The 144,179-nt window shown below is 35.1% G+C and overlaps 1 protein-coding gene across 1 annotated transcript; it reads right to left on the bottom strand.

The window, feature by feature from the left end:
• Positions 1-47,829: 47,829 nt before the first annotated feature.
• CDH19 (cadherin 19) lies at positions 47,830-141,535 on the bottom strand (the record flags this gene model as incomplete). The annotated part of the gene is made up of 12 exons (XM_080821973.1): positions 141,400-141,535; positions 117,749-118,050; positions 114,238-114,532; positions 100,475-100,594; positions 98,958-99,122; positions 92,247-92,428; positions 91,436-91,689; positions 87,072-87,193; positions 76,363-76,484; positions 53,266-53,383; positions 51,052-51,303; positions 47,830-48,317 (listed from the first exon to the last, which is right to left on the bottom strand). The coding sequence occupies exons 2-12, from the start codon at positions 117,941-117,943 to the stop codon at positions 47,830-47,832; spliced, it is 2,313 nt and encodes a 770-aa protein (XP_080678099.1). The 5' UTR covers positions 117,944-118,050; positions 141,400-141,535.
• Positions 141,536-144,179: the final 2,644 nt, after the last annotated feature.

The raw sequence follows: 144,179 nt of genomic DNA, 5'->3' as shown, positions 1-144,179 counted from the left end.
GCTCGGTCAGTGGCTGAAGTTAACCGGGAAAAGGAAGACTGTCATGAGCAGACCACAAAGGCGCACAGAGGAGTTGTGTCTTTCCACAGGGTCAGCTTTACTCAATCCTAAAGCAAAGTTAAATCACAAGTATAAAGCAGTACAGGATTCCAAACTCAATGACATTCCACCATGTGATTAAAATTGGCTTCCTACATGGCACTCAAAGTAGGACAGAAGACAAGCCACACAACAAACAGGGAGCAGAAGGGTGCCGGAATGTAACGAACCCAACACGGAGTGCGTTTGTGGGTGCACCGTTGAGATAAAGCCTAGGTCTGCTCCGGGTCAGCTCTCGGCACTCATTGCTTCCCATGTTCAAGCAGGGAAGGATCTCGGTTCTGTTCAGAGATCAATCAGGCTGCGGTTGCCTCTTTAAAGTGGTCAGACATGCAGGGGTCATGTCTGGAGGTCTGACAGTTTGTTGCCCAAGTCCTTCCCTTTTTAAAGGGATTTAATTGGTTTTGGGTCCCTGCAGACCTCCTCTGGTTCTGCTTGTTATCAGTTCTGGGATGTCAGCTGACGTCGGTCCCGGCAGTCTCTCCTAGCTGCAGAACCTTAACTGCTCACATCATTGCTTGACACAGGCTCCTGCTTGGCATGAGAGACTCCACGCTGCTCTCTACAAAGATCTAGGATCCAATGCTGCCATGGGTAATAAAAGCTCCTCAGCCAGAGGCTGTCAGCTAACTGCACTCATCACAACTGATTGACAAGTTATGTCCTGTTGGAAAATTCTGGCTGCAGTCTGTGGATCTTCTTTCCAGCACGGGGAGGAGCTCCTCCAAGGTGCCGGTGGACCTCTCTTTCTGAGGGGAGACTCAGAAGAGATAGATCATTGAGACCAAGCTGCAACCCCCATTGCTGGTCGGTCATGGTCATCTATTGTCACTCAGCCTCTCCTCCACTTTTAATTCTAAACCCTCCTCTTGCTCAGTGATGCCTGTACCTGCAGGTGGTCTCACATGGGCAATTCATATTCATCATCTCAGTCTTCTGCTATTGTATCTACAGTCCACTGAAGACACTCGGCTATCCCAAAAGAAGCAAGTACCACAGCACACCTTGGATCTCTTCCTTCTTCTATCCCCCCCACTTTTTTGTGTGATGTTGTCATCATTTTCCTTTTGTGGCCCTTGCTTTCTTTATGGAACAACAAGATCATTTAATCACCCTTTACAACCAATAGACATGATTGCATTCTTGAGCGTTCCATTTGTTATTACTGGATTGCTTCATCAAAGGGTGTTTCCAGCTGGTCTTCCTGTTAAGAACCTTTATATGCCTAGAGAGATCTTTGCTGCGCTTGCTCCTCAAAATGTTATAATGGCTACAAAATTATAGAATTAAATTTGTTTTCCTTAACACGTCAAAAATTCATTGTCTCCTTGTAGCCAGTTGAAAGTCTGTGTCTAGCTGTCACCTTTTATCTTTAGTTTTCTCTCTCAGTATCTGTTGACTTTTCTCTATTGCCATGGATGTCCTTATATTTTATCAAAATATTTCTAGATGCTTTCTACTCTCCTTTTTTCGCATTTATTCTAGTAATTTATATTGCCTTCAGTTTATTATTATTATTATTTCTTTAAGATTTATTGACCTTTGTTAATTGATGAGAGGGCAAAAGGCAAGGTGAGGACAAAACTCGAGCTGATACCCCACAAACCACCCCCTTAAGGTGGAGTATGTGTAACATTTCTCAGAAACTAGTGACTGCCTAAGAACAGTGGCAGGGGAGAAACAAATGGTCAATTGACAAAGATCCCAGTCACGCAGGACATGAAACTCCACTATAGTTTGTAACTGTCTTAATGATTTACAAGAAAAACACAATCTTAGTAATAATCAGACTTCTAGGAGCCTTCAGATCCAATTTCCTGGAGTGCTAAAGTCATCTTCCCTTCTGTAGGTTAGAAAACCCAAATGATTGGTCACTCCTCAGAGTCACAATCCGGCCCTTTCTGCCCAAGCGTCCTGTCCCTGTGCTTCAATAAAACTTCTTTTTGCATTAAAGACATCTCAAAAATTCTTTATTAGCCATCAGCTCCAAACCCCAACATCTTTCCTACATCCTTGAGATACTCAACTTAAGAGTTGACCACAAGAGAATACATTCTGTCCTTTAATATGAGGCCAATTATACTACACAGTAACACACATGAAATATGTAGCATTTAATTTCTATGTTGCAGAGAAGATTAATTAGCGTACTCTTAGATTTGCATTTTTTTCAGGATTAGCTTCTAAAATCAGATTCTTAAAGTATTACCCTAGATAAATACTTGCATTTCAATTGCTTTAAGTAGATAAAAATATCTATGACATGAGTAAATTAAACATAAATAAAAGTCATAATTTGTCTTTTAAGAAATAGTCAATTTATTATTTACTAGAACTGCTTAGTATGTCTGATATATTTTAATCCTTAAATAACTGATACTGATTGTATTATCTTTCCAATAATCATTATTGGTGATAGATGTTGGGGGGTATGGTTCTAAGTACAAAGAGTGTGGTAAAATATATATTCAGAGTAAAACCAAATATAATATCATTTTCTCTCATATTTTGAATTATGTGATTATGAGTATCCAGAGTGGGATGGTACACACGTGAAATACTGAAGCCATACATCATGAAACTAATGTATTTTCTTCCCTGGAATAAATCTGTAGCTAGCACACATAAAAACTGAAATTTTTGATTTAGTCTGTATGACAAAGAAAAACATTTTCTTTGGAATTGTTGTAAGCATTAACAGAAAAGTACTAAAGATGAAGAAAAATACATCTGCAAGGCCCCATGTGCAGACATAGTAACATCTCCAAAATAATGTATTATAATGAAGAAATACAGGAATAATAAATAAGTAGCATGAGAACACCATGAATAATTCAACACATTTTAAATGATAATTCTGGATATTCTGAAGGAAAATTAAAAGTAAAGGTTGACACTTCATTCTTAATCCACATTCTTCTCTCTCAGTCATTTTATAAGACTATATTTTTTTGTTTATTTTCTACTTGACACTAGCACCATGGGTTTATATTTGATAACAAAAACAGTTGAGATTAACATGCAGACTTTTGAAACAAAATTTAGGGATTAAAATTTAAAATAAAATAATCTTTTCAGGATGGTACAGATAGGATTCTGTTAGGTACACACACACACACACACACACACACACACACACACACACACGATGTTTTTAGGGCAGACTAGGAAAATGCTGCCAGTCTACACCATCACTCTGTGAGCTTGCTGTGAGCTTTGAGGCACTCATTGAGTCTCAGGACAACAAGATTATTGTCCTCAGAATCTAATGGGATGGTAGCCTTCACTTCTTGGGCTCCCAAAGAAGGTTCTAAAATAGTTCTCTACTCACTGGAAAAATATGTTACTGTACCCATGTATTCAGAAGATTTCTGGGTTGAAATGGGGATTTATGTGTAGCCTATATTTCCCTATCCCTAGCCCTTTGTAATTTTAGGGACCATTTTATTTTTTTGAAAAAACAAAATTCTGAGCAACAACCTTTCCTATAGACAACTTTCTTTCTTCTAGTCCATGTTATTACTCTGAGAATCAATCATTCAATACTACTTAAAAACCTGTGGGGAATGAGTTTAAAAGATCCTTAATGCTTAGAATTTAAATATTGCAACAACATACTTAGATGTAAAGAAGTTGGTTCTGAATTACTATGATTGCAACACCATCCTGATGAATCTTGTTTCAGCTTTTCAGATTCCCAGAGCTACTTGCTCTCCCTCTCTGTGGTAATTAGTGGGGCCACTTTTTTCATAGATTAATTCCTTTGATTAACCAAAGGATACTCTAGAAAACACCTGATTTTGCTTTCTGTTTTCCAAATTTAACTGGATTGTCAGAAAAAAAAATCAAACAAAGGTAGGTAGTCTAAGGACCACTACTTCCCCAGAGACATTATCACAAGTTCGAGCTAAAACTGTCTGTATCAAATTTTGGAAGATTTATTAAAAAGTATTCAAACATTTACAGCATATATGTGTACATTGGACAACAATAAAGCACGTAAAAAGGTAAGGGAACTTAATGGTGTGTTTATTTGCCCCTGCCAAACACTCTCCTAGTCTTTGCAATGATATTGAAGAAATCAGCCTATATATCCAGGGTGTGACCCTGGTCCTTATTCTGAAAGAAGCAGAACAGACCTTATTCTCAAATAATTGTGTTTGTCATTTTAACCTGTCTGTGGGTTACTGTTTGCAGGCAACATGATTACACATATCTGTGTGTGTGTGTGTGTGTATATATATATACACACACACATATATATGTGTATATATATATACACACACACATATATATATATATTTCTAAAGAAACCACCAACAAACATTAGAGCTAAAACTAGTTTAGTAGAGTAGCAGGATAAAAAAAAATTAATATAGAAAAGCAATTGTGTTGCAGTGCATTAGCAATAAATTATCTGAAAAGGAAACTAAGGAAACAATTTCATTTGCAGTAACACCCAAAAGATAAAATACCTAGGAATAAACTTCACCAAGGAAGTAATAGATTTGTACACTGAAATCTACAAAACATTGCTGAAAGAGATTTTAAAATATTCAAATAAGTGGAAGGATAGCCCATGTTCATGAATTGAAAGGCAGTATTATTAAGATGACAGTACTACCTAGAAGGATCTAGATTCAATGAAATTCCTATCCAAATTCTTGTGACTATGGGGAGCCTAGGTGGCATGGTCAGTTGAGTGTCTGACCCTTGGTTTCGGCTCAGGTCATGATCTCAGGGCTGTGAGATTGAGCCTTGCATTGGACTCTGCTCTCAGTGCGGAGTCTACTCGCAATTCTCTCTCTCCCTCTACTCCTCTCTCTCTCAAATAAATAAATAAATCTTTAAAAAAATTCTAGTGACCTTTTGTAGAAGTGAAAAAGTCAATCCCTAATTCATATGCTATTTCAAGGAGCCCTAAATAACCAATCTTGAAAAACAAGAACGTATTTGGGGGACTCACATCTTCTAATTTCAAAACTTGCTACAAATTTATCATAATCAAAATAAAATGGTGCTAGCGTAAGGACAGACAAATAGACTAATGGAATAGAATTGATAGTCCAGAAATCAACACACACACACACATGCACACATGCACACATATATATATGGCCAATTCATTTTCAAAAGGGATCCAAGACAATTCAACAAATATAAATGGTCTCGTCGATGTATGTGCTGAATCAACTGGGTTTTGACTTGCCAGTGAATGACGTTGGACCCACACCTCATACAACAAACAAAAGTTAACCTCAAAATGGATCAAAGACCTAAACGAAAGAGCTGAAACCATGCAATTCTTAGAAGAAAACATAGGTGTAAATCCTTGTGACCTTAGCTTTAGCAATGGATTTTAGATATTATAACAAAAACATATGCCACAAAGAAAACATAGACAAACTATGTCTTATTAAAAAATAATAAAATTAAAGGTTTGCATATCAAAGGATATTATTAATAAAGTGAAAGGACAATCTATAAAATGGGAAAAAAATATTTGCCAGAGATCTGAGAAGAGTTTAGTATCTAGAATATATAAGAACACATAAAACTCAACATCCAAAAGATAAACAATCCAATTAAAAAATAGGCAAGGGGGGCTCAGTGGGTTAAAGCCTCTGCCTTCAGCTCGGGTCATGATCCCAGGGTCCTGGGATCGAGCCCCACATCGGGCTCTCTGCTCAGCAGGGAGCCTGCTTCTCTCTCTCTCTCTGCCTGCCTCTCCACCTACTTGTGATCTCTGCCTGCCAAATAAATAAATAAAATCTTACAAAAAAAAAAAAATAGGCAAGGGACTTGAATAGACATCTCTCCAAAAAAGATATACAAATGATCACACAACACATGAATTGAAAACAGGTTCTCAAACAAATACTTTGTACGTAAATGCTTATTATAGCACTACTGACTACAACCAAAAGGTGGGGAAAAACCCAAATATTCATCAACAGATGAATGGCTAAACACACCATTACATCCATATAATGAAATATTATTCAGTCATAAAGTGAATTAAGTACTGATATATACTACAATATGGCTAGACCTCAAAAGCATTACACTATGTGAAATAATCTAGACACAAAAATATCACATATCATTCTATTTATATGAATACTAGGAATAGGTAAAGCAATAGAGACAGAAAGGGGACTGGTGATTGGGCTCAGAGAGGCATGAAACAGAATGGCTGCTTAGTGGTTATGGGAATTTGGGGGGTTGATGAAATGTTTTGAAACTTGATGTAGGTGTCTTGGACAATCCAGCGAATGTACTGTCACTGAAATTTACACTCTGAAATGGTTATTTTTAAGTGTAAAATATTATTGATATAAATCAGTGTCAATAAAAAAATCAAAAAAATATATTGATCTTCCAAAATTAACTAAGCAACTTGGAACCTACCAGACTCTTCAGAGTGGATATGCGGGACAACAAACACCATGCGTTTTACATTGAGGAGGTTTCTTTTTTGTTGTTTTAAATTTTATTTATTTATTTATGTGAGAGAGAGCAAGCACAAGCAAGAGGATCAGAAGAGGGCAAGTGAGAGGCAGAAGCAGGCCTGTCCACTGAGCAGGGAGCCTGATGGAGGGCTCATTCCTGGACCCTGAGATCATGACCTGAGCTGAAGGCAGACGCTGAACCCACTGAGCCACCCAGGCGCCCCTAAACTGAGTCGGCTTCTAATGAGGTCTACGGACAGAAACCCTCCTTCGCTTCATTTCACCGGCATGCATTTTTATTCAACCATGTGACTACCCACAGCTACTTCCCCTATCATGTGACTGCTATATACTTGCAGAAATAGAAAAAAAGAGAGAGAAATTATTTTCACTGAATTTTCCCCACCAGGGCCCATTTGCTTCATCGAGACAGAAATGTTAGAAAATAAATCATTTATGTGTAGAATATATACATTAGCTAAATTGAATCCATTCTGAGATGTTTTTTGACTTGTGTGATTTTTAAGCTACAAGACACTTCTAATTACTTCCCCACCTCTCTTCTCTGTCTCTCTGTCTCTCTCTCTCTCCACACACACATCCCTTTATCACATTCTACTTATTAACATTAGTTTGGTGTAGTGAAAACATAATTTGTATTCAAAATCAGAAATTGTTTGCGAAAGAAAATTATATCTTAAAATGTTTTAGAATATTTAGGATGAAAATCAAAGGTTATAAAGCCATAGAAAAAAAGGTTTTACTGTTGTAGTTTTACTGAATTCATCTAGGATGAAATACAATGGTCCTCTCAGAAGTGGTAAAGAAAGGGTATCCAATATATGCTAGAACTACAAAGGTTAGGGTAGGTCAGGTTAATTTCCAGCATTCAGTAGGATTAATGTTTTAACAGATAATATTGATTATGAAATATATAGCTGGCAGTTTAAATGCAAATAAAATTTATATGGATTTTTTGAAGTATAGGTAAAATGAAATACATTGATGTAGTATTATCACTCAATATATATTAAATAATATAGACAATGATGTCTGAAGGGTTAAATTAAAATTGCTGCCTAATATATGTCATTTCCTGAAGCTTCCTGTCTTTGCTAAATTTAAAGGCAGTGGTCATTGTGCTTATGCCAAATATTTGACGTCTAATTTGGAATCAACCTTTGCCTCTGAATCACAATTTCAGATCTCAGACAAGAATTTAATTTTATCATTGCCTTAAAACATAGAAAGCATCCACCAACTGTCCTCCTGCTGATGTTGAGACAATAGATTCTGCTGTTTTAACCTCTAAGTTACGCTCTCACCATGCCCTTTTTTAAATGATCTTTTAGGGGGAAAAATGCCACAAAAGCTCAACTTCAGCAAAAAGCTGCTGTCAGAATTTTATTCACACTAAATGGCCTCAGCATGTCACTGCTTTCCTTTGGGAACCGCGATGGCTCCCTGTCAAATACCAAATTGATTTTAAAATTGCTTGATGGCTTCAGAGGCAAAGCAGTCGGGAGCTGTGTATTTATCCCAGTCAGTGTCAGGGCACGAGTCAGAGTCTCTTCCAGTGGTTGTGAAACATGTTTACGCCACGTGCCAAGCACGGGAGACGTTCGGCCTCAGGTCCCACACTTTAACTCGGGCACGTGCGGATCACAGCGCGGCCGTCATCCACGCTTGAATATTTAGCACACGTGCTGCCGACGTGAGCGCCTCTAGAGTATTAATATTCCTACATAAGGCACATCAAAATTTAAAAAATTGTTTTAACATATGTGACCTTTTGTGGTTCAACTGTGACACGGAAACATGCCATAGACCCATTATGGATGGGATTGGAAAAAATAGAAGTTTGCAAATATGGCAGCACAAAGGATAAATCAACGGGGCTCGTGAATTCTCTGAAGATTCAGTAAGTTTTAAGATAATTAATCTTCATTTTCATTGGGCCCATTAACATTCATTTGTTCAAAACTCACAGAACGGGAAAAAAGAAAAAAGAAGCCTCGCAGAATGAAAAATCGCACCCAGTGACCCCCAAGAGCACATAGAAGGACGATCTAGTTGGTCATTGGGCTTGTTTGTACTATGTCGGTTTTTGAAAGAATACAGATGCCTTGATTTTGTAAGAGAAAAGAGTTGGTGATTAGGAAGTTTAAGAACTCAGGAATGTAGAAAGAGACAAAAGAAGGTTTTAAAAAAAATCAGGTCAATTCCCAACACACAAAATTACCATCTTTAATACAGCAAACATCATCCTTCCTAGGAGGCGTCGCCGGTAACACAGGTTTGTGTGTGTGTGTGTGTGTGTGTGAGAGAGAGAGAGAGAGAGAGAGAGAGAGAGAGAAGGGAATACACAGGGTCACCTGGAACCCCACAGAAGAACAAGTAGGACATTTATCCCATGTCCTGTGGTACCTGATGCAGAGGATGTAACACAGAGGGGGAAAAAAAGGCATTTTTAGGGCTATGAGAAAGAAGTAATATTCACAGGGAGTAGCTAACTTTGCAAGTGAGAGACTGTGACTGTGAGAGCGAACCGCGGAGGATTTCGGAAGGTCAGAGAGGCACTGGGGCTGGGGTCCGATTGATGTGTCGCCTAACACCACGGGCAAACGCGTTCATCCGACAGCCCAGAGATGCTTCAGCTTGGGCCGTGACGGAGCGGGATGATTTGGAAGGCAAGCTGGGATCAATGTGATGACGTCTTGGGGAGACTATGTGGATGGAATCAATTTTAACGTTATGAATTCTCTCCTGCCCCCATTTCATTTGTAGATAGTGAAAATAAAGAGGCAGGTGGTATGTTGACAAGAAAGGCAGTTGTGGCAGGAAGCAGAGCTGCTCTGGTGGGCTGCCCCGGAAGCCTCCGGATAGCAGAGCCCCGGCCAGAGAAAAGCCCATCTAGCCAAGTACCTGAGACCCTGAGTGTGTAGATATATATTTTTTTTTTCCATTTATTTATTTAAGATTTTATTTATTTGAGAGAGAGAGTGAGCGTGAATGGGGGGAGGGGCAAGCCAGCAGACTCCTGCTGAGCAGGGAGCCCAGTGTGGGCTGGATCCCAGGATTCTGAGACCATGACCTGAGCAGAAGTCAGAAGCTTAACTGACTGAGCCACCCAGGCACCCCCTGCCCCCCCGCACTGCCCAGCATCTTTTAGATATCATTACCAGGGGCACTCTCCAATACTATAGTGGCTTCAGTTTTGATCTTAGAAAACACTTCAAACAAGATGTTTTGTCATAACTTATAAAATAAAGGTTATGGAGGGTAAATGTTTGTATGGCTTTGGTCATGAGCAGAGGAGATGCTGGACTATGCCAAAAATAACAACAACAACAACACCATTAACAGTCGTACATCCTAAACAGAGTTGCAAATAGTTAAAATGTTTTCCAAGGGTTATTAACTGGCAGGCCATTTACCTCTCCTACTCCAACCATAACCTCAGCCAGATGTCCACTGTGGAGTCCTTCCCCTGGACCCATGCACACGAGCAGTTAGTTTGTAGAGGGGAGTGACTGGACAAATATACAGACAGCATTAGAGGTGTACATTTTGGAAAAGTTGAGAATATTGCAACTTTTCCAAACTGTTCTCCTGTTGAGTGGAAGTGGGATGTTCCAACAGGTCCGGTTAAAATAGAATCATGTGTAGATAGTGATATACTTTCAACACAGGGATTGTCTGTTCATCTCTAGCAAGATGTTTAAGCATTGGACCCATGTCTCTTGAACGTTCCAGGTAGGAGAAGAGACATTGGAAAAGGAAATATTATATCAATGCCAAGAAATTTCACGTATTTTTTGTGGAAATAATATTTTCTATTTGTTTCTATCAAAGTTTTGTGTTGGTCATTTATGAGTGAAAACACTGAGCACGAGTCTGGACACGATGTAGTGTCTAGTCATGGAAGATGCGGAATGGCGTCTTACAACGAAGCCTTTCCCATGCACTCACTGTGTGAAACGTGAATTGCTAGATATTTTTTTCAAAAAGCATATTTATTTACAAAAGCACAGAGTATAAACGGAAACAAGAGCAAAGAAAATAAAGCCACAGGCGTTCCTATTTACATAGAAGTAGGCAAAACTTATCAATAAGATTCTTTAAGTGTTTCTACTTCTGACAATCAAAATCAATGTCTGAGAATAATTTTTGATCACCTTGGGAAGGATTTTTAGGAGACTCAATCTGAATAATTCAAACTTTAACCTTTTTTTTTTTTAAGATTTTATTTATTTACTTATGAGAGAATGAGCACAACCAGGAGGAGGGGCAGGCAGAGGGAGAAGCAGGCTCCCCACTGAGCAAGGAGCCTGATGCAGGACTCGACCCCAGGACCCTGAGACCATGACCTGAGCCGTAGGCAGATGCCCAACCAACTGAACCACCCAGGCATCCCCAAACTTCAAAAATTCTAATGAAAAAAATACTTTGTATTCTTTGAAAATCTCCAAGTCCCTCCAGACCAAGTAAACCAGATCACAACCAATTTTTAAAAGACTCAAAAAACTCTGAAATTAGGAAGTCATAATTGTTTTAAGAAATTATTTTCAAGGGGTGCCTGGGTGGCTCAGTCGGTCAAGCATCCGCCCTGACTCAGGCTATGATCCCAGGGCTCTGAGATCAATCTCATCCAGCTCCCTGATCATCAGGGATCCAGCCTCTCCCTCTCCCTCTGCCTGCAGCTCTGCCTATCCGTGCTCTGTCAAATAAATAAAATCTTTTTAAAAAATTGTTTTAAAAAATCCAAAAATGTTATCATTGGCTGAGTACTACAATATATTGTTTCTAAATCCATTAGAATGATTTCTGTTACCCTCTAGTGAGACCTTACTGCTCTCTAATGAGACACCTAAAGTCATTTACTGCTTAAGTCTTAGGACAATCTTATGTATCCAGCTTTTAATAACACGAATATACATGAAAAGAGAAATTCATACACCTATTGCTAGTTAAATCCCTTTCACTTATGACACATCTCACTGCATATTTTACGGTAAACTACATGTTCTTTAGTGCAAATATTGTTATTACATCATAATTATACTTCAATCCCAACTCTCATACTGCATTTCACTCAGCAGATGTTAATGAGTATTTTGTTTATTATTATCAAAATATTTCATCAAATAAAGGGATACTGAATTTTAAAATTAAATTAAATTTTAAAATTAAAATATTTTAAAATTTAAAAATTATAAAATGTATTATATAAAATTAAAATTTTAAAATTATATTACAGGATCCTGAGACCTGTTGAAATGCCCTGAGAAGGAAAGAAACTGTTATTTAATTGTTCCTTATTCTTGGCTAAAAGTCATATTTCATTTTTGAGTCTTAACTTCCCTTTGTGTAAAATCATTTGCCTTGCCCTTGATCAGTTTGGGGAAACTACATGGAGGAGGTTTAAAACTAGGAGCTCACGAGTCAAATCTCCTCGTCTTGAAGTCTGAATCTGCCTTTTATTAACTGTGAAGTTGGGTAAGTTTTTTAAACTTTCCATCACATCTGTGACAGGGATGCTTGAGTGCTAAGTGCTAAATGGCTATGAGTGTACCTGGAATGAAAGTATATCTCTATTATTATCATGAACTATTGAATATAAATAATTGAACATAAATAGTTAATAACTAGCCTTAAAATTTTAGAAGAAATTACCTGTAGGGTCAGTTACTAGATAAAATATTTACAAAATAGTTCATGTCAGCATATAATATAGGAAACAACATAATCTAGAACATAAGATAAACTTATTTATTCAACTATCTAAGTTGCTTTAATTAAAGTGATACAAAGCACTGCTGTTAAAAAACTTTTACTAACATCTTCAGCTTTCTGAATTTTTTTCCTTAATAAATGGATTGTATCCTGCAAAACTATCCATTTGGTGCAGTCGATTTCCATGCATTTTTTCAGAAGATCCGAATACGTTTTTCTATTTAACAGCAGGAAATTGAGGAAGCAGATGAAACATGAAATTGAATCTTATAAGAGATAAGAGATAAAATCACTTTAAGGTTGTTCTGGCATCCAGTCCCTCAAACAGCATTGACAAGAAAATCTTCTTAGGAGAACTATGAAAAAAATATACTGACAATTAATGGATGTTGTAATCAAAACATGTTGTCATCAAAAACGTCTTAAGAAAGATTTTTGTATTTGGATTTCCTCGTGTGAACTTTAATGATATTCGTGTGTTGAATTTCTCTTCCCACTGAGGACTGTGAGGACTCCTATTTTTAGTTTATTTACAAGTGTAATGCTACATATTTTCACTTTGGTTGCCATATCAAACTCTGGCTTTCATTGTTCACTCTGGGCTAAATGGGACTCCCCATGTTTTAATATCCCTAGTGTTCCTATAGCGCATTTTTGGCACACATCCAAAATCAAAATGTGTGCATATGATCAAGTTTGCATTAAGAAACGTGGCCCTGTGGTCGAGAAACCGTACTTGGTGCACGCCTACAATTAAGCAGTTCTTCCATCTAATGCTAACCTCACCCACTGATCTAAGAATCCAGCGATGAAACTATTGTTTGACACACAATCATATCCTATAATTTACTATTTGTTCATCCTATAATCTGCTGTTTTTATGTTATATTAGTGATGGAGTGCTGAGCTACTTTGACACGAGATACTCAAACAACTTGGTGGCTTAATAGCTGTTCATTTTTCTTACACATAATGCCTCAGGGTGAACGTCCTCTGTGGGCAATTCCTTCTCATTTGCGGATGAAGACTCGGGACCTTTCTACGGCTACTCCATACTCTCCTAGGGCTTACTCGCTATTTACACGGTTAAGACCTGGTTGCCTTGTCCAGGCTACAGGAGGCAAAATGGAAATGCCGTGGAGGTAGCCGATGCTGTAAAAGTCCTCGGTCAGAAACAAACACTTCTGCCCACACGCTGCTTCCTTCTCCAATAGTCACACCTGCATGACAGGGTGTCTGAGGAATGTAGTCCAGCTCCGTGCCCATTATGAAGGGGTGGGTGAAGAATTTTGACAGACAGCTAACGGTCACTACCACCCCATTTATTTTCTTAATTTTTACTGTGACAAACGTTCTCGTTTGGTATTTCACGTATTAGTGGAATTTCTTAGAAAGAGAAAATACCATCCCAACACATTTCATTGCATTAATTACTTAATACGTTCATGTCAAAATGAAGTGATACAGATGTTTTTCATTCATGTACTCATTCTGTGCTCACCTAACGACTCCCAGAGGACAGATTGTGCCTGTGACCTCGGCAGGTAGCACAGGTCTGGAGCAGACTATGAATGCGTTCAACACCTTGGTTACGGTATGAAGAACTGTGGCTAGCCAAAATCGTTGACGTGATAATGACCAATTATCTTATATAATAAATAAATAAATAAAATAAAGGATTAAGTGAGAATATGAAAGTGGTCTCAAAGAGACATATATTGTGTTTCTGTGCCTTCAAAGAAAATAACACTTTTTAATCGGAAGTTCTTTGTTCAATTTAAATAAGTACATTCTTAGATATAACACAAAGAGTCAACCAAGATCGTGACAGAAGACTTCGCTCCCTTCCTCCCAGGAACATATCAAATGTGTAGCCGCATGAGGAGCAATTTCCTCGGAAGGGAGCCACTCCTATAAACCCTCATCTAAGAAGCAGGAAAAACAGGAAAAGCTGAGGACACACACTTTCCATAAACCCCAGTGCTGACACAGCACTGTGCTCTTAGGAGGGACCCCCAGCTCCGAGCTTTTCCCTGAGGAGTGGAGAGTTTGAATCCCACAGGAGAGTTTGATTCCCACTGAAGGGACAGGCTTCTAAAACACCTAGTTCAACATCACTAATCATCAGGGAAACACAAATAAAAACCCACAGTAAGACATCACTTCATACTGGTTAAGAATGGTTGTTATCAAAAAGACAAGAGTTAATAAATGCTGGTGAGGTTGTTCAAAAAAAGAGCACTTTTGCACTGTTGGTGGGAATGTAAATTGACACAGCCACTATGAAAAACAGTATGGAGGTTCCTTGGGAAATTAAAAAGAGAACTACCATGTTATTCAGTAACCTCACTTCTGGGTAGCCAAAGGAAATGAAATCAGTACCCTCAAGAACTCAAGAACTATCAGCATTCTGTCTTCATTGCAGCACGACTCACAGTAGCCAAGATACGGAAACAACTTAAGTGCCCGTCTATGGATAAACAGATAAAGAATATGTGGTATATACATATACAATGGAATGTTATTTGGGCATAACAAATAAGTAAATCCTGCCATTTGCAACAAGATGGATAGAACTTGAAGACATTATGCTAAGTTAAGCTAAATGAAATAAGACAGAGAAAGACAAATACCACATACACCACATAAGATCATTTATATGTAGAATCTAAAAACAAAATAAAATACAGTTCGACTTATAGAAAGAGAGAGCAGGCCAGAGTATGGAAGATAGGGGAATGGGGAGAAGTTTGTAAAAGGGTACAAACTTCCAGTTATAAAATGAATTAAGTTGGAGGATCTAATGTATAACATAATAACTATAGTTGACAACATTGTATGATTGAAATTTGCTCAGAGAGTAGAGCTTAAATGTTCTCACAAAAAATGATCAGCCAATCAATCCCCAGTCATTTGAAGGTGTCATAAAATAAATTTTGAGTGTCTCATAGACAACATCCCCGCATTCTGTTTGTTGTAGGATAATGACACCTATAGCACAGGTAGAAATCTTAATATTCTAGATCAAAGGATCAAAGCCAATGTAAATATTTAAATACTTTTACTATAAAGATGAACTTCAGTGTAAAGTCTGTATTAACCTAAAGGCTAGCTTTCTAGACTATTTTTCAAAGGGAAACGATATTTAAATAATTTCAAAAATGTTTCTACTATTAATAAAAAGAATACCTTGCCTCAGCTTCTGGATATGAACTGTGGGAACGTTTTTTTTTAATATAGAGAGAGTGAGAGTATATAATATATACACTATATCATAATATATGTATCTATATATGGGTATCATATATGTATCACATGTATCATATGATACATATGTATCATAATATATGGGTATCTATGTGCACATATATTCATATACATATACACAGTTGACCTTTGCCCAACACAGGTTTGAATTGCATGGGTCCACTCATATGCAGGTTTTTTAAAATATAGTACAGTACTATTCATGATTTTCTCTTCCTTATGACTTTCTGAATAACATTTTCTTCTCTCTAGATGAGTTTATTGTAAGAACATGGTGTATAATACATATAACATACAAAACGTGTATTAATACACAATGTTATCAGTAAGGCTTCCAGTCAAAAGTAGGCCGTTAGGAGTTAAGTTTGGAGGGAGTCAGAATTTTTATGTGGATCTGCAGCTCCACAGGGGGTTAGTGCCCCTAGTCCTTGCATTGCTCAAAAGTACAAGAAAGATAGAACAGAAACGAGAATCAATTCATTCTTGGAATTTTAGGCTGCAACATGATTGTCAGGCTAACATAGATTGTGCCGCAAAGAGTATGAATGGGATCATGAAGAAAATAAAAGTTAATGTATGAGAAATGAATTTTGCCTGTTGAAGAAAAAAATTAGGGGCCTGGGCACAACAATTGTTTTTATTTTTATTTTTTTAAAGATTTTTATTTATTTATTTGACAGGCAGAGATCACAAGTAAGCAGAGAGCCAGGCAGAGAGAGAGAAGTGGAAGCAGGCTCCCTGCTGAGCAGAGAGTCCAATACAGGGCTTGATCCTAGGACACTGGGATCAGTGCCTGAGCCAAAGACAGAGGCTTTAGCCCACTGAGCCACCTAGGCACCCAGGCACCCCGCAACAATTGTTTTTAAATAATCAAAAGGGTAGTCTTGCGAGAGTTATTAGATGTGTAGAATAAAATCCCAGATGGGAGAGTTAAAATTAATGGATAGAAATTGTGGTGTAGAAGATTCTGTATCAAAATAATATTCTAAAAACTACAGAAAAAAAATGAACTAAAACTTTTCTAAGCAATTAACTTTTGATTATGAGTTCCTAGTATTTTATCAAACCCCATTATAAGTTATAATTAATTCATGATTATATTTAATGGAATATTCAGGAACAAGAAATATTCATATACATAATATGTATTTCTTTATTCAAATGATTTGTACCATAATACATGTAACACTTTCATTTAGAAAAAATAAATAATTACTGACAAATTCAAAACAGCCTAGAGGTATGGATTCATTTATAAAAATAAATACAAAATGTTACAGTATTTTCTCATACTCAGTATTGCTGAAAGTCATGGCTAAGATGTATTGATGTTTTCTTCATTTTGCCTTTTATTTATTAGGGATTTATTTTCCTACCATTAATCAGTGTTAAAGTAACTTAAATAAACTAAACTAACATTGTTTATTTTGTTCTGTTTTTATGAAACTTGGCTTTGCTATACATAATAGTGATTAAAATTTTACACAAAGTGCCATTTGTAAAATGCTAAGAAAAAATGAAGACTTTAAATATTTATTTCAAATTTTCTAAATGAATTGGTACCCAGGAAGTTTTCATCAACTTTAATCCTGTTATACTGCCAGTTAGTAAATATATTAAATTTATATTGGCAAATATAAATTTCATCAATTTCACAATGTACCTATCTGTAAGCAACCTGTGGCATATGGGCTACACAACTATAGAAACCTAAAATAATGATCTCTCAATCTTAATATTTACAGCTTTCTTTCATTTTTAACAAATATGCTTCTTAGAATAATGCCTTAAACAATTTCCCAAGAAACCAATGATATATGACAACATTGAACATGAAAGTGTTACCCTATGTGAATGGTTAATTTTATGTGCCAGTTTGGCCAGACCATGGTACCCAGACACGAGGTCAAACATTATTCTAGATAGTTCTATTTAGTTAGATTTTTAATAAGTTAAGATTAACATTTACATCAGTAGACTTTGAGTGAAGTAGATTATCCCCCATAACATGAGTTGACCTCATCAATCAGTACAATAAAGACTGATGTCCTGAGGAAGAGAGAATTCTACTAGCAGACGGGCAGACGGCCTTCGGACTAGAACGGCAGCACCAACTCCTCCCTGGGTCTCCAGCCTGTTGGCCTATCTTGCAGAATTTGAACTGACAGATACACACTCCCGGCCCTCTGTACTGTCTGGTAACTCGTAACTCTGCCCTCAACCATGTCTGGGAGTTCCAATCCAGAGACTGCTTTTTGTGTTCCGTGAGAAAAACCTGCTGGTCCTCAGACAGGGGACAGGGAAGTGACCTTAGGGTGCCGAATGGGACAAGGGATCTGAGGCCCTGAACTCTGCCTTCATAGATATTTGCCTTATCTTTCTGCACAATTTCAACCTCAAGTATAGGGAAACCCGAGGCCACCAATTCCTAAGCCTTTTGTGAGTTTTCTCATTCACTGAGGTAGCACCTTCACCTCCTTTCTCTATGAATTTAGGGTTCTACTTTCTTGCATCTGCTAGGTCAGTTGTCACTATGACATTACCTCCCAACTTTTGAAATTTTTTAGAAGATTTATTTATTTATTTTTAGAAAGAGAGAGAGAGAGAGAGCGAGCGAGGGGGAGGGCAAAGGGAGAGAGGGAATCCCAAGCCGCTCTGTGCTGAGTGTGGAGTCTGACGGGGGCTTGATCTATGACCTGAGCCGAAACGAGGAGTCAGATGCTCATTTGACTGAGCCAGCCAGGCATCCCCCAACTTTTGGTATTTTATTGTTTTCTTCATTTATATTCTCCACTTATTTGTGGAGCATAAAAGGGGATTTTTTTTTTTTTAAGTTTATTTATTTATTTTAAGAGCGGTAGAGAGAAGGAGTGGGAAGGGCAGAGGAGAGGGAAGAAGACAGTCTCGAGCAGACTCCGTGCGGAGAGGAGAGCCCTACCCGGGCTCCATCTCAGTCCTGATCCTAACCTGAGCCGAAACCAAGAGTGGGACGCTGAACTGACTACACTACCCAGGCACCCCATTAAGGGGGTTTTCTGAGGCAAGGGAGATAGTCCATACATTCAGTCCAGTGAATTATTTGAAATGGTCACAGGGTTTTGAAAATAGCATTTTTATAACATTGTCTATCCATCATTTATCTATATCCTTGAGGTGCTCAATACTAGAAGAGAAAAAAAAAGAAAGGGTAATCATGAAGGTGGACAGAAAAGCAGAACACTGTTAGAAAGGGACATTTCACATACAGGCTGGATGACATTAAAGTGCTTGAAGAAGACGTTTCTTTCCGAACTATTTGCTCCTATGGTCGTATTCTATTAATCACACATGTGAAAATAATAATGTCAGTTTTACCTCAATTGGAGTATACTATCAAAGCCAGAAAAAAAAAAATAAGAGAACACACAAAGTCCAAAATATTTACGGAGCCCTAGATCATCTGGTACTTTCAATACTGTCAATTTTCTCTTCATGGTATATGAACTGTTCAAAGATGCATTGGCACGGGTGCCCTAGACTTATACTCAGTAAACAAACATAAGTGTAATTGATTGGTAGGTTTCAAATATATTGAAATTGACTTGCCTTGTTTTAAACTGATATTTTAAAGTTCCTTTTCCAAACCTGGTTTTTGGGGGAGGAGGTATAAAAGTTGAATCTTCAAGAGACAAAATATGCTCTTTCAGTAATTAATGTTTTCATCTGAGAGAGTTAGGATGTGTAAGTCAGTTCAAATTTCATCATTTGGAACTATTTACCCTGCTGAATAACATAAAACCTCGCTTACAAATAATGAACCCCATGACTAAAAATTATACAATTTTTTACTAGTATGTAAACATTTCTTTTAGCTTTTCATTTGTTTATCATATGGGCTGGAATCAAATAGGTGTATTAAGGAACTAGTGTTAGTAATTATCTGGTAATTTTCTTGCAATTAACTAAAAGGTTTTTGTTGCTACGAAGGAGGCAATATAATATGGGAAAAAACAGAATATAAATATGAACTAAGGGTCAGCATCAGAATTCTGGGTAAAAGAAACTAAGTGTACCCGAAAAGCACTATTATTTCACCATCTTATCCCACAAGGTAATAAATTGAAATGTCTGTTCTATGACCTGCCGAGATAGGGAATCATCTTTGTTTCTACTGAAGGCAAACATGACTTCTATGTCATTGAAACAAGGTCACCCAACTTGGAGAAGAAATAAAACTTTGTAGGGCGCCTGGGTGGCTCAGTGGGTTAAGCCTCTGCCTTCCGCTCAGGTCATGATCCCAGGGTCATGGGATCGAGCCCCGCATCGGGCTCTCTGCTCAGCGGGGAGCCTGCCTCCCACCCCTGCCGCCTGCCTCCCACCCCTGCCGCCTGCCTCTCTGCCTACTTGTGATCTCTGTCTGTCAAATAAATAAATAAAATCTTAAAAAAAAAAAATAAAACTTTGTGACTATTTTTTCTTATACACACTATCAGCTTCACACACACTCACCCCCCTCCACACACATATACACAAATACAGAATGAGTTAATTCTGAGGAAGAGAAGAAAGCTCAAATATAAACTCAGGAGTATGAGAATGAAGCAATATGGCACAGAGAGAGGAGAATTCTCCGGATATTTTTAATTTACATCATTACACATTGTTGGAATTAAAGGGATATCAAAACACATAGAGAAAAATTTCATCCCTTACAGAGATTTTTAAAATTAGGAATACATATACTGGGGCAAACCCAAATCAAGTGTAATCCACATGTATACAGTTTCATTTTCCCCGTTTTATCTAGACACTGCTTAAAAAGACTAACATCTTGAACCCAAATCCCAAGATATTTTTTTTTATTTCAAGGAAGATTAATTTCTTAATTTAGAATGAGACATGTTTCTGTTAATTCATGGTACTGTCTCCCGGAAGAAAATCCTTGACAGAGACTAAATTATAGACAAGAATGGTGCTAAATAAGGGGGAAAAATTAGACCGACAAGGAATATTTCCATGAAACAAAGATATACGTATTACTTCCATACACTCAGGCTTACTGTTGTGTTAAAATACAAACAATAACAACAAACATGAAAAAACTATTTCCTTTGTTATTTCTCAGTGATTTCCTTCTTTTTATACAAAACATACCAATCTCTTTAAAAACAGTGTTATTTCAACTACATTCCAATTTGAAGGCATTATTATGTGAACTTAAATGCTCAGTTTTAGTCGTCATTTTTCAGCCATAAGCATAAAATGGACTATTGATAACAGTTTCTCCAAATGCTACTCCCATTTCTAAGATGATGATTTCTACTTGTTAACATTTCAGAGGAAAAGGCATTCTATCTGGGGTATGTCACCTCCTACTCAGGGGCATTCAGGAATAGCTCACCTCCTCAGTACTGCTTGATTTTTTTTTTTTTTTAAGATTTTATTTATTTGACAGGCAGAGATCACAAGTAGGCAGAGAGACAGGCAGAGAGATAGGGGGAAGCAGCCTCCCTGCTGAGCAGAGAGCCTGATGCGGGGCTCGATCCCAGGACCCTGGGATCATGACCAGAGCCGAAGGCAGACTGAGCCACCCAGGCACCCCACTGCTTGATTTTCTAAAAACCTTAGCAATATGGATGAATCACAAACACACAGAAAGCATATTACTCCTTTAGGAGAAAGAAATGCAATTTTTTGCATTTTTTTCAAAGTGAGAGAGAAAGTTGGATCCCACATCAGAAAGGAAGAAACAAAGGAATGAAAGCAGGAAGAAGAAAAGAGATTACACGTACCATGCCAAATTAAAAGTAAATTCTCTTCTTGGACTATGTAACACCATGAGAACAAGCCTTTCAAGGTTTACCAAACCTCCCTACACCTAAAAATTCAAAATAATAATAAAAAAAAAAAAATGATGATGCGGGGCACCTGGGTGGCTCAGTGGGTTAAAGCTTCTGCCTTCGGCGCAGGTCATGATCCCAGGGTCCTGGGATCGAGCCCCACATTGCATCGGGGCTCTCTGCTCAGCAGGGAGCCTGCTTCCTCCTCTGTCTCTGCCTGCCTCTCTGCCTACTTGTGATCTCTGTTCAATAAATAAATAAAGTCTTTAAAAAAAATAATGATGATGATAATAATAAATGTCAAAGCAAGAATGGGCAATGGAGGTACAGAACAGTATTTGATCAATGAACTTGTCTTCAAAGTTCAACATTCCAAAATCTGTTATTCAAAATTTTGGTGGCCATACATTTTTTCATCACTAATTTTATCAAATTTAAAAATTATTTTATTGATACATAATGGTGAGACAATCTGATCCCTGGATACAAGACTGAAGAAATGACATATATTTCCATCTGCGAAGGACTGAGTGTTCGTATCCTCATAAAATCCTTATGTAAAATCCTAACTCCTAAGGTGATGGTATTAAGATGTAGAGTCTTTGGGAGGTGATTAGAGCCTTGGTGGAGCCCTCATTATTGGAATTAGGGCCCTTACAAGACCCCTGAGAGCTGGCTTGCCCCTTCTGCCACCTGAGGGTATAGTAAGACAGCTATCTATGAAGGAGCGCTGATCAGACACTGAATCTGCCAGCACCTTGATCTTGAACTTCCCAAACCTCCAGAGCTGAGATAAATAAGTTTTTGTCATTTGTAATTCATGTCAACTGTGATTATTTTGTTACAGCAGCCTGAACAGACTAAGACACCAACATATATCTCATTTTAATTGTTACATATTTGACATCTTAATAGTACTGATCTTTTGATCCATTAATAGGACACATCTGCTTAAATTACACAAATCACCTTCAGTATTTCTCAGCACTAGTGTTCACTCTTGTCAGACTTTTCCTACAAATTTGATTTTTGATATCATAAATTATTTTGTTTTAGTAACAATTTCTGTTTCTTCATGGCTATATATAGAAGATAGCTGATTGTGTGTATTAATCTTGTATTCTACAGCTTTACCTAACTTAGTTTCAGTAGCTTTTTTTGTAGATTTCATAGGTTTTTCCACCAAAAATGCCATACCATTTGCAAATATAAACACTTTTATGATGACTGCCTTCATTTTCATTTTCCTGTATCATCTAAAAAGGAAGAAACCGAAAATTTCCAGAGGACAAGGTGTCTGAAGGGATTTAAAAATATATTGAATAAAATAATAAGAAAGGGATTATATTTAAGGATATTAAGAATATTAATAGAAATGACTCTAACTCCCTTCAATTACTGTCCTACAACTAAATGTGACATGTGTTTTAGGTGTGCTACCAGGAGTAATAGATAGTGCTTTTCCTTGTAATGCACAACAAAATAATTGACAATAAGCTCTTACTCTAAAAAGTAAAATGATTTTTGTCTGCTTTCCTCTTTGTATCAGAATGAAGCTACTGCCATTTCTCCTTCCACACGTGAGATGATACCTGTGCTGCATGTTTCATTTTTTGCAATACACTGTAGAGAAAGAGGATCACAGTTCATTTACAAGAGTCAGAGGGATATCAAAACACTCGTCTGTGAGAAATGATTGGAGAATGGGACCAACTTAATTAGCAGGAAAGAAAACTTGATCTGAAGAGAAAATTGCATATGGTAGCTAACAGTGGCACCTACATATCTGAAGGGCAATCGCATACAAAACATCTACCCCAGTCCACCTACTTGCCTTAAAGTAAATCAGGTGGTACTGGTTTTTTTTTTTTTTAAGATTTTATTTACTTATTTGACACAGACAGAGATCACAAGTAGGCAGAGAGGCAGGCAGAGAGAGAGAGAGAGAGGAGGAAGCAGGCTCCCTGCAAGCAGAGAGCCTGATGTGGGGCTCGATCCCAGGACCCAGAGATCATGACCTGAGCCGAAGGCAGAGGCTTTAACCCACTGAGCCACCCATGTGCCCCAGGTTCTATTAACTCAGTTGGCCTTCAAAGTTCTAACATGGTGACATTTGTCTGATTACTGCCTTGCTCCTGAAAGTCCCAAATCCAAACTTCATGTGTTGGTACTGGTGACAATATTTTGGCTCTATTCTTCATAATTAGAAGAAAGATAATCATTAATGTTGTTGTTTCTTGAATTTGTATTTGGCAGAGGTAGAATTTTTCAAACTTTTCAGCGTCTTGGCAAATAAATTCGAGATAAAGGACAATTACTTGAAGTTGGCAGGGTTTATACCATGAATTATTTACTAGTTTTTATTAGAAATACTTGAATAACACTACCAAAATTTATCACATTCAGAGGAAGGGAATGTGTGCCTATTTAGACAGTAAGTTCAGAACAGATCAATTAAATTTTTATATGAAATAAATAATACAACTTTTAAAAGTTTTTTTGTCTTTATTATAATTTTTTCTACAAACCGAAGAAACTTTTATATTAAATATTCTATATCACTGAAAGAAATAGCTGTAAGATCTGAAAAATACTCAGATTTTATCCCCATGTTTTTCTAGTTCCCTCTTCCCCTATTTATATGTATATCTCCCACTTTTAATATTATTTTCACTAGAAAAGTGGTTCTGATTAATTTTCATGTGGGCTTACATATTTTGGTAAGTATCACAGATAATTAAAACGGAGTGTTCTTTTTTTTTTTTTTTTTTTTTTTTTAATTTTTATTTATTTGAGATCTGAGAGAGCACAAGGTGGGTGCAGAGGGAGAGGGAGAAACAGACTCCCCGTTGACCAGTGGATGGGAGCCCTATTTAAAGCAGGAAGGGGAGAACGACGTCTGGGATTCTCCCTTCTTTGGTAACTGGGCCTGGTTGTATGTAAGTAGCCTGTCAGTGAGTTAGGGCCTGTGGATTTTTTTTTTCTTTTTTAAGATTTTATTGATTTATTTGACAGAGATCACAAGTAGGCAGAGAGGCAGGCAGAGAGAGAGAGGGAGAAGCAGACTCCCTGCTGAGCAGAGAGCCCGATGTGGGGCTCGATCCCAGGACCCTGAGATCATGACCTGAGCCGAAGGCAGAGGCTTTAACCCACTGAGCCACCCAGGTGCCCCTAAAACGGAGTGTTCTTTCAAGCTGTTAGTCTCTATGAATATTTAGTTTAAATCAACATAGTCTAATCATGTTTATGAAATATGCTCCGTTACTGAATAAATTTGGAGTATAGTCCCTTATGTACAATATTCAAACAATGTACACAAATAAAATAATAATATAGGTGAATTTAAGCATAAATCATTTTCAAGACTACATCAAATAACCAAGGCTCATAAAACATTGTTTTAGCCCCAGGAACTATTTGTTTTACATACATTAAGTCACTAAATGATTGCAGATTTATTATTAGTTCCCTCCTACATAGAGAAAACCGGGACACGGAGAAGCTCAGAATCGCTCAAGCCAGAAATAGTTGAGCTGAGTTCACACTCAGGCTGTGAGGTTTCATAGATGCCCTAGAAAGTATTTCCAACTTGCATCTTGTGGAATGCTTCTTGTTGAAATTAAGAAATATGTTTGTTGACTTTGCATTTTATGCAATACCTTTTATATGATTAAAGTAGCGACTCATGTGCATTAAAGTTTTGAGTGTGAAAAATGTATAAAGATCGACTCCAAGTTTCAACTGTTTTTCCATTTCACTGCAAATATGAAAAACTATTCACTAATGTAAATCATTTCAATATCCGTACCATATTATGGTATGAGAAATGTGCTCATCCTGCTAAATAAGTCACAAAATTTTCCTTAATTTGCATATCATACTTTTGATAAACTTCAAACTTCAAATTGAAATCCCAATTTAAATATGAATCGTCAACATTACTACCGTACAAACTAGGTAGCACTTTTAGAAGCCTTCCAGAGTCAGGCCACTTCCCCAACCTTTTCAGTTATGTGTGCAATGGTAATACATAATAAAATATAGAAAGAGTGTTCAACTATCACAGAGATAACCTCATACAATTTTGAGAAGAAAAGGAATAAATCTGAATTATAAGGTTAAAGGGGAAAACCTTGCTGCAGTGTAAGTTTATTGATTCATTATTTATCCAGCATTTATTTCATACCTATTTTAAAGCTCACATCCATGTTATCCATGATGACGGACCATTTGTGGTATATTTAAATCATCCAGGGAGAGTCCACAATCTCCTTTTAGTCTATGTGTCATAGAAACATCAACTCTGCCATCAAACTGCTCAGAAATACTTGCGTCTCTCTTCCTGAATGTCACTGAGATCTGACTTCTGCCTAAGGACGGTTCTTCTGTGGGAGTCCCCTACAATGGCCCTATGTCATGTTATCTCTTCTCCTGCCATTTTTTTTTCTCACCCTGCTCTTATACCAGCTTCTTCTCCGGAGTGGAGATTTGACTTATTTACCTCTCATACGTTTTTTCAGTGTTGTCTACCAATCGTGGTCATTTCCGCCCATTTTTCATTGCATCTCTCTCTCTCTCTACCCAAAACTTACCTTCATTATTGATATCTAAAATCTTAATACGGATGATTCATCCTCTCCACTTTACCTACCCACTCTCGGGATCATACCCCGAAGCCTGTCACTAATAAGTAATTATTTCCCCTGTAAAAAAAAGGAAATTTAGATATCTAATTTTCTGAACACCACCATAAAGCCTCCTTGTGGTGAATACGGACACCTATTTCCTAAGAGATTCTCAAACTAACTCATATCTAGGTCTGTCCCCTACAAAAACATAGCATACGCTCTATAGCTGAAATGATGGCTCTAGAAGGTACATATGGTTATAAAATACATATATCAAATATTGCACATAATACATATTTAACAAATGTTCTTATTACTGGCACTTTTTTAAGGAGTTTGATTTTATATTTGAAATGCAAAGGCAGGCATGAAATACTTTCAGTAGTGGTGGGACATGATGCAATAAGCACTTGAGGACAAGGACTCTGCCAGCTGAGCAAATCTGAAGGAGACAGAGTCTGTAGTAGAAGTGCTTAGAGACTAGCTAAGAATAGTCGTAACAGTCCAGGTAAGAACAATGGCTGGTAACAGGATGATAATGATAAATGTGGAGATAAGTGAATACATTTGAGATCTGTTTAAGAAGTAGAATCAACAGAACTTGATGACGGCCCATTGTGGATGAGTAAGAAATGGGGAAGATGATCTATTACAACTAACAATAACCCTCATCATCTTCCGTCGCTCCCCGAATTAGGACTGAAATCACTGACAGCGCAATTCTGGTTTGAGGTTTTGCCAATGAGAAACTTTGAAAGGCAGAAAAGCAAAGCCAATTTGGAAGGCAAAAGACGATTAAAATCCATATTTCTCCCCTAGTGGTCTCAGGCATAAGCCAGGGCTTTGGCAAGCATAATTTGCAAAGCTCTTCTGGTGTTCCCCTAAAAATTCCCCTGCATGCTGCTATCGGCAATTACTATTATTGTCACAAGTTTCCTTGCATTTCTGCAAGTTACTGATTTTTCTAAAAAGTTAAACGGAAATTGAGAGTCAGGAATGCTTTTCCAGGCCTTGTCCTCTCTGGCACTCCAAAGGAATTTTAAGAATGACATTCTCTGTTCTAAATACTCATCTGCAGAAAAGAATGATTTCTTTTCTTTTTTCTCTCTCTTTGACTTACTTAGAGTGACACAAATGAAACCTCCATAGACTCATCACCTAGTCCTATAAATTGTATTTAACAATTACAAGATTAGGACATAGAGTCAGTAAGTAATCATCTGGATATTAACAACAAAAACAACCACAAACTTGACGGTGTTTCTTATGATAGTCTTATGGGTTCCTCTGAATGATATGGGCGCTGTGTCTTTGTTTTTAGATGTTTGTTTACCTGTTAAGGAGAGTATCTAAATGGAATTCACAAGTTGAGACCTTAAGGTGTGATATTAGTGATTTTTCATAGATGACCATTGAACCCGAAACTTTTAAAATGTTTGCCCAGGGCTTTGATTAAAAGGTAGAAGATATTTTTTTTTAATATCATCAGATGCCATAAAACTGAGAGTCTGAACGAATAAATTGTATACTGTTAAAAATTGTCTTTGCCTTGTGATTTTAGCCAGTTTACTACTTACGTTTATTTTGACACTTGTCAAATGCAAAACTTTAATTTACAAGAAGTCGCAGGAGATCTTTCACCTGCTTGGCACTTTTCTTATGTCTGACATAAGACTATATAAAAATAATATTGGTGTAAATCCATGTAATATAAATGCATGAGAGCATCCGGGCTGCAGCAGTTCGTTTAATTCTTATTAACTTGAAATAGGAGGCATCTATGACCCAAAAAGAGCAATCATCTCTCTCAGCCCAGCTTTAACCATTCTTCCTATCGAATAAGTGAATTTTGTAAGGATAATTTATACCTATCCTAAGAGCCTAATTTATGATTTCATTGATGACCTATTAAGCACTCAACTCTGTACTCTGCCCGGTGATTATTAAAGAGATAACTTTTGGTGTGATAAATTAGGATCAATTCAGAAAGGAGTAACAGATATGAATAAAAAAATCTAAGTGAACTAGAAATAAAAAGATAAGTAACCACTATATCTTCCTATGTCCTGTGAAGTGTCGCTATGGGACTTTGCAAATGAAGTGACTTGCATTTAATCCCTTTACTAAATGTACTCTCTACGCATTTACAAGTTTCTCAAAAAGTGAATGTGGATGGAAACAGGGTTTTAAAACCATTTCGGAATATGCTCCACTGGTGTTAATTCTGAAATCAAGAAGGCTGATTCACCCCGGACTATGTTTCAAAATAAAATTGCCCATAAATATACTGTAGCTCTATCCCGACAAATTCATGTTTTAGAAAAGTTTCCATAATTCTTCAGTAAAGCATTAAACTCACTTCACTGTTAAATTATAAAAGAACAAAATGATCTATAGGCTTTTGCTTTAAAGAAATGACAGGGATGGCCACTACTTAAAGAAGATCACTTTCTTATGGGAAGTACTGTATATGATAATCACTCTACCAAAAGTGTCCATTCAAAAGAATGGCTGTATTGGGAGAAATTATCAATGAAATGTGGAGTTCTATGTGAAAATGTAGGTTATTTCAAAGTCATACAATCTTCTTTGAACCAAGCCAAGTTAAAGCAAAGCTGACCAATGAAGCCAGTGCTATAAGAGCATCTCCATTAAGGGATGAAAATACCAGAGAACCAACAATAAAAAGTAATTGCTGATCAATAAAGGGACCAGGTAGTGCATCAATCCCTTTGAATATGTCCAATTCCAAGCTTAGATAATACTCACCTGGATATAAAGGACAGAATCTGTTTGCTAGTTATAATTATAATAAATCTCAAGTATCCAGTATCTTATAATTACAGTGTATTTTCAGATACATTTTCTGATTTGATCTTAAAATAACCAACTATGTAAAGCAGAGGTGTTTAATGAATTCCTACAAAGAACTGGAATTGGCACAGAAAAGTCATGACGATCTAATTTGTTTTTCTCCATTCTGTCCTCCTCTCTCAGATAGATAGGACTATATTCGATTTTGCACACAAATAAACTGAAGTAGAGAATTTAAATTACCTGTTCATACATGATAGAACCCATACAAACCCTGTTCTCCCATCATAATCCAGGCAAATTCCACATATTGTTTAACTCTTAGGACATTGAAAAGAAATCACTACATAAAGCAGTCAAGTATTAATAATAGCTGAAAGCCTGGTGAGTTTCAAAAGACTACGTGAAAACAGAAGTTGGAAAACTTTGGCCTGTGGGCTGGCTAACTGATTTTACAAATAACGTTTTCTTTTTTCTGTTTTTTTCCCCCAATATTTTATTTATTTATTTGACAGAGAGAAACACAATGAGAGAGGGAACACAAGCAGGGGGAGTGGGAGTGGGAGAAGCAGGCTTCCTGCTGAGCACCGAGCCCGATGCAATCCCAGAACCCTGGGATCATGACCTGAGCTGAAGGCAGACGCTTAGCGACTGAGCCACCCAGGAACCCCTAAATAGGGTTTTTTAGAACATAGCAACACCCACTAATTTATGTATTGTCTATGACTGTTTTACTCTACGAAAGCGAATGTTGAAAGTAGCAACAGAAACCATATCGACAGCAAGCCTGCTGTGTTTATTCTTGGGTCCTTTAAGGAAAGATTTGCTGACCAGTGCCTAGGACTTTAAGAGCCACAGACAATTTCAAATTACAACACAACAGTAGTGAAAAGCAGAAACGCATAATCAGGAAGGAGCTCAAAACCCAGAGCTTCTCCCTGAACAGTGAATGGCTTAAACCGCATATTGAGCACCCCAACATTTAAGATCTGTTCCTGAGAGATAAGCCCCCCCAAACATCTAGCTTTGAAAACCCCCATTAGACCCACAAAACAGCAGTGAACTGAGAAACCTCTCTTAAAGGGCCCAGACGCCCCAGGGCCCAGCCAGACAGCTTGAAAAGCACCCAGAATTTACATGAAAGAAACCCATTTGCTAACCTTAAAGCATTGACTTGAGGTTCAGGGCCTATGGATACGCTCCGAAGAGGGAGGCTGGTGGGCACCACCATTTTTTCTTTCTTCTTCTTTCCAGCTGGTGCCAATTTTATGCTCCCCCTCTGCCTTGCTAAAAATGGGGGGGGGGGATTCTGGCACAAGCAGAAGAGCAAAGTATAAAGAGTTTGAAAGATATCACTCCTATTCTTACAATAATAGCAACAAAAGCGGGACAAAGTAAAAATCACTGAGTTCTCTTCAGCACAGAGAACGGACCACATCGCCGGGAATGTTGCAGGACAGACTGCCACGCTGAGCGTCTGCAGACAGGTGATTGCAGTCAGGCCCAGCTTGGTCGGCTCGCCTGGAGGACTGAGTAGGTAAGTGGAAGAATTGCTGAACAGAGACGAGGCCCTGGGAGCTGCATTCTCTTGTGGGTTTGCTCTCGGGAATTCCAGCAGGTTCTCACGGTAAAGAGCCAAAGCACCAGAAGAGGAAAGGAAGAGGGGAGGAAAGGAAAAAAAAAAAAAAGTTTTCTTGTATTTCTGGCAGTAGGAAATGTGAACGTATACCCGGAATGTTCTCTGTGGGCCCATAGAACGGCCAAGCTCCCTGTTTACTCTCTAGGGGAGCGACCTTACCAGAGACACACCCACCTGGGGACAAGGGCGCTTCTGTCACTGTAGCTTCCACCAGGTTTCTCTCTCACCTGAGGGGAGAGAGGAGCTAAGAAATACTTGTGAAGGTCAAAGAATAGGGACACAGGGTCATGAAAAGAGATGAATCATGCACTGGAATTTAATCATAGCATGATAGAATGCTTCCCCTCCTTCATACCTTATCACCACGTCACCAAAGCTCCAGGAAATGAAAGTGCATTATAGATGAAATAATCACAAAGCATGCAAGGCGACAAAAAGGACAGTAGAGGAATTTGAAGCGATAAATAGAAACCAATGACTAACGTGATAGCTATTATTCATATATATCCATAATCACTTTAAATGTGAATGGTATAAATATAATCATTAAAACATTGTAAGAGTGGATATAAAAATAACTCACTATATAGTTAAGTGTGAAGACTCAAATAAGTTTAAAGTAAAGGCATGGGAAAGATAGACCATGTTAATATTAACAATAAAAAAAACTTTAATCAGTATATAAATTTCAGAAGAAGTGGATTTTAGAACAGGGGAAAGCATCAGGTGTACAGAGGGAGATACAGATAAATATGTCTATATCCATAGATAGTGATATATATCTATATATGTATCTGTACATTTATCTGCATGCCTATATATAGATAATGATAAATCTTTATATCTGTATTTTTATCTAACAAATCTATAAATCTATCTAAAATCTTTACATCTATAGATAGATTGATAAAGTAATGAATTCCCCATGAGAACATAATTTTTAATGTGTGTGGATCTAACAAAAAAGCACAAACATATGAGGGGGAAAAAAGCTTATAGAACTTAGAGAATAAATTGAGAAGTCCATTATTTAGTTTGAAGTTTCAACACCCTCTTTCAGTAATTGACAGTTCAAGCAGGCAGTAAATCAGAAATGATATAGTTGGCCTGACCAGCACTATCTTTCAATCAAATTGACATTTATAGAATATTCCATCCAACAACAGTAGAATACATATTCTTCTCAAACTCCCATGGAACACTCATTAAGACAGACAATAGTCCCAGTGATCAGAATGCCCTGACAAGTTTTAAGGAATAGAAATCCCACAAAGTATATTTTCTTACCAAAATGGAATTAAAAGAGAAGTATAAATGAAAGATACCTGAAAAATCCTCAAATATTTGGAGGTCATAGACCACACTTCTAAGTAATATATGGGATAAGATTCATTTTGAGAATAAATCTCAAAAAATTTTAAAAATTAAAGCAAGTGAAATAAAATCATGATTTTAATTAAATTTAAATTTAAGTTAAAGTGTTCTAAAAAACATGATCTAAAAACAATAATCTAAGTTTCTATCTTAGGATAGATAGAGAAAGGACAATTTAAGACAAAAGCAAGCAAATGAGAACAAATCATAAAATCAGGTAAAAAAGATCAATGGAATTGAAAAAAAAAAAACATAAAAGCAATTGACAAACTCAATAAGACCAAAAGGTGATTTCTTTTTTTTTTTTTTAAAGATTTTTTTTATTTGACAGAGAGATCACAAGTAGGCAGAGAGGCAGACAGAGAGACAGGAGGAAGCAGGCTCCCCGCTGAGCAGAGAGCCTGATGCAGGGCTCGATCCCAGGACCCTGGGATCATGACCTGAGCAGAAGGCAGAGGCTTAACCCACTGAGCCACCCAGGCGCCCCAAAAGGTGATTTCTTAAAAGGATCAATACAATTAATACAAGTTTAAGCAGGACAACCAAGAGGGGAAAAACAGTGGTAACACAAATTATAACTATTAGAGATAAAGTGGGGTTATCAATATTAATTCATGAACATTAAGAGGGTGACAAGTGAACACTGTGAACAACTCTGACTACAAATCTGATAAATTAGATAAAACAGGCCGATTCATTATGACACAAACTGTCAAACTTGTCCAAGAAATCTTACAAAAAGGAAAACACCAAGACCAGATTATTTCATATATGAATTTTATCAAATATTTAAGAAAGAAATGATACCAATTCTCTACTATCTCTTCTAAAAAAAAAAAAGTAGAAGCAAAAGAAAGTCTTTTGGGGGCATCTGTGTGGCTCAGTTGGTCAAGTGTCTGTCTTTGTCTCAGATGATGATCCCAGGGTCCTGGGATTGAGCCCCATATTAGGCTCCCTGCTCAGTGGAGAACCTGCTTCTCCCTCTCTCACAACCTCAAGATCCAGAGTCACATGTTCTATTAATTGGGCTACCTAGGCACCCTGAGAGGAACTCTTCTTAACACATATGCTCATTCTCTGATGCCAATATTACCCTAACACCCAAATCAAATTAAAACATTGAAAGAAAGGAAAGCTATCAACCAATATGAACGTAAATACAAAATTCCTTAAACATAACATCAGTAAACCAATGTGCAAAGCAAGCATTAGCAAAAACAACATATAAAAAAGAATTATACACCATGACCATGTAGGTTTACTCTTCTAAAAATGCAAATCTGGCTCAATACTTGAAAATCAATATGCAACACAAAATATCAGCAAAGTTAAAGAAGAAAAATCAAATGATCATACAAGTTATTGCTTAAAAAATAGCAAAATCCAACATCTATTCATGATTTTAAAAAAAGAAAAACTCATCAACAAATAAAATCTTTAAAAAAAAACTCAGCAAACTAAGAATAGAGCAGAAATTCACTACATCTACAAAAAACTTATAGCTAACATCATATTTAATATTAGCATCTAGACTCTTTTACTCAAGTTGGGGAATGGGAAGGGTGTTCCTTCTCACCACTTCAATTCAACATCATATTGGAATTCTTATCTATTGCAATTAGACAAAAGAAGAAGAAGAAGAAGAAGAAGAAGAAGAAGAAGAAGAAGAAGAAGAAGAAGAAGAAGAAAAGAAAAGAAAAGAAAAGAAAACAAAACAAAACCAAAACTATAGTTTGGAAAGGAAGAAGTAAAAATATGTTTGCTTGCTGATGACATGATTGCCTGTGTAGAAAATCCCAAGCAATTAAAGAACAAACAAATCTGGAACTAATGAGTGAGCATAGCAAAGCTGTAGGATAAAATAATAATTAAAAAATTTTAAAAAGATTTAAAAAGTCAACTGTTATCCTTTACACTTATACTAAACAATTGGAATTTGAAACTGAAGTGCATTACAGTTTATATTAGCACAAAGATATCCTTATATGTAAATCTTATAAAAATTTGTGGAAATCCACAAAATTCTGATGAAAGAAATCAAAGATCTAAATAAGTGGATATTCCTTGTTCATGGATTAGAAGGCATAATGTTAAAAAAGCAATTCTTTCCAACTTGATTTATAGATTCAGTGCCATCCCAGTACAAACCCAAGTAAGCTATTTTGTAGATGTAAAGTAATTCTAAGCTTTACATGGGGGAAAAAAAAAAAAGAGATCTAGAATAGTCAATACATACTGCAGAAAAATAACTAAGTTGGGGAATTCACACTACCAATTTCAAGGCTTGCTTTAAAGCTATTGTAATTAAGACAGTATGTTATTGCCATAGATCAATGGAACCAAACAGAGCGCCCAGAAGAAAGAAATACACATATATTCAACTTGTGTTTGAAAAAGGAGCAAAGGGAATTAAATGCAGAGAGGATAGTCTTCTTAGCAAATGGTGTTAGAACAATTGGATGTATGCATGAGAAAAAATAAACCTAGACAATGACATCATGGCTTTCCAAAATTCACTCCAAAATGGATCATAGATATAAATATGGAACAAAAAACTATCTTAGAGGAAAACTTTGCAGAAAATCCATGAGACCCTGAATCATTTAATGAGTTTTGTCGATGCAAAATCAAAAGCATGATCCATGAAAAAAATTTGATAAAATATACTTTATTAAAATAAAAATCTTCTACTCTGCAAAAAACACTATTAAAATAAAAGATAAGCCACAGACGGAAATAAAATAGTTGAAAAACATATCTGGAAAATATATTTTATCCAAAATACAGAAAGAGCTCTTTTTTTCCTGTATTTTATCCAAAATATAGAAGAAAGACTTAAAACTTAACAAAACAAACAACCTAATTAAAATATGGGCGAATGTTCTGAGCAGTCACCTCACCAAAGATATACAGCTGGCAAATAAGAATATGAAAAGATGCTCATGATCATTTGTAATTAGGGAAATGCAAATTAAAATAAGATACAACTGCAAACCTATTTGAATGGCTAAAATCCAAGAAGTTCCCAACACCAAATGCTTGTGAAGGTGTGGAGCAACAGGGACTTTCACTCACTGTTGTTGGGGATTCAGTGGTATAGATATTTGGGAGCCCCGTTTGGTATCTTTTCACTGAGCTAAACACAGTCTTACCATATGATCAAGCAATCACTCTCCTAGTTGTTTTTGTTTTTAATTATTATTTATTTGACAGAGAGAGGTCACAAGTAGGCAGAGAGGCAGGCAGAGAGAGAGGGGAAGCAGGCTCCCTGCCAAGCAGAGAGCCTGACGTGGGACTCGATCCCAGGACCCTGAGATCATGACCTTAGCCAAAGGCAGAGGCTTAACCCACTGAGCCACCCAGGAGCCCCATCACTCTCCTAGGTTTTTACACAAGTGATTTGAACACTTATGTCCACACAAAAACCGGTACAGGAATGTCTGCATGAGCTTTATTCATGATTGCCCAAAAGGAGGGCAACCAAGACGTCCTGCTATGGACAGTGGTGAATGGTGAATGGATAAACAATGATGTACCATAAATGGTACATCCATATAATGCAATACTACGCAGCAATAAAATAAATGAGTTACCAAACCACAAAAAGATCCAAGGGTGTCTTTAAAACACTCTGCTGTGTGAAAGGAGCCAGTCTAAAGGGCTGCCTGTTGTATAATTCAAATTATAAGATATTCTGGAGAAGGCAAAACTATGAAGAAAGTAAATGACCAATAGCTAGCAGATTTGGGGGGAGGGGAAGGGAGGAAGAGTTAAATAAGAAAAGCACAGGGACATTTTTAGGACAAAGAAACCATTCTGTATGATAATGTGATTGAGGTTATATAACAGTACACTTTTTCAAAACCTGTTGAACTTACAGCACAGAATGAACGAGTATATGCAAATAGAAATATTTAGGAGGTTGAGGGAATCTCAGAATGGAATGCAGAATGTGACCAAACAGTATAACTGTACAATCTAACCACATAAATCCATAAAACAACCTCACTGAAAGATGGGGGGGAGGTGCTAACTTAAGTAACTTTGGAAATAACTAGAGTTTGTAAAAACTAAGGTAAAAGAAATTGTACTTAAGCCCTGTAATCTAGGGGATAAAGTTTTGTCTCAAAGGTGAGACTGGCTCACAGCTTGACACTGCTGCAGATGTATATAGAATTGAATAATTAAATAATTGTCAGATATGAGAAGATAGTTTGCCTATTTGGGGAGCAGAGTTAAATATAATAATGGAGTGTAGAAGGCCAGGATTATCCTTGGGCTAGTGGATTAGTGTTGGAAACATGAACATAAACTCATATTTTGCTTAATGCGGATGCAGGTGGTAATGTGTGGAAATATTTATGATATGATGAAGATATGTGTATATGCAAGTAACAGTAAACACACACATATATTCCCTTGCTTTGTCAGCTGAAAGGGCCTAATAGGAAAGAAAAATATCCCAGTAGCAATAACAACACCTATTGCCCAAACTTGGTTTCTAACATCATTCTCCAATAACATTCTCCAATAACTTTGGAGAAATGGCTGCTTCCGGGAGTGGAGCAGGGAATATATAAGACAAGCCTAGAGCATGTTATAATGCTGAGAAGTGAGGGAGTGCAACACACACACACACACACACACACACACACACACACACACACAGAGGGGTATGTCATAAGGACACGAAAGCCAAATATAAGTACCCACAGTGACCAAAGATGGAACAATTTGAGCAACAAAACAAAGTAATATTGTCTTATAACTCAGAATAGAACAAAACCGTCTGTAAGTACATACTGATATAAATGAATGAATAAATAAGTAAATAAGTCGGGAGAATAGACACATATTCCATACAAAATAATCCTAAAAATTATGTACTTACTCTGTCCTCAGTGAGGGGAAGCCTAACTTTCCACGCCCTAGGTGTGGGCTACACATAGGTACTTCCTTCCAAAAAGTATAGCATGGAAAGGAAGAAAAAAGAGTAACTTCAGAGTGGAGAAAACTGGCAAACACTGCCTCAAGCAGGTAATCAGGTTGACTTCAGCAGCAATAATCCGTGCTGATAGTATGAACCCTCGAGTTACCATGTAATGAACATGGCAATTTACCTCAGTGATATTCCTCCCCAAAACCCATAACCCCAGTCCGATCATTAGGAAGGAATTGTGAGTTTTAGTAATGATGTATCATTATTGGTTCATTAATTATAATAAATGTGTTGCACTAATGGAAAAATGTTAATACTAGGGGGAACTGGACATGTGTTTTTGTTTTTTTAAAGATTTTATTTATTTATTTGAGAGAGACAGAGAGAGACTGAGAAAGCATGAGAAGGGGGAGAGTCAGAGGGAGAAGCAGACTCCCTGCTGCGCAGGGAGCCCAATTCGGGACTCGATCCTGGGACTCTAGGATTATGACCTCAGCCCAAGGCAGTCGCTTAACCAACTTGAGCCACCCAGGTGCCCCTGGACATGTGTTTAAATGGGAAGACTACACTTTCATCATAACTTTTCAGTAAATCTAACATTGTTTTTAAAAATAAAGTATATTCAGAATTTTCTTGGGAGGAAGACATCTGTGGCCAGTGTTGTTTTGTAAATTAAACACTGTACAATACCGACTGACAAATGAGTCATGCAATACAGCGCTCTCTTTCCACAGCGGGATTAAGCTCCCTACCTAGGTGTTTGCCTTAGCAACACGACTGGTACTCACTACTTGTGACTTTGGTGCAAGCCTAGCTTTGAAGTAGTTCTCGTGTACCTACCAACAGAGCAAGGTGTCACAAGCAAGTTCTAATATCCAAAGAAATTCCACTGTATGGAGGTACATGTGTTAGGCGTATGGTGTGGGATCTCCAAAGGTCATGTGAATGACCATGGCCTTATCAATCTTCTTCAAACCAAGGCTCAAACATCACCTTCTTGTGAAGCAAACTGTATCCTCACTACTTTTCTCTGCCATCTCCCCCACCGCCGTGAGCCAGCGAGTGGTTCCCTCCACCATGTTCCAAGTCCACTTTATATTTACCTCCAATAGCATATGGATTGTGATAAATGTACTGCTGTGCACCTGCCTCTTGTTTAGAATGTGTTTTGGTGTCAAGAGACCTTGTGTTATTTTTCCTGATTGTCTCAGCATCTGCTAAAACGCTTGCCATATAGTGGGTCCTCAATAAATATTTGCTTTTTGGGATTAAAAATGGCAGTTGAGTAAGTGAGATGGCTTCATGTCATTAAGAAGACCCTAGGATGAGAATATAGCAGAAAAGATTCTCACTATCTTATGGTGTGACTTCTGCAGCCCATTATATATTTGTAACGGCATTTTACATCGCATAGCTTGGTGTAGTACTTAGGGTAAATGTGTGTGTGTGTGTGTGTGTGTGTGTGTGTGTGTGTGTGTGTGTTACTTAGTATATTAGAACCAAATCATCCTAAAAATGAAACGATATAGGATCAATCATATTGAGATCACATCCTAAATATATATAATGGTATTTTTAAAGTGGATCATTTGATGAAAGTAATTGCTTAGGAAGTAAAATATCTTCTAAAATTTGCATTTTCACCTCTTGATATTTTTCATAGTGGAAGGACACTTAAGGGACATATTGACTTACAAGTAGTTTAACAGTGGCTTAACTGTCTGAGATTTAACTTCTGAAAAGATTAACAATGCTAACCATACGCTATATTTCCCCCAAGGATACCTACTAAATACTTGAGTATTCTAAACCAATATCCCTTGACTCTTCTATTATTAATGCAAAGAAGTGTAGGTATGTTATTTAAAATTTCACTATTATTCTGATCTTTTCTCATTGGGGGCAATGTCTTAAGGCAAAGGCTAATTATAAAAGCCACATCTCAGATCACTTCTACTTGAATTAAGGAACTGCCTGGAAAAGAGAAGAATCTTCGATTGCTTTATAAAGGTGATGATGTTGTTGAGATCCCCATGTCTCTCAGTGGGACTGTTGCCATGTTTAACATATCTAATGCATTTCAGAAGCCTACCTTTCAGAAAAGCAATTAGAGGTCATAATGGAATACTCTGATTTACTTAATGTTATATACAGTATAAAAATAAATGGAAGTGATTAGGGAAGGGAGAATTGGGAGCTGAAATCTACCTTAGGGAGTAGCAGACATGCTATAGAAAGTAGCATCTGGCTTTTAGAATCGTTTGGCATGTGACAAAATAAGAACCAACTTGGAAATGAATAGCTCTGCCTCCATAATGCTCTTTGAGTTCAAATCCCAAGGTTCCACCAGCTTTGTGCAACCAATTTAATTAAAAAAGAGAACACATTATAAAGTAGCAAATGATTTACAAGGGCAGAAACCCTTCTGCAGTCTGGAATGTTAAATACTCTAGGATGATTCACTCATAAAAGTCCTAAGATACGACTTTCAGTTCTAGTTATCTCTGCATATTTCAGTAAATCTACCAATAATTATCAATGTTACAAAACAATAGGAAAACAAAATTAGAAACTATAGGAAACTTGGGATTTTAATGTAATATAAAGGTATATAATTCTGGGTGGGTTGGTGAGACTTCCCTATACATATTCAATTATATTCCCTCCCTCTGAGTTGATAACGGTAATGCTTGCCTTGGCTCAAGATACAGAAGGGAAGTCTCCCATCTAAGTCAAGTGGGTAGAATGTACCTATTGCTGGAGCCCATCTTGCCTATGACTTGTCAACCTTGCCTTTGCCAGATAGGAGCCAAACCTCAGTTTAGTAGTAGGAACAAGGATTTTAATTACTTAGTAAGGAATACGTTAGTGATTCCACGTTACAGACTGGCCCCCCTGTTCTAATATTTTCTCTAAAAATATAACAGAGAAGGGATTTTAGAGAAATTGCTTTCCACCAGGCAAAGTAGAAAGAGAGCATGGAAAGCAGTCTCGTGAGCACAGTTGCCTTTTTAAAATGGGTCTGGATCCACAGCTCCTGATTTATTTTCTGTATCTGGTTTTCACCCTCACTGGGTTTGTGATTTTCAAGATTTTCCTGATTTGACCCTAATTTGACCGGAAGACATTCTTAAATCAGGAATTTCAAGTTAAAAAGGCATATTATTAAATCGACTTGTATTGTTCTGTCGGCCACCTGAAAAATCAATACCACATTCGAATATATTTGTCAAAAGGTCAGAAATAAATCGGTCACAGTTCAGATGTGCAAAAAATTGGGCGACGCATGTGCTTCCCAATGTGTTCATTTGATTCTATGAATCGCTGGGAACCAAAGGGAACCTCCTCTATGTTTTTATCCCGAGTGAAGTGGACGGGCGCTAGAAGAAGCAATAGGCTTGACCTGAGGTGTGTGACTGATCGTGCCTATTATCTTGGTATTTGGGGTCGTCTGTTGGCCAGTGCTGTCTCCTTTAATCAAGGAATACCACAACCCTTGATAGGATACAGACCGTGCAGTCTGATATCAGAAGGGAAAAGTTAAAGGAATGTGTCGGGCTTATTATCTTGCTTTCGTTCCTAGAGCACAGATCACTGCTGAAAGATAAATCGGGAACCAGGTCTGATATTAATGTAAGCTTACCTTGTGTTACCCCCACGTGCGAATCACTCACCAACCCTGTGAGTCTCAGTGCTCCGTTCTGTCTCCACGAACCTCAAAAGTATTGCTTAAAAACAGCTAAGCCCTGTCTCTAGCTGATGATTAAATGATAGAAAAGAAGACAAAAAAATCAAGCACATTTTAGTGTCAGTGGTATGTGATACAGAAAATGCCAAATCGAAGGAAGATCCAAGGAAGAAGCAGAAGTAATGAAAGCAACGCAAACGAGAGGCAGTTGCTGTGAATTCTCCAATGTGAACTTAGTGGGGTCTTTAAAAAATATGTATTTTCTTTCCTTAATCTTCTTTCTTTCTTCTGCTCATCATTTATTTGCTAATTATGATGATATAAAAATCGCACAAAATTATTGATTCGAATATCCTTTATGGGAGGATTGTTACTATGGGAGACAGAAAAATATAAGTCATATTAAAAAGCCTCGAGGTTAATAACCTAAGGAGCTGAAATAAATGGACAGACAACATGGTGTAATGGATAAAAGCCTGGAATCTAGAACTAGCTTGCCTAGGTGTGCATTATTGCTACTTATTACATATATGACTTCAGGCAAAATACTCAGTGTCTCTTTGTTTCAATTTCCTTGTTAGTATCCTGGGAATAACACGGGGGCCTCCCTCACATAACAGATGATTAAATGAGATAACACATTAAAAAATGAAAGAAAGAAAAAAAAAGAGAAAGAAAAAAAGAAAACCACTAAGAATATGACTTAGTTGACTTGTGCTTAAAACAAAAAGAATGAGAGAGATTTAGGGGAACAGCTTTGTTTGCTCTATTCAAAAACATTTGAAAGAATACAAACCCTTCCATCATTAATATTTTCCTCTTTTTGCCCAGTAGCCTCAGTGGAACACCACTAAGAGGCAGTATTCCTTGCAAGGCAGAGAGGGGAGCTGGACTCCGCACCAAGTCTCATGCTCGCTGTAATTCTGTGTATTCTGGTCCCACCCATCCCTTCAGTTCCAAGTGTTCCGAGCTGATATTTTTCAGGCAAGGACCCTGACATTTCCGTTGCTGAGATTCTAATCCGGGCTTATTACATAGCATTCCACTTAGAGATGCTCCCTAGATACCATCAATGGATAAAATCTTTGATGTTTGTTAATTTACATGTTGAGAATGAGTGAACCTGATGGGAGACATACTTAGAATTTTTACAGTTCTCAATTTTTCTTAGCCTGTGCTAAGGTATTTACACAAAAATAAAGTACTATGCAGACCCGATTTTATAAAGAAGAAATTTTTGCTCTTAAAAACTGTGTTATGATTAAACAATGTGTGATAATGATAAGTTGCTATAGATAAGTACTATGTGATTTATCCACTTGTAATTTAATTTATACATTTAGTAAAAAACCGTTTTCACTCAGGTGAAATTCTATGTAAACTGAATATGTCAAGTGCAAGTATGTGTTAAGTTTTAATGAAGGTTAAAATTAGGTAATTAGCACTGTAGAAAAGCTTCCAGAATAACATAGAGGTCATCTGGAATAAGAAAGAAGTATCTGAAAACTGAGGTGTTGGTATGAGTTGGACAATTGCCTAGAACTTGCTCGAGTCCCAAGACTGGATAAGAAAAGGAAAGATGATAAAAATTTACTCAGCAGAGAACATATGGTAATGTGTTCTTAATTTTTCTTTTTTAAAAAGAGAGAGGATAGGGCAAGGTAGGGAAAAGTCAAGGGTGCAGAATTTCATTTTGTATTGTCAGAGGTGATTAGAACAATCTGTTTTGTAATTTGATTTTAAATTCCTAATATAAAATTAGAACTTTGGGCATCAGATGTTATTAACAACAGGTTTGAAAGATGTCTTTTGGAGCTGTTAGCATGTTTCTTGAATTTCTTCCATGTAAATCTAATAAAACAGAAACACTTTCATTTGTGCGTTAGTGACTGAGTGAAGAAACCCCTTTCTTTTTTGATAGTTTTTTCCCTAAAATATTCATACATAAAGAAAGTTGCCGTGATCTGTGTTTATTACTTAGCAGAGTTTTCCCCCCAAATAAATGTCATAGGGGAGTGATTTTCAATCAGAACATCTCATACATAATGCATAATTTGAGCAATTAAGTTTTTCCTTGATAATAATGGAGCATTACCCAGGAAGGGTCAAGGTGGGGAGGCAATAAGTAACAGCCAGCTAATTACTGTCCTGCATTAATTCATTTTCTTCATGTCCACATTAATTGTAGAGTAATGAGCTTGGTCTATGAGCATTTCTAAAGATAAACTTGATAATGTCACAATAATTATGTTAAAAATAACAGATAAAATGTCATAAATTCTCTTTGTTAGGCATAATTCATTCTTTATATGTATTATTTTTGCTGATTCCTACAAAAGTCTGAGTATGTATTTTTAGTATCCCTATTGTACAAATTAAGGTGCCAAAAGAAAACATTTAAATAATGCATCAAAGTTTACACAACAAAGAAATGTTAGCAACCAGAAAATAATTAAAAATATACTTCATAGACCATTTTTTCTCACTAGCATGTAAATGAGATAATATTACGGAAACATGTGAATACTTACATCAGCTGCACTCCCTTTCCTAGATAAAACGTTCTACAGATTTGCACCTGTATGTAATCATGGGTATGAGTAATTTTCCATGTCCACCTTATTTGTAGCTGAGATAAATCACTTAGCACTGCAGAACTGAATAGAACATACCACATTTTAAATATTAAAATGAATAAGCACAGAAGAATGACATGAAATAAAGTGAAAACTATTTTCGTATGCTCACAAATGTTTTAAGGACACTATAAATAAGGTTTACTTTTTTGTAGTTTGCTTCTGATTTAGATAAGAATTGATTTTTGAATTATTTAAAATATATGAAATTCCAAGTCGATTTGATATCTTAATGTATCCAGGTTATTGATTAGTTTGAACTTGAAAGAAACATCATGAAAATGTTTTATACTCCCCAGTTTTGACACACATTTGCATTGATCTTTCTGATGCCTACCTTGGCCAAATCCCAGACAGTTTGCACAGCTTCTGGTCAATGTCAAAAACACTTTTTAAATTATTTTTTTCCTTACGTCCAATGCAAGGTCCTCTCTCTCACCTTCTCCCACTAACTGCTGCCTCTGGACCTCTGATTCCAGAGATAGAAGTAACAGGCACAGTTAACATGGCCGGCGCTTCCATAATCCCACAGCTGGATTCCTCTGCAATGTCAGGCATAGAATGCTGGCACTCTGTCCTGGACTATTGCTTAGGGTATGTGGAGACATGTTAAGGACTGGATGTCTGTATTTTTCCTTAGCCCATATGACGAATGCTTTGGATGGCTGGTTTCAGCTTCCTCTCAGCACCTTCCCTCTGTGCAAAATTTCTACAGCTGCCATCTCCTTAACCTATGGGAAATTCATGCAGCCTTGCCTTGTCAACAGCTAGGGGCTGCATTTTGTCCCGCTCCTGGCCTGTCCGCCATTTCAGACCAGTTGGTCGGCCTTCCATCCTCAGAGCTCTTTAGGAAAAGACGGCAGCGACACATTCTAACAGGTCCTAAGGATCTGCTTTGTGATAGAGGTGCTCTTCTCCCCTCCTCCAGGAAATCACAATTTATCTCAATAGACAGATGAGAGATAGATACATAGATGTATAGATAGACAGATAGACATAATTGGAAATATAAAAAACCACATATTCCTTTTCTCCATTTATTTCTCTAATTTGTCTCCCGGCCTCTAGTGTATTTGATATCTAATGCCCTTTCACGTCGTTCGAAAGATCATGAAGCTACCTTGCAGGTTTCCAGTAGCCCTGTAAGTCTAACCATATATTTGTTGCCAAGTATTGTATTACAACCAGGAAGCAGAATTCTCACACATTGCACATGTTTTCATATTCATCACACTTCATGGTAACTTATTCATATGAGAATTTCTACGGCATTTATCATAGGACCTGTTTTGACTGAACAGTTTATAGACATTACCTTTTTTCATCCCTGGGGATAATACCAATACGTCCAAACAAGTTAAAACGCCAAACTCATATACTAGAAACCTTTTGAAAAATCTTAGTGTACCTGAGACCTGCCCAGTGGTGACCTATTCTGAAAAATACATTAATTCCATATTATTATTTAACAAAACTCAATATGGTTCTATGCATGACCAAGTAAAATAGATTGGGATTCATTGTTGTATTCAGGAATATTTATTGGTCCACTTACTACGGGCTACAAACAATCTTAGGCAAGAACAAATGAACAAGACAGGATTCCTTGCCCATTATGGCTTACATTCTAATAAGTGATAAAGACATAACAAGTAAAAAAAAAAAAAAAAAAAGTACGTATCTATTGTAATACCAGGTGGCTAAGTGATTTGAATAAAAGCGAGGAGGAGCGAGGGCCACAGTGAAGACGATGGCCAGGAGGCCTTTCTAAGGAAATCACAGTCTATCACAGACCTGAATGAAGTGAGGGAATGCAAATGCGAAATGTCCGCGGGGCAGAGTGTTGCGGGCCTAGAATACGAGACCGGAGGACATGAGCAGGGACAGGGGAACACCCGGCTTCTAGGTGGGGTGAGAAAGTGGACTCCGATCACAAACACGCTGTGCAGCCGCGCAGAGCACTCAGTCCTGGAAGGGAAAGGGGTCTGCGAGGTCCAGCCGCATCGCATCGGCTCCCACAACGACGCAGGTCTTCCGTGGGTCAGGGACTGCTCGTCTGTCCCAACAACCGTGTGAAATAGCTGAACTGGGCCTTATTCTACAGATGACAAACTCAGCCTGGCCGAGAGCAGACAGTTCGACAGAGTTCACACAGTTACTTAAACAGAAGCGCACTAAGTCATACTCGGATCCGGCAGGCTCAAGCACGGATGTGGTGTGAACGCCAACGATCACTGGCAGTTTCTGGTCCCTAGAAAGGCCTTTAAATATTTTCTTGTTTCAACCATTAGTCATCCCAGACTTACATATAAACCTGTGAGTTAACGTAGGGTAATATGTATGCACTGCAAGTATTAGTGCGAAGCTGTGCTATTTTCATAAATATCTGCACTGATTTAGCCTTTATGAAAATTCACAAAAATGAGATCTCAATGCCATGTCTTTAGGTTAGAATACAGCTGTGTTCTTGCAACACCCAGGTGACCGCAAAAAGGTCAAGTGTGACTGAAATGTGACCGAACACAATGTCTAGGAAATTGCAACTTCTGTACAAGAATCGGATAGTATTTTTTGATATTGTTGAAGACTAGCAAATCGATATGCAACCATGTGTGTTCTTTTCCTCTGTACCTAGAGTTAACAATCTCATCATCAACTAAGCCAGAATTTATTTTAACACACCTGCTTAGTGCCACTGGACTCAAACGTGTGCATTTTTTAAAGTGTTCATCCAAATTGATAAGTTGTTCGTAAGGCTTTCACCCATGACAGAACCTTCTTGAGCCTCAGAAAACCCCATTTCTGTTTTTCTCATCTGTTTTCCATGGACTGATTTATCTGCTGCTTTTCGTACTTTCCAATTCTTCAACCAAGATGACATATAGCACGATCTTTTAAATACAGGGAATAATCCTTTATGGAATAATCCCTGAAAATATCCCCAATTATACTCTTTCAATTTTTATGTTAATATGATAGAAATAGAAATGTTCTCTCAACTCACACATTTCTGTTTTACTTGCAAGTTTTTCTCTTTGAACATTTTGTTTGGTTTAGTATTCATACTCTTTCCTAAGTAAATGATGACATGAATGCATAAGGATTTTCTATGACTTATCACTTCTCATCCACTTTTAATATTTTCCTAAATTGTCGTATTTCCAGTCTTGGGCTTTTGTAAAGTGTTGATACCTATGTTACTGACATAATGGGACCTGAACGGATATTGGTGGAAAACCTCGCTTCTATTACATGGTGTGGTGTTTATGTTTCCAAGTACAGAGGAAAACAATACTGTAGCTATTCAGACCCACTATCTTGAGCTAAACATTATTCAAAATATTTTCTCTAAACATAAATGGTCGATTCGGTTCAGCTCATTTCCACATGCTGCTAATAAGAAATGAACATATAAAACAATTTTGAGGACACTGTATTATTCCCCCATTTTCTTTCTGTTCCCCCTATGAACGTTGAATTCCATCTTGATTTGTATAGAATACTAAGGATGGTTCTGAAAACGCTGGTTAAAATTAAAGGGTTTTATTATCTGATTATCTGACGTTATCAGAAAGCTTGCTATCTGGATGTTACCGTGGATTTTATCATGTCCTGTAGCTTAGCATACTTCCTTCGTAATGCTATAATAAAAGTAACTATTGCACCTAATTTTATATCCCATAATAAAAAAGATGACACTGAAGAATCAGTTCTGGTCTAAGCTCTTAATAAAAAGGAAATGCTAAGAATTTTATCATGTTTCATTCTACGCGTGGTGAGAGTCAGTACAGGTGATCATAATATTTTGCATGAATATTAATTCACCTTTGAGTCAAATACTTCTTTCATTTACTGCTACCATTTTTAGTGGCAATAAAAATTTACTTAAAAATTTTCATGCTTTCCACAATTATCATAAAGTTAAAATTTAATGTTGAGTAAATTTCGAAATGTATTTTGTTATTGCATTGTGCCATGGTAAAGATGTATTTTGGCTACATATAAAAATAACATTAAATGTCCCAGATATATCTTCATACTCCTTTTTTATACAAATCTGTAATATCAAAGATAATACCAATCTATACTGTACCTTTGATTAATCAACATACACTAAGAATCTGTCTAAATTTGAAATCAGTTTTCAAGTATGGCCTTGACAATGATTTTAAATATCAAACTACTGTGAGTCATAGAATCTCAGAAACTTGTTTATTCATAAAAAATAAACACTTTTTAAAAGTCTTATATCATCACCCAGATTCTACTAGGTATTTGTGTCTCTCCGTACAGCATCAGGAACTTTAAAACACATCAACAATATACTCTCGCTTTGTAAGATTACAGAAAAAGAAAAAAAAAAGGATAACTGAAATAATATTAAGTTGATCTAGTTCAGGGCCTTTCTCACATTAAACATTCAAAACTTTGTATTGGATGGTAGTGAAAATAGTGAAGAAAAAAAAAAAAAAAAAAAGCCAGAGGAATACTTCAGTGACGTGCCGCCGTTGGCCTGCATTGGCACGTGAGAGCCGACCGCTAGCATCACTCCACGTCTGCATTCGGGGACAACACGTGGGTAGCTGGAAATAACCAAGGGCCTTTACTCCAAGGAAATCAGAAGATGCTGTGACTTTTCTTCCCCACCCCGAAAACTGCAGTACACAACTCTTTACTAAGAGACTGCCAGTGTGCCCACACACTAGCCTGTTTTAAACTTTTAAAGAATGACAAAGCCCTAGTTATGTGACTGCGCAGCAGACCCAAACAGGCACGCTAATCTCTGAAAGCGAGGCCCCAACTCGCTCAGGTAGTCATAGTTGTCATCCTGATCAGAGGCTGCGGATCCTAAGGAGCTCAGGGACCCAGCCAACGACCCTGTTCCCTCAAAAGCGTAGGTCTGGAGGGAGTCAAAAGGAGGGGCGCAAGGGTCGGTGTTAGCTTCCTCGAGCTTCTCCAGAATGAATTTGCGGAAAACGGCGCTCTCCGGGCCCACCTGCAAAGACCGCCGGTACAGGCTCCTGCGCTCGGCGCCCGCGCCCCGCGGCCCGCGCCCCCGCAGGACGGTGCTGCTCCTCAGCGCCGCGACGTCGAAAGCCTCCGTGTCTTCCTCGCCTCCCCCTTCGTCGTCGTATCGGAATATATTCTCGCGGAAATCCTCACCTTTCTCCGGAAGCAGAGTCTGCTTTCTTCGCTGTTTCAGACCCAGGATCAAAAAAATAAACGCTGGCCAAGAAAGCGCATGAGAACATGAAGCCACGGACTGTCGGAAGTACAACGGGATTTGTGAATCTATGTTAATGTAATAAGTGCCTCTTCATCAATATCATAGGTTACTTTTAATAAACCTTGCAATCCTTGCTTTTGTTAAGAGCTCAGGACACGGCTTAGATTTTAGGGTTAGAAGACAAAAGAAAACGTAGCGCGGGGCCTCGAGCCATGCCGGGGTTGGGGACGTCATCCCCTGCACAGTGGAATATCCCCGTATAACGTTTGATTCCCCAAAACTCAACTACAGTATTTGCTGTTGAAAATTTACAAAAGGTGGGACGCCTGGGTGGCTCAGTTGGTTAAGCGGCTGCCTTCGGCTCAGGGGGCATGCAGAATGACAGAAGGCAGTATAACTATATTTCAAATTATTTTTACATCATAAAAATAAGAGCGAACTGTTTTGTGAGGATAATCAATTTAAAACTGTGTTTTTTATATATTGAAAACAGAAACAGGAAAGGAGCATACGGGGACATTTTCCAATCTATATGCATTTGTCAGTTTTAGTAACCAATAATGCATGTTAAGAGAAGTTAAGCCCAACAGAGCCGTCTGAAATTCCCCACTGAGACAAATTCTGTGGCACAATTATTTTCTGAGTTAATACCCATTGACTACAAAGTATATGCCACCAAAAAGCTGGTTTAGAACCTGGGCTCAGTGATATCACATTAATTTCAGAAAGCCTAAACTACCATTTTTTTTTATCATAACACTGGTATGCCCACAATCAATATTTATTAAGATAATTTTAACATGATGTAGAAATAGAAAAATTGCAAAGCATCTTTTTTCTATTTAGAGAAAATTGTGTGTGCACGCGTATGTATGTATGGAGACTAGCGAACCCCTTCATAGCCTTGGAACTATTCAGAACTTCACCTATAGGAACTGAAATAAACATGAAATGATGTTATTAATATTATCATAAAGAGAAATATACACTTTTATGTAAATCTTACCTTTTAAAACACTGAAATAGTGTTCTTGAAATAAGGCCATTGAGTTTGAATCTAGATACGGTGAAACTCGGTTCAGACATATGGTTGGTATAGAGAGGGAGCTAATAAATAATTTTTTCAAGCTATGAATGGGAGAGAGTATTCATGACACTTTCAAAGAAAACTACTGTCTGTTGGTTGACCCATACTTCCCACCCCCTAAATCTTATTTATCCTCTTGACTGTGATGCTGTCCTTGGTTTACTCATAGGGTTTTTGGTCTTGGGTTAGGTCTGTCCCTATGAGTAAACCAGTACTTGTCGCCCTTCAAACCCTATACTGTTTTTACTACACTTGATTCTGATTCCCAGCTATGTAGCTCTATATTGAGTTTTAGGATCAAAGACCATTAAACATTATCATAAAAACTGAGGCTGAATAGGAAAGAATGGTAATTTGGATGGTAAGGAGGAATGCATGATTCTTGAGCTTTGAGAAAGATAAGCAGAGTGAGGGCAAAGCAATCCCTGAAACACAAGGTGCCATTTTGAGCAGTGAGTTTGGGATTACAGAACCAGTGGCTGATACAACTCTTCGAAGGACTCAGTAAAGTGGTGTTGACCTTGACATGGAGTTATAAGGGAAGTAAGAGAGGGCTTAGGTTACATATACTGACTGGTTCGCTGAAGAAAGAGAGATGGTTATGCTAAATGAATTATTTGTAGCTGTGGACGCCTGATAAAACATTTTGCGGTTCATCTGCCTCATCTGTAAAATGGACAGGACATCTACATCTGAAAACAACAAACAAACAAACAAAACAGAGCTTGGGGCGCCGGGGTGGCCCAGTCTGTTAAGCGGCCAACTCAAGTTCAGCTCAGGTCATGATGTCAGAGTTGTGAGGTTTGGCGCCACTCTCATGGCGCTCAGCCCTGAGTCTGCAGGAGATTCTCTCCTTCTCCCTCTGCCCCTTGCCCCTCTAGTACACGCTCTCTTTCTCCCTCTCGCCCTTCTTGCGAGCTCCCTCTCTCTAAAATAAATAAACAAATAAATAGGTAAAATCTATTTTGAAAAGGAGCTATTTTATTGAAATTTCTTTTGTGCTTAGCGCTCCGGTCAAGTAAAGCCCTCCTTTTGCATTCCCCCAACCTATTTACTTTCTTTCATAGTGGTCCTCGGGCTCTAGTGAGTTGCAGGACAGGGTTAAATAGACTGTGTACAGTTATGGAAATTTAGCACATCTCCATGACCCTTTGTAAAGTACCTAGCACTTTGAGTTTTACTTTCTCCATTCATACAACACAGGTGATTAATAGTTATTACTTCATAAGGTTATTGTGACAATCAAATTACATACTGCATGTGAACACTCCAGACAGTATCCTGTAGTATAATAAGCACTCAACAGACGGTCACTATCATTGTTACTAATTGTCATATAACTGTATATGCTGCCCACTGCCAATGCTTAGTGTCAAAAACATTCCTACACAGATGTGCACACACATGCTGACATACTCAGAATTCGGGGATCATTCATTTTCATCTTGAAATGCATGGTCACTCTATTTTTCATTTACTCCATGGCTTAAGAACTGCAACATATTTAGAAGAGCAATTACACACACACACACACACACACACACACACACACGCACCCCCATACTGTGATGATGGAATTAACTACTTTTTATATTTATCACATTATTTTTGATAAATGAAGATAGGTTCAGTTCAGCACTACTTACCAAATATTATCATGATGCTTATCAAGATAGCAAGTATGACTTCTGTTCTGAATCCCATGGCAAGCATAAGGTCCTTATTCCTGCAGGTCTGTGCACTGCCATGGTCATCGCAGTCACAGATGTGTATGGTAAGGGTGTTTGTACTTGTAAGTGATGGGATTCCATTGTCAGCAATTAGGACAGATAGATAGAAGACAGGTTCTTCTTGAAGGCTAAAACCAGTTCTATTAGTCAAAATTACAGCTGTGTTATCTAAAACAAAAACCCATGTGCATAATTTTTCAACAATATAGAAGAAATTCATACCAGTCATAGGTAGTAGAGGCAATAGTATAGATATATCAAGTAGGTTTAAATAATAAAGAAGAAATGTCTGATAAAAAGTCAAAAGATCCACTCAAGGAGTCATTATTGATTTGGCATTGCCTAAAGCATAATTACAATCTTAGATGTATTACATGAATCAGTTCCAAAATGTTTTTGATAAAGACAGAATATGTAAATGTGGAACACAGAAAACAGCTTTTTAATCAGATGTCAATATTTTATAGAGGTTACTGATATTAAATTTATGATCACAGTATGTGTTTCAGTTGGGTTATTTACTCACTACACAGTGCTTTGTCTAATAGAAACTCATTCTTTTCACAAATACTGTAAATACGAAAGACTTTCAAAGTCATCTACCAGTATCACAAGTGGTCTCAAATCATGTATTTACTAATGAGACAGAGGATTAGTGTTATTTGGTAGGAAAATTCTATTGGTATGTTTCATTTTACTTTGACATTATTAACCCATTTTCTATTTAAAATTCAGATAACAGTAAAGCCTCAGCAGCACTGATCACTCTTCTAGACAGAACAGTTAAGAAATTAGCAAAGATGAACAATATACACACTTTGACCCTTCTGAAGTTGTTTCTCCCTGAATCCCAAAATATTCTAAGTAAGCTTTTTTGGTGCAATTTCTTATATGTGAGTCCTGTATTTCCCCCTCCTTTTTGTATTGCCACCCCCCAAAATATTTTCTGTAGTAATCAAAACTTAGGATACACAAACAGTAAAGATGCAGATAAATGAAGTGTTTCAAAATGTGTGTGCCTGCCAACCACTTTTCCCAAATCATCTTTTTATTTTTATTTTTTATTTATTTTTCCAAATCATCTTTTTAAAATGAATTCTCCATCCTGCTTTGGAACCTATAAAACTTGGGATTTTATTGAGTAGGCAGACAGAAAAGGTAAAAGAGTTTACATTTTTCAATTCATATCTTACCAGATTATTTTCAATCAAAAACATTAAACCCAAATCATTATTTTGTTTTAATATACTTATTTTGCCCCAGTGACTTATGTTGATATAAATAAATCTAAGTTGTAACTTATTTCTTCTATTGATATTTGCATTGTTTAATCCTAAATTTAGTTGAGTTTCCTTCACTGAGAAATTTGGCAAGGAGGAAAGGGAGAGAACATGCCTGCATTTATTGTCCACAAAGATCTCCCATAGACCGAAACCCAGAATCAGGTGTAAAGAAGGACATCGGCAGGTGTTTGGCTATGGATACTTCAGTAATAAATCCTACGGTGTTTCTCATCTTCAAGATATAAAGTAAAATTAAAGTAGGCCCATATTATAACAAGGAAAGTGGCTTCATGCAAAGTCAAGCCACCGCTGCACGCAAGGAGAAGATACTCTGTCTCTCCACATGAAACCCTTTGGCACACTGTGTCTTTAGATTGATAGGACCATTTCATTTTGAAGGAAAGAGAATAATCTTAAACCAATTTTATATATTTATAGCTTCAAATTAATGACTCCAAATATCTGTGAATCAATCAAGCTAACATGACTGTAAGTATATATCATTTTCTTCCCCATAGATTGAAGTTTGATTTTACGAGACACGAAAGGAAGCACTGGGTTAGTACTGCCATTATATCTGCAGGTTCATTCAGTTTTGCAAGGTCTTATAGCCACTGATGACTTGAAAAAGTGCTTCTAATTTAAAGAAATCCAGTGAGAAATGGAGCTAGTATTTTCAGAACGTGATGTCAGGTTTTGTTTGCTGTTTCCACTGCTTCTCTCTGCTCTACTTCTCAACATTATCATACTGCAAGAACCTTACAAAAAGCAACAGTATAAATCCCCTTAAAATCAAGCACATTTCTCAAAGAAAGGGTCAGAGGCCATTATGAGTGAATGGCATTACCTTCATTATCTATGATTATGAAACTTGAGTTCTTTGTGTCTTCCCCAGAGAGATTAAAGTAAAAATGGTGATCTTCTATGGATTCATCTCTATCCACTGCACTGATGGTCTGAATTACCTAGGAAAAACAGAAACAGGTTGCTTGGTCTTTGATTCAGGAATATAATTACTATTATAGAGATTATTATCAGTATTAGTATTAGCTTTTATCAAAATTGCTTTATCAAAATTTTTGTGTCTGTTGCAGAGGACAATTTAATTTGGGGAGAATGTTAAAATATTTTGTCGGGCTAAAAATAAGTTTACTTGCCCCTTTCAGAAGAGTGCTTTGATAATACATAATGAATTCTTGTCGGGGGCTGAAATGATTTCTAGCAGTTAAGTTTGTTAGAAATCCTGAAAATACTGCTGCTATAAATCAAGATTTCCTCCCATCCTCCAGGCCCGATTTCCTCTTTTCTTCTCTTTTTCCTTCTTCCTTCCTTATCTGAATAGCAGCCATTATGATTTGCTGAAATTATATATTCCCTGCTCATTTGAGAGCATAGCTGTGGTAAACTTATTGTCTTACTAAAGTATTAGCTAAACTAATGAGTTTTCAAATTGATTTGAGCAAATAATACATTTAGAGCTTAGGGGCAATGTATATGATTTCCTTTGACCCATAAAGACTGTAGCAAAAGTGTTCCACGTCAAATAAATTCCTATTTCAGAACATAAAAAAGTGAAGTAACGCAGTTATGAACACATCAGATCACATTTAATTCTTTTCTTTCAAGACATGAATGTGTCAGTCAAGTGGTTCGTTATTGTCAAGAAAGAGATACGCTGTCAAGATCACATAGTGAGATTGTGATTAATTCTGGAAATTAAAGTAAATTGATTATAGAAGTTATTGTTTTGAATTTTCTAGAATTAAAGTGCTTTTAACAATGTGTCAAACAAAAATATCTTTAGTTGCAAGATGACAGACCCAAATTTTATAATGTTATACTTCAAAGAATAGACTCTCTCCACATGCAGTCTTATAAAACCAATGTAATTTGTACGTTATTGCTCTACATCGATTTATCTTTTTCCTAATAACACATTCCTAGTTAAATCATATTCATATGGTGTTAATTGAATAATCTAATAAAACATTTCATTCAACCCATGCCAAAAATAATAAATTTGCATTGTAATAGGGTAATGGTCTTATTTTGGATTACCATAATAGCCGGGGTGAAGGGTAGAGGCATATTTTGAGTCCTGGCGTTGCCACTTAGTAGGTTTTTTTTTTTAATATACATTTTATTTATTTATTTGACAGAGCTAAAGAGTGCGAGGCACAAGCAGGGGGAGTATAGAGGGAGAAGCAGGCTCCCCGCTGAGCAGAGAGCCCAATGTGAGACTCGATCCCAGGACCCTGGGATCATGACTGAGCTGAAGGCAGACATTTAGCCCACTGAGCCACCCAGACATCCCAGTAGTTTTTTTATTCTTAAAAAAATTGAGATACTAATACTTAAGTTTTAGGAATGATTTTTAGAATTTTATGTCATGGCTTGTCAAAGTGCTTGTCATACTGTCCGTACATGTTTATAAGGTGTTTTCTTCATGAAAACATGTTAGTGTTGGGATTCGCATAGACAGAATGGTATCCTGAATACTGTGTGTAATCTCATCATATGTGTATTTGCTTAACTAAGATTGACAGCAAATTGTAAAAACTCATGTTTACCTTGTTGACACATGCAGTCTTGATTTTCAGACAAGGAATAATTTATCTCACTACCCGCCTTTCTGTATTAAATACATGCATCTGGGATGCCTGGGTGGTGAAGTGTCTGTCTTCGGCTCAGGTCATGATCCTGGGGTCTTGGGATGGATCCCTGCATCGGGCTCCCTGCTCAGTGGGAGCCTGCTTCTCCCTCTTCTACTCCCCCTACCTGTGTTCCCTCCCTTGCTGTGTCTCTCTCTGTCAAATAAATAAATAAAATCTTTAAAAAATAAAAATAAATAAATAAATAAATAAATAAATGCACAAATCTGACCAAACACTGAAAATGTTTCCCTTTTGGGTATGTAGGTTTAAGAACACTGGTGAAATTATGACTTTGTATATATTTTTAAATGATTTTAATTAATTAAATTACTCTCTACATATGTACAGGTAAACTGAATATGCATAGGTTTCAATATCCTGGTCCCTCTTTAATGTACACCCCTCAATTTGCACTTGCTTTATAAACTAAACTTCCACATGCTTTAGGGGTTGTATCACTTTACAAAATAGGAAGTCACTGATATAATAGAATCAGTTACCATCAGCAGATACCATTAATTCTTTTGAACTAACCCTGAATGTGTACACTACTCTTCAGAACACAGATTTCTAGAAAAGAGCCGACATTAATGAGCACAAGAGTCTTGACTAGGAATGCTCATTTTTTCCCTTTCATATGACAATGGAAGGTTTTTGTTTTAATTTTCAAATAAAATTCTAAGAAAAAAATCTTGTTGCATTGATTAGATTTCTAAACTATTTCCTACATCTACTTGCTTGGGGCTTATCACTGTTGTACACACTGATGAGAGGAGCAAAGACAAATCAAAAGCAAAGAGTAGACAAAGTAGACAAACATGGATGGCTATATTATGACAAATTCTGGGAGCTCAAATTTTTATTCCCCTTTGTCCTGGGTAGAGTTTTGTCCAATTTTTTTCTGAACCAATACATGTGATTTTCCATTTATAACACTTTAAATCTATAATGGAAATACATTGTGATAGTCTAGAAGTCTAAAAAGAGTCCCCATTTTGTATTTCCTTAGATTAAGCTTCAAGTCACCTAAGTATCTTAGGTGAGTAAAATGGCTGGGTCAGAATTTGAATGCAAGCTGATGTCACTGCGAGTGTGAAATGAGTAGCATGTGTGGCCCCCAGAGCACATTTTCTTCAGATTTATTGAGAAAAACAAAATTGGTAAATGTCTAAAATGTACATCATAATGTTTTGAAATACATATCCACTGTGAAAAGATTCTCTCCATGTAATTAATTACCATATCATCACCTTACATATTTATCATTTTTAAAGTTCTACTTAGCAAATTTATACAAAGAATTTTAACAGCTATAGTCATCATGTTGTACATTAGATTCCTAGACTTTATTCATCTTATAACTGAAAGTTATACTCTTTGACCAACCTTTCCCCATTTACCCCACCCTCAAGCTCTTGGCAACCACTTTCTATTCCCCCCCAGGCCCATTGTTCAAACTCTAGACCTGTTCTTGTTCGTGAAGTTGGCATACAAAAAAATACTGCGATGCGTGTGGTGTGCAAGAAGCAAACAAAACCAAGTCTCATAAAAGACAGAGACATACAGAGAAATAGGTAATATAATTGCTGTAGAAGAGATATAGACCAAAATGATTGGGAAAAAAAAGAAAAAAATAATCTGAGTATTAATTTAGGAAAAAGAAATGATTTTCCAAGTGGAATTGAGCAAATGAGCTAATACTTGAGTAAAAAAAAATATATATATGAATTAATGGGGAAAGTGTGATCCAGATAAAAGGACACCATACAAAAACCAGGAATCCAGAGAGCATATATTATTATCTAGGATTACATGAAATTTGCATTTTTTAGGTCAAAGTGAAATAAACACTGGCAATTTTCTAAGTTTCAACTTAATCATTTTATGGAACTACAAACAGTATTTGAATTTAAAGATAATCATGGGAAAAAAGACAATTATTCGTGTCTATCAATTACTTCACACTATGACTTCTTTTCCTAAAAAAAGAGGCACACTTGGGCCAGCTTACTAAAACGTCATTCTTAGATCACTATTATGTTGATTAAAAAATCACTACAACATTCATTTTCCACAAACTATAAGTATGACCTTTATTAAACATGCAACTCTTCTGATAGCTAGGCAAAGAAGCAAGTATCCTACCTGGATTTGGAGCAAACAGGTAATACATTTGAGTCTGTTTCTTTACCCGAACAGCAGATATCAATGAAATCTACCTCCGGTATTAGTCGAGGAATAAATTTTTGAATAAGATTACAAACTATAAATTGAAAAATGAGCTATAAATCAATATATAGGTATTGAGTATTAATATGTTATCAATTTCTCAGAATGTGTTTAATAAACAATTTCTTTCAATAGAAACATGTTAAACAAAAAGTGACAATTGCAATAAATGAATACATGGGAGGATTTTAAAAATTTCATCTCAATTGCTTATTTACGTAATTATTCTAGGTATTTGTACCTTGCATCAAGCTACAGATGTGAATTATTCTTCCCATCGTCAAGAAATATTGTCAACAAATTTGAAGAAGACTGTCACTTTCTGTACCACTCCACTGAGGAAATGATACAAAATGTGACTTGTTTAGATAAAATAAAGGATTCAAAAAGGCTGTTGAATATCCACTCAAAAGGTCAAAGTATTAATTAACACAATAATAGAATTAGAGCTAACAAGAAAATTTAGTCTATAGTCTCTGTTTTCTCTCTTTGTTTAGCATGTTATTAGGAGAAAAAAATGTTGAGAAACTCATGGTATTTTAATATTATCGTCTGGACAGAAGCAGAGATACTCTGTTTCTAAAAAGGACTTTTTTACCAAATTATAGGTACTTAAGTGTCACAGATATGTAACGTTTTGCAGATTTCTACTTATACTCAGTTAAAAATTTTACTTTCTTAAATTTTTATTTCAGTATATATTTCATTTCTTTTGTTAATTTTTAAAATAAACCTTATAAAGTTAATATAAAATCATCATATATAAATAAAAAAGATTAAATTAAATTAAATTTTAGTAAGCTGGCCCAAATTTAAATTAAAGATTAAATTAAATATGGAATTATCTGACAATATACCAAAGGTATCCATTCGGCCAATATTTCATTGGTATTTGGAGCACCCCATGCCATCTCAGGTCCTGGGGGTGAAACAGTGGCCAGCACCAAGTGTTTGTCACCACTGCTTACATTCTAATGGAGTAGACAGACATAATACCTAAAGCAAAAAAGAAAAGTGCAGGCTAAAACACCCACTATTTCGGGGTCAGAGGATCTGGCATCTAAACAAAAATTAGGTTAAACTTCAGAAGTGAGTGGTGGTGACATCATGAGTATTCTAAAAGGGCTTGTACTTCATTTTGAGGTCCCCTCCCAAGTTCTAAATTGGAAAAAAACGTGATTTTATTTTTATTTAGGATGCCATGATCCAAATGACTGGGAAAAAATCTGCATTTTAGAATGTTCGTTCCGAAGACATCCTTATTGTGAATCTGGAAATAGGGAACCCAGTGACAAGCTATTGCCTCGATCCAGGGGAGCAACTAGTTTGTACTCAAGACCTCCTGATGTGATCTATAAAGACAACAACAATCACAGTTACAGAACGTGAGCTCTTTTTAATGAAAAATCATACGGAAATTGCTGAAGTGTTTATATAAACTGAAACTGGTAACAACATGCTCTCAGGTGACGATATGGTTTCCCAGGCTCCAGATTTCCCACAGGGAAAGTTGTTATTGTCAAAGTAACACTTCACCATTTCAAAGAGGACACACAATATATTCTTCCGACTACTGCCCCCCAACTAAGAACTGACTGCCTTGGAAATTTTCTACATGCCGTAAGGCTTCACTAATAAAGACAACTAATGAGCAACAACTCTGGGTGTATCCGTGCACAGGAGCCGTGAAACGGGATGAGAAGTTTGATTTTACAGGAGCGTCCTTCAGCAAAACTGTTCATGGTTCACTCCAGAATATGTCTTGGGCCCCTGGTAGGGTCTCCAGAGTGAGGATAGAGTAAACTTGACAGATTACAGGGGTATTTAGAGGATGGAACCCAGAGAATCAGTGATTGACTGGATATGAAGAATGCAAGAGTAGAATGAATCAAAGATGATGTCCACACATCCTTCCTGCACAACTTGGTGAGTTATGGTAATTGTGCAAGAGATGTTAAAACAACAACAAACAAACACAGCAGGCTTGGAAGACAATTTGGCGTAACCTTAGGGCATCTTCGTAGAAATCTCTAGTTAACTGGGCATACAGCTTGAAATATAGGAGAAAAAGCTGGCATGAAGATCTAGAAGTCATTTGTGTATGAACTTTAATTAAGAAATAGGTATGACTGAAAGCAAAGAGAGTGATTTTGAAAAAATAAATAAATAAATAAAAGAACAGGACACAAGAGAGAAAAGAGGTGAGAAGAAAACCAGACTATAATGCAGGATCATGGAAATTTAGGCAATAGAAAATTTTTACATAGAGACAATGTAAATGTCTTTACATCAGAATATTGTTATGAAAGAATCTAAAAATCGCTGATATTATACTTTATTTCTGGAAAAGATATTTGGTATCAGTCAAGATAATGGGAATCATTAATTTGAAAAATTAGAACTATTTCCCCCAAACAGGAAAGGCAAATTGCCCTAGTGTCAGCTCATTTATTACATTCATTCTGCAAACCACTGAGCCCTCTTTCTCTCTTCTCCTCCCCACCCTGGGCACTTACACACTAAGAACAAAAACAAAAATTCCGTTTATCCATGTAGATCATTAAGGAGAGTGCCTGATTTTCTCTAGAATGGAGAGGAACTATTCTTGCATTTTGATTTTCTACGATGAAGATATTATCTATCCAAAGCAGATAGACACCTTTTAATTTGTCATCCTGTCCAGCAATTAAGCCTGTGGAAGTAAGATCAAGAATGATTTTCACAGTGGGGTGTCTAGGTGACTTATTTGGTTAAGTCTCTGACTCCTGGTTTCAGCTGAGGTCATGATCTCAAGGTCAAGAGACTAATCCCCCTGTAGAGGATTAGAGCCCCTGCAGGCAGGGCTCCAAACTCAGCAGGAGGTCGGCTTGAAGATTCTCCCTCTCTGTTCCTCCCCCACTTGTGTGTACTATCTCTTAAATAAATAAATAAATAGATAGACAAATACATCTGTTTTTCAAAAAATAATGATCTTCACAGTATGAGAAGACATAAAATACTTACTGATTTTTAATTTATTACATGTGAAAATGATAGCATTTTGTATATATTGTGTAGATATACATTAAATTGATTCTATTTCTTTTTAAAAATTACAAAACTTTAATCTGGTAAGAACATTTAACATGAGATCTGCCCTCTTAAGTTTTTAAATGCACACACTGCGCTGTTAGTTCTCGGCACGGTGTGGAGAAGCAGATCCCTAGAACTCAGTCACATGGTATAACTGGAACTTTGTACCTGATGAACCCCAACTCTCCATTTTTGATATTTTTAAATGTGACTTCAAGAAAATTTAAAATTTCATCATATTTATTTGGCAGTACAGCACTAGATCTCATTTTCCCGACTAAATGTCCTTCTTTTTAGTAACTTTTTTGTATGTATTTTACATATCATTTTATGAACCTGAGCTTCAGAAGACCATGAAATGGTAGTGTGAAAGCAGAGATTGCCTCCTCGTCATTGTTTTAAAGTCCGCTACCACCCATATTTCGGTATTAAGTGAGATTGTAACTGTTGATTTGAGTACAAGTATCATCATTTTATTCTTACTCTATTTATTATGGCTGCATTTTGTCTTGGTTTATTTGTTACCCTGAATTTAAGTTTTAATTTTGTGAAAGGGCTTCTTATCATCATCAAATGAAGTTTATGTGCATTTTTTTGTTCCTTTGAGATATTGATATAACAGAAAATATTAATAGATTTTAAAATACTGCTTGTTTTGCTCCTTAAAGACACTTTTCTATTCTCCGTATCACCATTTAGTACCTTCATAGATTGTTTTTAATTATAATTTACATATAATGGTTACAGCCATATTCTTAACCACCATTTTGTGTTTATGTTTGCAGATGTTTAATTTTGTCACTTTTCTTTTAGTAAAGCTACTCAGAGTAATTTGAGGAGTGCCTTCCTCCCCCTTTGTTTTGAATGTTTTGGGAAAGTTTATATAGCATGGGGATTAGTAATCACTAATAATTTTGATTTCTTGGCCTAAAATATTCTTAATAATGTTAATGATTTTTCTTTGAATCTCTATTCTTATTTTTCTTACACCATTACTTTTGCATTTTATCACCTTTTATTCCAGCAAATGATTTTGAACTTTCATTTTGAAATAATTGTAGCTTCTCAAAAAATCTCAAAAGCAGTGCAAAACACATTTTAAATACTTCTTTCAGCTAACCCAATGGTCACATCTTACATAATTGTAGAAATCAAAATGGGTAGAATATTATTAAATGGATAATACATTCAGTTTTCATTGGCTTTTACTTCCACGTATGTGTGTATGTGTGTGTGTTGGCATGTGCGTGTATAAGTCAAAAGTTTGATCTCATGTCATGACCGGTGTCACCACACCCAATCAGGATTCAGAAGACTTTTATCGCCCCATGTGTGAACTCCTTCATACTACTCTTTTTTTGTCACACTTACATCCCCACTCCTTCCCTTGTTCCTTGGCAACGACTAATTCCTTCTCTGTCTCTTACGGTTTTGACTTTTGGAGGATGTACTATAAATGGAATCATAGAGCATGTAAGCTTTAGGATGTTGCTGTTTTCACGAAACGTAATGCCTTTGAGATTCATTGTGCTATGCGTGTATAAATAATCTGTTCCTTTTATGGCCAGGTGGTATTCCCTTTTATGGATATATCACACTTTGTTTAATCATTCCTCTGGTGACTGACATGTGGATTATTTTGGTTTTGGCTATTATGAATAAAGCTGCTATGAATATTTTTATGTGAACATAAGTATTTCTCTGACATGTGTGCGGCACTCTGCCCAGTGATGCTTATTAGATTGTACAGTAAGTATATACTTAGTTTTATAATAACCTGTCAAATTATGATCCATTTTTTATTTCCACTTCCTCTCCTCCCAGCATTTGATGATGTCTATGGGTGGCGTTATTCTAACCATTCTGGTAGGTGTGTAGTTATAGCTCATTGTAATTTTAAACTGCATTGTCCAAATACCTAATGATGTGCAACATCTTTTTGCGTGCTTTCTTGCTTTCTGTATAACCTCTCAGTGAAATGTCCTGTCATGTCTTTTGTCCACTTTATAATTGGATTATTTATTATTTTTACTGCTGAGTTTTAAGAGTTCCTTGTATATTCCAGGTGCAAATCCTGGTTTTCAAATATTTTCTTCCAACCTGTAGGTTGTTTCTTTAATCCTTTTAACAGGGATTTACACATTTTTAAGTTTTTATAAAGTCAAATTAATACTTTCTTTTTGTTATGAATTGGGCCTTTCGTGATATATCTAAGAACTCTGTTTAGTCACAGAGAATAGGTTTTTCTCCTGCATTTACTTCTAAAAGTTTTACAGTTTTAAGTGTATGTATAAATCTATGATACATTTTGAAATAACTTTTGTATAAGGTACGAGGTTTAGATGGAGTTTCCTATTTCTTCCTTATGTATATCCAATTGCTCCAGCAAAATTTGCTGAAAAGACTAGAGAATTTATATGTATCTTTGTATTTGTTCTGCAGTACTTTTCATGTCATCCAGATTTTCAAATTTATTAGGACATGCAAATATTTTATTATAAAATATGGGTTTTTTTACATATATTGATCTAATTGTTATTTCCTTTGTTTTAATTTGCATACTCAAATATATAATTTTTCTTGTATTACAAATACCAGTTTTGAAATTAAATAATCTGGTCAACAAAGAAAGCAGTATTTAATTACTTTAAGAAAAAAAAGTGGCAAATGCAATTCATTGTTATTGCTCCAGAAATTTAACAAGCAACAACTTTAATCTCTTTCAAACCAATCAAAAATCAATAATCTGACAAAATCAAAACTTCCAATAAGAAAACAAACCCAACCTCAATTAATGTTTATATTGAAGTTTGTAACTTTTAATTTTTATTTTATAATCAATGGATTCCTTTAAGCACAGGATAAAAAATATTAATCTGTTCCCACCCTTATCTGCATTGAGAGTTTTGTTTCTGTGCAATGTCAGGTGCACATACACACCTTTTTAGTTCATTTAGAATTCCTTTACAAGGGAATGAGCCCTGTGTCAAGAACTTGTAAGACTACTCTTAACTGTTTATTTTAACAGTAACAAAATTAACTTTTAACAAAGCCCAATTCTATCCGTTGTCTTACTTAGTAGAATGTTATCTTTACTAAATCCTTATAAGATAGGGCAAAAGTGTCTTTCTTTTTCAAATGAGGAGACTGGTATTCAGCGTGGTTAGATCATCATCTTATTTGGGAAGTATGGGTGATAGTAAAATCCTCTTGTAACTATACCAGTCAATTTTTCTGTTACTGCTGTTTACTGTTGTTTTTGATGTTTCATTCCTAAACAAGGGGAAACGTATTTGAATTAAAACCCATGGTTTTCTACATATGTAATTTTTAGATAATAATGAAGAATACCAATTAGCCCATACAATGCCCCCAAATTAATAGTAGAAAACAAATGTTTGTTGCAGTCCTCTCTAAAGGACTCTTTGTGTCTATAAAAACTGGGACAAAATAAACACATAAAAAACAAGGAGAACATTTAAAGAATTATAAAGGAAACAAAAATTACTTTCCTATTCTGTCAACTTTTCTCAAATGGTAAAGAGGTAAACTCATCACATTCACACAAATACATTCAGTTGTCATTGGAAAACTTAAGCTTGTATTGTTTAAGACTAAATTAGAAGTTTAGTAGATAATACTACTCAAAAAGAGAGAGAGAGAGAGAGTATACTGAGTTAATAAATACCTATCTTGTCCTTGACTCTGGTCACTTTGGGGCCAAGAATGATAATTAGCTGGAAAATAATGACTTATTGTTTAGCTTCCTAATATTCTATTTTTTTAAGGTTTTTTTAATTTGTCAGAGAGAGAGAGGGAGCACAAGCAGAGGGAGAAGGACGTTCCCTCCAGGGGGAGGAGCCCGATGTGGGACTCAATCCCATGACCCTAGGATAATGACCTGAGACAGCCAGGTGTCCCAGCAGGAAACTACTGGGAGGGCTTTTTTTTTTTTTTTAGATTTTATTTATTTATTTGACAGAGAGAGAGTGAGAGCAAGTACAACCAGGCATAGAGGCAGGCAGAGAGAGAGGGAGAAGCAGGCTTCCCACTGAGCAGAGAGCCACAGATCATGACCTAAGCCAAAGGCAGACACTTAATTAACTAACCGAGCCACCCTGGCACCCCACAGATTTCTAACATCGTAATGCATTCAAGCAGTGTCCAATATCCCCAATAAAGTTGTCATTAAGAAATCACCATTTTGGAAAAAAAAAAAAAAAAAAAGAAAGAAAGAAAGAAAAGGAAAGAAATTATCCTTTTGGGAAGAAACAAGCAAAATTCTATCTAAAATAATAAAAAATACTGTATATAATAAGACATTGTTTTAAGACATATAGATCTTTAAATGCATTTGGAAAATTTTAAATTGTTTTAAAATGCTACACTTTTGGACTCTCCATTTATTCATAGATTTATATTATAAAAAAAATGAACCAGCATAGCTCATGGACAATCTTATAAAATCTCACACACACAGTCACATCACGAGATTTAAAAAATGAGTTTCATAATTCAAAGTGTCTTGCCCTAATTATTTGCAAATACAAATTTTAAAAATCTGATAATCTTGATGCCAAAATTAAGGTAATGAGGGAGAATGCTGCTTTTAGAGAATAACATCGGTTGTTCTGAATCTAATTGCGTCAAATTGTGTGACTTCAAGACTCATTAATTTGGTTGTTCTAATAATCTAGGAGCCAATTTCAAAGACTGCTTTCCTTTTTATTGGGTTTAGGGTGCTTTCTTAGGTAATTGGCATCCCCAAACAACTTTCACTTTGGTTGTTATTCTTAAATTAAGATCTCTACATGCTCACATTTTACTTATACTCATTTTGACAAGCTTACTTTGCTAGTATTTCTATACCCATAAGTAACTTATTAAAGATGTTTTCTATAAATCAAGTTATTATAAATGCTTACTCCATAAGACTATTAGCAGTAAATATTCTATTTTAAAAGACTATGTAATAGAATGTGGTTTCTTGATAAAATATAAAAATTATGCTGATTTTTACAAAAGCATATTATAGAAAATGATTTGGGTAAATTCAATAGGATCAACATATACTACAGAAAACATTCACATTAAGAAATAATTAAGATGTCATCTGTAATGGATTCAGAGCGCTTGAATACTTCTTCATTGACAAGCTCTCTCATGCTATTTCTGAAAGATCACTTACTACATAAATACCAAGAACCCGCTGTTAAACAAGATGATTTCTCATCAAACAGCAACTACTACTGTATGTTAATATCAGAATGACTTTTTCAGGTTTTTGCAGTAGATATTTCCCCATTTGTCTTTTGTCTTTATTTTTAACTAACATTTACTGATAAAGGCAAAAAGGTATAGAGTATATGAATATAGCTATTTGTAACTGAAAAGGTTTTTTTTGTTTGTTTGTTTCAAGTTTTTATTTAAATTCTAGTCAGTTAACATATAGTGTAATATTGGTTTCAGGAGTAGAATTTGGTGATTGATTCATGGCTTACATTTAACACCCAGTGCTCAACCCAACAAGCGCCCTCCTTACTAGCTATCACTCTTTTAGCTCATCCTCTGCTCACCTCCCTCCTTCTACCTTCAGTTTGTTCTCTTACTTTAGAGTCTTATGGTTTCCCTCCCTCTCTTTTTCCCCCTTCCCCTATGTTCATCTGTTTACTTCTTAAATTCCACACGAGTGAAATCATATGGTGCTTGTCTTTCTCTGACTTGTTTTTCTTAGCGTAATACATTCTGGCTCCATCCATATCATTGCAAACATGACATTGCAAGATGTCATTCTTTTTGATGGCTAATATTCCATTGTGTATATATATATACTACAGCATTCTTTTTTTAAGAGGGAGGGAGAAGGGGCAGAGGGAGAGAGAATCTCAAGCAGGCTCCACATCCAGCACGGAGCCCAATATAGGATTGGATCTCATGACACTGAGATCATGACCTGAACCGAAATCAAGAGTTGGAAGCTTAACTGACTGAAGCACCCAGGCACCCCTACCACATCTTCTTTATCCATTTATCCGTTAATGAACATTTGGGTTCTTTCTATAGTTTGGCTATTGTTAATAATGCTGCTGTAAACATCAGGGTGCATGTGCCCCTTTGAATCAGTATTTTTGTATCCTTTGGGTAAGTACGAGTAGTGCAATTGCTGGGCTGTAGGGTAACTCTATTTTTAACTTTTTTGACGAACCTCCATACTATTTTCCACAGTGGCTGCGGTAGTTTGCATTCTTACCAATACTGTAAGAGCATTCCCCTTTTTCCGCAACCTCACCAACACTTATTTTTTCCTGTGTTGTTAGTTTTAGGAGTTCTGATAGGTGTGAGGTGGTATCTCATTGTAGTTTCGAGTTGTATGCAACTGAAAGGATTTGCTAAATTTGACACTGCTTACAAGCGTTGCATTTTTTGTACAATTTGCTTTTGCATTTTTTGTCTTCTCTGATAGCTTCTAATGTTTAAGATTTTTTTTTCACTTTTTGGTATTGTTACCTTTATATATTGTCCATATTCATTCAATAATCTTATTTAAGATTAGAGAGTTCTGTACCACTCCTAGGATTTTATGTCTCTATTAGAAATTTAAAGTATTTGGTTTAAAAAAGCATTTGCCATAACTTTGGATAGCTCTACACAAATGTATGTGTACTGATGCACACATGCACACACATATGACAAAACTAGCCCAACTAGTGAACGATGAGTGGGGTTATCATTTGCAACTTGAGGGAAAATTGTTTGCCTCTGAATCCTTATATTTCTAATTAATGAAAACCTTCTGAAAAATGATCATATCCATATTTCTCTAAGGTACATTAATTACAAATAACTGAAGAAAATAAACAAGAAATAACAGACTTTGTTGGAGTTTCCCTTAGAGTGGTCTTCCACGTTATTGAAAATAAAAGAGAACAGGAGAGCTATAAAATGAGAGCAAGAGAGAAAGAGAAAGCAGGATTTTTCTTGATTTTCTGGGATTGGTATCCCAATTTTGTTTACTAATCATTCCATCTGTATTCTCTGCAATATTCCACTAAAATATCACAAAATGTTAGGAAAGTGAATGCTTCCAAATCTGAGGCAGAGAATGTAAAAGATGAGTTCATGTATTAGTCTGGGTCCAACTGAGGGAAAGGAAGCACACAGTAATTTAAAAGGAGGAATATTAATATTAAGAATTATTAAGCTATACTAGGAGAGTAACTATAAAGATGCAAGAAGAACTCCAAAGAGTACTTGGAAGTTCAGTGAAATTATCCAAAGACACAAATGTGGAAGATAGGCCCTCTCCCCAAGACAAGTTTTAGACCTCATTGGAGAACATGTGGTTGCAGCATCTTGTTTTCAGAACAAAGGAGCCCACTGGGTTGCCTGGGTCAGAGCTAGCCCACATTCCCCAAGAAAGCAGAACAATCCTCCAGGCTGCAAGTGTGCGGGTGGACAGAAATGCAGGTGGAGTTGGGAGGCCACTGCAGGTACAAGGCCTGAAGCTCACAGCATCCATACTGGAGGGCTGCAGGACCTCAACAGGCCTTGGATGGAGTTGTATGGTTGCTGAGGGAATGTACCTTTGGGATCTTTGGGGCTATACTTGCGGCTGGATAAAGCACCACATATATCTTCACACTGACCAACTCTGCAGGTTGAGAAAGGCAAAAATAAACATTCTACACACAGAACCAGGAAGAGAAGACCTTTTCCTTCTTCAACGTTCATTCCATGCCCTCCTTTGACAAGGCTCAACATTGCATTCCCAATAAGAGAAATGCTCTAAAGGGACCAATCCATTAGCACCGTATCACGGAACAGGTAGGTACTTTTTAAGGCGGTACTGAAGCATGAATGGGAAGCCAGAAAGCAGTAAATTAATAAGAGGCAAAGCCTAGAACATATTTCTGTACCAGAAACGATGAAAGCAATCAAAGACTAATAGGTCATGTCTAAAGTACACGGAAACGGGTACGAATGTCTGAAGATCTATTCACTCTTTGTCCATTTATAATTCTCTTTGCGATGTAGATTGCTTACATTTTTTTCTTTTGTCTCTACTTGTGTATGTGTATGTATGTATGGGTAAGCACATGTAAGCATGCTTTAAACTATATGGTGCCGTGTTTTTTGAGTATCAGAGAGGCCTGCTGTTTTATAAAGAGAGTTGGGAGGAAGGAGAGAACGTAGGAGAAGAAAGAGGGACCTCACTTTGGCATCCTTAATATAAACAAATTCACACCAAATTCCATCTTCCTTGGTACAAAGACTCCCTCAGGTTTTGCTTTTATGAAATTTTATATTCCCTACCCCAACATTTTCTAAATTATATTTCATTTTAGCAATTTACGTGGGGGGTAAGCCTCAGGCCAGGAGGGGCATCACTGAAGGTTCCTCCTTTCTCCACACTGCATTCATTTCTGATTCTTCAGTCTAGAGAAGAGATTCTTTCCTCTTCGCTTACACACCCAAATTTCCTGTTTGCTATCTGGAGTAGTATATGCTGTTTCTGCATCCTTCCTTGGCTCAGTCAAGAATTCATATCATGTGATGTATATATTTCCCAGTTTGTGTTTTGATGGTGTAGCTGCTTTCTTATTTTGTTAATAGACTACTTATTCCTTATTTTTAAATAGAGTAAAATGCATTTCCTCTGAATGTCTAAACAGAATGCTCTTAATATTTTGCTTATAGGCACCATTAAATTAAAAATAATTATGTTGTCTGCACAAAAACCATTTCAGTTACACAAGATATGCTTTATTATCTTTCAAAGCAGATATTTTTTGACAGCTTATTCCATTAAGTTGTAATGTTCACACATCACTATCTAAGTTTTAGGAATGAGTAAGAGATTAAGAGTACTTTTGAACGTTTTTAATGTCACTCTGGGAGGTACATATTTATATTAGGGGCATGGTTTCAACTGTACTTGAAGGAAGCCTATCCAGTAAATTTCAAACCAGAAATCAGAGACCAACTCAATCTGATTTCACATGTAAAACATCTGAGGAAACATGGTACAAACAATGACAATTCAGGAGCCACGATAGCCCTAACACCCACCCACTAAATAAGGCATCACCAACTGTGTGTCAGGAAGAAAATATCTATGGTAATGTTGGATGTCATGATAGCACTCAACCTTTACATTGATTTCAATTCATAAACCAGAGCATATGTAGCAATGTGAGTGGGGAATTTTGGACTCCCCTTGGATTGGAGTGGAGGACCATTATAGGGAGCCATGCTGTGTATCCTTTTTTTCAGATACTTATAGACCTTGGACAAACTTCTAAATATGATAGTGACATCTATGAGTCCTCTGACTTACCTGATGATTTGTGGCATTCCTCCTTAAAGGACACTGATTATGAAACAGCACTAACCCATGTGATTTATTCTGAGTTTGAGCTATGCATCTCCCAGAAAGGAGGTGAGATTCAGTTGTATTGATTTCATTCTTGTTTTTGCCCTCACAATCGTAGGTGTAATTAATTTATTGGTACAAAAATTAGAAAAAGGGGCACCTGGGTGGCTCAGTTGTTAAACATCTGTCTTTGGCTCAGGTCATGGTCCCAAGGTCCTGGGATTGACCCCTGCATCAGACTCCTTGCTCAAGGGGGATGCCTGTTTCTCCCTCTCCCACTCCCCCTGCTTCTATTTCCTCTCTTCCAGTGTCTTCTATCAAATGAATAAATAAAATCTTTAAAAAAATTAGAAAGAAAATTTTTTTTTTCTATTTGCTTTTGTATTGCGCAAATAATCTAAGGACAGCTAGTCTTTATAATTATCAGGGTATAGTTAAAATAAGCATCATTCTTAGAGAAAGAAACTATAATCCTTGCTCACTCATAAGCTAAATGATGTTGAAAAAGTTATCGAAACTTTTTGAGGCATAATATACACATCAGTAAAATTATAAAAAGATAGCATGTCATAGATTTCCCACAGAGCTTTGTTTGTAAACTCTAAGTCACACAAGAACTTAACGCCACTATATCCTACAGATACCGCTCTTCTTCAGCAAAGTTCAACTCTCAATATGCCTTTAAAGTCTGTTGCATCAAAATTAGCATTTGAGTTTCTTTTTGAGCAGTTCTACTCATTTTTAAAGATTGTTATTTCATTTTTTTATTCTTAGAAGTATTGCTGATAATAAGAAAATATTAACTTACTATTAGTAAGTAAAGTAATCTTTCCTTCAGTAACTGGAGAGGCACATTCATTAAATCTAGGCTACATTCTGGGAACCTAGTGACATGATCCTTTTTATGCCTTCAGCATTGTGCTATTTCATCATCTTACAAATCATTTCATCATTACTCATAAATTTCTCTTAATGTGCTTTTAAAAGACTTATATGAAACTTATAAGATGAATGGCCTAGAAGGATGATAAAATAACGAAATAAATCTTCTCCATTGCATCATTCTCTTCTTCCTCTTCTTAAATGTGTTGCTTAAAGTATTACATCATTGTTCAAAAAGATCAAAAAACTGATACACTATCTTTTTAGTTTGATTTTATTTTTTCTTTAAAAACAGTTGAAAATTCAAGATTTTTCATTTTACATTCATAATGCTAGAGGGAAAGAAATTGACAGAGGAAGTAATTTCACAGTAGTGTGTGAATAGAAGATGAAAACCAAAAGCAGAAACCAGCACGACAGACGCAAGATGATGGTGAAACTGATCATGTAAAAAAAGGTTTGAGACAGAGTCCTCAGATGAAGATAAAACAGATGAATATTCTCAAAATCAAGAATCAGCAAATGAACAATATGATTTTAAGGATAAAGGAAAAATATAGTAATCATCCTTTTAGTCACTCAACAGGAAGGCCTTCATCACACGGTATTTTGCGATAAGAATCTGGGCTGTTCTGTTTTGCTAAAAATAAATGTGACAGTATTTTTTCATCTTTTATAAATGTTTTGCACCAAAATCTACTTGATTTATCTTGCAAATGGAAAACTGCTGAAGGCAGAATGTATCTAAATGTCACCGGAAGGAAGGGAATGCAATAGGATTTTTCTTTTTAACTAGATTATTATATTTGTGGTTTATAAATTAAAAGATTAAATGCTTTGCAATCACAGAGCATAGAAGATAGCCATTCTTTCTTCAACAAAAATAGGAGCCGTAAAGGGTATTTTAAACTTCTCGGAGTATTACATACTGAGAAGTACGCATTTGGCATGTTTACATTCTGTTAACATTTGACCAAGAGGACCATAGCATTCCCCTTGGCCTGACTCAATTTTAGACAGGATTCTTCCTGACTACAATCTCCTGACCTCCCTTTTTTCTGACCAATTACAAGAGAGAGTTTCTCATAGCAAATTCTTTCTCTGACCCTTTGTAATGTAAATAAATCTCCCAAACTCTTTCAATTTGGTGATACAGGATGGTCTTTCTCAAAAGCCTGAAAACCATCCTTTTCAAATGTAGACATCAACCGAGATAGGACCCCCCCCCACCACTCCCGTGTCTCAGTCTCTATGGGAGGGTAGGAGCCTAACTTCTCTAGGAGCCAGTCACACAGCTGTCCTAATCACACTGGCCAACCTCCCCCTCCCCACATGTGTCCTCTAGCATTTTTTCACTAGCTCAGCCCAGCGTTTTAAAACTCTCCTGAATTTTGTTTCAACAGAGTTAAGTTCATTTGTCTCCCTGATTGCAATGGTCTTGACCTTTATTGCAATAATCTGAATTACATCTTCCTTGCCATTGCTAACAAGTGCCCAGTGCAATTTCTCTTTGCCACATTTTAGTCAAGTTGTTTTGCACTGTCATTTTATTTATATAGCTGTGAGTGACTTACAAAATTACATATTTTTAAAGAGTAAATTTGACCATATGGTAAACTGTGAGGATGACTCCCCCCCACCAATAGTGGGATTTAAGTCTGTTGACACTTCCTCCTCAAAAACTGTTGCACTCATGCATGTCCACACCAAAACTCTTGTTTCTCTCCTACATTAGTGGTCCCACCTACTGTCTACTTTGCAAGATTCTCTTTCTCTACTGAATCCTTAAATATTGCCAATCCCAAAGGTTCTGCTCAAGTTCGTTCATAGTCTCACTTTTTATTTTCTTCCTGGGTGATATTACATATACTACAAATACTATCTACAAATATTCTAGTAAGTCTAAAATCTCTATTGTTAAGTTCAATAGTATATTTTATTTTCTGCTTTTACCTGACCTGTAAGCAGCAAATAAAAGAGGTAATAACCTCTCCTCCTTGGAATACTTTTTTAGTTTCTCTGTTACTATACTCTCCTTGCAAATTTTATTTTCTAGTGTTCCTACCCCCAAACACTAATACTAGAATATCTGGGTCTCAGTCTTTAGACTGATTCTCTTTAAACTCTTTAGACTCTCTTTAAAGGATCTCATCACACTGCAAAGTTTTAAACATCACCTACAAGGCTAGTAATTTCAAATGTGTATCTCCAGAGAATTATAGGAAAAACACTCTTTATTTCAGGAACTACTGTCTCATGCTCTGTTCATTTATCCAACTAGTTATTACTGGGAACCACACTGCAAGTTGACAAGAATATAAAAATAAATTCACTCATTGTTCACAAGTATCTTGGAATCTAGAAAACACATGAAACTAGAAATGTTTCATTTTGCAAACACGTAAGATATATTCAAACTACGGACAGAGAGGCAACAAAATGTAATGGTAACATGCATATATTCCGATGCCAGCACTTGGGATAAAGTATCTCTCTCTTTACTTAGGAAGTAGCAACTACCCTGGGCCTCAGTTTCTTCACCTGGAAAATGAGGCACATTATGTATTTCCCTCACATTTTTTTTTTGAGAATTGGTCTAATTTTTATAATGATGCTAGAATCATGCCTGGGATTTTGTAAATATATGTTTGTTAAGAATAGTTTGATTATGTGGCATGTGAGTTCAGTTTTGCAGTATAGTTAAAATTCCAATAGGAACCGACAAGGGCATTTCAGGAGGAAGGGTCGATATGAACAAACTCTAGAAAATGTAATTTATATTTTGAAAGACAAGAAATTCAGAGTGTGAACAGGAAATGTGTGTATATATATACACATACACAATTGTGATCAAATCAAAGAGAGTGATAAATACCAGGCCAGTGAGTTTTGTACTTTTATGTGCTGGTATTGGAAAATCTATTGAAGTTTTTGGGTACTGAAGTCAGAAAACTGTGCTGTAGGAAATTTTGTCGGCTCTACCCTTTGCTGTGAATTCATCTCTGCCTAATGCCTGAAGCCTCCTGTGATCATGGTGTCACTGTCAGTGAGCAGAAGTAGAAAAAAAAATTCTCATTCTCAAAAAAGGAAGTATTCCACAATATTACAAATGCACTGACCTCTGAGTTTTGGCCTATGAGCCAGATTCTGTGAAAAGAATGAATGATCCACTGAGTCAGTAAGGATATGAGTGGACTCTAATGCAATCACCAGTGAAAGGAGTTGGTTCCTACTAGAAATGTCAATTTCCATCTTTTCACATGATGAGCAAGTTGAAAAAGATTATTATAAACACGGTTAGTTAGAGTTGTTATAAATACCTGGAGGAGTTAGAATAAAAGCTCCAATGTGATCAATAGTGTTGGGTAGCCTCCTCCTGAGAAGTGTTTACAAAATAGCGCTAGGGCCCTGGTCTCAAGTCTCTTATATAAACTGTGTTGCTTCCCAAATCTTCTGTCCATCTCAGCCCAGATAAGACCATCGAACTTGCAACTTTATTGGGTAAGTGGATTTACCACCCAGGACATTTAAAAAAATAAGTGTATAGTAAATTAAGCCTATTTTTTTTTTAAGTTTGGGAATAGGTTGTCTAATTAGGGAGGTACTGTAAATACATCCATGTTTATGTAAAGCATATAAAATCTTAAAATTTGACATATATAATTTTAATAACTATAAAATGTAATTGTACTTACAATAATTATAAAATACAAGTCATCTTAAATATGTAAATGTAGTATGTAGGGATTTAGAAAATTGTAAGATAAATTATTTCTAAATTTGTTTTAATTTTAAGCTTATTATGTGTCCAGATAGACAGATGTGTTTGAAAAGTTTGAGAACATCAGATATGTTAAATTTCTAAGAATATCAGCTATTTATAATTCCAAGTTCAAAGAAATGTTTAAAGCCAGTTTCTATAGGAGTCGTTGGTAGCAGGTCATCTGCATTCTGTTTCAGGGATTCCTTTGTACCATATAGTCTGTCCATAGGTTTCTAAATTAGTTTGATTTTGGATCTGGGGCAAGTGTTGCATGGTGAGAGTCTCTGAAAGTTTTATACTGACATTTTACTTTATCAAAAACCCTGGGTCCTCCCAATTCAAATTAAGTAGCTTAAGTTTAAATTCATCTGTATATTTATTATAATTTTATTATTATTTTAAACTTAGGAAATGCTTATAGGCAGTATTTCAGAATTATGTCTGGAATACAATGTATTCTAAAATACACATGACCAAATCAACTTCACAAGACATTTTAAGAGCTACTAATCATCCCTGTTAGGTTACAACTGAATAATCCATAGTGATTCATGTATACTTCATTCTTAAAATATGTCTACTTCCTAAGTCAACCAGAGGAAGACAATTGTCATATGATCTCTCTGATACGAGGAATCTGAGAGGCAGGGTCGGGAGTTGTGGGGAGAAGGGAGGGAAAAATGAAACAAGATGCGATCAAGAGGGAGACAAACCAGAAGAGACTCTTAATCTCACAAAACAAACAGGGTTGCTAGGGGTGGGGGGGGGTAGGGAGAGGGTGGCTGGGTGATGGACATTGGGGACAGTATGTGCTATGTTGAGTGCTGTGAAATGTTTAAGACAATTCACAAACCTGTACGATAATTCACAGACCTGGACCGCTGAAGCAAATAATATATTATATGTTAATAGCATTTTAAAAAATTTTTAAAAACTTAAAAAAATGCCTATTTCTTACCATATTAGATATTTGAAAATGGAGCAAAATGTTGGCTACTACTATTTACTGGCAGAAAATTAAAAGTTCCATTTTTGTGAAATCCAAATTGTTTTCACCTAGCTTCATTGAAAAATTCAAATCTATTGAGAACAATTTATTTCATAGTAAATATATATTTCTATATATACATATATACACATGTATACACACATACATACACACATTCAGTATTCTGAAACCTGTCTATATATCTTTAAAAATGTTTTATGACATATAATAGGCTCCTATGATTTCAAATGATGCCTAAGAAAAATTTTCATTTACTGGAACTGAAAACAAAGAACAATCTACTTTAAGCTTTACATTTTACAGACGAAAAAAGTGAGTTCCACAAGAGAAAATGTGTAAATAAGTTGTGAAGTGAAAATAAATGAAGAAAGAAAGAGAAAGAATGAGAAGGAAAGAGAAAGGAAGGAAGGAAGGAAGAAAGGAAAAAATTAAGTGAAGTAATGGTGGTGTGTTTCAAAATAAGTCTGCTCTCTGTTCTTTACATATCTAGTAATTCATCTGACATTAGGTTTCTTTTGTGTTGATGTGTCTGATACAGTAGTTATTAGCTACACAAAAAATTCCAGCTCATTCTCTTCATGTTTGTTTATATATCATGTTTCTTTATGCTATGATGAATAAAAATAAAAAAGTAATTGAAATGTGATAACCTATTCTATAGAATTACAAAAAAACAACTTTTCTTTATTGTATTGACAAAGAATAGAAGATTCACTGTGAATCCCCAGTGTTAGCAGATTTTTCAAACATCTGAGGAATTTGAAAGTAGAAAGCTTGAAGCTTACATTTTATTCTTTTAAAAAGACATTTAAATTATACAGAGCTCACAACATAAAAGCAGTAATTGATATAGTTAAAAGAAGATTATTTTTATCATTTCAAAATGGGAGGGATGTAGCAAAAGTTATTAAATATAATATATGGCAATGTTTAGACATTAGCAATTTATTGCAGGTCCTTACCTGACCAGAGCCTGCATTTTCACAAACATATGTGTCATAGTATTCAGAGAACTCAGGAGCATGATCATTAATATTAAGAACTTGCACATACACAGGAACTGCAGACGTTTGTTGCACATTGTCTGCAAATTGAATAAACAGAATGAAAATAAAGAATGTTAATGCTATCTTTAAGGGGGGAAAAAGGTCATGAAAATTTCAGTAGACACTGGGTGGCATATTTCTATTTTCCTTGAATAAAGGCTACCTGAGCACAGAATCTCTGTATCAATCATATATTTATCAAGAATACAGCCTAGGAAAAAGTGTTCTCGACACATTCAACTTAGCCAATACTTACCAAGTGCCTTTTCCTTGCCATAGACTATAGATAGAGCTAATGAGGAAAAGTAATGAAAAAGATGGTCAGGTTTAGGGACACCCTCCTAAAATCCAGCAACTGTTGAATATATGTATATTAATGCATTTAATTCATTTAATAATGAATTACCACCCTCCCTAACTTTACTGATAAAAACACTGTAAATGTAGTTCCACAAATTGCAGACCAAAGGCTGGTCTAAGGTCATAGCTGAAGTAGAAAGGGCAGTTTAAGAAGCCAGCAACAAGTGCTCTTAACAATGGCACCGTTTGGTAATAATTTTTAACAACAAAAACAGACAGAGAATAAGGATCTAAATAAATTTTAAAATAAACACATCCAGGTAAAGTTTTATGTATACATTTAGCTGGGAGGATTTTCTTATGAGCCAAGAAATACAGAAGCTATGAAGGAATGGGAAGATATGGTTAAATGCATTTTAAAATGCTGTCCTCTGCCCACACCCCCCCCCCAAAAAAAACAAGTAAAAAAAGCCACAAAAACAACAAGACACCAGCGATCTGGAAAAATGTTTGCATCAGAAGATGCAATTTTAATAGCTCTAATTTACAAATTCTGACAGTTGATATGAAAAAAAAGCAATTTGGGGAAATAATCACAAACTAGAAATTCATGGATGAGAAAATTCAAATGATCCACACCAGTTTTTCAACTTCGTCACTACTGATATTTTGCACTGGATAATTCTCTGTTTCAGGGGGCTCTCCTCTGCACTGTACAGTGCTTAGCAGCATCCCTGACTTCCAGGAACTCAATGCCAACAGCATTCCCCACACTTGTTGTGACCATCAAAATGGGCTTCAGACATTGTCAAAGGTATCAGGAGGCAAAACCGTCCCCATCTGAAACATGCTGCTCTTTCATAATATTCACACACACTCTGGCTCACAGAAGGGCAAGTAATGATGACTTAGTCTGGGGGTTCCATGTTAAATACAGTGGAGCACAGTGATTGTGGAGCACTGAGAAATAGTAGGGATGTAAACCTTTTCTGGAACTTAATCTGGCAGTAGATGGTAAGAGATAAGCCTCACTTATCTTTGACCCTGGAATTCCTTTGGGAAATCTATGCTACAGTCCAAGGCACTAGTATATTCAAAGAGTATGTGATCCGACTTATTTATTCCAGAATTTTTTTTTCATCTCAAATAACTGAAAATAACCCAAATGCATATCAAAAGGGAAATGAGAAATAAATTACAATCTCACTATGAAACTGTGTGTGCTTATTAAAAATGAATGAGCTAATGTAATAACCGTATGAATACAGTGAGCTTTAAAAATAGATTTTAATCTTGATCCTCAGTTTGACAAAGATGCTTAACCACTGTCTCAGTTGCCTTTCTGCAAACTGGAAAAGATACTAGTAACTAACCTTATAAGAGCTGTTATAAAGTTAAATTAATTAAAACATATAAAGCATTTATAAGATTACTTAGGATACACATACACAGTAAATGTTAAATATTATTATTTTATATATCTACTAATCAGCAGTGATAATACACAGCATTTTGCGAAATGATAAAGAAAGCAAGTTTCTGCTATTGTGTATTTGCATATCATTATTTTAAATGGTTTTTTTTAATTTCAAAAAATGCTGTGGGAAGGTACATACAATTAAAGAGTGAGAAGAAGCTTTCTTTGTTGTTTTAATGTCTTTATTTATAATATCCTCTTCTTATGTTATTGCAAAAGCATTATATTTGCAATTGTAATTTGTATGGGCAAATACATTTTTTAAAAAAAGGATCAATTCTCCCTTTTGAAAGCAAGGAAAAGACTTTCCCTCTTTGCTCTTCTTAAAGCATTTACCTTAGGAAACTTGTAATTTAAGTTCTCTCTCTCTCTCTCTTTTTTTTTAAATGTATGTAAACCCTTTAAAAGCTGAATAAATGTCTGCCAACTTCACAACACAGGCTTGTCTTTCTCAAGTACAGAAGCCAACTCTACGAAATATAATTATCAAGGAAAATAACACTCCTTTCTCCTAATTTCTGTTGGAGCCTCATTTCAGCAAAGCCTTTGACTGACGCTCAAAACCACGTTTTGTCATAAAGGTCTGAGAAATTTAGTTTTCCTTTGGATAAAGCCAGTTAGGAAAAACAGATGGTCATGTCATCTACCTAGTAAACATAGAGTGAACTATGTATGACACTCGGTATGAAGTCTTCCTACTTGAAGGCTAGTACTGGGTTATGTTGAGAACACGACGCTTGATTCTACAACAGGGTGAAATTTCTTTTTGACTTGGAAATCTCAGTAGTTGCTGTAATGCACCATCAAATTCTATTTGAATGCTTTTCAGTTATAAAACTGTTTTCTCTCTATTCCACTACTATGGAGTTGTTTTCTGGGATGGGATGGTCCTGTTTGTAACTATTTTTCCAACAAGTAACAGTTGCAATTATGACAGAAATTATGATTTCCAATTAATTAAAAATTATAATTAGCAAGGTTTACTACATACCAAAAAATCTAGCTCTTAGTTTTTATCATCTTAAGACTTATCGTAAGAATTATCATCTTGAGACTCTTCTTTATTGTGTTACGCTCAGGATAAAAATAGATAAATAAAACATTAAGATACAGAAATTTCCAGAGATTACAAGATAGAATTATTCAAAAATTAAGGCTCATATATTTTATGGCTTAAGCATACACCCACAGAACAACTTTTTGCTTAAGGAAGTAAAGCAGAAAAAGTATTGCACACACAAATAATTAAAAAAAAAGAATAAGAAATTTATTTAAAGTTTTTATATTTTCTAACCTGGAAATTCTATTTAGATTTAAGTTTAAATTAAAATTTTTATGGCTGTATAAAACATACGTATGTTTCACAGCTTCATTTAAAAGTAGTTAGTAGCTTTATTCACTTAGGTCGCATGCTGATAAATAGGTTGGTGCTTAATTTGGGAAGGTTTCCAGGAAAGATACTGAGTACAATGAACTTTATTTCCTGGGGAGACACATGTTAAAATGGAACATCTCTTTCCTATAATCAGCACAACTGTTCCACCGTAAATTTCAAGTTATTCACCTTGTGCAGCAAATGTTTGTAATAATTTGTGTGATTCCCAGTTTTATACCATTCAGATTGTTTGTCCATATTGCTACTGAAACTTCTATGGTCAAAAAATTATTTTTTTAAAGATCTGTTTGTTTATTTTAGGGAGAGAGAAAGAGAGAGCGTGAGCCGGGAGAGGGGCAGAAGGAGAGATACCCAAGCAGACTTGCTGCTGAGCACGAAGCCCAACTTGGGGCTTGATCCCACAACCCTGGGATCATAACCTGACCCAAAACCTAGAGCCAGATGCTTAACCAACTGAGCCACCCAGGCATCCCTCAAACAATTATTTTTGATATTGATACCACATTAATAAGAAATTGGCACATACAAATATTTTCTCCAAAACTGTTCTAAAATTAGTTCAATGATGTCGAATAAGAAAAAAAATTCATAGAGAGTAAAAGTACATGAAAATTGGTTACTTGGTGTTACAAAAGTTTCTTCAAACAAATTTTTCTTAAAATGAAACAAAAAAATTCAAAAAGTCTTCAAAGATGAGTTAAATATACACTAATTTTGTAGCTTTCTGAAAATGTTTATCTAGTTATATTTTACTTTGGAATTTCATTCCCAATGCTGTAACTTTCCAGCTTTATAATAAAAATAACAGTGGGAATATCATTTTTTATCTAAAAGTATTATTTTTTATTCTAAGAAAACTGATTTAAAATGCCAGGAGCAGAACAGCATGAACCGTATAATTCTTGTACTTGATAACAGTTCTAATCACTTCTTTCTGAAACAGTGATTAACTTCTAAGTATTAAATTCTGTGTAAAATAAATGTATTCAGTTTATATTCCATGCACCTTTCATAGGCATGTATAAGTTTGTTTTCCTTGACTGCATTTTTAATCTTCTTTTATTTATAAATTATTATTATTATTTTAAAGACTTATTTATTTGGGAGAGAATGAGAGAGCGCACATGTGAGCACGGGCCAGTGGTGGGTGGCAGAGGGAGTGAGAGAGAGAGATCTCTAGCAGAATCCCCGCTGAATGAGGAACTCCATGCGGGGCTGGATTCCCGGACCTTGAGATCATGACCTGAGCCAAAAACCTGGAGCCAGATACTCAACTGACTATACCACCCAGGCGACCCTAACTTATTGTTTCTAAATGTTTAAATGTGTTTTATTTTGCTATCTTCCAATATAAAACAATTATTATAATAAAAATATGTTCTGGCTTTAATGTTTCAAGAGAAAATTTATTTTAAAAAACATGTCTTTTTAAAAGATTTTTATTTATTAGAGAGGGAGAGAGAGAGTGCATGCATGTGCACATCCACAGGCGTGCACATATGTGTGGGGGAAGATGCAGAGGGACAGAATTTTGAGCAAACTCCCCACTGAGTGTGAGTTCCAGTCAGGGCTCGATTCCATGACCTATGAGATTATGACCTAAGCCAAAATCACAGGTCAGATGCTTAACCGACTGAGCCACCCAGGTGCCCCCCCAAAAAACATGGTTTTAACATAATTTTGCACAATAAGACACTGTTCTTCAAAGTCTATTCAAAAAAGTAATCATCTCCCAAACTCCTCTTCAATGACTATAACATCACCTGCCACACATGCTTTCATCAACAAATGAATATGGATGAAGCAACAGCAGCGAATGCCATGAGCTCACCTCAGAACACAGTCAGGACATGTATCAGAGGGGAATTTAGCTAACATACTTAGAGAGATTATCAACTGTTTGGCCCTGAGGAGGTCATACAACATGAACTGATTTAAACCTTACGAGTCACTAAATAAAATAACTTTGTAATTAAACCTTATTTTTTAAGACTAAAAATAGAAGAGAGTTTGACTTCTTTGCCAATTTGAACACCTTTTATTTCTTTTTGTTGTCTGATTGCTGTTGCTAGGATTTCTAGTACTGTGCTGAACAACAGTGGAGAGAGTGGACATCCTTGTCGTGTTCCTGATCTCAAAGGAAAGGCTGTCAGTTTTTCCCCACTGAGGATGATATTTGCTGTGGGTTTTTCATAGACAGATTTCATGAAGTTGAGGAATGTTCCCTCTATCCATATACTTTGAATCGTTTTAATCAGGAACAGATGCTGTATCTTGTCAAATGCTTTTTCTGAAGATGACATGATACTTTATATGGAAAACCCAAAATACTCTACCCTCAAACTACTAGAACTCATACAGCAAGTCAGTAATGTGGCAGAATACAAAATCAATATATAGAAATCAGTTGCTTTCTTATACACTAACAATGAAAATATAGAAAGGAAAATTAGAGAATCGATTCCACTCACTACAGCACAAGAACCATAAGATACCTGGGAATAAACCCAACCAAAGAGGTAAAGGATCTGTACTTGAGGAACTACAGAACACTCATGAAAGAAATTGAAGAAGATGCAAAAAGATGGAAGACAATTCCATGCTCATGGATTGGAAGAATAAGCATTGTTAAAATGTCTATACTGCCTAGAGCCATCTATGTTTTCAATGTCATCCTAATCAAAATTCCACCAGCATTTTTCAAAGAGCTGAAACAAACAATCCTAAAATGTGTATGGAGCCAGAAGAGACCAGGAATTGCTAAGGAAATGTTGAAAAAGAAAAACAAAACTAGGGGCTTCATGTTGCCTGATTTCAAGCTTTACTACAAAGCTGTGATCACCAAGACAGTATGGTACTGACACAACAACAGACACATAGACCAGTGGAACAGATTAGAGATCTCAGATATGGACCCGCAACTCTATGGTAAAATAATCTTCAACAAAGCAGGAAAAAATATACAGTGGGAAAAAGACAGTCTCTTCAATAATTGGTGCTGGAAAAAATTGGACAGCTATGTGTAGAAGAATGAAACTCTACCATTCTCTTACACCATACACAAAGATAAACTCAAAATGGAGAAAAGACCTCAACGTGAGGCAGTAATCTATCAAAATCCTAGAGGAGAACATAGGCAGTAACCTCTTCGACATGGGCCACAGCAACTTTTTTCAAGATATGTCTCCAAAGGCAAAGGAAACAAAAGTGAAAATGAACTTTTGGGACTTCATCAAGATCAAAATCTTCTGCACAGCAAAGGAAACAGTCAACAAAACAAAGAGGCAACCCACAGAATGGGAGAAGATATTCACAAATGACAGTACAGACAAAGGGCTGATATCCAAGATCTATAAAGAACTCCTCAAACACAACACACACAAAACAGATAATCACGTCAAAAAATGGGCAGAAGACATGAACAGACACTTCTCCAAAGGAGACATACAAACGGCTAACAGACACATGAAAAAAATGTTCATCATCATTAACCATCAGGTAGATTCAAGTCAAAACCACATTGAGATACCATCTTACACCAGTTAGAAATGCCAAAATTAATAAGACAGTAAACAACAAGTGTTGGAGAGGATGTGGACAAAGGGGGACCCTCTTACACTGCTGGTGGGAATGCAAGTTGGTGCAGCCACTTTGGAAAACAGTGTGGAGATTCCTTAAGAAATTAAAAAATAGAGCTACCCTATGATCCCGCAATTGTACTACTGGGTATTTACCCCACAGATACAGATGTAGTGAAAAGAAGGGCCATCTGTACCCCAATGTTCATAGCAGCAATGGCCACATTTGCCAAACTGTGGAAAGAGCCAAGATGCCCTTCAGCAGATGAATGGATAAAGAAGATGTGGTCCGTATATACAATGGAGTATTATGCCTCCATCATGAAGGATGAATACCCAACTTTTGTATCAATATGGATGGGATTAGAAGAGATTCTGCTGAGTGAAATAAGTCAAGCAAAGAGAGTCAATTATCATATGGTTTCACTTACTTGTGGAGCATAAGGAATAACGCGGAAGACATTTGGAGATGGAGAGGAGAAGTGAGTTGGGGGAAACTGGAGGGGGAGACAAACCATGAGAGACTGTGGACTCTGAGAAACAAACTGAGGGTTTTGGAGGGGAGGGTGGTGGGGGTTTGGGCGAGCCTTGTGGTGGGTATTATGGAGGGCACACATTGCGTGGAGCATGGGGTGTGGCGCATAAACAATGAATTGTGGAACACTGAAAAAAATAAAATGGAACAAAATTTTTAAAAAGAGTAAAAATAGAAAGCAAGTATAATTTCTCACATTCTCAGTAAGAAACAGTGTGGCATAGCATGGCATAGGATTAAGATGGGCTTTAGAATCAGATATAGTTGTGATCAATCTGTCGCTTCATTATTTAGAAGCTGGGCAAATAAACCGTGTAAGTTTCAGATTCATCTTCTCTGAAACAGGAATAATGTTTGCTTCACATTATTATTAAGACCTATAAAAATGCTGCTAACTGTAGAATATTACACAAAGTATACATGCAGATATATACCTTTTTTAACCATATATATATTTATTTGCAATACAAGTATCTATTTAATAAAATATAATTCCTCAAAACTCAATAATACTCACAACACCTTGTAAAATATGTATTTTATAAACAAATACCTAAACATACAAGAATTGACAAAGGTAGAGTTTTTTTCCTTGTGAATCACAAAAGGTACCCAGTTTTTATTGCCATTGTTTTATTTTTATTTTCCTTAATATATAAACCATTATAATATCTATGGTCTTTAGTGCAAGTTTATATAATAAGTAATATTGTAAACTACGAATTGAAACAGTTCTATTTCCTGAATACCATATGCTCGCACACCCACTCACATACATAAACACGTTACAAAGAACACTTGGAGCCACTGTTTTCCTTAATAAGGTGAAACTGTTGAGGAGCAATAGTTCAGTAAGAACTCAAGTCTCACTGACTCTTTGGGTATCACCTCTGAACACAGCATGTAGTGAGATAATTAAATTGATTAGATAATGCATTTTGTAGTATATATGCAAATATACATACCTATGTCAAATTAATAATTTTGGGGGATAGCAGCTATCTTGGAACCCAGAGATTTGTGTGACTGTTTTTATTTCATTTTGTGATACTACATTTACCTCCACTGTATTAAAAAGAGGGCGGGGGTGGGGCGCCTGGGTGGCTCAGTGGGTTAAGCCTCTGCCTTCAGCTCAGGTCCTGATCCCAGGGTCCTGGGATCGAGCCCCACATCGGGCTCTCTGCTCAGCAGGGAGCCTGCTTCTCCCTTCCTATCTGCCTGCCTCTCTGCCTACTTGTGATTTCTCTCTCTGTCAAATAAAAAAAAAAAAATTTAAAAAAAAAAAAAGAGGGCGGGGCAACACAAAGATACTTCAAGCAATGTCTCTCCAGAGATCTCCATGACATCTTTTTGATAAAAAGTAATCATGTAATTAATGGGATTTGGGTATAACTGGCTTATTTTACAAACTCTTCCTATTAATCAATCATTCATCCTTTTTTGTATTCATTCATAAAATATTAGTTTTTTTGTCTCAGAATACACATAATACATTTTAAAGATTTTGCTCTCTAATAATGCATATTGTAGCCTTTCTAATTTAACAAAAAGTAAATGATATATTCTTACAAAAAATCCCCCTTGTACATAAAGTAAACTTACATATGTATATAAAATGAATATAAAAATGTTTATATGCATTTATTAAACATGCTTTTGTAATAGCTGAAAAAACATTTTATAGAGAAACCCATTTTCAAAGATGTCCACCCTTCCCTTGAACTGATTTGAATTCCTTTCTCTCAACAGGTTTGTAAATAGTGATACTATAAATAATTTGTTCTCAGAAAACCCAATGAATAAAAGCTTTTTGCTTTTAGAATAAGCATCTTTGTGTTTTCTGACACCGAGAGCCTTGGCATTCTTCTGTTGCAGCAAGCGTTTATTCCCTGTAACGTTCCTCCTCAGTCTTTGTTGGTAAGTTAAATGGAAAATTCAAACCCAGACTTAGACCCCCTGCAATGTTTCCATAGAGGTATTCAAGGCATGACCAAAAAAAATATGCAAGAGATGCTTTCCAGTCTACCATATCCCCAGCCACCACTCAATACTAAGGAATAAGATATATTTATACAGGTTTAAAAAAAAGCTGGAAAAGTAAACAAGATTATTAAAATTTACACAAAATCAGTTATAAAGGATGCATTCTAGAATATTTCATATTTACAAATTTAATTATCTACTGAACTATAACTATCAATTAAATAAAGGGGATGATCCTGATAAGCTTTTATATTGTGTTATACCTATTCCTTCGAGATCAAATTAATTAATATGGTTGACTTCATACCAAATCGATTGATAATTTTGGAGACACTATCCAAGTAGTAAATTAGGATGATTTTATCTACTTTTTACAACCTGAAAATGGAATCACCTGCCTATCTCTGAAACAAAAACCAAAATAAAAAAATAAAAAAAAAATAAAAACACACAACAACTGGTCCCCACTGATTACTGAAGAAGTGACCATTAGCACAGCTTCCACTATTAGCTTAATTTGAAAATGTCTGACTGTGATTTACCAATGGATATTTGTTGTTTGAATCCTTCATATTCTTTCCCATAATTTCATTGAAATGTGATTATTTTTAAGTGCCTAAAGTTTTAAAAGGCTGTGCCGGAGTGTTGTCCTGTCCCTAATGTCCAAGATTATAGTTAACATGTTGTTCCAGAAATAGAACAAGGCACAGGCATTCTGTGTTTTATTTCTAGAATAGTCCTCTCGTGAACTAATACAGTCAGTCTAAACCGATCATGGTTAAATGGTATGATATTACTAGTCAATTTTAAATTACTTTAAATTTAAAATTTTAATTCTCACTCATTAGGTTTACTATCCCTTGGATGGCAGTAAAAGAATGTATAACATTAATTAAACATTTCTCTAAATTAAAAAAAATTTCTCTAAGGGACAGATTCCTATGAAATAAGTATTATAATTCCTTTCCACCTATATGTATTTTTTAAGGGTCAATTTTTTGGGGAGGTAATGTATATAAGACTTTCTTTTTTCATTAAAATCATAACTTAAATGAGAACCCATAGAGAATATCTATTAAATATACCTCAGTTAAAAAATCTTGCAAAATTTGTTTAATTTGTCACAATAAAAAGTCTTAAAATGTTTAGTGGTAAGTGTATAAATAAGATCTAATAGGAATGAACAGACATTGGTTTATAAAATAATAAAATAAAATACACATACATGAATTGACATACATATCATTTAACTCCAATTCCAACAAATTTTAAGCTAGCTTCTTCCCCTACGTTTGGAGATTATTGAATGGTTTAAATATATGCTGAACCAATGTGTGGTCCTAAATGAGTACTTACATTTTTCTGTGGCTGTAATACTTAGGTTGTACCAAGCACTAATCTCTCGATCAAGAGGATTAGTTGTGACGATTGTGCCATTGTCATCAATACTGAACACTTTGCTTCTGGTCATAGAATACCTGCACACACACATACACATACATACACACACATACACACAGAAAAAAAAAAGTTTCACTTAATTTTATTATTTTATCTGTATAATTGTGATATGTAAAACATTTTAGAGGCAATTAGACAAATTAAAATGCATGCTCCATATAGCAAATGTAATGCTGAACATTTTTTTAGAAAGGTGCATGCATATATTTAAGATTCAACTCAGTGAGGATTAAAAAGAAAAAAAAAACTACGCAAAAATGGTCTCAGATTTAAACTGATGCATCCCAAATCCAAACGCATGTAATTCATTCTCAATCCCAAAACAAACTTTGAATAAGTGAATGATTTAGCTAAAAAGAAATGGTACAACGTCATTTGCAAAATTAAGAGAAGCACAAATAACTAGTGGTAAAAATTACTGCCTGTTAACTTTTTTTTTTTTTTCCCTTTGAAGTAACACAAAGCATATCCTCACTCTAAACTGCTGAGTCTCTTTCCTAGACCATATTGATGCTGCTAACCCTGTGCGGTTATACTATAATTACCTGATTGCTGATATATGAGAAATGTTTGATTTTATTTGTTTAAAGAAAACTTTTTGATAATATTTGATAAAAATGAGATGTGTGTGTGTGTGTGTGTGTATGTGTGTGTGTGTGTGCATCCCCCGAAAGTAATGATATTAGATGGAATATGATGTTAGAGCATTCATGGAAAGAAGCCAGATAATAGAATTCCCTCATGCAAAAGCCTGGAAAATGATCTCAAACTCCACAATGAAAGGAGCCTTTGAAGTACTCAGCATGTCTTATCTGCTTGCAAATGATTAATAATAAAAATTAAAGAAGAGTAATAACTTGGGTTCAATGATGACTTTCCATTGCACGTATATTCCTGAAGACTTTGATGAGACATCAATGAGGTTTGCCATAATTATATGGCAAGAGATGAGAATATTTTAATCTTGAATTGACAGGTCTCTAAAAATATCACACTGATTTGTAGACTGGTGTTCAGGGGAGAATTAAAATAGAAATTGCAGAGAATTAACCTTTAAGGAATTTAGTTTTACCTCTACTCCATTTTAAAACTTTATAAGCAATTTACTGACATATCCACAAATGGTCACATTTCCTACTTAAGAGATTTGTTGACGGAGAGCAATAATAGTTTAACAGTTAATATTTTGTATTGAACATCTAGAATATCCTGTTTCTATAATAAACCATTCCAAATAAAGCCAATCAAATGTTTGACATAATTTTCAAATAAAAGTTTTTAAAAATCATGACTTCATCATCAGTAACATTTTAAGTAATAGTCAATACACCCCATTAGGAAAGATATGTGCAACACATTTTAGAAAGAGCCTGAGCTAAAAAGCTTAAAATGTGAAGTTATGATGTTTGGTTCATTGTCGAATTCCTTTTTATGGACCTCTTCATTCCTACAGAAATGCTGAATGAATACCATGTGACTGTGGCACTGTTTCCCGTTGCCAACAGCTCTTGCCTGAATGACAAACAAATGTTCTACACCCATGCTCCTCCAGATGCCTGTGCCTCTTGTTCTTAATCCTCGCGTGCCTCTACACAAGCTCTGTTCCCACTTCACAGACAAAGCGACTGAGACGCGTTAAAGCCAGCCCATTTACAAAAGCTGGATTTTTCCAAGTAGGCTGCAGATCCACTGGGTGTTTCAAGGATTTTTAAGTGCTTCCATTAGAACACAGATGAAAGATGTTTAAAGACAGCCTCTCCCACAGGAGAACACTCCTGACATTCCTGAATACCCACAAAGCTCTCCCTGTTTCTCACACACATGACTACTCAGGTTACTTATCTTTTTATATGAATGTTGGTAGTTTCCTTGACAGAACTTCAAGGAATTGGTCTGAATTCATTGGCTTGGAGTCCTTCATAGTATTTCCCTACAATATTGTTTAATGTGTATAGGATTAAAATTTATGTTCCTTCTTTCATTTCTGATAATGTTAATTTTTGTCCATTCTTCCCCCCTCCCTTTGGTTGTTTTGCTAAAGATTGATCAATTTCAGGTCTAATTATTGCATTCTTTCTTCATACCTGCACCCCATTTTTCTTAAATATTTACCACAAAGTTTATAATTCGTACCAAAGCATATTTTCTCATGCTTTTCTGCACTTAACAGTGACATCAATGGCAAGAATAATTTGTTAAGCTGGTTTATCTCACCGAAGACTCACTGAAACTAAGCCTGAGAATCTCCTCACTTCAGAGAAATACCAGATAATTCTTACATGGAAGGAAAAACTAAGTAATGTGAGTTATCTGAATTACGTATAAGGTAATTTGTCTACTATGTGCTAATTTATTTCCCCCAAACAGGGAATATCCCTGAAGGCAAAGTAAAATGCCCTTTATTTTCCTTTGGTTTCCATATGTTTTTGCCTTGTAATGAGTATTAAGGAAGATGTACCACATTAAAACTCAAATTGAAATCATTTAGCATTTGATTTCAAACATTTTTTTAAGATGTTTTGCTTCCAAAACAAAACAAAACAAAACAAAAACAAACAAACAAACAAACCTGGGGCGGGTGTATCTACTAGAATATGTTCAAGTAGCTATTTTCATCCTAACAAACATATGAAAAGCAGTCTTAATGAAAAGGCAACTCTAAATGAAACAATGTCCATATAAGACATTTAAAAATATTGTTTTGATAAGCACTAACAAAACATTTTAACGTAATTAATTTCAGTCTAAATGTAAAAATTGTTAGCTAAAATATTCTTGGTAGAAAATAAAGTAGGGGCGCCTGGGTGGCTCAGTCAGTTAATCATCTGCCTTCTACTCAGGTCATGATCCCAGGGTCCTGAGACTGGGCCCCAAATCAGGCTCCTTCCTCACGGGGGAGCCTGCTTCTCCCACCACCTCTCCCTCTGCCCTTCCTCCCATGCCAGTTTGTGCTCTCTCTCTCCCTAATAAATAAAATCTTTTTAAAAAATAAAGAAGGGAAAGAAAGTAAGTAACCACCAATAGTGATAATATAAAACACATAACCCCAGTTAATATTTGGGCGTGGCTCACTTATTTGACTCATAGAGAGGAATATTTTACTTATAGTAAACTTACAAGTCAAGTAATTTTGTATTATTTTTAAATCACACCATATTTTTAGCTATATTCATAGATATCACTGTCAAGCACTGATCATCTATGACCTTAATTATGCCACTATGATTAGATATTTAAATTGTTTCTAACACTTAATTGTTATAAATGATAATATAATAAACATCTTAATCCTTAAAGCATTTTTTTAGAATTATGTATTCTTTAGTATTCTCAAAAGAACAATACATAGGTGAATATATAGACTAGTTTAAAAAATCTAAATAATTCATTTACTGGATTATAATTATATACATATAATACCACACATGTACTTACATTTATTATGAGAAGTACTATTACTAGATATAACTACATCTACATGTGAGAAGGCAGTGTTTTATGATTAGGAATTACATTGGAAAAGTGGGATCATTCTTCTGTCTCAAAAATTTAAAGAAGCTTCTTTGTATCATTCCCTGTACAAAGTGCAAAGCAACAGCCATCATCTTAATAAATACATGGAAGTTAGTAAAATTCTCGGAACTCTGAAGTGTGGAGCACAGGAGAGTAAGGGAAGGAGGTGGAAGGAAACATGTAGCAGGTTTTGTTTTTATGTCTCACCAGGTCTACAGTCAAATACTGGAAAAAAAAGAAAAGAAAATATAGTACCTGAAAATAACAGACTAGATTAATAAGTGATAAGTATTGTTTAATTGCAACACAGAAACGTACTTATTTCTAGCTGACTGAACTTACTTCATTTCTATTTCTTAAGTGGTATTGTGTGAAAGCTTTCTCAATTTTTGACTATCAAGTAGTATTTAATTTTGGTGAGCTTCACCACACTTCAGTCAGCTTTGCTCCTGACTTGGCGTAATCAATGGTTTCTTTTCCCTCACTACTTAACCCAAACTAGTAGAGTTGATTTCACTGAATTTTGGCTGGCGATTGCCTATTTCTCTTTCAACAGCAATTGCTTATTTCGCTACAGCTTTATCAATAGTGAGTTTCCTGTTTTAACTGGTTTAAGTTGTTGCAAATTTAGTAAGTACCATATAGAGGAATACAGATTTATCTTTATTACACTTCTGTGAAATTATATTTTCAGGCGAATTTGTATGCACTCATTGAATAATACGAAGCTGGCTTTCCAAACATACCTGACAGGTGACTTCCTCTGATCTGGATCTATGGCAGACACCACGCCTACAAATGATCCAAGTGGGCTTTCTTCGAAGATTTCAAACAGGTAATATGGGACCAGGAAAACAGGAGGCTCGTCTTCATCTTCCACCTGGACCCTAATAAAAGTGGTGGAAGCTTCAACATGGTGTTCCACGAGCTTCTCATCAACGTGGCGGTTTTTAACATTTGCTCTAAAACGATATTGGTTCTGCTGCTCAAAATCCACCCTCTACAAAGAAATACAATATACAAAAGAAGAAACGGCTTCAGTAACCCAAGGCACTATTTAGAAAAAAAAAAAGTTCGGGTTATTAAGTCTCAGTCGCTTTTCAGTCAGGTTTCGCTTCTTATGGACTTGGTTGGATCCCTCTGGTATTATCATTAAGCAGCTGCAGAGCAAATCCCTGTAAGTGCTTTGTAATTTATTTCTGTTATAAAATGTTTTGGAATAGTAACGACATTTTTTAGGATTAAAATTATACTTCTCTGGGCATAAATATCCTATGGAACTGAGAATTAATTTCTTTTAAGATCTTTCCAAAATGTCCTCTAAAAATCTTTAAAAACATAATAAAATAAAAAAAAAAAACTGTTCTACAAATAATTTGAGACTCTGTAATAATTCTGTCTAATTTCTAAGTTCCTCTGCTTCCTAAGTCATAAATCACAGGTTCTCATTTCAATTACTTAATGAAGCAATAACTAACTGGCTAAACAAAATAATTATACACATTTCTGATTTGATTTTGTATTCTTCTGCAAAGTAAATATGGTAAATATATCTACCTTTTTTAATATAACTATTCCTTCTTGCGTCTTATTATTAGTAATTATGTCAAATGTTTGTGAATCATCTTCAATGCTGTAATCCATTTCTGCATTCTCTCCAATGTCATTATCATATGCCATGATTTTTCCTATTGAAGTCCCAGCAGGTGCAGATTCAGAAACAGTCAAGCGGTATAAACCTTTAAAAACAAAATTCAAGATATTTCATATAAATAATAAACATAAGAAATTCCCAATTTTAGCACCCTTTTTTTTGTGGACTATGGGAAAACCCATACTCTTACTTTCTACCAGTTACTTCTTCTAAATCAGTATCTGTCTATTACTTCTTTATTTTTGTAATCTGTATTTTGTATTTCCCTAATATCCTAGCTGAGCATCTATTAATGTCTCTCAAATATAATTTAGTGAGTCTTAGCACCAATAAATATAATTTCCAAATTCTTATTCATCTGTATACTTTGTTGATATTGTTGGATTTTTTTTATTATATACTCCAACCATCCCAATTAAATTTGATAAAAATAATTTTCAGTTTCACTTAAGCAATCTCTTAAATCTAAAGTTACTAGTAAATGTAAATGTGGATTAGAGATGAGAGAGAATAAAGCAAATAAGTGAGTTTTAAGTGTAACAGTTTGATTTTTAGATTCTGAGCTGAGTGCAGGAGCCATAGTGGAAATGAGGGGGAGGGGAAAGGATCCATAGGAGTTAGTGAGTGAACAAAGCAGGAAAACCATGATGGAGTCAGATGACCCCACTGTTTTGGCCACGTGAAAACAATGGAAGTTATATTTGAAACACATAGATGTAAATAAAAATAAACAAGCTCTGCTTCTTTTATTTTTCAGAAGTAACTTGCCTAAAACTGATAAAAAGTTAGCCATTTGTAAATTATTATTTGTGGTTTATGGTAAAATGTGGGAATAATCATATATATCAATATTCTAAAGAATGAAATTTGGCGGCCTGGATGGCTCATTTAGTTTCAGTGTTTGAATGTGGGTCAGGTCCTGATCTCAGGGTCCTGGGACTGAGCCCCACCTGGAGTCCCATGTTGGGCTCCCTGCTCAGGGAGGGCCTGCTCCTCCCTCTGCCTCTGCCCCTCCCCCCACTCATGCTCTCGCACCCACACTTTCTCTCTCAAATAAATAAAATCTTTAAAAAAAGAAACTTGGTAGAATTTTAAAAAGGAGCACATAATAAAAATTTTCCTTAAAGAGATTATTTATTTTCTTAGAATATAGCAAGTTACCTCACAGACTGCCTTGTGAGATGTCCTTTCTTTTTAACATGGGAGAAATGTTACTTAAAAGTTATTATTTTTATTATTTTCAGGAAGTAACAGCTTAACTCTGTTTCAAGGTGTTTGTTTTGTTTGGTTTGGTTTGGTTTTTTTCATTGTGGGAAAATGTATACTTGAGAAAATAGGATTTCAGGAAGAGCAAGCCAAAAGGCCACAAAACCAGGGGCTGAAATTTTCCAGTGACAAAGAGTAGGTCAATTGCCTGGTGTTGGTTTGTCCATGAACAAGGGGTAGAAAGCTAGTATGTAACTCCAAGAGGTAATGGAAAAGGACTGAATGATGGCAAATTATTTAGGACAATGGAAGTTATATTAAGGCCTGTGACTTTTTTCTCTGAGTGACATGGTAGACATTGAAGTGATATGAGCTGATCTGCATTTCAGTAAGATCATTAAAGTCGTGTTGGAAGTAGACCAGAGAACAAAGGTGGAAGCAGAGAGACTAGATGTGAGTCTATGGCAATAGCGGAGACAAATTAAGAGGGTAGCATGATCCAAGGTTGCAAATAAAATTGGTGAGAAATGTTCAGATTATGGATATTTTTAAAAGGTAGAGCCAACAGGATCCGCAGAGGATTGAGTTTTGGATGAGAGAAAGAACAGAGGGGAAGCTGACTTCAAAATCTTTAAACAAAGTAGGTTTCTATTATCAGGAGAAATTGTGTGTGTGTGTGTGTGTGTATGCACAGAATACTGAAAATCAGGAACTAGCAGGAATTGTGCAGAATTGATCATCACTTCAGTCTGAGTTAGAAATTAGAATTGACCTAGCTTTGACCCAGAGTAATCCAACTGGATTGTTTGAATTGAACTGAATTTGCATTGAATGGGTGAGATTTTGCCCTCAGCAATGTGAAACTTGGATTTGATAGTCATTGAGATGGGAAAAGCTGTAAAAAGAAGAGGCTTAGAGGACGAGTCAGGCATGATCAGGAACTCAAATATATGTCAAATTTAAATGTATGTGACATTTAATGAAGACACCAAGTAGACAGTTGGATATCCACGTGTGGGCTTCATTGGAGAGGTTCATCCTGGAGGTATATATCTGGGAGTTGTCAGCGTAGAGATGGAATTTCAAGTCTTGTGGCCAGATGAGAACATCAGAGAGTGAAGGCAAAAGGAAGAGAAATGAGGTCCTAAGGCCTGATAGCAGAAATACACCAAACTTTACAGTACACAGAGGTGAAGACAAAGCAAGGAAGACTATTAAAAAGTGCCTGGTGAGATAGAAGATAAAGTACATAAGAATAGAGTAATCCTATCAGATGCTGCTGAAAAATCACACTATATTAGGACAGAGAATTGACTGGATTTCGCCGCACATGATAGAACTGACCAGATCAGTATGGTCAATTAGTGTGCAAAAACCGAACTGGAGTGGGCTCCAGAGATTTTGAAAGACTGTGAACAGGTTGATGAGTTTGACAACACGGTAAAAATTCTTTTCTCTAAAAGAAAAGAAAAAAGCATGACTAGCTAGATGAGGAAGTGGAATCAATAATGTATTTTATTTTGTTTTTAAGATGAAAACAAGATGTTTGAATGTTTGAATGGTAATGGTAATTAGAAGGCAGAGTGGATAACCCTTGACTGTAAGGTGAGGGGAGGGTGTGCGTATCAGAGGAGATATGCATTAAATATTTAACATGAGAGGAAGACAATGGGATTATAAAAGGGAAAGTAGTTTGAACAAGAGTAAGGAGGTCAGCATGCTTCTGTTCTGGAAGAACAGTCAATACACACATTTTCACATGATTATGGTGTGGGACAAAATAGAAAGAACTATTTTAAAGAGTGAGGCAACTTCATGGTGCTAGAATCATGTTCATCCACACTCAAGTTTGAAAGTAGTAATGCTGTCATCTTACATGTGGGGTCTGGGTAGCTATAAGAATTTTAGAAAGTATTTTAAATATTCTAATTTATTCAGATATATATATCAATATAGACATATGTATACATTGTTATTTATAATTATAGATTGTTTATCAATGTTCACAGATATATATTATATTCACACATTGTTATAAATTATATACGCACACTGAAGTTTATATATATATGTGTGTATATATATATATATATATATAAAACAATGTTAAAGTCAAAAAAATTAAAAGAAATAAGGATGGCAGCAGAAGCTTCAAGGACATTTTTGTGTCAACAAACATATCTTGGGGGTACTGCCTTCGAGAGTCTTCAATTATTATTTCACATCCATCGGAATAAAACATAGACTAGCGTTATTCAATATATTCACCTACTATTTTTCTACATTTATTATGTGGCAGTCATTTTATGAAATCCTGGGTATTTCAGATTTAATTACACATCACCTTCTTGTCTCTAGGACACACACTTTGTAGAGATAGTCACATACATAATGCATTTAATACCCTGGTGATGAAGGACACAGACTGCTGCTTTGTTGCCTAAATTCCATCCAAAGAGGAGCTGTTTCATTGACTCATAAAGAAATGAGGAGATATGGCTCAAATGGTACAAAGGTGCAATGATGTAGGATGAATAAGTTTAGAAATCTAGTGTATAGCTTGGTGACTATCGTTCATAATACTACATTGTATAGGGAATTTTCTGAGAGAACATCTCAGGTGCTCTCACCCCCCCCCCCACAAAGTAACAATGTGAGGAGATAGATATATTAATTAGTTTGACTGTAGTACTGATTTCACAATGTATATGATAGCAAAACATCATGTTGTGTACCTTAAATATATACAATATTTATTTTTAAAAAGTGGCCACATTAAACTGAAAAATCTAAAATTTGACAATAGCACAGAAATAAACATCCAGATTTCTAATATTTTTTGAAAAGTCAGAAAATCTGATAACTTTGGTTCTGGCACAAATAAGCTGAACTGAATCTTGTCTGTATCACTCAGAGGTGTGTGTGTGTGAGAGAGAGAGGGAGAGAGAGAGAGAAACAGGGAGAGAGAGTTCCACTTTTCTCTTTGATACATGCTTATATATTCCTCCTATCATGATAATGGCTCATGATATCTAAAATTGCTTGTCAATGTATTTCTGTAGCTAAGACAGAATTCTCTGGTGGGGGAGGGAGTCCAAAGAAAAAAACAATTTCTCCTAAGAATTTCACAAGAAATTCCTTCCGAAGCTCACCAAGTGATTTAACTTGTATTATATCTTAAATTATGAGAGCAGTTGTAGCCTATTCATGCTACAAAAGTAAAAGATACCCACACATATATGGTCAATTAATTTATGACAAAGGAGCCAAAAATATGCAATAGGAAAATGTCAGTTTCTTTAATAAGTGCTGTTCAAAAAAAATGGACAAACAAATGCAAAATAATGCAACAGAACCATTATCTTACATCATACACAAAAATTCACTCAAATGGATTAAAGACTTGAACTAACACCTGAAGCCATAAAACTCTTAGAAGAAAACACAGGGAGTAAGCTCCTTGACCTAGATCTTGGTGATGATCTTTTTAACCTGACACCAAAAATAAAAGTAACAAAAGAAAAAATGAGTGGACTATATCAAACTAAAAAGCTTCTGCACAGCAAAGGAAACCATCAAAAGAATGAAAAGGTAACTTACTGAATGGGAAGAAATATTTGCAAATCATATATCTGATAATGGACTAATATCCAAAAAACATAGGAACTCATAGAACTCAATATCTAATAATAATATTAATAATTGACACAAGATTTGAATAGACATTTTTCCAAAAAAGGCATACAGGTGACTAATAGGGACATGAGAAATGCTCTATATCATTAGTCATCAGGGAAAAGCAAATCAAAACCACAATGAAATATTACCTCACACCTGTTAGAACAGCTATTATTCAAAAGATCAGAAAGAACAATGTGTTGGTGAGGACATGTAGAAAAGGGAACCCCGTGCACTGTTAGTGGAAATGTAAATTGGTGCAGCCACTATGGAGAGCGGTGTGGGGGTGTTTTGAAAAATTAAATCTAGAACTACCTTCTGATCCAGCAATTCTACTTCTGGGTATTCATCCAAAGAAAAGAAAAACACCTTCGGGAGGGAGACAAACCATAAAAGACCCAATCTCAAAAAACAGACTGAGGGTTGCTGGGGGGAGGGGGGACGGGAGAGGGTGGTGGGGATATGGACATTGGGGAAATTATGTGCTATGGTGAGTGCTGTGAAATGTGTAAACCTGGCAATTCACAGACCTGTACCCCTGGGGATAAAAATACATTATATGTTTATTAAAAAATCTAAAAATAAAATAAAAAAAAGAAAAGAAAAACACCTATTGGAAAACATATCTGCACTTGCATGTTCATTGCATTATTATTCACAATAGCCAACATATGGAAACGACATAAGCGTCCAATAGTGGATGAATGGATAAAGAAATTATGATACACACACACAAATATTACTTAGCTGTAAAAAAGAATGAAATCTTGTTATTTGCAACAACATGGATGGACCTTAAGGGCATTATGCTAAGTGAAATAAGTCAGAAAAAGAAAAAGACGGTATGATCTCTCTTATATGTGAAATATTAGAAATTTATTTTTTCGTATATATAAATCATAGGTGAATACAAAAACAGGTGAATTGTGTTTATTTCTGTTTTTAGTTTTAATATATTGAATACAAATAAAAATTTAAAAATATTATCATTTCAAATCATTACTGTGGTAGGTAGAAAAATGAATCCCCAAAATATACGTGTTCTAATACCCCAGAACCTAGGAACATATTGACAAAAGGAATTAAGGTTGCAGGTGGAATTCATATTGCTAATTAGCTGATCTTGAGATGTGGAGATTGTATTGGTTCCTCCAAGTGGGCCTGATCTAATCACATTAGTCCTTAAAAGTGAAGAAGAGGCAAAAGTGTGGGTCAGGGAGATGACAGTGTGTGTAGGATCTGACACCTTTTGCTATGTTTCAGGTGCGTGAGTTATATACAAGAACCAGAAAGACGCCTTCCGGAGCTAACGGTGTCCTTCACCTGACAGCCATCAAGGAAACAGTGACCTTAATCCCACAAACATAAAGAACTGGATTTTGCCAACAACCAAATCCAAAGAAATGGATTCTCTCCTGGATCCCTGAGAAGGGAACACAGCCCTGCAGGCACCTTGAACTTAACCTGGTGACACCTGTGACATTTCATTAAGATAATAATTTAAGACATAAAGCTTGTGGAAATTGTTATAGAAGCAATTAAAAGAAAACACATTACTGTTTCATTTGTATTTGACTTTTCACACTAATAAGAATAATCACACAGAATAATTAACAAATTATTTTATATAATTCTAGTGCTGTTCCAGTGCTAATATGCGATGACATCTGCATATATTTAGCATATGCATAATTATGTTATAATGAAAATTCAAGACGTTTTCTACTTACGTTCCTTAAATATAGGTTTATTGTCATTCACATCAGAAAGTTTAATTAATACACTTGTTGTTCCAGACAGTGCTCCAGGCAGACCAATCATATCTTTAGCTTGAATAATTACCCAATACTCATCTTGCAGTTCTCTATCCATTTTAGTAGATATTCTTATGACTCCTTTAAAAATGTAATAAAAACATCAATTATTATTTCATTATTAACCATGGTATCCTCCTAGTTAAATTCCTAAGAATTCAATCATATAATCGTTCTTTTGACACATTTTAAAGCACTACAATGCGGTAGACACTGCCCTGAAGAAAAAATAATAATGATAATAATAAACACCAATTCTGCCTGGAGGTTAGAACAGTCATCAGATACTAAGAATACTAGTAGACCCTTAATAAAATACCTATGTTAATATAATCTGCAGGTAGAAAAGAGGAATATCTTATTTCTACCTCAAACTATTTTCTGCTATCTTCTCTAACATAGTATTAGTGTGCTACAATTAACTTTTCCCTTAAGTTTGAAAGAAGTTAATTATGAATAAATGTATAAATTACAACACCAAATTTATGCAAAAAATATTGTGCACCTGTGATGTTAAAATCTATTTTAAGTCGTGGTATGTGAAGAAAGGTTTGTTTTTGACCAACAGTTATTCAGAATCTACCAATAGAGATAAATATACACACAGATTTTCAAACTCAAGATCGACCATAATAAATGTAATAAATATCAACTTTCTATAAAATTATTTAATGAAAAAGTAATTAATTATCACTGAAAAAAAGAAAACTAGGAAAAATTCAAGGTGGTGCATAGGACAAGGGGATGCTAGCTTAAAGGTTTTGGGAAGACGAACACAAAGACAGAAAATGGCCAGTCCTCAATAAGGCTGGGGAAAAGTGTTCATTAAAAAATTGTGAGACCTATAAAAACAAAAAGGGATGAATTGGACCATATTTTGATGGCATTTTAATTGTGGATTAAAGTGTTTTACAAGTATAATCTTTCATATGAATCACTATAGGAAACGGTGAATGTATTAAACAGACACTGCTAGACTCTACCTAGGTTTGACTCGAGAGAATTGGGTGTAAAGGTGTTGCGTTTCTCATGTGGTTTTAATTTGCATTTCCATGATGACTGCTGAGGTTAATCATTTTTAATATGCTTGCAGGCTTTTCGTATATCAAATTTTAGTCAATTGTTTTAAGTGCCTTTAGCATATTTTTAAATTGGGTTTTTTTCTTTTTCCAGTTGATTTGTTATAATCTTTACATATGTTTTATACCTTATACACAAATGATTTGTGGTATAGATGTGGAAAATTCAATCTCTGGAAGTTAGAAAAATCAGCTAAAAGCCTAAAAAGAATTAAATGTTTAAAATACAATGCATTTATTTATTGAAACATCAGGTTTACTGTACAACTTGTTTATAATAAGCAGATGATTTTTGTTCTGACATCTGCCTACTTAGAATCCTGTTGAATTACACTTTATTTCATTCATAAATACCTGTTGTTGGTTCAATGGAGAAATATGGTTGGCCTTGTAGTAAACTGTACAGGAGACGAGCATTATTGCCACTTGAAGGATCATCAGCATCATTTGCTGTCACTTGGATGACGAATGTTCCTGAAGAAAATATAAATAGTAACAAGAAATTAAGACTGTGGTATTATGGAACAATGCATTCAGTTCTATAAAGCATTCTCTCCTTAGCAAGCAAGACGATGATACACATGAAAGATGAGCCCTCCTTCAGAATTATAAAACCAGTATCATTCTGTATAAACAAGATAATATAGCCTCATGCAAAATAGCCCTAATTCCTATATGCAATAAGATTTTAAACATGTAAATCTATGCTATAATGAAATATAACCATTAAATGATCCATTACAAGATCCATTCAGGAGTTTTCAAAGGTGTATTATTAGTGGGAGACTCAAAACGGAATTGGAAGCAGTTTACTTTAAAAATCATATTGTGACCTGTAACTCAAAAAAGTCACAGAATGTTGATAAAATGTTAATAAAAATTATTGAAGTGTGCTTGAATTAATATCAAGTTTAGGAAGGCCATAATTATCTACCCTGTTTAATTCCCATCTATAAAATTCTTACTTACTTTGAAGAATTCTTTTTTTAAAAGTACAAAGCAAAATCTACCAGATACTGATAACGTAAAGTGTTCTCATGAAAATTCAGTAACAATCAATAAAACACAATGTATTTGTGCATTTAAACTCCATTCTTAAATTAAACATATTTATTTTAAAATATTAAGCTTTTTAATCATCTTTATGTAAACATGGAATAGCATTATGGGTCTTGTTGGAAATCTGCATTTATTGAAACATTATGTTCTCTGTCAGTAAGAATGGCAACATGAGCATCACAGAATCAAATAGCTTACGTGATTTTCTTTACAACTAGCATCATTAATATTTTAATTACAAACTAATTATAAACTGAGACACTCTAAGAGGAAGCCCTTCTATTCTTCTGTAACAAAATTGTTGAAATTTTTACCGTGGCCCTCAAATGTATGTGGTATTTGCTCTTTTGTCTCAGTATTTTGTTAGTTACTTAACACTTGTACACTGTACAACCACACAAAATGTAAGTACCATAGTTTCAAGTGTCTTACAATACATTACATTCACTTGTGACAACGTGGATGGACCTTAAGGGCAGTATGCTAGGCCTGATAAGGCAGAGAAAGACAAAGTTATCACTTACATGTGGAATCTCGCCAGGCTGAGCTCATAGAAACAGAGGGTAAACTGCTGGTTAACAGGGGGTTAGGGTGGGACAATTGAGTAAATGCTGATCAAAGCCTAGAAAACTAGTTAGAAAATAAATAAGTTCTGGAGAACTTACGTACAGCATGATAATTATAGTCAACAGTATTATATTGTATATTTCAATGTTACTAAGAGAGTTGATCTTAATTTGTCTCCCTCCAACCCCCCCTCACAAAAGATATGTGTTGAAGATGCTAGCTAATACAAGGTGGTAACTATATATTGCAATATATAAATGTACCAAATCAACATATAGTAGACCTTAAACTTACACAACATTATATGTTGAATATATCTCAGTAAAATCATAAATTAATAAATAATCAGCAAATAATAAAAGACATTTCTGTAGTAACTGTAAACAGTTACTCCAAGAAAAGGATTCTTAGGGACCCTCAATTCAATCAGTTTGTATTGGGCAAGAGTTGTTCTTTTAACTACCCTCTGTGCACACATTCATTTACTTTTTCTATATTTCCTCTCCATGTCTCCATTTCATTTCTTTCCATAGGAGTGTTCCATCCCTAGATTCCAGAACTAGACTACCTGTCTACTCTAGCTTCAGGAGCAAAAGTCAAAATCATTATATGGTTAGTTTTTGACCAAAAGAAATTCTTACAATTAAGACTTTAGACCTCTTTACCTGGTACTATACAAATGAGTACCAGGAAGATCATGAAAATGCATTGACTCACAGATCACCCCATAGTCGTTTATAGAAAAACAAGTTACAAAATTAGGGGTTTTTCCCCCAATTTTTTCAAGCACATCTTAAATCGATGCTTCATTTACTTCTAAGCAGAACATACCCCTTCACTGTTCTAATGTGTCACTCCCTTGCTCTCTAATACATGGAAAACCTAATATAAAATATTGTGGGTATTATTCTACATAAGATCATAATTTATACAGGCCCTTCTCAAGCATACTTGTCAAACTATTTTTAAATGTTTATTTTCACAGGAGAAGACATTTTGAATTTTTGATTACTAAAATTAAAGGATGTTTTAACATTAGAAAATGAACACAATTTGTGGCACTAATGGCTTAAAAAAGAAAAATGTAAAACAAAAATTCTCATTAGATATATAAAACAGATCTGAAAATATTCTATTTTTATTTTCAGTAAAAACTCAGAAAATTAGGGGAAAAAAAGCAGCCTTCTAAATCTGATAAAGGACATTTTTTAAACTTTGACAGCAATCATATTTAATTATGAGGAGTTAGAACTTTTCCTTCTGGAGTAGTTAAAAAGCAAGAAGTTTATTATCACTGCTATGTTTTAAAGCATTGCATTGAACGTCCTAGACAATGTGAGGCAATGCCATGTATACCGAAATGAATGATTAAAGACGATGATGATGACAGACCAATGATCCATATATGATAGATGGATGGACAGATAGATAGATAGTCAGATATCAGAAACTTTTTTTTTAAAATTACAACAATTATTCAAAGGTGACAGTATTTTTGTTAGAAAATCAAGCAGAATATACCTAAGAAAAGTTTACAGGAGAATACTAAATTAATAAAATTAGCAAGGTCACACAAAACTCCATTTTCATGTACACCAGAAATACATATTTATAAAATATTTCAATTAAATGCATAACATACATAACAAATAAAAATATCCAGGAATATCTAAGCAGAAATTATTAAAGATCTCTATAAAGAAACTAAAGAGATATTAATGATCAAAAATGAACAAAAATACTGGGTCTATGAATTTGATGACTTCATAGAAATATCAACAAATTGATCCACAGTATAAATGCTATCCTAATCAAAATCCTAGCAAGTTGTATTACTGAATAAATTAAAAAGATGATTATGAAATATGCATGGCAATGCAACGGAGAAAGCAGGGCCAAGACGATTTATGTGAACAACATCTGGAGGACTTGTACTGACAAACAGCAAGGCTTAGGACACAACCACATCAATGAAGACAATATAGTGTCAGTCCCTGGAGCAAAAAAATAGGATAAAATTGCCTAGAGACTCAGAACCCAGAGAATACATATGTGATGAGAACTCATTTATGCAATGGTGGCACAGCTGAGCACTGGAGAATCATTTCAGTGAATGTTGTGGGGTCAACTGGATATCTCCATGCACCTACACATCGGTCTGTTCATTATCTCTCTTTTGACCTAGGATTTGGCACGTGCGTGACACCATTCACAAGAATTGGTTTAAAATAAATTATAGAGGGGTGACTGGGTGGCTCAGTGGGCTAAGCTTCTGCCTTTGGCTCGGGTCACAATCTCAGGGTCCTGGGATTGAGCCCCGCATCGGGCTCTCTGCTCGGCAGGGAGCCTGCTTCCCCACTCTCTGTTGCCTCTCTGCCTACTTGTGATCTCTGCCTGTCAAATAAATAAATAAATAATCTTTAAAAATAAAAAATAAAATAAATTATAGATATAAATGTGAAAGGTAAACAACACAAATATAACAGAATAATGAAATAGGAAATTTTTTGTATAACATCAGGGAAAAAAGACCAATGCCTAAATTCTTAATCAGGATCGGGTGATTGATAACCTGATATTCGTCTCAAAGCCCAAATCCCTGTTTTTGTTTATTAGACATACTCATTTGTTCCTTTTTCCCATCATGGATTGGTGGCTCTTACTCTACTGAAATGCCATTCAGTAGAGTCTAATGCTTACTGGTGCATTTACTCAGTCAGTGTATGAAGCATGGTGCGCGCCTCACATACAAACCAACCTGTTTAGTCTCTTTATTCATTTCACCAACGTTTTATTGTGCTCTCACTAAAACTGACAAAGTTGGTTTAGACACATTAGTGGATCAAAAATTAAAGTTTCTTTAAATTATGTTAGTGATAAAGTTATTTCTAAAGGACAAATGATACATATGTACATTAATGAAAATGCTTCATATAAATTAACATTAAATATATCACCAGATAGATATTTTTCACATGTAGTTGCATTATTTAATCAGTTTCTTAGTTTAGTTTTGTTTTTATGAACAGTGCCCTGGGTTATCACTGGCTCTCTTTTAGATTTAATCCTGTCTTAAAAGGAGACATTTAATCCAATGCCCGTATGTCTCATACACTACTTTTCACACCCCATGGAAGAGCCACGAGTACGAAGTAGATGTCCCCCCAAATTCACTCTGGCTTACTATAATGCACCTACTAATAATATTTTTAAAAATAAAAAATCAGGACCAAATGCTTTCTGGACAAAATGTCCCCAATAATAGGATTAAGCAGGGCCATCCTAGGTGAAACTGGAGATCTGATAACTATCTGTTCACAAAATCTTCCTAATCTTCTTGGCTGTCATCTGAAACCGACCCCTCCCAAGGAGGACAGGAGGAAATGAAAGAAAGAGGCAGACCATTCTAGATTGGTAGGTAGTAGTTGTATTGTGCAAGAGAACTTATTTATGAGGCTTGTTTTGGGTGGCTGTGAGACCAGCAGTTTTCTGGATCTGCCCACCAAGGCTTGAAAGTTACAGAGGCCTCATGTAGCTTCTGTCATGTATACCATCCTGACTCCACACTACATCTCTATCTCAGATCGGGATGCGTGGGGCAACTTCTGAGAGGAACCAGGCTAGTGGAACCTACATTCCAAGGACAGGGGAGGGGCTGAGGAGCTTCTGATTTCGGAGGCCCAGCACACAGGTCAACTGGCAGTCACATCATCTCAATGACCACCCCCAACGTCCACAACCTCGTGACCTGTTCTTACAATCTTACATGCTTCCTCTCTTCCATGATGTGGCCTGAGCCATCAGCAAGGGGCTTCATTAAAACGGAGGTAGCTCATTTGTCAGCTATCGGGCTGCCCTGAAGGCAGGTAATACTGACATATACAAGAAAAATACAGATTAAGAATAATTCCCCAATCAGAGACAACTATTTCCACCAAGAATCCCATGATCTGTACCACTCTTTTACTAAGTCCCCTAAGCGGGGGGTCAGATCACTTGTATCTTCACAAGATTTAATAAAGATGACACACTAACAGAGTCATGAGGTATGAACATATAACATTTGTTTGAATAATGTCATAGGCACCTCCTTGTGAGGCTCTAAGTGTCCAACGCTGTTTTACTTTAGAGGGCAGCTTCTATCATCAGAGACATGTCAGTGTTCAATTAGGGGAAGACTTTGGTTGCTATCATTCAAGTCTTGCTGGGTGAATTTAGTAAGGGCTTCTGTGTCAAGGCCAATGGAAGGAACAAACAAGGCAGCCAAATGATTAAACTAGCAGGAAACAATATGCCCACCTGGCCTTAGGAGAGGGAGGTCGGCAGCTTCGGGAACTGGACCTGGCTGTGTATACCACATGTTTATGGGGGAAGGAAGCACTATCAGGTGTAAGGAGATGATCTGGGGGTGGCGTACTGCAAATCAGATCCCAAACCTCCTTCCTTCCTTCCCCTTCCTTCCTTCCTTCCTTTCTCTCTCTCTCTTTCTTTCTTTCTTTTTCTTCTTCTTTCTTTTAATGGACAGTGTTCTATTCCAGGGATAGTCTGTTCCAACAGATCCAGTTACAGCAGGACAATGGGATCCCAGTGAGAAGTAAATAGTTTCCATTCATCCAGAGGTGTGAAGTAACTCACTCATCCTCGTGGGACATCTCATAGCAAATTCTGGTAAATAACTTTTCCCAGGCATGATGAGGCTTGGTGTTCTCAGAAGCATAGTACGTTAATTTGAAGTGCAGAATTTGGGGCAATGGTGGTTTCCCCTGGCTTCTATACCTTTAGGATATTGGTGCCTCAGCAGGGGTCCCCAGACGGGCATATGGAGCAACACTCTCTACTGGTTGATCATTCAAATCTATGAAAGCCTGGGACAGTGCTTCAGTCCACTTGGCCAAGGTGGTTTCACTTGTTAGTAATTGAATCTGCTGCTTTATATTTTTTCTTTTTTTTAAATTTTCTTTTTACCAACCCTGCTTTTTGTGCATTATGCAGGAGATAGACCCTCCATTCAAAATCATGTTCTTTCTCCGGTCTTGCATATTATGACTTTTGAAATGAGACCCTTGATCACAATCTATCCATACACAGCGCTCAGTTTCCCTAATTTCCTAGTAGTAACAGCCTATTTCACATAATGACAAGGGAAAAGCATGTTTCCACACAAAACCAGGCATGTTTAAAATTCTCATTCTGAGGGAGGGGACCAATATAATCAATTTGCGAACCTGTCAACAACTGGAAACTCCACTGGGTGGCCCCAGACTCCTTTGGCAGTTGCCCTGGGCAGTGTTTAGAACACACATGACATGCTGTTACTGTTATTAGCCAAGTCACTGTCTTTCAAGGAATCTAGTGTCCTTAGCAATAAGCCATCCTACCTGAGGTGGACACTCTTTTTATCTGCTGTATCTACTAAAAAGTCAGTTGCTAGGGAGAATACCCAAAATAGGGTGTCCGCTGCTGAACCGCCTTTTGGTGACTGAAGGGTCCAAAAGTCAGCATTGTCTCTGAGTTGAGTCATTATAGCTTGATCAGAGACAGCTGTATTTCGTGGAAATGAAAAGAGACCATATGATTAGACTCTTATAGTCTAAAGATTGTCTTAAGTCAATTGTTTGTTATTCTAGCAATGAACAAAAAGTTTAACTACAAAAAATTATTCTCTCAGAATCATGTTTCTTTCTTTCTTTCTTTTTTTTTAAGACTTTATTTTGAAGTAATGTCTACCCCCAAGATGGGGCTCGAACTCACAACATGAAGATCAAGAGTTGTGCACTCTAGTGACTGAGCCAGCCAGGAGCCCCTCAGAATCATGTTTTAATAAGAGGAATTTCTCAGTTTACTTGTTCCGATAATAAACATACAAATGTAGTATTTAATACAATAATTCTGGGTTCTCTTATTACATTGATGGTTGATATTGTTTGCTCTATTACTTCTAAGACGTACCTAAACGGAAATTTCAAATCATTTTTGTCTTTTAGTTAGATTCTGAATTTTTAAAGCTAGTTTTTGTAAAAGGACTTTATGAAAAGTTTAAGACAATATTTGACTTTACCCATTTTTGTCAGCAATACTATATGGTGAAAACTTATTATTATGTAGGTTACACAGGATGTAAACTTGTACCAAATTCTTGAGAGGAAAATCGTAGTTTAGTAGCCCAAACTATGGGAACTGGGAACTGCAGTTCGCCAATATACTTTATTTGTTCTGACACAAGCTATGAAATCATTATAAGATAATGGTATATTAATATGAGATAAAATATTTATTGGATATGAGAAATTACATATAAACTATGCTTTCTGTGGCATTGTTAATAAGTGCTAACACTTACAAAACAACATGAAATTTTTAAAGCTCAAAAGCATTACTGACAGCATGAATATGATTTCCCCACATATTAGACATATTCTCCCACCAAAAGTAAAATCTAATGTAAGAATAGTGTAATTCCATCAATATTGATTTATAAATGGATTTTAGTATTAACCACAAGTATTACAGAAGACTGAACGATTCTCACTTAAATGTTAAGTTTAATATTAGTAACAAAACTTTATTAAATGATATCTCATATTTCACACTGAATGCTTTATCTTCTTTCTAGTGATTATGGGAGATATCCATAAAAATGTAAAACAGTGATAAATTTTGATATGCAGACTAATTTAGATATCCTGCTGGCAACAGAGAAGTCAGCAACCTGTGACAAGGACATTTTGTATGTAAAGTTTCCACTCATTATAGAATACTAAATAAACAGTGTGTCCTAGTTTAATATATGTTTGAATGCCAAGATCTGAACTGTAGATTTCAAAATGACTCATTTATTTTAGTGTGTAACTTTTTGTGTGTTAAGTTCAGTGGTAAAAATATTAAACAGGCTTTTCTTAGAATGAAGATATAAATTGTGAATAGGCTAGCTATTTTTACATGCAGTTTTAGTACAAGTATGTTTTGACTACGCTGAAGCAAATTTATTGAGAGGATGTTGAATTGTGTAATGGTCAAGTTTAAAGAAGCCCAAATTAAATATTATTTTGACCTACACTCTGTGTCTGTGATTTTTGTGACATTAAAACAGATATAAAATATTAGATAATTTAGGGGCACCTGGGTGGCTCAGTGGGTTAAAGCCTCTGCCTTCAGCTCAGATCATGATCCCAGGGTCCTGGGATCAAGCCCTGCATTGGGCTCTCTGCTCAGCAGGGAGCCTGCTTCCCACGCACCCCCCCCCCAACTGCCTCTCTGCCTACTTGTGATCTCTGTCAAATAAATAAATAAAATCTTAAAATATATATATATGTGTATATATATTAGATAATTCAGTAAATTATAATTTTATGAAATCAAATTCATGACAGAAATAAGGTTTTAATCTGTGGATCTGCTCAGTCTTTCACACCAGACACTTATTTTATTAGTGATGATCATCATTTATTTATAGGGACTGATTAGCACATCTCTCCGGTGTTTATATTTGAGATTCAATTATTTTACAACCTAGAACCTCCAAGCAAAACGCAAGAAACAGATGATATTTTCCCACTTGCCACCTTAAACATGCAAAATATTTTTCAAAATTTTTTTTGTTTTTTTCTGTCTACCATCACCTGAAAACTAGGTCATTCTTATTCTTGTGTTGTATTTTTGACACCTCTACTTTTCATAATGTGAGAGAATCTACGTCAGACAGATGGACTGTGTTTAAGAAAGCAAACAATATGTTCAGAGAAAATACAAAGAGTAATCCATCCCAAACTCAGTCACATTCAAATCATATCTCCAAAGACATAAGTTTCATAGAATATAATTTTCAAATTTGATGTATTTTAAGAAATAGGGATTTTTATATTTCAGATAAATTTCTCTTAAGTGTTGATGCTTATTAAATTTATGAATTCAAAAAGTGACATCTAAATTTACATGTACTTTACATAAATCAAATTCAATCTCTTATAACAGGTGACATATTATTTTGATGGTAAATACTATTAAAGTGAATTTCTTTTTCTTCAAGCTTTACTGAGATATAATTGATATACAACATAGTGTAAGTTCAAGGTATACAACTTGATGGTTGATACAAATATATTGAGAAATGATTACCATAATAAGGTTAGTTAACACCCCCATCACTTCATATAATTACAATTTTATCTTGTTGTGGTGAGAACAGTTAAGATCTACTATTTTAGTAACTTTCCAATATGTAATACAGTAATATTATTATATGATCTTTATACTTTATTTGACTAAAGTCATATATCATGTTTGATTTGCTTCTGTTGAACCATCCTTGCATCCTGGAGCTGAATCCCACCTGATCAAGGTATATGATCTTTTTAATGTGCTGTTGAATTGGGCTTGCTAAAATGTTGTTAATTTTTGCATCTGTGTTCTCTAGAGATACTGACCCGTAGTTTTCTTGTGGTGTCCTTAACTGGTTTTGGTATCAGGGTAATGTTAACTTTGTAAAATTAACTTTGGGAGTGTTCCATCCTCTTCAAATTTTTGGAAGAGTTTGAGAAGGATTGATATTAATCCTTCTTTTAAATCTTCGGTAGAACTTACCAGTGAAGCCAATCGGTCCTGGACTTTTATTCGTTGGGATGTTTTTAGTTACTGAGTCACTCTTACTAGTAATCTGTCTAGTCTGATTTTCTGTTTCTTCACGATTCAGTTATATATTTCTGGAAATTTAAATGTTTCTAGAAGTGCTGCACTGGGAAATTTTACAATTGAGGAATCACTATTCAGAGACAACCTGCAGCACTTTAGGTCAACTGTGTGCCTCAACTGACACCCACAAAGCCGCCCTGGATTTTATAACCACCGATCTCCTCTGTTCATCTCCCAAACCTCATTTAAAAATAAATCTCATGTTTATAAGGTTTATACATAAACCTTATGTAGTTTTTTACCCATCCATGCACTCATTTTTTTTACTCAGTCATCAAGAACTTCAGGTCCTGTGTGACTCCTAGCCTATTAGACCTTATATTTTTGTGTGGGAGAGAGATAATAATTTTGTAATTTCAGACTAACAAGTGGAAAGACAATGTTTTATCTCAATTCTATTTGGTAGTTCTAGTATTAGAAGTAATTGCATTTTAAATATAAATCTGATCAGTAAAAGCCCACTATAAATAAATATGTGTTTAATAAGCAATAAGTAGTTTGTAGTTTTCTTGGTTTTCTCTTCTGATGGCATCCTCAAATGAAGATTCCTTTCAGTACTCTACCAAATTCTACATGCAAAGTACAGATTCAAATATAATAACTGGTAGTTGACTATAATACAACACACAATATTTAAGACAACAGAGAATAAAATGTTTGCATTTGTTGCTTTGTAAAGGATAAGAATGGTGGGTAGGGTGTTTGCAAGCAAGATTAACATTCAAGAACCTATAAAATGGCATTAATATGGAAAGAACATGAAGAATTAAGTATATATTCAGGTAAAATAATTCATATTATTATTTAAATACTGAGTTGAGGAAAACAGAAAAATCACATATTATATTGACTTCTTCAAAGCAAAGTTAATAATTCAAGGAATGCTTCAGAGGGAAACCATCTGCACTCAGTTGACAGAACAATGGGATATTCCTCTATCTCCATATAAAATAACATTTCTGACAATAGCTGACTATTGTTCTCTTGGCCACTTAACTTGCACAGAAAGGAATAAAAAGTGCTTATTGATTTTAGTAGGATTCCATATAATGCCTGAACCCAGACTGGCACTCCCACAAGATGTACTGAAATACACAGATTAACTAGGTTGATATATGCATGAACCTTGAATTGCACCGCAAAGAGATCTGTGCTAGCCAAATACCATAAAGAACAAACCAAGGTTTTGTGATGTCTGCTGAATCAACCACAGTCTTGTGGCTACACTGATGCCATGATGCAAAGACTGATTGCGCATACTGCAATCCCCTTGTGGATCCACTCTCCAACTCTACATAATAGAGTATCTCATAATAGAGTACCTCCTCCTCCTATCAAAAAGTCCACCCCTTTGCTCTCAATTAGTGCCTTTGTCTCATATCTAATGGATAGAAACAAGCACTTACTAACTGCTTTATTATCAACCAAAGTGTTAACTTAACCTGAATCTGTCTCCTCTACTATTGCTCTAGATTCCATGGGTCTTTTCCTTCTCAAGAATAGTTTTCCATCAGTTATAGCCCCCTGATTTTCTTCAAAAATCCCCTTCTTTTGGATCATTGCATATAGTATATAGCTGTGCTTTTAAAATTCCCATCCTAGTAAGTGCTTAAATAATTATAATAATAAAAAAATCCTATTTACCTTTATCTCTCTCTACCTAGTGTCCACATCTCTATTTTCTCTCTGTAGTATAATATCTTTTAAAGTTGGCTAAATTCCCGGTAACCTCCTCTTCTCCATCCATTCATGCAATAGAATAGTCTCCAAAATATTGCAGTCCCATTAATTCAACTGAATTTCTCTTACCAAAATCACTAGGAGCCTTCAACTTGCCAAATCAAAATCACTATACTTTCTTCATTGAATTCAACCTCACAGCAGCATTCCACATAGCTGGTGGACCTCTTCCTTTGCAATATCTCTTTTCATGTCTTTCTATTTTTCCTACATCACTGGTCAATCTCAATCATTCTAAATTACAAGTCAACCCCCTTTTGCTTAACAGTCACCTCATCCTGTATGCTTTTCTCTTTTCTACATAAATTCTCTGCCAAGGCATCTCATCCATGGCCATGCCTAAATGCTTGCTATTTGACAATAACTCCCATATTAATAATTAATATATGCAATCCTCTTCATACTGTATGGGAATATTTTCCTAGAACATGACATGTTTGGACTCTTTGTAATCAACTTCAAATATCATCTCCTAAAATTTCCCACTTCCTCCAGTCAATTAGCATCATACCTTACCCATAATTAACACTTTCATACACACAGTATCAAACATCACCTCATTTAAAAATAGTTACTGCTTGTGTGATATAACTAAAACATAAGTTTCATACAAGCAATTACCTCCAAAATTACATTTCAAAAAATATTCTAGTAAACGTTAGGTCCATAATGTATGCTATTTAAGAAAGAAGAGGAATAGGAGGAGGAAGTGAATGAGGAGGAGGAGGATGGAATGGGAAGAAGAAATGTTTCATTGCTTAGCTACCAAATAGAACAATAAAAATGTGTCATTTACATCTAATGATAATTGGTCCTGATACATATTCACAGCTGAATTTGTTTATGCTATAAAGACCTATGTTCTGAACACATGTAGAAAGAAGTCTTTAAATTGCTTCCTGGAACCTCTGGCACAAATAATACATTGTATGTTAATAAAAAAAATTTAAAAAATAAATTGCTTCCTGGAATGTTAAAAAATAAGAATCAGGAAAATATACAACAGAATATACAACTTAGATTTGGTGGCTAATAAATCAAATGTTTAGGTAAAGCGATTTTGAAGTATGTTAGCATAATTTAAAATGGCCATTATGGAACAGAATTTATCACACTTAAGTAAATTTTATGAACTTAATTTTAATATATATTGTGCTATCAAAATTTTCTGACTCAGTGAGTGAACAAATTTTGCATAGCCACACCATAATTTCCTCTCTATTAGAAAGACATTTCTGATTTTCAATGCCTTCAGTTCTTATAGCTTATGGAAAGCACTTGCTTCTATATGCAATATATTTAAAATATTTATAAAAATAACATTGGAATTGAAAGGAACTTTGAAGATAAATACAGTTGCACAGAGGTGTTCAACCACTTTGTTTTTAGTCTTTATGTTCCATGATTTTGATGCATAGAGTATTTGTGTCTTAAAAATTGGTCTTCTATTACTTAAACATGCATATTTTTCAGGAAGATCTTATGTGTTTTTAAGATATAAGATTATATCCTGTTTTGGAAAATGCATTTTTATAATGGAGAAACTAATAAGTAAATAAGCTAAAGAATTTTATAAATCACTAAAACATACATTTTTTTTAAAGATTTATTTGTCAGAGAGAGAGGACAGAGGGAGAGGAGAGACAGCATGAGCAGGGGGAGTGTCAGGCAGAGAGAGGGAGGGAGAAGCAGGCTCCCCACTGAGCAGGGAGCCCAATGCGGGACTCAATCCCAGCACCCTGGGATCGTGACCTGAGCTGAAGGCAAACACTTAACCAACTGAGGCACCCAGGCATCCCTAAAATGTACATGTTTAACCCTTTTTTTCTATTGCCTTGAGGAATGAGATATTTTAACAAGACAAATAATGTATTAATATATAGTACTATTGTTGACAAAATTTAAATGATCCTCTAATTTTTAAAAACTATTTTACTTAATTTGTTTGTAGAAGGAAGTACAAGTGTTGAACTTTAAATAATTCACTTCCAAAAACATTAGCTCAAGATTTTAAGTCTGTCGTCATTGTTAATATATCTTTGATGTAAATTAATATGCAATACCTTCTGGAGACATCTCTGGTACAATGGCCTCATAAGGTTCATCTAGGAATTTTGGTTCATTGTCATTGATATCCGAAACTCTGATGACAAACTCAGACTCAGGTTCCACAGCCCTTCCAGTAGTGCTGTCTATTACCTGGGCTCTTAGAGTGTAGAGGGATCGTTCCTCTCTATCAAGCTTCTGGACGGCATATATGTCACCTGTTCTCTCATCAATGACAAAAATACTTCCAGCTCCAGCTCCCAAAAGCTTGTACTGGAAAGAGTTGTTTCCATTGTCTAAATCAGATCTTAGCTGCAAGTGCAAAGAGGGATAATTTAGTTTCCAAGACAGGTTTAAACGGACAAATCAATTTTAACGATTTTATTTTCATGTCTCTTAATTTTTCCCCAAGTTAATAACTCCATGTAATTTCCACAGTATATTAAATCAGGTGAATATATTAATTTTAAGATTAAATTCTATCATCAGTCAGAGAAGTCTGAAATTTCAATGTAAATCACTATGTAAATTTTATTACTCTAAATAGATTATTCTAATTAGAAACTATACTATTTGGAAAACAAAGTACCTTTCATAAATTCTGCACAACAAAATTGGTTCAAGTTTACTCTATGACTATATTCTTGGTTACTAAAACCGTACTCTCAAATATTTGTATTATATTGGGATGTAGAGACAGATAGGAAGATAATAATCTAGGTAAATTCGAACAGTGATGTTTTCTCTCTAGGCTAAAAACACATAGGAAACGCTGAAAATATTACCAGGAAAATAAGGAAGCATGTTGAGAAGATAATGAGAGCCTCACCCTTCCTTGTTGGCATTTATAACATGCCATGAAATCTACAAGTTGCTTTATATATGATTTCCCAATAAATCCTCATAACATCATGAGATATATATTATTGATATGATTATTTATACAGAGAAAGAGAGACTGAAAATTTTTCAAACTTTCGCAGTCATGGTTTTTATATAGGTTTATGATTTAGACAACAGTTCTGTCTGACCCCAGAGCTTCCGCTGTTCTGAGTTTTGCTAAATTAGATCTATTGCTTTCCAACAAATTCAACTCAGTTCTCAAATGCATCTTTTCTTCTTGTGCCCTCATTATTTTTAATTTTTAAAGGCAAAGTAAATTTGTTCATTCATAGTGTTAATGGAATTTTGAATTTTATATATAAAAACAAGGGTTATTATGATACAGTAACATTGGTTGGTTGGGTTCTCATACCTAAATTATTTTTACATAAAGAGAAGAAGTATGCCATAATCCCTTAATTATTGTGAATCCATAGTTTTGATTCATCATTTATGAATACGTCCTTCTTCAAAGTAAGAGCTTCTCTGGAAATTTACAAAGCTAACCAAAGAAATAAAATTTTAAACCAATTCATAACTTTTCTGATAGCTCAAGTTACAATGGACTAATATATTCCTCTGTGATTGGGTAGAATATCTGAAGATATCTAAAACAATGAATTTTAATAATTTTAATAATGTGTTGAATAACACTACTATTTATTGAAAGAAACAGATTGGGAATAACAATAAAGAGATAATAAAGTTATAGCTCTTTTCATCTGATAGCTCTTCATTACTCATAAGATAAAACAGAAGTTTCCATGACTTACTAGTAAGAAACTTAGGGAAACAAATGTCCTTTCCAATAAGTATATCAAATGAAAGTAAAGGATGGCTATGTTTTTCAAATATCATTTTGATACAGTTTGAAAGTTTGATTAAGTATTAGAATGAGATGATAAATCAAATTAGGTAATGAATAAATGTATTCCAAGTATATATGCACAGTATAATTTTCATGGATCAGTAAGCCTGATCTTTTTAAGAGATATATACTTACTTATTTTTTTAAACATCAGCCTCTTAATGTCACAAAATATACAAGTTAAACACATCTTAATTTCACGAATTCCGTATTATGATATTTTCTGTATTTCTATTCAAAAATATGTTTTTCAATTAGGCAGTTACTATTGGTTTGGTAAATCAATATGCCTTTAATTTTTTACTTAATTGTGCTTTCCAAACTTAATCCCTGTTAACAAATAGTTCAAAAAGAAAGTCATCTGGACACATCAGCTACATTTTATTTTTACCAGCTCTTTAACTACAACACCTAAATATTCATTATTACTGTCTTTTAAACCAGTTATCTGTATGTTATTTAAGACTAATGACATTGTCTTAGGCGAAAACATCTGTTAGGATACTTTTGTAGGTATTTTTACAGAATGAAAAAAATAGGCAAAATCAATCACGATGTGAAAGGAGGCAACAGGAGATGTGCCCGGAGCACGAAAACAAAAACTAGAAAATGTGACAGTCAGCCAGGGAGCTAGTCTCTGCTCTGATTGTACTGATGCACTTCCCTGGAGAGCCTCATTCACTAAAAGTCACCAGCCTCTGTTAGTCTGTCACCCGGCTCATTGATGGGAGAGCATATGGGGCTCTGTGGAGTTCACTGTAAATGTGGCTACAGAGACTCAGTTAACTAGCACACGCTTAACCAAGGACCTCATCTTTGCCATCCTGCCTCTGATTTACCTGCAGTCATCTTCGAGAATAAAAAGATGTGAAATTGCCTCAAAGCAGGCACACGCACATACACAAATGTTTGAAAATCTGTTTGCCTAAGATCCTAACCTGAGCCTTCGGTTGAATATACACATAGACATTTGCTGGATGGGATAGATGAACTCCTTTGGAATCTGGACATCACACTAACACTGCAGCTCTCCTGAAAGGGCTAGGAAAAGGGAGTTAATGAATTTTGAGTGCTTCACCCTTTGGGCCCAATTAAATTTTAGTGCCAGTTAATTAGCGGTTAAACTTATTTCAGTTCATTCATCTAGAGAAAGATCCTTGCAGAAAAGGACACAGTATTGTAATTACCTCTATTTAAAGAAAATTGAATAATATAAAAACCAAAAACATAAATAGGGAATGTTCTATCTCATTAGGGAAATTTTAAAAGTACATATATTCTTATAAAAAAGAAAAAATAATTATTCTTTATACTTCATAATCAAATGAAGTGTGTAGGCTCTTGAAGCTACTTAGCTGTAAAAGGGTTTGGTATTAATCTGCTTCATGAAAAATTAATGATGGGTAAATCAACACCTACTGAGCATAATAGAAAATCAGGCTAAATGCTGTTGGTAAACGTTATTATTCTCAGTGTGGTTGCTTTGATCCATTACCAAAAATAACACCATCAAATTTCCAGATGTTGATAAATGAGGGCAGTATTTTCATAAGGGAGACAAAAGTAAAATTTGAAAGTCAGAGCTTTTCTTCTTCCTCAAGTTTTGCAAATATTTTAGGTGCTTGAAAATCTGAAACAATTAATTAGGCTGATGTCTGAAGCTTTCTAAGGGTTCCACAGAGAACATGTAGAATTGTCAAATGACTGAAAACTTCCTCAACCCATCCATTTAGAGTTCTGTAATGTTCTTTCCTGTAACACTTTCCTAAAACCAGTACCTGGCCAATGTGATAATTAGTCTCGTTCCTTTCCTCTGGTACAAAAAACTGGTTCCACATCCAACCACGCTTCACTCGGGAGTGAGAACCCACGGGGTGCTCAACTTCCTCCGTTGTAGAGATTTCCACTGCTGTAAAGCAAGGCCATATGAGAGGAATTCCCAAGATAAAAGGTAGCAAGAAGCAACAATTCATTCTGCTCTTTTGATTCCAACGGGTGTTCTTCAGAGGAAAGAGTAGTTGCAAACAAAAACTGTATGTTCCTTTATAATCTTTTTAAGTCTTAGGTTTCTTTCATATTCCTAAGGAACAAGAAACAAACAAAATTTAAATAAAAAAATAACATTTTCTCACATAATTGCTACAGTAAGGGTACAACTTTTGCATTCATAAAAACAAAACAACAATACACACTTAATTTATCTTCTAAGCTGGTTATATTTTGTTTTATATTTGTTATATATATCTGCTTATAGCTCAGCAATAATTTGAATGGTATAATTAAAAACTTCTGTTCAAGCATGGTCCATTTTAAGCTAAAGCCATAAATCTGCCTGAAGGTTGAAAAGTTGGTCTGGCAATCTCATTGATTGATAGGTGACACTGAGATAGATATTTTTGCTTTAATTTAACCTGCTTACATCTTCTATTCTATCTCGGTAAAATTCAACAGTCAGGCCAGGGGAAAAAATGTGATCTTTCTCCTTTTTCTAAATAGCAGTAAGTTTCCTAATCCAATTTCCCAAGTTACAGTATTTTATCTAGTATTAGATAAACAAAATGACAATTCAGTTTGAAATCTGGGGGATTTAATAATCAGTTATATTGATGTTATAAAAACACTCTGAATAGAAAACTCATGCAAGATATTTACCATTTTATATTATGAAAGATACGAAAAGAAACGTTTTTCATCTTAACAAAGAGATTATGTTATTTTTAGAAAATAAATACAAAATATAGTGCTTGGGTAAATATGGCTGTTTATAATATATAAGACAGAGGTAAAAGATAGCTTCTATTATCAAAATACTAAAAAAGAAACTTCAACTGCTGAATTTTACATGTAAAACTTTCCATTTAACTGATACTTATTACACCAACTCCTTTGAAATGATTGGTAATTCTCACCCTTAGAGAAAATTGAATAGCTTTGCATTTACCACACTAACATAGCACCTCCACATAGCCAAATTGGATTTGTTTGTTTGAGACTCACGAAGAAAAATAATTTTGTCAGGTGTGTAGTTTAATACTACATGATCAACAGAAAAGCCAGAGTCCCTGTGTCTGTTAGGAGTTTTCTATATGATCTCACTTTGAATCTTCTCCACACATTTTTGAACAACCACCGAGAGATATTTTAGGTCTCTGACTCTTGTTAGAAAAAGTCGTTAAAAAACACCTAATTAAGAAAGAACAGGTTGTCATAAATGGGGATATTGTGGTGCCTCTGAGTTCCTTCAAGCAGATGTTTTCTTTGTTATATATTTACTTAATGAAGGCCATGAAGAAATTCAACTGAGGTGAAAATTAAAGATGAATTTCATTCTTATGTTGAATATTTGAAACTTAAATAATGTTTGTTGTTTAGAAATTGCTAAAATAGGGGCGCCTGGGTGGCTCGGTGGGTTAAAGCCTCTGCCTTCAGCTCGGGTCATGATCTCAGGGTCCTGGGATCGAGCCCCACATCGGGCTCTCTGCTCAGCAGGAAGCCTGCTTCCTCCTCTCTCTCTGCCTGCCTCTCTGCCTACTTGTGATCTCTGTCTATCAAATAAATAAATAAAATCTTAAAAAAAAAAAAGAAATTGCTAAAATATGCCTTTTGATAGCCAGTAAATAATGAAAATATTCAGAACAAGTTCAGTGTCTTAATGAGGAAGTTATTTTGTATAAATATGGAAAACTATCACTAACAGTGGTGTGAAGTGTAATTATAATCTTGGGAAAATGCATTTGTGTCCATTTTATATTATGATATTTTCATTCATCTAGGAGAAAAGTGAGAGGTTTTAGGGAAGATACTGTTTTAGATTAAAAGTTATTTAAAACACACAAGAACAAATGTAAAATAAGGACATTGTTTAGAACTTAATTTGTACAAACATATTTTTATATTTACATTTTTTTATGAATTTGTGGCAATCCAATATGATAATTCAGTATCTTGAGATGATAGAAAACATTGTGGATTTTGTTAGTTATAGAAGTTTCTTTGTGGTTAAAAATAAAAAAAAATTAAAATAAACCTACTTTTGATCATGTATACTGAAACATTTTGGTGTCTAGAATTTTTTTAAAACATTTCAGAAATAGTAGGAGCTCAGGTAAAATCATTGAGGCAAAGGCTTGATAATTAATTCTTGAAATTGGGTCATGAACATTTGCATAGCTATTATTTTATTCTTCACTTGTGTTTAAAATTTATAAATTAAAACAACAACAAAAATAACAATTTATTCTGTATTTTAAAAATCAATATGGTGGACAAAAGCCACTAAATAATTTAATTTAGTGATGCTACTAATGAGAACTCAAACACACACACACACACACACACACACAAACAGAACCCCTATATGATGCTGATGAAACTGAAAAACTGGACAGCCATTTTGAGGAATAGTTTGGCCAAATCTACTATATTTAAAAATCAGTTGACTATATAAACTAACAGCCATTTTTTTATTGCTTTATATCTAGAGAAATTCTCAAATTTTCCACTGTGAAGCAAATATAAATTGGGTTAATCAGAAATATATATATAGAAAAATAAAGTATAAATCACAGTACTATATGATACCAATTACAAAGTGTTTCAAAATTACAAGATGATGCCATATGAGACTGTTGTCATACATAAATTGTGTAAAGGAAGTCTAGAAAAAGAAAAGTGATACATAATATTTATTATGGTAATTACCATGCTAGTAGGAAGAGAAACTGGTTTAAAGATTGAAGTTTAGAAATATGTCTCATTTTTCTCCCTCTAAATAATCTCAAGTAAATATGTCAAATAATAACACTCATTAAATCTGGGTGATTTTTCTACCATATGTTAGATTTTTTTTTCAGATAAAGTACATGATTGAAATATTTTGCAATTAAATTTAAAATTAGAAGTTAAACTATCATTATTTTATAATCCTAAATGATAAAACAGATAGAAGACCCTTTTATTTGAACCTCTTAATATAAAGATACAAGAATGAAATGGTAGCAGTAGGTATTTCTGAATTATGAAATATTATGGCTTTGTTTATACTTTTCTAGATCCCAAATTGTGTATAATGGTCATACATTTCAGGGTAAGGGAAAAATGTTTCAAATAATGGTCCACTTCTGATTGAAGAGTGTTGACAGCTGTCAGCAGTGCCAGGCTGAGAAATATTCAGGGAGAGTCTGGGCTAATAAGGAAAAATGCTATCAATTAGTATGTCTGAAATGGGCCCTAGAGAAACAAGCAGTGGCATTTCCGCCCTCCATCTCCAATCCTGTCAGGTGAAGGTATGGATGAAAACTTGCATAATATTTCAATATGGAAAAAACGCTAATACTGTGTCTCATGTTGATTTGTTTAAATTTAATCTCATTGCCCATAAGGAGGCATATTTATAAATATTAAATAAAATGTAGTGTGAACTACATTTCCTTACATATCTTGAAAATATATCTTTCAAAATATATAATGTATAAAAATTAAGTGACATTGCTATTAACACAAAATTACAAAATAAAATCATATTAATATCTGAATAGCACTATTATAAAATATATTAACATATTATGTCCAAATAGGATCACATAATTTTAATATCAAAATCTGTACTTTCTCTAATGTATTACATTCACATATGGAGAAATTTATATCAAGACATTTTAAGTGACCTGTCCAGTAGCACACAGTTATTTACCAGTGGAAGTAAGACTGGAAATCTAATCTTAAGGGCATGGAGTGTTCACTGTGTTTACTGAAGAAGGAAACACGTAGATGTCTAACGCAGTGCATGGCATTTGTCATTGAAAGTTCGCCTTATTTAAATTGACTAAATATATAGATATTGCATTTGAACGTCTGGGCCAGTCTTGAAATTAGACATTATAAAATGTTTTCTATCATCTCTGTTTAGAACACCTTTTCCCCGCCTTGTTCTAAAGATTCTTGAGGTTAAAAAAAAAAAAAAAAAAGCAAGAATGAGTCAGAACGATGGATTTGGTGTCTGTATGGAAGAAGATAAAAGTTGAAGCTCGGAAAATGTGGATGGGATAAATAGAAAAACCTAATCCTATTTGCGATCTTTTTAACAATCAAGTGAAACTTGGCAGCCTCATAGAATGACACCATACATAAAGGCTATTAAATGGCTTTCTCAGAACCACTAATAAGAAATACAGAAAGAAAAGCTCGTGGATATAGTTCGTATACATAAGTGAGAAGAAGCGGTACCTCCGGGCCAAGATTTATAATAAACCATGGGCCAACTCTTTCTCCGTAGATGTGGAATGTAAAACATCTTTCTCTGTCCCATTTATATGCTCTCGTTAAACATGTATTTTACATATTTACCGGCACAAATAAAAGCACTGTGCTACAGCTAAAGCGATATAAGGTCAGAGTGTCTGCGTAGGAGCTTCTCAAGCCCGCATTGGCTTTACGGCCTTCCCTATTCACTATCTGCATGATGCCCTAGGATGGGAAACAAGGGCCATTTCATCCCTGGGCTGGCTACTGTGACACTGTTTTCGGCGGTGCAGAGGGCTGTGGATTAATGAGCACTGTGCTCCGTGCTAAGCACTGACAAAATTGAGCCTGAATGTGAAAATACTCCCCAACGAGAAAAGGCATATTCCAACTGATGAAATATCCATTGGCAAAATATCACTTTTAAAAATCTGGTATCCCACCTTTTTCCACCTTCCACAAGTTACCAAAACGTGATTTCTCATTATTTCTAAGCTAAATCACTACATACCGCTGTATTGAAGATTTGCCTAAAACGCATATCCTTCATTATATGATGCCCACGCAATTAATCAGTATGGGACTTCATTATATCTTGCCATATTAGTAATAATTTTAATTAGGCCACTGCACGTCCACACACTCTTTCTTATACTTAGTTTTCTTGTGTGATTGCAGTCAAACCTGTAAAATATTTTCTTTAGCGAAATCTCCTTTTCTCTTAATGTTCTTGTGAAAATATATAACATAGAAAAATAAAAGGAAAAAAAAACAAAAAAAGAAAAATAAAGCAATACTTTGTTTCTAAATACTTTCTAAAGAAGTATTCTAATATCACTTCATTACTCCAGGAGGTAAACCCACATATATTTATCCATGCTTCTGGTTTTACTCCATAATTTAAAAACACCAGGAATTCCCTGAATACTTTAAATCTATTCATTTGGAGAGATACAGAAAATTGGTGTCACGGTTAACAAAGAACAAGTGAATAAAAACAAATTTCAAAATTCATGTTAACCTAATGTTATTCGACCATTAAATGTGGTGCTCTAAAGTGATTTAATGGTACAGAAATATGGCTGTAACACTTTGTTAGGTGAAAGAAATACATACAAAGAAAATGATTCCATTAATTTAGGGAAAAAAGTATGTTGACAAGTGCAGAAAAGGCCAGAAAGGCTATGACCTCAAATGTAGATAGAAATTGTGTCTGCACTGAGAAATTATAAATGACTTAAAATTTTCCTCATGTGTATTACCTGTGTTAATATTTAGTACATGTCTATACATGATTACATAAGAAAAGTTTATTCAGTGCCATCATGAAGATCAAGAGAGCACCGCGACTGCCTCTGGGGTTGTTCTCCCAAATGTGTTGAGATGAAATGCTCCCCATTCAGCTTGGTGGAGTGAGGGGTCGAGGAAGAACCGAATACACAGTCTTGCCACCCACTGCTATAATACTTGACAAAGGTTTAACCTCTGGGTACCGACTCATCTCATTTGGAAAATTAGTTTAACACTAGTGCCTATCCCACGGAGTTATCTTAATTAAATGAGTTAATATGCCTAGATACTGTCTGACAAACATGAAGTGGTTTTATAAGAGTTTTTAACTACACAAAAATAGCTACCTGTAAGTGCGTGGGAAAGAGCTAATGATTTATTTCTAAACTTTGAAATACTCAACTACTGTTATTTCTTCAAACAATATACACATATTAAAAAAGACTTTACGAATGACTACTGCAAAAAGTGTAAGATATATGGCTCTTAATGTGTATGTTCTATATATATTTTCAAATGATTTGAATGTCATTTTTTATTCTAAGCATGGCTATGTGACTACGACAAATAAATATCATGATGCTTGAAATAATATGTGATATTGCATGGACATATATAGGCTAAAAATGATCTCAGTGTGATTCAGAACAATTATGTTTTCAAAGAGGACTAATTATGACTTAAGGGATGAAAAATATTATAATCTATGCACTTATACAGTTTGCAACTGAATCTAATTATGAATTGTCTTTTCTATGACCTCTTCTTGGTTACATAAAGATAATTATTCCATCTGTGAAAACTTAGAAAAATATAATGTATTCTGGAAGGCTTGTGGAAAGCTAAAACAAGGCTCAACTAAGTCAGCTTCTCATAGAGAAAAACAGATGGCAATTAATATAATGTCTCCATCTTTAGAAAACCGTGAGTGGCTTGGTCAAAATGATATATCAAAAGACTAATAATTTGCAACGGTCAGGAAGTTCTAAAGCTTAGGGGAAAAAGGAAAACTCTCAAAATCATGGTTTCTAAAACACTGCTTAAAAATAATATAAAACATTACTCTTCGTCAATTTATTTTTTTAGGACTTTGTTTAAATTCTAGTTAGTTAACATATAGTGTAGTACCGGTTTCAGGAGTAGAATTTAGAGATTCATCACTTTACAGTAACACCCAGTGCTTATCACAAGTGCCCCCCCTTAATGTCAATCCCCCATCTAGTCTATGCCCCACCCATCTCCCCTCCAGCAACCCTGAGTTTGTTCTCCGTTTAAATAAGCACATCTAACTTCTGAGTACATAGGCACCTTGAAGTGAGTGGTAAACAGGCAGGGGCCCAACGCAATAGATCCAGAGAAGCAAAATTTCAATATCTGGAATTGCAGATGTTTTCAAGCACTGATAATAAGATTCAAAATATTTAATTAAAAGCTAACATCATATTAAATGATTAAAGTAAAACTGACTAAAGTAAAAAATATAGAGATCTATAAAATTAAATATAAAGGCAGACACGAAGGTGGGGATTAACATAACAGACAACACCGATTTCTCAAGATCGTTCAGCTGAAACAGTTCAACAACCTAACATTTCCCAGCATTAATATACTTACTTTTGTATTTAAGTAAATAGACAAGGTTTTAAATAGGTATACACAAATATACAATACATTCTTTTGGAATGGATATTGAATCTGTGTCTGTAATATTAAAAAAAAATTAGACCTGGAGCTATAGTCTATAACCTCTCACCAACCACCCAGGCTACTGCTCTACCAGACATTATAAAGGGACTTAAGGGATAAAAGAGGAGTGTTAATACACATTTCAAAGCCTCCATTTTTTTTTCTTTCTATAAATATGTAACTCCTTGAATTAAGAGAGAAAACAATTTCTTTTTTTTTTTTTTTTTAAGATTTTATTTATTTATTTGACAGAGCACAGAGAAAATGGCAGGCAGAGGGAGAGAAAGAAGCAGACTCCCGTTGAGCACAGAGCCTGACCCTGCGGCCCTGGGACCATGACCTGAGCTGAAGGCAGAGACTTATTAATCCTCTGAGCCACCCAGGTGCCCCAGAAAACAATTTCTAAATACTTCCTCTGTAATAGTTTAACCACTCACAGTCCCAAGAGCTGTATTTTACCATTTGTTCCACACTGACGTTTTATAAAATTTGCTTGCTTCACACATTTAGATCTTGGTGTCAGAGATTCAAGGTGCCAATGTATCTCCTGGCACTCAGACTAATGTGAAATAGTATGAGTAAGAGAATCAATAAATAACACAGAACCAGCACTGACTAAACATGATGGCCAACTGGATTTCAAGAGAGATGGTGTAGGGAACGTCAAAAGTGGGTTTAGAAATACTGAGGTAGCTACCTGCAAAACTTACAGGCAAAAAATCTAAGTGAGCACTTGGTGATTCTATACTCATATAATGTCATTGTTATCATGATATCTCCCCTTTCACCACATTGCTCTAACAAAAGGCTACCTTTAATTCATTAGGATTTCATAATCCATCCCTAACCTCTGGATGATTAGTACACTGAAGAGGCAGGGAGGAGACATCAGAGAGTAATAAAAATAACTAACATCTTTTAATCACTGTAGGAGACATACTACTGTTCATCAATATCATTCCTATAATTTGGCAGGGTTATGTGGTTAGTTTCCTAACTATCTGTAAGTAATTGATGGCTTTCGCCTCAGAAATAGAGCAGTAAAAGGCTTTGTTTTTATCCCTCCCTTCTTTTGGCACTCAAATATTGTAGCTATGAGACGGCAGAGCCTCAATCAAGCTTAGGGCACTGGTAACTGTATGGAACTCAATATTGTACCCTCATGACTTTCATTAAATATTTGTGGTATGAGGTTACTAAGAAGTGGTAGCTGCTTGGCTACCCATAGCCTAGCACCCTAATAAAATCCCCAACTATATTCCTAGAAACATAATATGTACTTCATGTTTTCTCTTGTTAATTTTCTTTGTAATTCTGTGAGGTACTAATTATTAACCTCCATTTAAAAAGAGAAGAAAGAAGATCAAAGTGAGCTTATATAAACTAATGGGAAAAAAAGGAGTCACAAAGGCCAGCTATAGATAATAAGTGGAATAAAGTCTTGTCAGAGTAATAAAAGAGATAAAAATACCTAACCTGAAAGAATACAAGTTGAACAGGGTCAGAGTTGGGGAGAAATATGATGTGCCCAGGGACAAGTACATTTGCATATTAATTTCAAAAACATTATTCCAAACAACAGTCCAAGATAAGCCATTTCCAAGTTAAGATATTAAGGTTAGTTAAATAGGGTAGAAATCTCCATAGCCTATATAATTCAGCTATTCCTTCCTGTGTGTATCTCAAGGCTTGGTTTCTGTAATTCAACCCAGTCTTGATATTTCTAGGGTATTTGCTCCACAATTTTAGGTAATGAATAAATTATTTGGCCATTTGCTCACTAATTATTCATTCTTATTTTTTAAAAGATTTTATTTATTTATTTCAGAAAGAGAGAGTGGGAGGAGGGGCAGAGGGAGAGGGAGAGAAAGCAGACTCCCTGTTGAGCACAGAGCTTACACAGGGCTCCACCTCACAACCCTGAGATCATGACCTGAGCTGAACTCAAGAGTCGGATGCTTAACCGACTGGGCCACCTAGGCAACGCCCTCGTGAATTTTAAAGCAAATACTTAAAATCTTTCATAAAAATCTTTAATTTTTCCTTGTGATTTCGAATAGTACCCTTTTTCAAATAATAATCTTTTGTTATATTTTAATGTTTACATTTTAAAGATTAAAACATAGATATACCTAAATCTTGATTAGTACTAGTAATTATATTTCTTCCTTCTCCTGCCCACTAACCCACCTGTTAAATCCTAACCTCCTAATAATTACCTGACTGATGGATTCAATTCAACTTATTTAGTTCAGGAAAACTGAGTTGAATTACTATCGTGGACACTTGTATGTTCAGTCCTATAGATTTCTACTCCCAATTCAAATCCAGAGCCTATAACCACGTGTTTGAGTTGAGTGCCATAGAGGAAACTTTGAAAAGTCGAATGCACATGGGATGTAGTGGGCGACAGCCAAAGGCTCTCTTATCTCACAACACCAAGTAACAAGTAACTTAAAAGTTCATTACATGCAGGCATACATACACACATACAATTCCAAAATTCCCACTTTTTTCCAAATTTTCACATGGAGAGGATTTTAGTGAATATTTCTAGTTTTAAGGAGTTTTTGTTAAGATGTCTGGGTGACTCAGTCAGTCAAAGCTTCTGACTTTTATTTCAGCTCAGGTTATTGTCTTAGGGCCCTGGGATCTGGCTCCACTCTCAGCAGGGGAATATGTTTGAGGATTCTCTCTCTCCCTCTGCCCCTCTCCCACTCACATGCTCTCTCTTTCTTTCTCTGAAATACATAAATCTTGAAAAAAAATAAAGTTTTTGTTATAAATATGTGCTTACTTAAAATTGAGACTATGAATTGAGATTGCCATATGGTTTCTTTCTTTTCCTTTGGTCTGATAAGGTACAGAATAGAGAGAATAGATTCAATAATACTGAGACATGCTTGCATTCCTAATGTATGCACACCACTTTGTATGTATAAAATAAATAACAAAGACAATACATAAAGTGTAATCTATATTATATACTATATATGATCTGTGATATATGTTGTAGGTAGTATAAATGTGATATAGAATATAAATTCTAAGTTAAACAATATAGACTATATAGCATATGGTGATTTCTAGCTAATATCATATGCAAAATTATTCTACTATTTCTTTCCTACACTGTCTTTTTTGGCATTAGGATATTATATCTATATAAATTGACTTGAGGAATTGTCATAATTTGGATTACTGTATTATGTTTTATGAGAGTAAATTTAGCTTTAATTGATCCCAAGTATATTTTATTTTTATAATTAGTTGAATCTGATTCATTTTTAATTTTTATGACTAGAAGGAATCAAAGTTGCATTACACACACCAACAAAAATTTTGTCTAAACAAATAGAAAGGGGACCATGGGTGGCTCAGTCTGTTGGGTGTCTGCCGTCAGCTCAGGTCATGATAGAGCCCTGTGTTGGGCTCCCTGCTCAGCGGGAGCCTGCTTCTCCCTCTACCCCTGCTTGTGCTCTTTCTCTCTTTCTCTCAAATAAGTTAAAAAAAAAAAACAAAAACAAGCAGAAGGAAAACTTCATTTATGTCAAGGGTCGTGCTCTGTGTGTGTGTGTGTGTGTGTGTGTGTGTGAATTCTGTATGTGTTGAAGACTTAATTATAAGTCACTTAGATATACCACTGATCCACCAATTAGAATATATAATATATATCACAAATTTCCTTTATTATCAGTTTAATCTTACACAGCTTTCAGATAGTATAGAACCAGTAAGTAATGACTTTCAATGCTAAAAATAATAATAAATAAATTTAGGAAAGTAAAAACTTCAAAGAATGATTAATACGGTGCACTTTTGGAGATTTCTTTCTTTTTCTTTCTTTTTAAAAACATTTATTTATCGTAGAGAGAGTGTGGGTGGGAGAAGGGGCAAAGGAAGAGGGGAGGGGAGAGAGAACCTCAAGCAGACCCCCCACTAAGCACAGAGCCTGACATGGAGCTCAATCCTATGATTCTGAGACCATGAGCTCAGCCAAAAATCAAGAATCAGATGCTTAAATGACTGAGTCACCCAAGCACCCCACTTTTGGAGATTTCTTGATCTGGGAAATAAATCATGGCAGTTTGACAAAATCACCAGTTACCATCTATGTAAAGAGTGAGAATTTCCACAATCATAGCAAAGTGAAGCATTTTTTGCTTCCACATTCCACAATCCAAAAACATTATTTGGATAAATATGAAAGCCTATCAGTTAATTATTCTCATTACATAAGTGGTATCTGACAAATTAAATTTACATATCACCATAGAAACAAGAAAAGAAAAAGTATTTTTCTTCCTCACAACAATGCATTCTACTGTCCCAAGAACTTATTTCGGAATTATTTATTTGGTCTTCAATTTCCATTATGCACATATTATTTTGTTTTTCACTTGTTGAAAATCTTTTTAGCTACTGCTTACTACAGTAAATAAAGACACAGTTTCACTCTATTTGACATTTTTTTTGCTGATGTTGTATTAGTAGCTACATAATACCTAGTCAAATATATCATCTAAATGTTCCCTTCTCCAATTATCAATTGCTTTCAGTACATATTCTTTATAACTATAATAGCTATAAATGTATTCTACCATCAAAAGCAATACTTAGTAAGCACCACTGCCAAATGGTGTGGAAAATATAATTTTGTATTGAAAAAGGCATAATATAAACATGACTTTTTAAAGACCTAAATCTTAGTGAATGGAAAAAAAAATTAAAGTCATACACTCTAGTGTGTGTGTGTGTGTGTGTGTGTGTGTGTGTTTGTGTGTAGAATCAATGCAAAACTTAAAACATTTATAACAGTATCATAGAACCACATAGTACCCGATTCATATGAACTGGTTAAAATATTAAAGCATTTTAGCTGCCATGCAAAAACACTTTGACAATTGTAGTAATTATTATTTTAAAACATGAACAAACATGACAAAACTATTATTTTATGCTGGAGATGGTTACATTTTTCTACTTTAAAATTTTCATTATGCATGAAGAGAATCCCTTTTTCTTTACATAAGTGTAAAGTAATCAATAACTTGGTTGATTCAGTCCCTCGATTTCTAGCAAATGACTTACTCACCTTATTCACATTAGAATTAACCGCAAAGCTAAGTAAAATGTAGATTCCATATTCCACAGATTCTGATTCACCATTTAGGAGATTTTAACAAGCTCCAAGATGATTATAAGGCAAATTGTCCAGGATAACACCATCACCACAACCATTATGTCTAACATATATTGGGGGCTTACTTCATGATTATTACTATACAAACAGTATGCCATTCTTTAACTGATTTTTCTTACAACAGTTCTATGGTATATGCTCCATTATTATTGATATTTCATAAATGCAGACAGTGAACACACAGAAGTTAACTAGATTTGCTTAGCTATGTAATAATTTGTCAGGCTGGAATTAAATCCAAGCAGATTACTTCCTTCAGAGCTGGTTCCCTTAACCTTGCAGGAAACCATTTTCCAGGATATGGATGCCATTTTGGAAAAGAAAAAAAGAAATATATGGGTAGATAATGGCCAGGGTTTATTGCTAGGACAGTGGTTTCCAAATTTTCATATTTATTCTCCTATGAAAAAAATGCTTAGGGTAAACTCCAATATTATAATACGTATTTATATACTAATCATTTACTTCTACAACTTTTACCACCATAAAGATATTTCATAAAAACATACTCAAAATTGAAATATAAGAGTATGAAGTAAAACATCAATATAAATAGATTTTTTTTTATATTTTGCCACAGCTCAGCTGATGGTCTCGGGCAACTCTACATTACCTATAGGAGACCACAAGGGAGTCACTTATCTGGAGATTGCTCTGCAAGGTGGAGGAGCACAACATGGCCATTTTGAATATTTCAAGTCCATATCTCCCACCTTATCCTGCTTTTCTCTCTCTTCAAGAGAACAATTTGCATGGGTTCTCAGACTTTTACTCTATGTCCTGATTATGCAATAGTAACTTTCTAGTAGCCAAATTATACCTACAATAGATGGTTCTTATAAGTAATACAAACTGCAAATAGGAATTAAGTCAAATGAACTGTATAATTTCTATCTGGTTCTTTTTCTTAATTATAGTACTAAGTTAAATATTCATTTAATATTAATATTAAATTAGTGTTGACCATTCAGGAGAATCTGTATAAAATGTAAAGATTTGTGTCTCTATAATAATACAGCTGCATGACACTAGTCTAAGTACTTAAACACTCAGATTGAGTTTCTCCAACTGCAAAATGAGATAACATACGTAACTTCTAGGTATGCTGTGATAGTCACATAAAAATAACAAGCTGGACCTGAAGCACATCAAATGTTCAATAAAGGTAGTTATTACTATACCACAAAAACATGGCAGCTATTTAAATATTTCTAATCCCAGATTTCTTTGGAAAATTCTAATTAATCTCTTCCTAAAGTGCAGAAGAGAACCTCTACTAAGTCCCCATTGCTACAAGAATAAAAATAAAAGATGTGACTGTAAATACACACCCTTTAAATCATTCAGGTAAGAGCTCTGTCCAATTCAAGGCAATTGGGAATGGGAAATATTTCCTAAATATTACAAATAACTTCAGGTAAATACACCGAAGGCTAATGTGTACAGTTTCTATTATATGAAATGTTAGGATCTGGTAGGAGAAAGGAGTAGAATTGTGTATAAGTAGTCAAGGGACCTAAGACACTTTAGAGATATCATTAAAATAAACCATTACTATATAGGTCTGTCGTCACATCTTAATATAGAAAAGTTGATTTCCATCAACTTGTAAGTTGAAATCTCTCTCTCTCTCTCTCTCTCTCTCTCCCTACCTGTCTGCCTATCAATTTTCTTTAATAGAGAAATATATATCCTCAAGAGAAAAACTGTAATATTTGAGGATCTCTAAATCAATCATCTTGGTCATTGCCAGAAAAATATCTAATGATTTCTGACAGTATTCAGTCTCCATTCTCCACTCATACAAAAAGACTTCCCAAACAATTGTTACGTTTCTTATTCTTATATATACATGAGGTTCCTTTTGGGGAAAGATGCCAGTTGAAAGAAAAAGTCCAAAACAAATAGAAAACATAAAAATATAACTGAAAAGAAGCAAAAACAAATGCCAGGAGTGGTAGAGAACAACAACAACAACAGAAAGGAAGAAATCCAAAAGCTCCTTAGATAAATAAAGGACTTCCTCAATGAAAGAAGTATAGCTTGCTTTTAATGAGAGTGTTTAGAGAACAAGAAATGTAATTCCTGGCTATTTTTTAAAGGTATGTATAGGAGGAAATTTTGAAAGGTAAATTTGAAGAAAAATCTTTATCAAAGCAGAAAAACAAAGCATGGGTATAGAAAATAAGATAAAAAGATTATTAGGGTATTAATTCAAAAGACACAACATAAAAAAAATAAATCTCAGAGAAATGGAATAAATGTCCATTCACTCTCTCCATATTTTTCTCATCCAATCTACAGAAAAATGCAATCTGGCTTGTCCCCCCCAATACTACAATGCAACCAATCCATCCGGGTCAAGAGGGAGATATCTTTAACAAAATTCAATAACTTTTTTTCTTTATTTTTTGAAATTAACTTTATAGTGGCATAGCACATTGTTGCTTTCATCGTAATTGCAATTCCCTTTTTAAGAATTCTCTCTCTTTTTGGCTTGCAAAGCTCTACACACTTTCAAGCTTCTCTTTCACCTCAAAATCTCTATTTCATTTTATTGTTTTCTTCCTTAAATACTAAAGATCCATTCTTCAGAAATGCTTTGCGCATTCTATATGTGCAATAATATCTGCAGATTTTATGGCTTCAATTAATGTCTATATACCAAAGCACTGCAAAGGATTCCAGTGGCCCATATTTATCTCTTTCTTTATCTATAGATCTATTTTCCAAGATGCATTTCAAAGTCTCATGGCCCACAGAGAAACCCTTATCTTTTATTGCTCATTCTCTTCATCACTGTTCTTTCTCTCACTGAATGGAACCAGGACCCACTCAAAACTGTCACTTGAATAAGGAATCCCCCTTCAATGTTTACTTTACCTTCCAGTCATATTCAAAGTTCATTTATGGTCAAGTCTACCTCTTAAATCTCTCAACTATATGCACTTACTTCTTTCTTTTTTAATTAACATATATTATTTGCCCCAGCGGCACTTACTTCTTATAACCTCGAAGCTCTTAATCTATGACTTCTTGTCATGAGCTGTTTCTCATACCAGCAAAATAAATTGAAATGATATGTTTAAATTAGAAAATATATTTCGGGAGCATTAAAGATTTTACACCATTTTATCTACTGAACTCGTGTCTGAAAGTCTATCCTAAAGAAATAAATCAGAACTTAGAAAATGTGGTACAAAACACTGTTTACCAATGTACTATTTATTGCATAAAAATATAAAACTAATTTTTGAAGACAGTTAATTTTTGACATATATACTCAAATGTTTAAAGAGATTGGACAGGATTATGACAATTATAGTTGTATAGTAGAAAGATTTAGTAGTTGACAACACTCATGGTATCAGGAAAGTAAAGTTCCATAGTGAATTGTATTTAATTAGAAAACTCAATGTTAACAAATGAACAAGAAAATAGGTATCTTTCTTAACTTGTCACCAAAAGAGGTCACACCAACATCATTGGTAATTTACCTATCACCAAAACTAACATGCACCCTTAGTGCCCAGATTTTGTCAATACCATACCATTTGTCAATTAAAAGAAAAACAAACAAAAAATGGTACATCTTGGTGAATAACTAAAGAGAAGTTTTAGGAGTGACTGAAGCAGAAAAGAATGGACTGAAGAGTATCAGAGTCTAGAACTGATGAATTCTAAGAATAGATGAGTCATTCAAAGTAGATGCTAATAGAGGAAAAGCAGAGATCTCTTTACTGGGGAGTATGGATTTAAGGAAGAATGTTTTAAGATAAAAAATGCAGTTTTGGGATTCTGTTTGTAGGACAATTAAATGGGCAATAACAAGAGAAGATGTTGCAAAGGAAAAAATAAACCAAGCACCAAAGTAACCACTCTGCAAATTCTGTTTATTATGAATAATAATAATATATAAGTAAATAGCAATAATATAATAATTTCTTTACACTTCCCCATGACTTGAGAGTTAAAAAATAAATTCAAGAAATTCTAAATTTTAATCTCTCAAATTATTCTATGCGTTAAAATGATACTGAAATCAATTTCAAAACTGAAAAAAATGAATTGATAAGGAGTTTAATATAGTATTTCAGTAGTCATTCACAAAAATTTTAGAGTAAAATGATAATAAATTTTGGATCCTAATATGGAATGTCTACCTCAAAGGAGAGGTTTTTAAAAATAAATGAGAATATATAATTATTTCAGTACAAAATGTTTTTGCACAAACACCTCTGTGGAAAAAGAATTAGTTTAGTTTCAAATTATAAAATAAAAAACTCAATGCTTTCTTAGTTTCTTTATATAAAACATATAAATAAAAAATTCCAGCTTTGCGCAGTGGCAGTATCATAGCCAATGAGGTTTATCCGAGGCACGATTATTGCTAATTGAAAAAATTCCATATCATCTATGTTTTTGTTTTCTGAATATAGGTTAAAATAACTTAGTGACTAGCCCACATTATTTTTGACTAGTCCACATTTTTAAAGTACATCTTGTTGAATTTATTTAGAGTATGTGATCATGAAAATATATTTTGAAGACAAAACTTGAAACCAGATGGACTAGCTTAGCAGAGTGTTTAATACAACTATTTTATATTTTGGGGTTATCATCTCATGATTGTATGCTATTAGCTATGTACAAAGAATGACCAAGTAATGTATTTTAGTGAACATAATATTGGAAACATCTCACAAGGGAGATTTTTAAAATCTATTTAACATGAATGGCATGCTTACAGAGTAAGTAAATTCCTACTCCAAAATTCCCAAAATAAGCAATTTGGGTACATCACATTAATTCTTTTTTTTTTTTAAAGATTTTATTTATTTATTTGACAGACAGAGAGATCACAAGTAGGCAGAGAAGCAGGCAGAGAGAGAGGGGGAAGCAGGCTCCCTGCTGAGCAGAGAGCCCGGTGTGGGGCTCGATCCCATGACCCTGAGACCCTGAGCTGAAGGCAGAGGCTTAACCCACTTAGCTACCCAGGAGCCCCACATCACATTAATTCTAAATAAAATGTATATAGGAAAAATTAAAAGAGATACATTTGTACGTCTGTAAGACAGTAAAAGTGTACCTCCAAGAGATGGGATGGGTTAAACATACATATAAATTTCAGGAAGGGAAACCATCATGAATATAATTAATTTGAGGAACAAATGGATTTAAAAAGCAAGATGAAATTCTTTAAGGTTTTGGCTCCTCTGTAATTGATGTCAGAGAAGATAAAGATATTCCTTTCAGTGCTTAAATGTAAAAGCATTCAGTATAGTTTGATGAATGAGTGAATTGTTTGACTGAAAAGATGTCTTTTTTTTTCTCTTGGAACTTACATTATGTGGACTATGAGCCACTCCATTTATCAATGTGTAGAAAGAGTTAATATGTTCTGTGAAGAGATGATGTTCTTATATAAAATAATCTGTCATGTTATTTCTTTAATCCAGCAAGTCCAGCATCATTTTGTTTCTTAATATGTAATATTAATATGTAGAAAGCAGCTAATTAACAATTTACTAAAATTTGGATACTTAACTTACATATATACAGTGTTAAAAGTGTATTGCTTATTCCTGTTTTCCCTACAATGCAAGTGTTCAATTATAATATAATGTCACATAATCTCATAAAAATTATACTTACGATTTAAGAGCTGTGTGTTTTAAACATTTGTTTAATACACACACACACAATGACAACACTGCTTCATATCTTTAAAACAGTTTAAATTTAAATTTCATAGAAGTAACTTTATATATGTCATCCTCTATATAAAATGGCATACAACACAAGAAACAACAGGTTTTGGCAAGGATGTGGAGTAAGGAGAATCCTCTTGCATTGTTGTGGGAATGTAAACTGGTACAGACACTCTGGAGAATGGAATGGAGGTTCCTCAGAAAATGAAAAATAGAACTACACTACAATCCGTCAATTGCCCTAATAGATATTTACTCAAAGAATACAAAAATACCAACTCAAAGGTATATGTGCATCCCAATATTTGTAGCAGATTATGTGCAATAACCAAACTATGGAAATACCCCATGTCCATTTACTAGATGGATAAAGAAGATCAGACACACACACACACACACACACACACACTGAAAGATTACTGAGTTTTAATGCAATGATGGGGATGGAGCTAGAGAATATTATGCTAAGCAAAATAAGTTAGTCAGAGAAAGACACATAACATTTGATTTCACTCATATGTGATTTTGTTAAGAGACAAAACAAACCAGCAAAGGGGGGGAAAAAAGAGAGAGGCAAAACAAGGAACAGATTCTCAACTATAAAGAATGAACTAATGGTTGCCAAAGGGGAGATGGGTGTGGAAATGGGTTAAAAAGGTGATGGGGATTAAGGAGTGCACTTGTCTGATGAGCACAGGATGATGTATGAACGTGTTAAATTACTGTATTATACACCTGAAACTAATATAACACTGTGTGTTAACTAAGTGGAATTAAAATAGAAACTTTAAAAAATTTTAAAAATACGAGGGATGGAAAATTATAAAATGGCATAGAACTTTAATAAATAATTTATATGGTCTTGAAATTATCAAGTGAATATATATATACACATACATCTATCTATCTATATCTATATATCTATATGTAGATATATAGATATACATGTATATAAAATCTGAAATCTGTCCATAGACAAAAACAGGCACACACATATGTGTGTGCATGCAAATACACATATCCATTTTTTATAGTCTTTATGACAGTCATTTTTAATAGCTATATATGATTTTATTGTGATAGAGAGCATGTTATGTTACTCAATTCATCATTTACAATCCTGTTGTTGTAGATATTCTTCTTTATCTACTTTTAGATTATTTAAGTATGATAAAGTCCCAGGAAAGAGACCTACTGGGTCAAAATTTCAGCTGCAACTTTGGTTGGTTGTCAGCTTCAGGAGTAAGAGAATTTAGTGATTCATCACTTACACACAACAACACCCAGTGCTCATCACAAGAGTCCTCCTTAATGCCCATCACCCATTTATCCCATCCCCTGTCCACGACCCTCCAACAACTCTCAGTTTTTTCCCTTTTAGTGAAGGTTCTCTTATTACTTGCCTCTCTCCCTTTTTCTCCCCAACCCCTTCCTCTACCTTCATCTCATTTGTTTCTTAAATTCCACAGGTGAGTGAAATCATATGGTATTTGTCTTTATCTGACTGAAGTCAGTACTTCATTTGAAGTAAGTACTTCATTTAGCATAATACACTCTAGATCCACTCAAGTCATCTCAAATAGCAGGACTTCATTGTTTTTGATGGCTGAGTAATATTCCATTGTCACACATGCCCATTTATTATCAACTAATAATTTGGAGTCAAATCTTGATATGTCTATAGAATTGGTATATTTTATAAATATTGAATAAAAGAAAGAAAATAACCAAAGAAAAACCAATGTCTTATACAGACACAAAGACAAAAGCCTTATTTAGAAGGAAGAGAATTATATCCATCTGCAAAGTGATGTTATGGCCCCCTTTTTTTTCACCTAATATTATAGGAAATGGTTATATTTTGCTTTACTATTTCAAAAGCAAATTCAAGCATTGTCATGAAGTATTTCCTTAATGACAAACAACAATACCATTAAAAAGTTATAGAAAGATGCATGTATATCCTTTTTTAAAGTCTTTTTAATGTCCTAGTTACATTTTATGTTTTTCTCTGATTTTCATAGTATTATCTCTTTATCAAAAAAATGTCACAGAATCTTCACTAGAGATTTAAAAAGTCTCCACTAGATATTAAAAAAAAAATAAAATAGGTGGCAAACTCCCGGAAATAATTTAGTTATAATCCAAATTAAAGACAGAAAATATAGTGGCGTTTTCCTTTTCTATGATTTATGTATAATTTGCTCATTTCCACAGAAATGACATTTCTAAATTTTTCACTTAGAGAAAATTACCTAGGTTATTTTAAGCTGTAATTGATGCACCAAAATTATTCCCACTTTAATAATATACTATCCTACAAATTTACAAGTTCATTTATCATGTAAGTTCTTATAAAATGTAGATGTATTGATTCTGTATGTTGATAAGTCACTGTCCAACACTAATATTTCAAACCTGACTTGGTATGTCAAAGCAAAGTCTCAGACAATTATATGCTTTGCTTTCATTTTAAAACATTCTTGATGATTCTGGATGTCTTTTATTGAATAATTAATGCAATGAATTTCTGAAAAAAAAAACATTTGTTTTACTAATTCTAAAGTGCTTTTTAAAGTGAGACACAAATGCTCTTACTGGATCACATCAGCATTTTCAAGAGGGCATGCATCATTTCAAAAAGAAATTGTTTTGTTGTAAGTTGTAAAAAGGCAGGTTTTAGAGCATTTTAGGGGGATTCTTTCTAGTGAGTAGTGATGGAAGTTGAAAACTCTAACAGTATGGGTTTTTAAAAAGTGTCAAATATCTTTCTGGTCACTTTGGCAAAAGTAACTCATTTCTTAAATCTGGGAGATTTCAAAAGCAATGCTAGAAGGAAAGGATTCATGTTGGGTTATTAAGTTTCATGTTTATTTTTCATCCTCAATCTGTTACGCCACAGTAAAGATACAGGTATTGGAAGATCATAAACATTAGAGGAAATTGTCATGACAACAAAATATAAAAGTTCCATTTTCTCATATTTATTATCATGGTTCTCAAACATTAGGTTAGTAGCAATAAATCCCAGTCTAAAAAAAAGTATATAAAAAGACCAATACAGACTTTTAAATCATGTGATACATTTAATTCTATTCTATTACTACTCAGAAACATGTTAAATACTACTCTGTAAAACTCTGAATATAACAATATTTAAAGGGGGGTGCCTAAGTGGCTCAGTGGGTTGGGCCTCTGCCTTCAGCTCAGGTCATGATCTTAGGGTCCTGGGATGGAGCCCCATATCAGGCTCTCTGCTCAGCAGGGAACCTGCTTCCCCCTCTCTGCCTGCTTCTCTGCCTACTTGCTATCTCTCTCTCTGTCAAATAAATAAAATCTTAAAGAAGAACAATATTTAAAGGGTACATGTTAAGAGCATGAGTGTCAAAAAATTCAACATCAGTTTATATTTAGTTATACATTATCATCTATCTAATTATATGTATCTCTATTATAACAAATTCCTGAAAGATCGGTCAGATTTTTTAAGAATGCTTGGGAAACATTTATGCAAATCATTTTAAAGCATCTTTATTTATGATAATTTGATTGAATTATTTTTTTTAAAGTTCCCAGGAATAAGTACATTGGAAAGATTCCAAGGGAAAAGCAAAACAAAACAAAATATATGAATAGATGAAATAACCTTTAAGATTTCCACAGTCTGTATATGTGTGTGTTTGTGTGTGTGTGTGTGAGAGAGAGAGGTAGAGAGACAGTGGGTTTAAGCATAAAAGTATAAATATTTCAATATTTTATTAGGACACAAGTAAAGAATTACTAAAATTGAGAATGGAAAGTGAAGATATAATTTACATAATGTTCTGAGACATTTCAGTCATTGTTAAAAAGCCTTGGTAAAGCAGAAAACACATATAAAAAATAAGAAAATAAGTCATCTAGAGATGACTTCTAGATTTTGTGAACTGGTTATTTGTAAAAATTGAATAATTTTAGACTTTCAATTTTATAATGTTTATTCCTTTTGGGGAATAGTTTTATTGGTTACAAAATTTGGTAAACAGAAATGTCCACATTATATAAAAATTTAAATATTTTCAACTAAAAATTATAAGTATATGTCTATTTTCACATGTGTGTACTTAGACATCTAACATATATAGAATTTGGAATAAAGGATATTATATGAATGCATATTATTTTATTATATTACTTGATATTGCGAATGTACCCAAAATATAAATTTATATTGCTGAATATGCAAATATTTTACATAAATAATGTCTCCTGTACAGATATATTAGTTCAAAAAATGAATTCTTTGAACTACAATATAAATTAACATAAAGAAAATATTTGCCATTCTATTTAGATATTTTTGTTGTTACCTCTTCATGTGTTTTTTATATGCTAGTTACAGACTTACTAAATCCCTTTGGCAAACTTGCATTGAAATATTTTATTAAAATTAGAAACTCTATTAAAATTACTTGCAATAAATTAAAACTGAAACAATATTAAATATCTCAGAATTTGCACTTTTGTAATTTACACTTCCATGTCTTTCATATTATCGTGTCTCTCATATCTGATGAATGAGCTTTTTTATTACATGTGATGGATATAATTTATTGCAAATTAATACATGCACGTTTGAATATGTGGTATCTGTATTGATAATTTGCCCAATTGTTTACTTTTCATTAATATTATTATTACTGTTATATTCTTAATTACTTAAGGTTTGTTGCCTTAAGACTTTTCTAAAGTTCATAAAAGTTTGATAGCCCAAACAACTGACAAAAAAGAAGAAAATAAAGTATTTGTATGTCAACTTTGAGAATCGACTGTCCTTCAAAGAAACATTTAATTTTATTCAGACATGCGGAAAGCTCCATACTGAATATCATTTCCTAGGAAGTAAATTATTAATTGAATTAAAAATATTTACTCTATATTTTCCTTGCATCTTTAAGGTGACTTTATTGTCCATAGCATCTGATAGAACAAAGATAAATACATGATAAATTAAAAACAAAATCCTAGAGGAAGAAAAAAAATAATAGTGATACATTCCTCCTAAGAAATTTAACATTTTAAATGTTCTGGAATGAGCAACTTTTATTTTCCTCAATCTGAATTGTAGAGATGGCCAACTGGTCTCACAAATATTTATTTTAGAGAAAGTTCAATATATACATTGTGATTTTAAATTTTTTAGAATTTTTTTCTCTTTTGAAGCACCAACTAGCAAAGCACTTTTCAAGTCCTTTCTGGCCCTATATTCATGATGAGACAATTTATATAATTCAAATATGCCTAATTCTCACATCCTTACCTGTGTTATCTTCAAGTTCTAGGAGTTCTGCAGAAATTGACATTCAAAATTCACGTAAACACATGAGGAAGAGGGGGAGAGATGGTTCTTCTTTTGCTTCCCAGGCTTCTCCTCAAACATGAACATGTGTCACAGTGCTCTGAGCTGGAGATCCTTGCTCGTTTAGTACCACACCACCAGCATGTCACTGCTTACAGAATGCTATTTTGGGTTCTCTGAGTACAGCCATGAACACTGAGCCTTTTGTGCAAAATATCATAAGGGCACTCTGATGTCCGTTCATAGGCTTGGATTAAAATGCAGACAGCTCCCGCAAGTGGTATGAGCCTTTTTTTTTTTTTTTTCACTTTTTCCTAACAACAAGCAAAAGGAAAATAAAGCACTTATTGGTTTGAGGTGATAAGGAGGGAATTCAACTTCTGTAAGAGAATCCTACAAGTGGAAAGGACATGCCCTCTACTCGGGGATTAGCTGAAGAAACAAATGATCAATTTAAAACAGGCACAAAAGTTACTAAAAAGAGAAGAGCTTTTCCACTCAGCGCCTATGCCTTCTGGCTGCTTCTTAATTCAGTCTTCCTGCTCAGGAATCTAGTAAAATACAGAAAGAGAGGGCAATGTCTAAATTAAACTCCTTTTCTTCTCCTTGGTTTATCTATTACCTAAATACACTTATTTCATTAAATGTATAATTAGATTCTGTTATAGTTATTATTTATTATGAGCTACATAATCCTAGTTATAGGATTATGTAACATATATATATGTATATATATATAAAACACATAAGTTATGTGTTGATTACTAAGTCTGTTTTTTAGTTAAAAATTTTTTTGTACCAAATTAGAGACGTTCAGAAATAATGAACAGCGCTTAAGGTAAAACGGTGCCAAAATTATGACTGATGTCTAAAAAACTTAATATTTTAAGGTTTACATATGCAATGATTGTGAGGAGGCAACCACAAATATCAGGAAGATACAGTGTTGGGACCGTATGCATGTTCATTGCTTTTCATCATAACAGGGAAGGGTAGTAAGAAAGAAGTTACAAGTAATGTCGGTGAGAACTAAATCAACTCTAATCGATCGATGTCTAGTTTAGGCTTACTTCATCTTTAAATTCACAAAGAACAAGCTTTATTTGTTACCATTTGCTAAATAAATGTTAGATGCCTCTATAACCTGAGTCAAAACCAAAAATAAGCGTTTTTCATTAAGCATTTTTAAAAAAATTTGTTAGGAACACATGAGACCTACCCTCTTCGATTTTAAAGTACATAACACAGTTTGTAAATGACAGGCAGGATGTTGTACAGCCGATCTCTAGAATTATTTGTCTTGCACACGCTGAGACTTTATACCCATTGAACAACTCCCCATACCTCCCTGTCTGGGCCCTGTTAATCACCATTCTACTCTCTGATGACTTTGGATACCTCATGTAAGTGGGATCATGCGGTATTTATCCTTCTGTGAGTGACACGTCATTTGCACGATGTCTTCTAGTTTCATCTGTGTTCTAGTGTGTATGTAGGAATCTAACTTTTTACGGGATATTGTCTCCTGTCTCGATACCACATGAAGGTCCACTCTGGGTTGCAACTGTGCTCTTTGGACCTGCATGTGTATGTTCAACACTAGGTTCCAGGGCTTGTGCTGTACGGCATGAGGGCCCAGGTCAGCATTCGCTATGCTGATTATTGCCTCAGGAAAAGGACAATCACAACTGCAGAAGTTACACTGAGACAGGATTACGTTTTCTAAAGAACCTAGGGTCAGAACTAATGCATGTCAAGTAGAGTACCATTAACAGAAATGTGTGATTTCATTAGATGGAAGATATGTTATAAAACACCTATGCAAAGTGGCCAACTAGATTTGCTTTTAATATAGACACAAAGTACTTCCTTTTCTTTTTTATTTATTTATTTTTTGAGAGAGAAAGAGTGAGCATGAGCTGACAGAAGCAGCAGAGGGAGAGGGAGAGAGGATTAGACACAAAGTTCTTCATTACTGAAGAAATGTTTGTCCTCCCTGGAGGGTAAGAGGGATTAACATCAGACTGGCTGGAATCGAGCAGTCTTTATATCTATGCCATAACCAAAAATGTAGACTGACCTGGACTGATAAGACTAGTCATCATTTAAATGCAGGGATTACTAGAACTGCATTTTCCTCACATCAGAAAGAAAAGTACATGAAATCTTTCCCATACACTGAAAGAGCAAGAAATTGTGAATAGTGAATGGCACATGACTGTATAAGAAAGGAGAGTCTCAGAATTAAGTACACCATTACACAAATGAGTGTCAATGCTGTGTAACACGAGCATTACTGCAGGTCTCCACACCACCGAATAAGCGTGAGGGTGGATAATTCCTGAGACACTCATGCTACTTCATATATAGAGGAACATTCTGAGAAATACACAGAAACATTCTGGTAAACAATCGTCAGCTTCCCCATGCAATCTGGGTACATTCTACAAATGTCTTCTGCCAGAAGGCTGAGGAACAGAGCCTGGTGTTCCAGATGCTGTTAGCTAGGATTGTATTGCGTTAATCTAAATCAAGACTTGAATTAAAATATTGTAATTCATCAATGTCCTAAAGAGCCACTGATTTCTTTCTTTTTTTCTCCCTTCCCTCTTTCCATTTTCCTAAAGTTTTTAAAACCAATTAATTAAGGAATGTAAACCTACTGACAAAACGAAGACTGGACCAGCTAAGAAGGTCAGACCTAACAGTGGACAGAAGACGAAAACCACATTATTCAGGTT

Source organism: Martes martes (assembly GCF_963455335.1).
Source record: "Martes martes genome assembly, chromosome: 13".
NCBI lineage: Eukaryota > Metazoa > Chordata > Mammalia > Carnivora > Mustelidae > Martes > Martes martes.
This window is presented reverse-complemented; position numbering and strand designations above follow the sequence as displayed.